The sequence below is a fragment of the Chenopodium album genome, chromosome 12 (genome assembly GCF_948465745.1).
Source record: "Chenopodium album chromosome 12, dcCheAlbu1.1, whole genome shotgun sequence".
Classification (NCBI taxonomy): domain Eukaryota; kingdom Viridiplantae; phylum Streptophyta; class Magnoliopsida; order Caryophyllales; family Amaranthaceae; genus Chenopodium; species Chenopodium album.
Window position 1 is genome coordinate 2,938,793 of NC_137845.1, and position 129,131 is coordinate 3,067,923.

Here is a 129,131-nt window from a genome sequence, read left to right on the forward strand (position 1 = left end):
GCCTTTTTCTTATCTGATCTTTATTTTCTACGATTTTGCACACTTTAAGTAGTAGTATCAAATATTATTGGATTGTGATGCTGCACCTTGTTTTTTTTAAATCTTATTTTTGTGTTGTGGATTGTGATTTGTGAAGCTGTACTTTTACGTTGTCATTATTTAACGATCTATCAGTGATTCAGTGATGAGTTTAGCACTCAAAAAGAAGGAATTTTATGGCGTAAGTTTGTCTAGGATTTGAGCATCTGCACGAATCGTTTTCGAGTTATAGAAGGGTGACAGTTGCCCTTATTTATTTGATTTAAGAATCTTGGGGGTTGTTTTTTTACTGAGAGATTTGGCGTAAAAAGAGAGGTTTAACTATTTTACATCTTTAGTGAGAGTGTTTCGTTAAGAGAGATTTGAAGATTTAATGGAGAAGTTTGAGTCTAAAAACTAATGGTAAAATCACTATTTCACCTTAAACTTTATTACTTCATATAATACAAATTTACAATCTGTTATCAAGGACTCCCCTTTCTTATCAGTCATTTTAATTTGTCAAATAAAATATAATAGCATTTGCAAATAAACAACATTTGTTTACCAAAAACTTGTATACAAGCTGTCTATGTAACCAGCTAGTTAAACTAATTAGTATAACTTGCTAAGAATTAGGGCTTGTTTAGTTCATCTTAATTTCAGTTCAGTTAAGCTCCAATCAGTTAAGTTCAGTTCATTTCAGCTCCAATCAATTCAGTTCAGCTCTTAATTTACTTCTCTCATAAAATATTCATTTCAGCTCTTCAGTTCAGTTCAGCTCCAATTAGTTCAGTTCGGCTCCAATTAGTTCAGTTCGGCTCCAATTAGTTCAGTTCAGTTCAGTTCAGTTCAGTAAATGTAAACAGGCCCTTAGTATCTAACTCAAACGGATAACAATTACCAACTGACTTTCATAACTATCAAACAAGAATTTTACGAGTTTGTATTTCATCATGCAATGCACAGTTAAAATGTGAATCATTAAAAGATAGACTTTTTTCATTAGATTTATGTTTTACGTTTGTTGTTTTGTTGATAATTATTTAGTTAGAAAAAAACAATTTGGTAAAGAATTGAGAGATGCCTTCCAATTTGAAAACTTAATATAGGAATATAGGACCATTATACATTTATACAAGTTAGACTTAAGTCGCCAATATTCGGTCAGGCATGGGCCCATTTTCCGCGAACCGGCCCACATTGCACCAACCACAGCTTATAGGCCGGTTAGACATAAAGTTTTGTACTGTGTATTTGTTTTGAATAGTTCTTTGTCAAATACATAAAAAATACGAAGTAAAACATAAATTTTTTTTTTTTTTAAAAAAAAAAAAAAAGGTAAGGGATTAAAGTGGGCATTTTTTAAGCCCAGTTGATTAATTGGGCCTGGTCAATGGATTGCTGAAAGAGTTTGATTAAATATAAGAAAAGTGTTTGAATGTAGTGAAACTGGCTTCAGCCCATATCAGATGTCTCCACTTCCGGGCCTTCACCTCTCCCTTAATTGACTTTGCAGTAAAGTGTATCAAAAATTTTGTGGTTTTGTCTCATATTTGAGATCATGGATTCTATCAACATACAAGTGATACAACTGTGTACTATATGGACTATGCTCGTATGGTTTAGTATTCGTTTTTTAAATATACATTTTTTTTTACGGGAAAATATAATTTATTTAATGAATGTATAATGAATATTAAAATAAACTAGCAAATAAATCCTATATATAAAGTGAAAGGGGATTTTGGGTGATAAATTTCACTTTTTCAAAATATTCCTTTCATTTTCTTATCAAAAAAAAAAAAAAAAACCTATAAAAAAAAAAATAAATACTCCTTTTATTTTTGTTTGTTTTTTTTTTTTTATAAAAAAACTACAATCCTTAAAAAAAAAATTAAATAAAAAAAAAACCATCTGAAAAGAAGGTTTTGTATTCGTTTTTCAAATATACATTTTTTTTTACGGGAAAATATAATTCAATTAATGATTCTATAATGAATATTAAAATAAACTAGCAAATAAATCCTATATATAAAGTGAAAGGCGGTTTTGGGTGATAAATTTCACTTTTCCAAAATACCCCTTTCATTTTCTTATCAAAAAAAAAAAAAAAACCTATAAAAAAAATAATAAATACCCCTTTAATTTTTTTTTTTTTTTTTTTTTTTTTATAAAAAAACTACAATCTTTAAAAAAAAAAAAAACCATCTGAAAAGAAGGTTTAGTATTCGTTTTTTAAATATACATTTTTTACGGGAAAATATAATTCATTTAATGAATCTATAATGAATATTAAAATAAACTAGCAAATAAATCCTATATATAAAGTGAAAGGGGGTTTTGGGTGATAAATTTCACTTTTCCAAAATGCCCCTTTCATTTTCTTATCAAAAAAAAAAAAAAAAACCTATAAAAAAACTATAATAAATACCCCTTTCATTTTTGTTTTTGTTCTTGTTTTTTTTTATATATATATATAAAAACACTACAATCCTTAAAAATAAATAAATAAATAAATAAAAAAAACCATTTGAAAAGAAAAAAAAATCATCTGAAAAAAAACGGAGAATCAAGCTTAATAAATACGAGTAACTTATATATTCATACGCACTAATTTTCGTGCGTCTCTTAGCTTATAATATATAATCAATATATTTATAGTTATAATGACGTAATTAAAATACTTGAGAAGAATATAAAAAGTAATGACAATTTAAATTTACATCACTAGATGATACAACTTTAACATGTAATACTCGTAATACACATAACAAACAATACTTGACAAGTTGACATGATCCAAACGATTCATCTAATGCAACCCGATCAACTCATAGTACGTATAACAACATATCATAGTCGTACATAAATTGTAAGGTACGTCGGTGGAGAAGTGGAGAACATACCTAAAAGTGTATATTCTGGTGTCTCACCGACCAAACCTCAATTTGTGCGCACTCTTCCTCTTCGCGCCATTTTTGAATCAACTTCCCAACTACGGTAGTTAACCTCACCACGTGTCATCACCACGTAAGATCTCTCCCTTTTTCTTTCATCTTGCCACCTGTCTCTAATCTCGTGCTTAGCTGTAACCTCTATCCACCACACAGTTTTATTTTTTATTTTAATTAAATCCACTTTTATGTAGCAACTTCCAGAGTACGCCAAACACTTCATTCCCCTCCCAAAAGTATTTTTTTAAAAAAAACTTATGTATATATAGACACGTTCATTAAACCCTTTTCCTTTATTCTCGCTTTCTTAACCTAAAAGACTAAACCCTTTGTTTTCCTTAGAGAATTTGGAGATGATTAAGGAGAGTAGTAGTATGAATAAGTGTGATTATGATTATGATTATGATTACGGTTGTATGACGCCGAAGCACGACGGATGTCGTATTCCGGTATCGGAAGCGCCACCACCGGCACCGAAGAAGAGGAGGTATTCCTTTGGGAATAAACGAGTTGATCCGCCTAAGAATGGCTACTTCATTCCACCTGATTTGGAGCTTGTTTTCACTCCAATTTCTCATGCTAGGGAAGCTTGTGCTTAATTACTACTTCGTATTAATAATATGATTAGATTATTATGGGTTTTGGTATAGGGGAATATAGGTAGTTCGGGGCTTATTTTGGGTACATATTCATCATAATTTTGTTTATATTAAGTTTTATTTTTTAATTAGATGAACCTTTTTTTATCGGTTGGAGAACTTGAGATTGTAACATGTTATATTAATAATATATTAGTTTATTAGATTATTTTGGTGTTGATATGCTATTATAGTTTTATATTTTGTAGTTGATTCATTAATTAATCGATTGAGTTTGTAGTTTGTTTAATCAATTTTAGTCGTGTATAGTTTTTGCGTTGAATGCCTTTGAATTATAGTTGGAAGTAAAATTTAGTCAATGTGCAATTGTTGTGACGGCAAGTACGCAAAAATATTGGGTACGGTAAATGGGTAATGTGAACTAGTTTTGACACATTATCATAGATTCATAGCCTAAAATTACTCGTACTTTCTTAATTTGTAACTCAGAATTTATTTTAAGCTAATTTAAAGTACTACTCCGTATTTTATTTCATTTTTTCTGTTTTTTTTTTATTTATTTATTTTTTTTTATGAAAAATTATTTCATTTTTTCTAATACGGAATAATTGGTTTATATATAAAAGTATAAAATTATACAATGTGCATATTGTTTTTTCATACTCCGTAACTCATTATTGTCCATTTAATGATTAAATGAACAACTGAACAAGTGTATGTACTCAGATGTATATGGTCAATGAGTAGGCATAATTCATTTACAAATTAAAAGGTACAGTTAAACTATAAGATATAGAAGATTAGATGAAGTTAAATAAGGTTTTATTAATATTCTCTTTGATTCTAAAATCAAGAGCCTAAGTTTAAGATCAGTTGATGATGTACTATGTATAATTGAATTAAGTTAATATATATATAGATAAGTATGAGAAGTCGGGTAATGAGAACCCAGCTTAGGCTAGATCACTTGCAGAGTTTGAGTATATCTGTACATTAAGAAAACATTGTCACTCCAATTAATGATAAACTATCACTCATAAGATAATTAACTATTAACTTTCATTAAAAAAAAAAAAAAAAAAAAAAAAAAAAAAAAAAGATAGCATTCTCCCAAAGCTACTTTTTGGTGGATTTTCAAACTGGATTTTCCAGTTTGGGCCTGTCTAATGGCCATCATCTCATACTTCTACAGTCTTGGGCCACTAAATTAATGTAAACCGTGAATGCCTTTAACTTTGGTCCATGTTTTTCTAATTGGCTACTTTTTAATCACAACCAACTTATTAACTACTGTACTTGCTATTGTTAGTGTTACTACTAACTGGTTAGACTGAGAACAGGTAAGAATTTACCTTTTTACTTTTTTTTAAAGGTTTTATCTCTTATGGTCAATACAATTGACTAATTAGAATCCACTCCGTAGTATTTGTAATTATTCTATTCTATGACTTTCAGTGAAATTGGTAATATGATGGTGTTAAAGATAATTAGACGCATGTGAGTTAGGACTAATTGTCTCACATTCTAAAATAAGAGGGAGGATGACTAACTTATGACTTTATAAGCCTATAAGTCTCTATTGGGTTACTCTATCCTATAGCTATCTGTTTTAAAATGTAGCCCTACAAGGCTTGTATTTATTAGTTGGACTCTCCTTCGATGTCTTATATAGTGTTCGACTCTAATTGATCTATAAAATTGGTTGTGTTAAAGATACATATCAAACATAGAGGTCCCATGAATAACTTGTTAGAATTGGGTGCCAAATTCCGCAAATAAGAGAGCATGGACCCACCATTTTTAAGTTTTCACAACCGTGGTGATGGCTGATGAGTAGATTTGGAATATGTCAATATTAATCTTGTTAAATATTGGGGATAATAGTTCTCTCTATATTTCCATTGTATTTTCTCATTCATAATATTCGACCACATTATAATATATATAGACAATAGGAATAACTAACCCTAATATTCCTTATTATCTTAACTTCCTAAATCTATTCACAATATATATTATATATATCTTTTCACAATAATATCTCATATGATATTATTCTCATAATATCATATTATGATATACATTCTTATCTCAATACCCTCCCTCAAGTCGGAGGTGTAGATCTCGAACGTCCGACTTGGACAATAAAATAAAATTTGCTTCTGTCATCATCAAGCCGCAATATGTAATCATCCGCCTTCTAATCCTTTTGAACTTCATCACGTTACGAAATTCCTCGCCATCGAAACTATCAAATCTCTCCGTAAAAAAAATTATAATTTGTGAACTCTCACAATAATTCTCACACAATCACAATATTATACGCTAATTATGAAAATAACGTATAAAATGAATTTATTTTTTTTTCACAATCTCACACTTTTTGTTTTTCACGATCTCACAATTTCAAACAATCTCATATTATACGCAATATGAAATAACGTATAATTGAATCCCAAAAAAATTAAAAATCAAAAATTTCCGTCACAAACTCTAATAGGAGTTTGTATTTGGTAACAAATCCTCTCTCACCTCACAAACTCTTGTGAGTTTTTTTTTTTGAATTTAAGGTTCACTACTTTCACACCACGAACTCTCGTGGGTTTTGTGTTTGGTATATCAGATCACTCCCCTCACAAACTCATGTGGGTTTTGTGTTTTGTTTTTGCTTAATCTCCTACCCTTTACGAGTATGACCTCACAAACTCTTGTGTTTAGGATTTTCTCTCGTGTTTAAGGTTCTCTCTACACGAACTCTCGTGTTTAAGGTTCTCTCTACACGAACTCTCGTGTTTTCCATCCCAGGATCTCCCTAGGCTCTTGATACCATGTTAAATATTGGGGAAAATAGTTCTCTCTATATTTCCATTGTATTTTCCCATTCATAATATTCGACCACATTACAATATATATAGACAATAGGAATAACTAACCCTAATATTCCTTATTATCTTAACTTCCTAAATCTATTCACAATATATATTATATATATCTTTTCACAATAATATCTCATATGATATTATTCTCATAATATCATATTACAATATACATTCCTATCTCAATAAATCTACTTTAGGAATTGATGCCCTTCTTCTCTTTATACTTCCATAGTGCCATTTTATCAGTTTACAAACCTAAGCTGAATGCCGGCATTATATGCCCTTGGATTCTCCTGAAATGGTAGCAAGTAGCAACTATCGAGTTGCACCATTGGAGGAATTCGACAAGGATTATAATGAGTAAGTGCTGAGTTGTGTGACGTTAAATCAAACTATTATCATAAACCTCACAATAGATTATTGTAAATTCATCTCATACAGTCTGTAAGAATTATCAAATCTTATTATTACTGGTTACAATTGTTAAAGTTGCATATTTATGTTGCTACAAAGCAAAGGCGGGTTGTGCGACTAGTCATCTTAACATAACATTTCATGTAAATATTAATTTGACTATTTGTTACACGATACTTCTAGTTTATATATTGGATGAGAATATGAGATCAGCCTCAACCAAGACTAGTTGCCTGGTACCCCGATACCAAATTCCCAATCCATTAACTCTAAACAGATCAAATAATCGATATCCCACAAGTATAGTTAATTAGGTATCACTATAAGTGTCATCCTTCCACTTCCAAAGAATAACTTTATTATTCGATCTTGTAATCTAATTTAGGATTCATTAGTACAAGCGTGATATACACAAGGATTAGCTTTTCAATTCATGCAATCACTAAATGGACTTAGTGTCAAATTAGATATTAATATCCTAAGCTAGATTGATTCCTTTTTACTGTTTCAATCAATTTTTTTAATGCCTTGAGGCCCCTGATTGTGATGATTAAAATTGATAAGCACTTATATATAAAATATTAAGTCACTAATCTAGCCCTATTTATTCTGTGATTGTTTAATTATAAACATAATTATAAATTTTTCCTCACATATGCATACAATGATACAATCTATTTTAATTTCATTAATTAGATTTTAAAAAAAAAATAAAAAAAAAATTATATTCGGCAATGTTAAGGAATTGAAATCAAACACCTGTCTAAATGAATTGTCCCTCATACCATTATTTAGGTTAGTATCAATTGGCTGTTGGCGCAATGGTAATAGGGGTTGTATTTGGTAGGGATGACCGCGTGTTCGATCCCCCACACCAATTGGGAAGGTACGATAACCTAATCACCCAAAATTGAACCCGAAATCCAAATTATCCCAAAATGTAAACCGGATGGAACACCAACAAAAAAAAGATTTAGGTTAGTAGGGCTCTAAAAATTAGTTGATTTAAAAATGAGTCAAAATGAATTGAGTTACCATCGGTTTATCCAGCGAATCATATAATTTTGCAAGTTCATGTTTGACCTAAATGTTCTTTCTTATTTGCACTTGAAGCTCCAAAGAATTAAAGTCGTAGTTGTACACGTGTATAAATTTATTTATTTATTTTAAGGTAAGAAGAAAGAACTCATGAGGTCATGAGGAGAACTTCAATGTGTCAGTTTAAAAAATAGAAGCTAGACCTGAATTAGTAGTTTGAGTATTTTTGTAAGGTATATCTTCAAAGTTCTCAAATATAATTATTAAATAAATATAAATCATTAAAATTTTGACTCTAAAATGAAATGTACTGGCATGGTGGGCTTGGCAACTTTTAATTTGGTGGTGCTCATTTTACAAATTATACCCCTAAAAATTGATCAAACCCTAGTTATCTAAATTTTCCTTTATTTATTTCCCCTTTTTATTTCCCAAACTTAACCTTCACTTTACTCATAAGATGCTTCAATTCAAAAGCTTCACCCTTCTTCTTCCTCAATATAATCTCTCTATTATTTCATAGTTGGTGTTTGCAGATGCAGCATCATCGAGATTCACAAATAACCCTTTTCTTAATTAATTGATTAATTAATTAATTGGTAAGATTATATGAGAATCTTGATGATGCTGCATCAGCAGATACTTGACTCAATATCATCATGTTTGTGCTCAAATTTTCATTCATCTGAAACGAGTATTCGTACTTGTTTCGAGTTAATTATGAATCGGAGATCTCCAAGGTAATATCAACGGAGTACTAATCAATCATTCTTGTTAAATTTTGCTAAATCTAGTACTTTTTTTTCTAGGTCATATGCTAAATTTAGGTTAATTAGTGGTGTGAAGGTAGTGATTTTAATTTCGAAATCTTTTTATGTCAAATACTTCATCCTTTTGGTTGAATATGATATTTATATATCTGCTTTATTTATTGTTTTTACATACCAAAAAAGTTGAGATTTCATGAATTCATGACCTTTATTAGTTTCAATTCGATGTTATTACTCTTATATTCTAAGCAATTTTTTTGGTTTGGCATAAAGATCCTTGCATTACCTCTTTTTCGCTATCGATTAATTACCAAATAATATTTGAACAATGTGTGAAAGGTTATATATTGTTCGAGGTATGTGATTCTTATATTGTTGCAAATATTGATTAATGTTCAAAATCTATTTAATTTCCTTTGTTTTTTAATTTTCACTATTAAATTGCATATACATTTTGAATAATTGTACTTAACTTTGGAGCTCCAAATGCAATTTTTAGCCCTTTAATTTCATTCATTATTGTTGAAGAGTATGCAAAGGTCCACTTTCACTTCAACTGCAACTCACCACTTTTGAGTATAAATGATCTCAGTATTATCTCAAAAATGATGATATTTTTCGGAATTTTTTAAGTAGAGATTACTTTTAAGTAGTTATTAATGTACTATATATAGCCATTATATCAAAGTCTAATATCACCATTACTAAATTTTGCAATTTTAAGTATATTTTCTACTGCTAGTTTATATTTAACTACCCTCATTTTATATTATTTTGAAAATTTTTATATCTTACAAATAATATGAAACGGTACTACGGAAGTATTATTTGATGTTCATTTTTGTCCACCATTAATTACTGTAGAAATATACTTGTGTTATCCTTGTAACTTAGTTTCAAATTCACATGGCTTGAGATGATAAATTTGTAAGTTGGTGAAATATTATATGGTCCAATATATCCCACTTGGTATATATACTTGTTTTATGTGCAACTTTAAATATGGTGGGAAGCAATATAATGTTTGTGTATGCTGCGCTGAATTATTGAGTTTCTGATATAGTGATGTGTGTGTGCACTCACCTCTGTGCAGTCAATTGTTTTGTTCGATCTACTTGCTTGCTTTGCAACTGTATGAGCGTGTTCCCACATTTCCCTTTAGTATAGGTAATTTACTTCTGATTAGTGCTCTAAATCATCAGCAATTGTTAATATTTCCATACAACAAATGGCTTGTGTGGAATATCAGTCATGAGTAGTCACTATTCAAACTTTTTCATAATCGTGTTGATCATTTAGTTTTTTTTTTTTCCTGCAGACATAGACTCCACTTGTTTTGTTCAAAAACATTTTATAAGTTACATTTCTTTATAGAACTATTTTTTTTTTTTTTTTTTTACGACAAACAAAAGCTATTTCTTTATATAATTTCAGTAAGATCTAATAAAAATAGCTATTGAAAACATTTCCCTTATATAAATAATGAAAGTCATATTTTCATTCTTACTACTTATGGAGTACTATTTAGGGTATGTTATGATTTACTGAGCTGAACTGAATCAAAATTGTTTATGATAGAATCAAAATAGCTATTGAAAACATTTCCCTTATATAAATTGTTATGATTTACTGAGCTGAACTGAATCGAAATTGTTTATGATTTACTGAACTGAAACAGCTTTAGCAATGAGAATCAAATGGCAGGTGAATGGAGACATAACCGTACGGAATTACTTTATCATTACGCCTTTAGAATCAAATTTCAGCTTCAGGTGACTGCTGTCTCTTGACATGATTCGCTTATCTGCCGTCATATGACCTCATCAGTATTTTTATGCATTTTTTTTATTTTGCTTTATGAGTACTTTTTTTCTTTATTTTTTTCTAAAGGTTTAAGTTTGAAATTGATTTAGTAAAAAATTACTTGCACCTACTTAGAATTAGGATTTGTTCTCTTCACCTTAATTTCAATTCAGTTCATTTTCTAATTTCCTTCTCTCATAAACAATTCAATTCTATTCAGCTCACTTCAGTAAATCAGAATAGACCGTTACTCAATTGATATCATAAAACACATAGTAATATAGTATGTGCTTGAGATTGATTAATATCGGTCAAACTAATAATTAGCTTAAGCTTAATTAGAATAGCTCAATTTAATCTCGCTGTACATAAACTATTAGCATTACATTATTTGACTAACAAAGTAATAAGCTAGTCCGTACTTTAGCGGTGTAAAATATAAAAATTGTTCACAAGTCACACTAGTAGAAAAAACAAATTGGCAAGCGGTTCAAACCCCCAATGGCAAGCGGTTTTGAACCGCTCCGTATTGGGGGGCTTGCCAATAACCATTGAAATGGCAAGCGGTTCAGAACCGCTTGCCAATTGTAAAGAAAGGGCAGCGGTTTTGGCGCCAAACCGCTGCCCATTAGGGGTATTAAAAATAAATTTTTTTTTTTTTTTTTTTTTTTGGTTTTTTTCAATTAAATTGAGACATAATCAAACCATATGTAAAAATATTAATATTTGTATTAATTAATTGTTATAATATTAGAATTTCTGATTTTCAATCAAAAAAAAAAAATTAACAAAACCACGACCTCCACCCACGACCCTAACCCAAACCACCAGTCACCACCAGTCACCACCAGCCACCACCCACACCACCAAACCACCAGACGACATCCACCAGCCACCACCCCACACCACGACCCCCCACCCAAAACCAAATCCCCACCCACCGAAAAACCCCTCACCGAAACTACAAACCCACCCACCAAACCAGATCCCCACCAAAACCACGACCTCCACCCACGACCCTAACCCAAACCACGACCCCCACCCGCCACGACCACCACCAAAAATCAAATTAAAATAAAAAATAAAGCTAAAATCGAAATAAAAGTAAAAAAAACAACCGATCTAACCCACCATGACCATCTAAACCGCCGATTTTGGCTTCAAATTATGGTTTTAAAGGTCAAATTCGACCATGAAAACTCTAGATCTAGAGTTTTCACGGTCGAATTTGACCTAAAAAACTTGAACACCCACACGCATGCACGAACTTGCTCGAAATTTGCTCGAAATTTGCTCAAAATTTGCTCGAAATTATCCTGTAAATTACCGGGTTATTTTCGAATTTGATGAGATCAGAAAGAACAAAGAAAAAGGAGAAAATGAAAGAAGAAAGGAGAGTAAAAGAGATGAGAGAAGAAAGAGAAGGAGATGAGAGAAGAAAGAGAAGGAGGTGGAGGAGAGAGAAGTGAGGGCGTGAGAATGGAGGGGAGAGGGAAGTGAGAACTGATGAGAAGAAAGAGGAGGAGAGAGAGCGTGAAAACTGAGGAGGAGGAGAGAGAGCGCGAGAAATGGAGAGGAGGAGGAGAGAGAAAAAGAAGTGTGAGATTTTTAGGGTTTTTAACAAATGGCAAGCGGTTCACGGTTCAAACCGCTTGCCATTTACAATTTGGCAAGCGGTTCATCCCAAACCGCTTGCCATTTACAATTTGGCAAGCGGTTCACCCCAAACCGCTTGCCATTTACAATTTGGCAAGCGGAATTCCAAAACCGCTTGCCATTTGGGGCTTCCCATTTACTATTTTCTACTAGTGTCACATGTATAAATTTTTTGTTTCGATATTTATGAACCACAAAATGATAAGCAATCCAAGAATCTATGCTCATAGCTGCAAACCAAATTGAGAGGGATAAACGAGATATAGAAATGGAGAACTTGAAAATTACATCTAAGCACTTAATTAGCAATAGTTGAGCGAATATTAGATCACTAAAACACATATATATTGTATCTACAATACACCAAAAGAGCACCAAGGAATATACAAAAAGAATAAGGGAAAACAATTGACACACGTAATCATAATCCGTTAATATATATAGTTAAAATCATATCATACCCACGATCCACCAAAGTAGAGTAGTTTGTGTATGAACATTATTAGTCTTCTAAGCACATTATTTCCTTGACCAGACATCCTAACACATTCACATATATTGGCAGTGGTTTCTTGATTCTAGCTTAGGTCACTGATATTATTCTAATTGTTTAATTGGTATGTTCATGCCTAAAATTTGATGTTAATGTCCCCTACATTTATCGAAAAGGATGTAAATATTAACACCAAGTTACAAAGAAACAGAGTTCATGTCAAAATTATTAAACATTGTCAGATAATATTGGCATGTATCAGATCACACGTGAGTAGTAAAGCAGCAGCCAAACGACATAAAGTTCCCACAACACAATAAATTTTATTTTTTATTTTTTATTTATTTTTTACGGAGTAAAATATTTCTCTTTTGGTAATACAACTATATTGGGTAAGAGCCTAAGAGAGGATGACTTTAAGGTTAGGATATCCTTTTCTATTGTATCCAATAATTTTCTTTTCTTTTTTTTTGGGTAAAATTTTGTATCCAATTAGATTCACAAATTTGGGAATCGAATTGTATTATTGCATTTGCTAGCTTTTCATTTGACGGATTTGCAGAGATAATCATGTTCGTACTTCATAGTAGTACATGTTATTGTTTTTATTAGTTGTTTAATTTGGTAAAAATAGATGTGTCTTTTTTTTTTTTTAAATATATTCATTAATAACACCAATTATCACGTTAGATAATAATATTGATACATGTGTTTTAGGATGAAGTTGCATTACAACCAAATTTAAACATTGACTTTGAGAGTGAGGGATAGATCAAGTGGTTAGAGTTCTCCTCCCGAGTCTAGGAGAGATTATGAGATCGATTCTCACTCCGTCCTTGTGACTCTCTAATCAACAAAAAAAAAAAAAAAAAAAAAAAACATTGATTTCCTTGTATTATACAAGTATATACGGAGTACTAATTTTTGGAAAAAAAAAAATCATATTATGAATTTTTTGATACATTAATAAATTTGGGAAAAAAAAAAAAAACCTTTTCCAACCCTTCTCCGGGCCGGACATCAGAAGTTTAAATCAAACTCGCAACCCAACAATAAGACTATCAATTTAAGCCTATCTGAATTAGGCCAATTAGCAAAATGGTTTCTTTAACTCCAATTGGGATTATGTGACGGACTTAACACACAATTCCTAAGGCCCAATAGCAATTAAAGTTTACAGGCTTTGTAATTTCCTTTTCCATTTTATTAGCAGTAGAAAGATGCCAAATTTATTTTGGTACAAGTAGTACAATTCACTTGATAAGGAGGACGTAAATTAACTAGATTAAGGCAAGACATAAAATGAGACATATTACTTGTTGTCGGGAATGACACACCGTATATGATTATGAAAATTGAAACCTTCAATCGACTCTTGCAATTATGTCGGTAGATAGGTAAGACTTCATAAATTTTCAAGAATCAAGAAAAAAACAATAAACTACCATGTATAGATATTATCGTCAAAATTCATATTTCAAGCCACATTTACTCGCAAAATAGCTCTATAGTTAGACCTAGATATACTATACCTACAACCAAACAGCTATCATATGATTAGATACCAAAATAAATGTTAGACCTATCGATAGTAGATCAACGTGAATTATATGATCTAATACATACATGCATGTGTATAGTATTACATAATCAATCAACTAATTAGTGACCCATTTTTCTTCAAATGTTTAGTCTTTAGCACGCTTGCTACCTTATGATTTAAAACATCCACAACATGATATAAACCATGTCACTATAATTGAGGACTTTTACTCAAAGTTTAATAATTGCACAACAACATTTTCAACTACTACTATAAATATATAAACTTTAATTCATGCCCTTTTAATCATTTATAACGACTATGACACTAAAATATCTTCCTCTATTTTCTTCTACCTCATTTCTTACGTGTTAGTTAGTCAGATTCATTTATATTTCAGTGAACTACAATAAATGACACACCATTAAACTTGTAGGTATATCATATATTATATACACTATAGTTACAAGTTCTTTTCAATCTCTGGCACGACCTTGAAGAAGATTAAAAGGTGTTTCCACTGAACCTTTAGCTCCACAAAAACCTTTCTATATGCTCCAGGTTGATTGATTGCCAAAAAAAGAGTTACGTAAAATAAAGAAATGGTGCCACATGTTTAATTATGGGGTTTGTTGTGTTAGTGCTTTTGAAGCTTGACAAAGGAGATTAAGAGGATGTAGGTGTACGAATTGAAAGATAAATTGACCAGCACAGAATAAAGAAAATGTCATTGCACAATAAAGGAAATAAGCGAAACTGTGCCAGCTATAGCACCACAGCCTATAAAACAAGCTAATTCCACATATACGGCTGGTTGTATTTGAATTATTCGTTCAAACCTCATCAACAAAGCGTGCGTCCTCTAAACTAAAGCTATCAAATTTGGAAGTCCATCATCAGAAATCCGATCAGATTTCAGAACAAAACCAACAATGGAAATATTTAATACTTGTACTGCATTTCACCAGCAGTCCTACATTTCCTGGCTGTCTTTTCCTCTTATTCATTTCACTTCTTTTTCCTTATTAATGAAAATATGGTATGCCCTAAAATCGACATATTTGAGAACCACCACAAATCAAACACATAAGAACCTCTGAAGAGTCATGAACACTAGAGGTCCTTAAGTTAGGTATCCCAAACCTACAACACAAATGCTTCCCCATATATTTTCCCGAGAGTGACCATAACTCTTTTCATTAGCATAAGCTGCTTACTCGGTTGTGCTCTGCAATAACCTCGAATAAGATCAGTGTCTTATAACAACAAAGAAAAAATCATATTCAAAGTCAGCCAGCACATATCTATCAATTAAGATTATTTACTGCCCGTGCAGAAGAAATCAATAACCAGCCATTAGCAATATGATATATTCATATGTACTTCAAATAATGACGTTCTGAATCTTTCCCCATCTCAACTAGCTTTATCTAAATAGCAATAGGATAGAGTTTTATAAAAATGTAATCAACATTTTTAAAAAGATCATGCTTATCACTACGTTCGTCTCAAAACAAAACCCTCAACAAATAAACTAACAGATCAATGCACAACCTCCAACATCAGATGACACACAAAACTCCCCAAAAATAAATAAATAAATAAATAATTGCTGGGTTACATACTCTGGGCTGCTACACTTGGATCAAATCAAAAGCTAGATATCGAATCTGGTCCACTTGATAGATGCTTGAAAACGAAAGTTTTTACCCGTAGACTCATCACGTGTTTTTTTGAAATGTGTTTTTTTCGGACATCGAGGGTCAAATGTCTGCACATATTGCAGTGTCTCAAGATGGTTACCATTAAGTAACACATGCAGCTTTGCTGAAACAATCAGTACTTCCATTAAGTGGGACAGCAACCACTGATTTTGTCAACGGTATAACACCAAGTTTTACAGCCTCTTCCTTGCCCTTTTTAAAAACCATACTCCGGTAGTATTTCTTCTGATAATGCGTACAGTTTGTAGCTGCTATAACTTGTAGCTATCTTCCCATAAACTTCATAGTTTACATTCTCACATAAAGTAACAGGATCTAATGTAAACTTTAGTTTACTTTGAATTGCATCACCGAAAATTGTGTAACGAAGAGCTGCAAAACCATGTTTGCCCCGGATTATTGAACACAAGTGCATATTATAAATTACATGTACGTTGCTGAAATCATATCCCGCACACCCACAACTTATTTCACGACCCTCGCCATCCTTGAGGTTGACGTTAATGAAAAAATGATCACCGCGATAACTACGTCTAGGCCCCGTTAGATTTACGGTTTCATGAGAATTGTGATATCCCAAGGCTCCGTCAAACAGAACAAAATCTTCATCTTCATCTTCATCCTCGATCGTTCCTGTGAGGCCTTTGCAACCATCATCACCATAAAAACAAATGGAGACCGAGAAAATCTCCATGTATGCACAGCGATTATCGAATACACACCTGGTGAATCAAAAGTTAGTTTTACACAAACAACTTGCATTGAAACTACACTGATATGATAAGCACTTTGAGATTCATATGTGCTTACCGATATAATGGATGATGTTGTTTACATATGAGCTACAATAAGAGGAGAAAAAAAAAAAAAAAAAAAAAAAAAAGTTAAATACAATACCCCAAAAAAAAAAAAAAAAAAAAAAAACTACAGGATGTATTTACATGCACCAACCTTTCCTTTTTTACTAGTGTCATACTGAAGCTCGGAGGATAGATACTCCGGAAGGAACCTTTCTCCAACCCCCCAATATACGATCAAGCGGATATGATATGCTTCCCCATAGAACACATCCTCAAATGGTTTTTGGAACCAATCAGCGGGTTCAAACTTGGACAAATGTGTAATTTTATCACCATTAACCTCAAGGTTTACTTGGAATTCAAGAAAGGAATAACTTGGCACACCAAAGGAAGCCAAGTTATTTAAAACCCCCAAAACCAACTCCTCTGATCCATCTAATAATAAACGTTGAATACTTGAAAGATCATTCATCTTAGTAGCACTAGTTATGCTACCATGTAACTGAGCAGGAGCAATAATATTCTCAGAACTCTTGTCTTTCTTATTGACAATGATACCCACGTTGGCTACTAGTTGTGCAATACGAAATCAGCAGTACGAAACCAATATGTTTGTACTTTGTCATATAATACATGTAGAGTGCAATCAACATCTTTAAAATCATCAAATATTGTTACACTCTGACGCCTATCTTTGAGACAAAACTTCAAACGAAATTTTGGAAACATACAGCGCGGACCTTCAATGTCATAAGTATTCAGAATAACTGTTGTTGCGTCATGTGAATTAGTTGGATTGTGAAGAAAAACAGTCTTTGCTTCATTTTTCTTTCGACGAAAGAGAGAAAACTTGTTCTGATTGTCATCAATGAGTTCAATTCGGCCATAAATTTCAAGATGCGGAAGTGTATAACCAGATGCAGTATCAACATCTTTAAAATTGTGGCAGCATACTTTAAAAGAGAGAAATTCAAATAATGGTGTCCCTGTAAAATCTGTAGCAGAGTGTTCAAAATTCGGACCCCTTTTTGGTAATAAAAATGTGCCATCCGGAGGACTAGCATATGACTTTGGCATTATGATCAGACTGCAATTTCAAATAGTAAGCAAATTAACAAGATACCTAAATTATGCTAAAGAGGTCTAAGTTCATAATTAATCCTAATATTAAAGGGTTGTGCAAAATATTAGCAAAAAAAATCATCAAATATGGCTCATAAAATTATGTTAGGGATATTTGATTCAACAATCAAATTAGGCTCATGATTTTCTTTTCTGGTTAAATAATCTAATCGCTAGTTATAAACTTTCATAATCTTAGCATTTAAAACCAATAATTCAGATTTTCAAACTCTACACTTAATGCACAGACAATTACATCAAATTAAATTAGATCAAAGATAAACACTAAATTGTGAAATTGATATAATGATTACAAAAAGAAACAACTTACCTCAGAAGCTGCTTCAATGGGGGATGCAAGTATTAGAGATTGAAGTGCGATTCAACGTAGAACGTTGAGTGAGAGGGGAGAACAGGAGGAGGAGGAGGTAGGGCTAGTTTCATCCGGCTTTTTGTTTTTATAATTGACAGAGCGATTCAATGGGTTGAAGCCCAATTCAAAACCCTGACCCGCAACAGTTATTACAATTGGTATAAGCTGTACCCTTGTGCAACTATTTTAGGTGCAATATCAACCTATAAGTAATTAGTATTACATGCACCATGGTACACCTAGAAGTAAGTGCACCAAGCCCAATCCGCTGCCCAGTCCAGATGAATCCGCGCTCAATAGAAAGAAGTTTGCGCCCAACAAAAATAAGCCCAAGCCCATTCATTTTTTTTGTTTTCACCATTGAATTTTGATATTATCTTTTTTCTACCTCTAAATTTCTTGAAAATCTAAATTAAAACTTTCAACAACTATTTTTGATTTTTCTCTCTCCTCTTTATAGGTTTTTTTTTTTTTTTTTTTTTTTTTTTTTTTTTTTTTTTTTTTTTTTTGTGAAGATTATTTTTTGTTTTCGTCATTGACAATTTTGATTCTCCCTTTTTTTACCTCTAAATTACTAAAAGCTCTAAAATTTTCAACAATAGTTCCATCCACTTTAATATAAAGTTTCTTGTATTTTGTTTAAAATATGGTGATTTGCAGTTTTTTTAAATTATTTTTTTGGAGCTTTTTGACCAATTTTGGTGGATTGTGCAATAAAATTAGCAAATCTGATGTTAATCGTTCCATATCCATTACCTTCATATTTTTGTGCATATATTTCCGTGTTTGATGTTCATATACGTTGTCTTTTATGTCCATATATATGTGTTGTATGAAGTAATAATTTGTGTATAAATTTTATCAATTTGGTATGAAATAATGATTTATTTGGATGTTGTGTATTTCCTTCTTTTGTTGTTTAATATTTAATTATCAGACAAACTACCGAACACCTTCAAGAAACTTTTGAACACCCCCCCCCCCAAAACCATTGAGCAGCCACCCCTTCAATATTTATGTTCATAAATTTTGGCCTTGTTTGGCAATTGGCTGTTGGCTGATTTAATTGGTTGTTTATATTGGCTTTTTTGTTGGATGTTTGACTTTTTATTAGTCTGAAAACATGTTTGGTAAAATTGGATGTTGGATGTTATTAGTAACTTAGGTAGCCAAAGGTCAAAAGCTACTCCAAATAGCTTTTTCATTTTGGCTTAAAAGTTAGCTTTTCAGCTGGCTGAAAAAGCCATTTACCAAACACAAATTTTAGATGTTTGACCAAATGAAAAAGCCAAAAGCCAATAAAAAGCCATTTACCAAATAAGCCCTTTCTGCTTCATGTTCATATTCAATGTGTTATATGTTAATATATTTTGGGCTTTATGAAGTTAAAATCTGTTTGGGTGTTCATTGTTTTTCATTATGTTGGTTTTTTTTTTTTATTTTTTTTTTTTTTGTTAACAGTCCAAAGACATCTGAACTACCCTCACAAACATCAGAACTAACCTCACAAACTTTTACTCATGTCCAATACTCTTAGCTCATCCTCTATGGTACTTTCGTTGCTCAATCTCAGCTTCCCGAGGGTAGTTATAACTACACTTTATAACTACCCTCCTCTCGATATTTAATTAGTACTTTCATGCATTTTCCATCTTCAACAATATAATTTTCATTAGTTGAAAAAAAAAAAAGTATACTGGGTTGTAGTTGTTTTTGTATGACTTATAATTTTTCAATACTAAACAAACTTTATCTATGGCTTTTATTTTTGGAGGTTTGTATAATCATTTATATGCAAGGTTGCAATTTTGCATTAAAAATCAGAATAGTTAATGGTATATCTTTATTGTAAGGTTCAAATTTGGTAAAAGTAGTATGTACTTAATATTTTTTTTAATTGAAACTCTATTTGCTTTAGACATTTGTCACTAAGTTTTTGGTCCAACTTCTTTTTTGTTAATCTAATAGATTGTTTTTATGATTGAAGTATTGTACCTAAATTTTAGTTTTTTTTTTTTTTATAATTTTAAAAATATATAATTAAATAAATAAACATTGATATTTACTACGTATTATTATTTTATTTTATTTTTAAAAAAAATGGCTTGAAAAAAAAAAGAATGAAAAGTTGCTGAGTTTGTTGAAATTCAAAGGGCCCGTATTTAAATTAGCACAGAGCCCCCCAAATAGTTAAGACGTCCCTGTCCAGACTACACACATTGTTTTTTTTTATGCAAAGGTGGGATAAGATCCTTTTATTCAGAAAAAGAAAACAATTACACCACCAGTCGAGGCAACGCCACCCCTATGGTATCCTTCCAAATTAGGTCTTTTATTTTGATTGGAGGATCATCGAAATAAACTACCCTCTCTTGGAGAAGAACACCCATATTGGCAAGCTTGTCCGCTACTTTATTCCCTTCCCTAAAACAATGAAAAATAGAAAAAGAAGCAAAAGAATTACAAATACTACGACAGTGATTAACTATGTGCACACATTCACCATGTGGCTTGCTTGAATTGACTATGGCTTCTACACATGCTTGGTTGTCCATCTGTACTACTAGCTTCGTGATGCCCAGTTGTTTAGCCAAGCTCAACCCATGTTCCAACGCAAGCAGCTCTGCTCTGTAAGCATGACATATGCCAAAGTTCAAGGCAAAACCTTTCACAAACCTGCCTTTAGCATTTCGAATTAATCCACCACCTCCAGCAATACCAGGGGTACCCTTAGCATCTCCATCAGTGTTCAAGGTCCACTACCCATTAAGAGGTGCTATCCAACGCACATGGATCTCTCTTTTCTCTTTTTTCTTTTGATCCAGACCTGGCATAAAAGTCCTGGGATTAGACAAAACCTTCCAGATTACCTCAACTTGTCCTTGAATGAAGGGACCTGTGTTTAGAGGGATTTCATCCTTTCTGTCAAACACTCGCATGTTTCTCCATTTCCAAATCCACCAAAGTGTGGTAGCAAAATATGTGGGCCATTTTTCAGAGAAAGTGAGTCCCCCCGCTTCTAAATTTCTCACCATCCAAGCAGACAGGTCTCCATTAAAAAAGGAAGGGTGCAGCGCTGAACCTCCAACACTTGACCAAATTTCTTTAGCAATTGGGCAGTCCCTAAACATAAGTATCAAGGTTTCATCTTCCCCTAGATTACAATGATGACATCGAGGGTCATCTGTAAGGTGTCTCTTTAGTCTGTTGGCATTACCAAGGATTCGATCATGGAGATTCAACCACATAAAGGTGCAGACTCGCTGTTGGGCAGGGGCCTTCCACACAAGATCCCATTTCGGATCTCTTGGAATTATGTCATCCTCTCTCATCAGTTTCACAGCTTGCTTGATGGAGAATTTCCCATTATTAGATACTGTCCAGTAGCGCACATCATTTGTATCAAGATATTCAACAATGGAATGGGCTGCAATGAGTTTAAGTTGCTGGTCAGGTAACACATGTGCAAAAAGATCCCATCTCCAGCCATTAACTTGATCCCACATTTCTTCTACAATTGCGCCTTCAATCAAGCTTGGTATTGATGCTGTTGTGAACTCACAAAGAGGCTTGGTCGTAGCCCAGCAATGGTCCCAAAAGAGGGTTTAAGACCATTACCAATTGCCACTTTAGAACCTTTCTTTAACCATATTGCATTATTGGTGATTCCTCACTACACATTAGACATGTTAGAAGTGGGAGTAAACATATCAATGTCACAACGTCCCTTGCAATATTTCGAACGAAGTACCCTTGACCAAAGTGTATTCGGTTCGGAGAGAACACGCCATCCAAGTTTTGTGAGAAAGGTTGCATTTGCTTGCCTAGTTGATCTAATTCCCAGCCCCCTCTGTCTCGTGGTAGCTACAAAGTATCCCACGACAGGAGGTGGATCTTACGCTTCTCATCCGAGCTTCCCCATATAAACCTCCTAGCTTTTTTTATCGATTTCGTCGCAGATTGAACGAGAAAGCTTTGCTGTTTGCATCGAGTAGTTCGATAGAGTAGTAAGCGTGGACTTAGTGAGTGTGACACGATGGAGTTTGTTATTATTATTTTATTATTATTTCTAAAATTCTGTTAGAGTTTGTTGGGAAGTTCCACCACTTCATTCACCACAACAGCCTCTTCTCCATCACTAATCTCCATGTCGATTTCACTGCCCTCAACACCTCCAGACTCTATTCCACTTCCAATACAACCCCCACCCTGCATATTAGATGACTGACCAACGAAACGCCTCTTCATCGCCGGAATATCATCATCATTGTCGCTATCTATTTCGATAACACCCTCGCACTTACCAACATCGACCCTCGGGGGTTTCCTATCCCTCTTGTCTTCATTAGGCTTGCCGGGATTACCTAATTGCCGTTGAATTGACTCAAGCTCCTTCAACAGGGAATCAACCTTGTGGATTATGTTGGCCCTAACTTCAACAAGTGCGGCTAATTGCCCTTCAATGTAATCCCTCCTTTGTTCAAGAATCCGACGAAAACTTCGAAAATTGGAGTTGCTCCATTGTTTCCGGCCATGATCAACACTCACACTAGATAATTAAAAAGAAAAAAAAAACCTTTGTTTTTGGCAGATGCAATACAGGAGAGAGAAAAACTTTTAGACAAAAACTGATGACGATACCTTGATACATAGAGCCATAGAGGAGTATAATTGCCAACCATCGCAACCTTTCAATTTCAAGTCTCTTCATCCCCTTTTTGCAGAAGAGCAAGAGATGCATCGATTCATATAATGCACGTAAACATATGCACTTCTATTTTAATTGTGTAATAGTTAAAGCTTGTTAGATATACTACATAAAAACATTCTAAATATAGAAAACAGAAGTTTATATAATGCTCCGTACTTTGCATATAGTACCGATAAACAATTGTGTGGGATACTCAACTACTAAAACAGTATTCATTCCCTTTTTTTAAAAAAAAAACCCGAATACCGCAAAAACTTCGGTCAATTTGACAAAGGTCAAACCGCTTGCACAAAAAAAAAGGCTTATATTAATAATAATATACATTAATAATAATATATACCTAGACAATATACATTAACATTTTTACTACCCCGTTTATAAGCAACAACAACACTACTAATCCATACATAACAATAATACTCCATATAATATTTGTACCTACAATGAGTACCATCTACGAATTAAGCACATTAATCACACATTTACGTTAGTTAATATCATAAACTATTAATTTCACCAATCGGATCGTGCGCATCGCGCACGAGGGGTCCGAAACTAGTATTGCTAAAACTCAGAAAATAGTAGAGAGAAAAGAGAGGATTTCTTTGATTACTTGAGAAAGAAGTCTGAGAAAAATGAATATTACAGCTTAGAGAAAGCCTATTACAACTTATATACTATTACATGACATAAGCATGCTAGGGAGAAAATAACAAACTCAGGAGTTTGTTACAGGAGAAGATTCCAGAAGAATAGTTAGTTATAACTAACTGTGATGAGCTGGCAGAACTTCATGGTGGGTGTAGGAGCTCATAGTCAGATACTTCAGTAAGCTTAGATTTTTCTCTTTTATAACGAATTCATTTTGATAATAAAATGACAGAAAATTTCCCAAATTCTCTCTCTATTTTCTTCCTCTTTTCTCTCTAATTTCCTCTGTTCTTCGAATATTCTTGAAGTTTCTTTGAGCTTCAATAACTTCATTTCTCACTGTAAAAGAAGCTGATGCTTATTCAGCCATTAATGGAGTTAATGGATTCCTGTTGTTCTTGATTGTCTCATTACCCTGTCGGTGAACCATCCTGAACACTCAACCCCTTCGTATTTTCGTCATCCTTGATTTCAATGCATTGAAATTGCTTGCGTCAGCTTCTTGATTGTGATTGCGATAAACTATTTCACTGGGAAGAAAGAGATCGGATCACAATGTGGCTTTAGCTTGGGCGCCAAATTTGCAATTACGGACACCATTTTGAGAAGAAGTCTAGTTCGATCATCCGTTCATCTTCTTGCTTTGGCTCTGCTGATCATTTCAGGTGTGATTTTAATTAAGTATTACTTGATTAATTTTTGATAGAATACTGTGATTCTGAGGTGTTTGCGTGAAGTTATTTTTGGAGAATTGTTGATTGATGTTTGTAGATAACATGCTTGATTGTTTGATTGATTATGGAATTGCTTGTTAATTAAGGTATTTTTTTGGATTTTTGTATCATTCTTCTGATCGAATTTTCCAGAAGTTGTTTTGATTTTGTTGTTTGATGTTTCTTCCAATATTGTAAGTTTGCAACAAAGCTTTCATTTAATGCTTATGTATATTGATTTAGCCTAACTAGAGCACATGATTGATGTGATTACTCTATAGTTTTTATAATTTGATTTCAAGTTTCTAAAAGAGTCAAATAGAATGCGATCTAACACCATTTTTGAGAATATTATGTATTTATATATATTGGGTTTGTATATTGTTCATTATGAGTACTATTTTTCTAGTTTTAGGATTAAAAAATCAGTATCATCTGATCGACATCAAGGAAATTTTCTCTTCACCCCCAGCTGAGCAGACGTCAACTACATGGGTAAAAAAACCCCTAAAAAATGTTCATCTGCTAGAGAAAGGTAAATGTTAAAAGCTATGATATAGTAAAATCAAGCCTACCTTTTATATCTTTTCATGGAATCGTAACACATTGAATCTCTTCAATAATATTTGTTTAATTTTTGTAATAGGGAATATGATGTATCCCGTTTTCTAATGGAGGATTTGATCGATATTGATATTGGCAATGCTAATTTTAATGGAGATTTGCACATTTCAAAACTTGATTTACTTAATGTCAAGTGCACTAGAGATGGTACGAGTCATAAGCTGCGTTTGATGACGAGGAACACCCCGGGTGTATAATTAGGATAAGTGGTTCGTTTTTGGAGAAAGACGTAACTACGACATTTTTCATCTTAAAAAGAGACTTATATAATAGCGCCTTTACTCATGAGTGCAAAAATGATGATCTTCTGATTAGAAGAAATTGGACATCTATTAAAGGAGCACTTGTGAAGATCAAGGATTCTGAATATGCACCATTTGATGTATCATACGGCAACAAAAAAAAGAAGGTTGAAATGAATGATACAATTTTACTTTTGCGAGATTGGGCTGGTACGGATGTTTTGTTAAGGTCCTTGTACAACCTGAAATATGGAAGTACCCAATCTGAATACTTATTGAAGGTCTCATTCGATTCGGTGTCTCATCACCTTTGTGAGGCCGCGCGTTTAAGGGCTGTTTCAGACTTGGTGTGTCGATCGTTTAACTCTAGTGAGAATTTAAAATGGGCTCACTTAAGGGGTTTGTTCACAAAGTGGTCAAAATTGTCGATAGTGCACAGGAACGTTTGTTTATATAAGGAAGACAGAGAGAAGCAGAAAAGGTGTTGATGATGAACAAGGTCTATGCTAAGGTTGGGCTGACCACTGTTAAGAGTGTTGAGAAGGCTTTGATAATTGTGCTGATGGAGAATGAAGGGGAACGTGTTGTTAGAAGAGACAGCTTGCTCAGAGAAATTTACGTGTCTTGAAGTATTATGAAAAGGCTTTGTATACCAAACTGAAATAGAGAAAACCAAGTTAGTACAATGTTAATAAGCTAACTTGGAAGGAATTAAAAGCAGCTCGTGAACAAAGGTTAAAAGAGCTAATGGATAGTGGAGATGGAGATCTAGGTATCTTATTATTATTATTATTATTATTATTATTATTATTATTATTATTATTATTAATTTCTACAAATATACAATTTTTAGTGGTAGGACAATGTTTGGTAGATGGAGAAAAAATAGATTTGAGTGGAAGAGAGAAATTGACAATGGTAAATGCTTTAACTATGAACTTGTATGTGAATAGTCTTAGGCTTGCTCAGTTTGTTTGTGTATTGATTATTGAATATGGATTTTGTAATATCACACTCATGGACATCTGATCCATTTGCTTTGTGCTGTTGTGCATGTCCTTATTTTTTAAGAAGAGCTGAATCTGGGGCAGATGTTGAGTTGTCCCTACAGTTGCTTTATATAAAAAAGACAATAAAATGGGTTTTGTATGCCATGATTTATTGATAAGAGATGTTCATATCGGAGCTTACAGTTGAATATATGATGTGCTAGGATTTAAATATTTAGAAATGTCCTGGAGGAACCCAAATTAGGCTGATTTACTACAGCATAGCTTTATGAGAAGTTAGAATGTTGGAGAGTTATGCTTGGCTACTTCAAAATGCAAGCTTGAATATTTAGGCTTTTAGCTAGTTGATAATTACTATGAATTGCAAGGCTTGATTGGTCCATATTTGTTCTAAGGATATGATATTGTTTATTTTGGTCGTACTCTTATATTGATGCGGCTTTTAAAAGTTTGAAACTACCTAAGCAGCCTTGGACCTAGGAATTTGTTACTTAGGAGTTTATCTTTGCTGTTTGTAGCCTATTGTCACGTGCCGACTACTTTTCCCTAGTCACGCATCGTGCGCCACCCGCTTACAATCCGTCGTAAGACGAGTCAGGCTTTCTCCCTTGGCACTAATCCTTGTGCCCATGTATCACATCCCTTTGTGCTGATCAAATATGTTTGTTAGCACGTCCCCTTGGTGCTAACAAGTCCCCTTGGTTGAACTAAGCACTCACCCGTAGTGCCGTAGTCTGAATTTATGACGAAGTGTCGTAGACAATTGAGCACACAAGCTATCACCCTTGCTAGTATGCCCGATCACTCACTTGGCACCCTCGTGCCTTAGTTTTCCTCACACTCTCTAAGTGTTTGAAGGAAAGGATTGAGTTGCAAGAGAACACAAGTGTTTTTGGAATGCTTTTTGTATTACTCTCAACTTGAATGTATAAAGGAGGCCTTGGAGCCTATTTATAATGCTCCTCCCTACTTACAAGGATTATCTAGAATATTCCTAACCTCCTCAAATGGATGGGTTCTAAACTACAACAATCTAGAGAGTTCCCACCTCCTTAGGAACTACATACATGGAGGTTTCTACAAGCTTCCTACCTAGAATGCTAAGGATTACCCTAAAACATTCTAGAAACTTTACATACAAGTGTACATACATAGAAGAACCTAGAAGACTTCTAAGATGTACCAGACCTTCCTTGATTATTCTAGAGTCATCCACTCTAGAACAGTCTTCCAAAGAACCCCGTAGATGGCTCCGAAACCTTCTAGAATCTTCCCACGTTTTCCGGACTACCTGCTGCCAAAACTTGTACTTCAGGACCTCATCTTGGAAAATCGGCACCACCATGGTCTTCCTTAGCCCAAAATATAGTGGACTCCCAAATTTGGTCCCATTTGGACTTTATTTGGGTCTCCAAATGACCCATTATTGTGTTACTGTCACTTGGGTGTTCACTAGGAAAATAGCACCAAATCAAAATAAAGCTCTTTAGGGGGATGGTGCTCACCTGGGCACCAAGGGCAAGCCCCCCTAGCCACGATTATGCCCTGTTGCCTAGTGACCCAAATGACGCCCATGGTTGGCAAGGGAGACGACCCGTGACACTATGGTGCCTTGCTATTGAGAATTCGGGAGTTACAATAATGGGTGCATTTGGCACAATCCTCTTTTCTTGTCATCTTAGTTAAAAGACGCTTTATTGTATCTGTCTGGTTATTCTTTATATTTGAGGTCTACTATCTTCTGAATATGTATATTGAGAGTTGTAATGGGTGGCAACAAATAGAATTTTTGTAGAGAAGGCTCAAATGCATTAAGCTTGATAAGGATTAAGAAGCAAGAATTTTAGAGACAACTACTGAATTTAAAAGTTTATTGAGTTAGGATGGATATGGGCCATCCTTTATTTTTTTGTTGGGCTGGGCTGGCAAATTTTGGGTTTTAGTACGATGCTAATTTGTAAACACTATACTTAGAGCTTGTATGTGACTAGTCCAAATAAAATTAACAGTCCAAAAACTAAATCTCTTTTCAGACATTTGGAAAGTTCTTTATGACAGTCTCCGAGAGCCTGAGATGTGCTATGCAAAATACAAGCTTCAAAATTCAGATGTAAATCTTAAACGTCGTGACATTTCTCGAGCAATAGATGATAAGGGTAATACAGATTTGTTAATTTAAATATATATAATTTTATTGGAGCACTTTGAACTAACTAAGTGTATTCAAATTGTACATTTCAGGTGTGACGTACAAGTTTAAGGAGGTGTTCATGATCAATGATCCTATTGATGTGTGTAAGAGACCGAAGAAGAAGCTGAAGACCAGTGTTTAACTCATCACTGTTTATCATTTCTACGATCCTATTGTTTATTCCGTACACTTCCAAAGCCTAGCTTTCAAAGGCTATAGTGAGGTTTGAGATGAGTTGTTCTTAGCATCCTACTAGCAAGTAATTACACTTCCCCTTTCATCAGTACATTACATCATTCTCATTTTATTCCAAGTTTATATAGGGAGGGAAAACCGAAAAAAGGAAAAGGACTCTTTGTAAATTTACCAGCAGATGATGTTTGGTAATACAAAGATAGTAGAGGAGAAAATTCTAATATTGTACTCGTACCCAATGGTACCAGTAACTTTAAGGGGGCGTTTGGTTGGGGGTAATAATCAAAGGGAATGGGAATGAGAGGGTTTCATTCTTTTTGTTATTGTTTGTTTGCCACATTTTCCCATTCCCTTTATCCCTTTTTATTTTTGGGTTCGCCCACTTTCCCACTACACTCATTCCCCACCCCCCCCCCCCCCTTTTGCATTCCCATTGTCCTCATCACCACTACACCACCAACCTCACACCAACCACCACCTTGCTGCCCTACCCCACCGTCAAGCCACCTTGCCGCCTCTCCCCAGTCATTGCTGCCCAGCCGTCGCAGCCCCTCCTCATCAGTCGCCGCCCCTCAATGACCGATCTCCCTTGATCATCGCTGCCTTTGGTCGCACGTAGATCGCCGCTCCTCTCCCCATAGTCGCTAGAGATCATCGGTCCTTCTCCACCCCTCCCCTCCTTTGCCTTGACCCTCGTCGCCCCTCCCGTCCTCGAAAAACCACCCCCTCCCATCACGCAAAAACCCTAAAAACACTCTCTCTTCCCTCAAAACCGTCGGCCGTCGTTACCCCCACCCTCGAAACCTTAACTACTAGGGTTTCGAGGGTGGGGGTAACGGCGGCCGACTGTTTTGAGGGGAGAGGGAGGGTTTTTTAGGGTTATTGCGTGATGGGAGGTGGTGGTTTTTCGAGGACGGGAGGGGCGGCTAAGGGAAGGGCGGCGAACATCGAGGCAGGGGCGGCGAAAGTCGCGGGAGGGGCGGCGACGGCGGGAGGGGCACGGTTAGGCTATGGGTAGCTACAACTGTTGAAATTGGAGGTGTTGTGGTTGTGTTGTGATGGTGTGATTCTTGGGTGTTTTTTTTTTTTAAAAACAAACGACATTTTAAAAAGAATGGGTTTTATTCCATTCTCTTTGATTCCCTTTCTTCATTCTATTCTGATTCCCTTGGGCGAACACAACGGCCCCTAAATTTTACTTTGATATTGTTACTGCAAGGACCCATAGTCAACGTTCATGTTGGCCCACGTGTATGCATGTGACCATTTCAATGCGTTCATAATAATCATGTTCGTAGTAGTACATGTTATTGTTTTTATTAGTTGTTTAATTTGGTCAAAATGGATGATTTTTTTTTTGGTCGAATATATTCATCAACACCAAACAAAATTTAAACATTGACTTTCCTTGTATTACTATACAAGTATATACTAATTTTTGGAAAAAAAATGAATTTTTTAATACATTAATAAATTTGGGGGAAAAAAAATTAAAAACAAAAACACTTTTCCAACCATTCTCTGGGCCGGACCTCAGAAGTGTAGATCAAAGTCGCAACCCAACAATAAGACTATCAATTTAAGCCTATCTGAATTGGGCCAATTAGCAATCCAACTGGGGTTATGTAAATATGTAATGGACTTAACACACAACTCCTAAGGCCCAATTGCGATTATAGTTTACGGGCTTTGTAATTTCCTTCTCCATTTAATTAGCAGTAGAAAGATGCCAAATTTTATTTGGTACAAGTGTACAACTCTCTTGATAAGGAGGAAGTAAATTAAATAGAATAAGGCAAGACATAAAATGAGACATATTACTTGTACTTAATTGTCGGGAATGATACACCATACATGATTATGAAAATTGAAACCTTCAATCAACTCTTGCAATGATATGTTAGTAGATAGGTAAGACTTAAAATTTCAAATCAAGAAAAAAAAGAAAAAACCTACCATGTATAGATATTATTGTCAAAATTCATATTTCAAGCCACATTTACTCGCAAAATAGCTCTATAGTTAAGACCTAGATATACTATACCTACAACCAAACCGGCAGCTATCATATGATCAACATGAATTAATGATCCAATACATACATGCATGCGTATAGTATTACATAATCAATCAATACTAATTAGTGACCCATTTTTCTTCAAATGTTTAGTCTTTAGCACGCTTGCCACCTTATGATTTAAAACATCCACAACATGATATAAACCATGTCACTATAATTGAGGACTTTTACTCAAAGTTTAATAATTGCACAACAACATTTTCAACTACTACTATATACATACTTCAATTCATGCCCTTTTGAATCATTTATAACGACTATGACACTAAAATATCTTCATCTATTTACTTCTACCTCATTTCTTACGTGTTAGCTAGTCAGATTCATTTGTATTTCAGTGAACTACAATAAATGACACACCATTAAACATCTAGGTATATCATATATATACACTATAGTTTTAAATTAAATTCATACAATTGTGTCAAACAATAATACAACACATGCATGCATGCGGATATATGTATCTCATAATTTAATGGTACAATATAGATTCGGAAGCTATAATTCTAGTATATTTGACTTATTTTTCACGTGTGAAATTTTTTGAATGTTGAATATTATTTGTACAACTCATATATAGGTTTCTTTTACGAGTAGTACTATTCTTCACTCTGCAAATCCCATGAGCGTAATGAGGATGGGCCAACTTTGATAACGAGTGGCACCACCCTTAGCTTCAATAATGTATAGATATTAGAAAGTTTACACCGATCTAAGTTCTACCACTAGACTAGAATATATTTACTCATATCACAACAGCATTTCATTGGTAAATGATAATTGAGTAAATAATTTCGATTTTTTTTTTTTTGGACAGTTTTACAATGGGTACAATAAAATTATGGCCATTATAAGAACGAAATTTACACCGTTGATTATTATTATGTAAATAAGGCGATTGATTTAAGTTGACCGAAAAAAATACCCAAAAAAGTCTTCAATAACTAAACTAAAAGACAGCTTCCAATCTTCCATTAATGATTTTGTGCAATGTATGAATAACTAACATAATCCACTTACAAGATTACGGACCATTGTCAACCAAAAGGAAGATATTGCAATTGAAGAACTTTCCGACGCTTAATGTTTTTCGACGAATTTGCATTTATCGTTGAACATTGACATTGCTGTCGAAAATGAGCATCAGATACCTAATTCATGATATTTATGGGGAGAATTTGATAGAAGAGTGGGGTGTTGTTGAGAGGAGAGAGAATCACTGTAAAAGAAATCTATCAATTAGTGCAAGAGTAAAATTGATCCTATCTAATTATCCATGTACTTCGTATTATACTTATCCAATGTATAAGATTGTATGCTTTTTGGCACTTTTCCATTGAAGGTTTGTTATACTTTAATCCTATTCATGTTAATTGTTCCTCTATGATTATTTAATGGAGATTAGGTTGAAGGTTGAATTCTTAGAAGTTTATCAATGGCAGTGACAACTGACAAGTAGTTTTTATTTTTTTCAGTTTTTTTTTTAATAATTAATTAGTTTTTAAAATCATTTATAATTTAGAGGTCAAATATTGAATGGATACGATTAATTATTAATATTTAAACGGTTGAAATTGAATTTAGTTACAATGTCTACATTTTTTATGTAGCCATTGAATAGTCTTTCTTTTTTTTTTTTTTTTTTTTTTTTTTGTAAATATAAACCTGAGTTTTGAATAAAGTATTTTAACTTCTATATGTTACATCAATTCGATACCACTTGATCATTTTGCATACATTTGTAATCGCATGTTATCTTAGTTTCTCTTTTTTTTCTTTTCTATGAAATGATATAGCTATTACATAAAACTATTAGACATTAGAATTTGGGAATTTACTACATAATACAAGCAAAATGAAAAATAAATCAACATCAATCACAGACGTCTTATATGTAATATATCTTTTTTATTGGCTAGCTGAAAGATACGGAGTAATTAATTGCATACATCACACAATCATGAAGTATAAAGTAGTTGGACAATATAATTTGGGGAAAAATAGACATGAATAAAAAAAGGCCAAAAATAAATACTTTAACAATAGACGAGTAGTTGTTATCAAATGTTTGTGTTTATTTATTTCTTGCAAAATAGTTTGACCATAGATAAGGAGTGGTCAATGATAGCATTAAATATTAAAATATAATTGGAAAAATGGACCACAGTCGTCACAGTCAGCTGCCATATCATACATTTCGATTTTTGGTAGAAAAAGAATATTACAGTATTATTGTACCATCGTAGTCTTCTTCTTCAACCTAAGGAATCTCTTAATTCTCAAATATTAGCAAAACAACGCGGAATTCTAAGTTTAGAAGTTGTGAATTTTTTCTGCTTTGTCCCAGTTATTTGTTAATACTTCTTCCGTCCCTAAATGATAGTTTCTTATGGCCAAATTTTAGTCCCAAAATATTCACCCCATTTGCTTTTTCTAACTATTAATATTAATTTTTTTATCAAAGTTCCCTCCAATTTGCAACAATATTTGTGCAAATTTAACTTTTTCATGTACTTTTATTATTTTCTCTCTCCACTTTTTTGCATACCTAGTGTCAATTTACTTTTTCAATGTACTTTAACTATTCTTATTTGTGTTTATTAATTCCCGTGAAAAATGCTTATAAGAGACTATCAAAAGGGGACGGAGGGAGTACAATATTATACTAATTTTTCCGGTCTTGAATATCTTATAAGTTTTGCCTTATATTATAACTTTAACTACCACTATCTTTATTATATATAGTAAAATTATAATACCATGGTGTTTTTCTTTTTTGGACGAGTATAATACCATGATGTTGCAATAACATACATTAAGATAATTCCAATATTTTATTCTATTAATAAGAAAAATTGATGATTATATTTGTGCTAAAACTCAAAACGTATCAGATATTCAAGAATATAGTATACTGTATACTTTATGTATCGTATATGTATATTAATGGTACTGTATTAGTAAATTTTTACCAGTATTTTTTTTTTACTTTGATTTTGTTACTGCCAGGACCCACAATCAACGTTAATGTTGGCCCACGTGTATATGCATGTGACCTTTTCAATGCGTTCATATATGATATGGTAAGTACTCCAGTATGAATGTATGATCAATGATTTTATCCTAGACCATTGGAAGCATTTAGTGTAAATGGTTAATTCAGTCTGCAGCTTTGCACTTTTATTATCGATCCAACCCAGCCCTTTGACTGTTTATTTGTTCACATATTCACATTAAACCCCATAGTCAATCATGTCCACATAATTGGTAGAATTAATTTTTATTGATTTATAACATGATAATCAATCAATTAAAAACTTAATCTCATGAGTAAGATCAGTTACATGAATCAAGAGTGATTATTTCGTCTAATCATCAACAAAAACTTCCTCCTTCACCCCTTACGATCCAATACCTCATTTTCATTCTTAACTCCTTCCAAAAGTAATTTATAACACAATGAGTTACATACTTATGTTACAAGTTCTTTAAACTCTACCTCTTTAGTATAGACAACTCCTGTAAACTCTACCACTTTGGTGTAGACATCAAAGACATGTACAAGTACATGTAACCATGTATCTAAATTAATTTTTTAAGAAGCAAATGCGTTAATACTACCTCCGTTACATATTATTTATAACGATTAGACATTTTTCATCTATATTTTATGTCAAATCGTTGTAAATTATATATAAGGGAGGTAGTAAAAAACAAAAGCTACTTTATCTAGTAGGCTAGTAGCATATTCATTAATACATTGACAAGATTGACAAGATTTTCAATGATGAACTTTTTACAAAAGCACCTGTTACTACGGCTATTAGCATTATTTTAAGCATGCTTAAAGCTACTTTACTATGTCAAGACTGCTAGTTAAAATTCTTCTAACTATTCAACGTGTCAATCTTCTGTACTTTCTAGAAAATTAAATCTGCTTCGATTCAGTAAATGAAGGAAAATATCACAAAGAGGAACTATGAATACACTACACATATAGAATGTTAGGTCATAGGAGTATATAGGACAATTTTGTTAAGAATAATCTAAAACGACTAAATGCGTCGTTTCTAAGTATATATAACTTAGAATTTAGAAATAACCGTTCTTCTATGTATAAAATTTTCATCTGAATTTCATCTTAAGATGAGAACACCGACCAGATGACTATAAGCCCAAACTCCAAAGACTTAAAATGAATCCTACTTTTTTTCCGATCCCACCATGCACACCCGAATACATGAGTCACATACTCACATAGAGGAAACTAGACCTTACAATTCTTAATTAGAATTTAGAAGCATCCAGCTCTAACATAGTACGTTCCAGTGTTCCACTATCTACATATATCAATCTGTAATTTTGATTTAAATTATGGTTGGTAGGAGACATATAATTTCCTACAGTATTCATACTCATCCAAGTCCACATGAACATACAGTTACAATTTGGTTGCTAACTTTGACCAGTCAAGACTTTAAATGTGTTTTTGCCTTCATAAATTTTTATGTCAGAATTTTTCATGATAATAAAATCACCCACTTTCCTTGGATCCTAAGAAAATACTTCGTATTCAAGATTCCTAAATAAGGTTTTTTAATTAAGATTAAGGGCAAAAAAAGTCAGATAACAAATTAGTAATTAAGAATTCAGCTTTTACAAGTAAAAACTAAATTTTGTTTGACAAATTGTAACCAAGAAGATCTGTACAATATTATTTTACAATAAAATTATTTATTTTTTTATCCTAATTAAATTTCATAAGCATGAGCTAAGCATAGAATAACAATGTTCAATCTAATTAGTTTATATTTATATTAATATATATATATACAAATTGCTGTACTGTATATATATAAGAGACAACAATGGCCTGTCAGAGAACTTGGAGTTGAAAACATTTGAATTAGGGCGGTGCTTCCAATTAAGGGACTTTTAAATTCAAGAATTTTGTCTCTTGATCCATATGCTTCCATGTGCAGGTAAATCTCAATTACTATGTATTCTTCTCTCATTAATTTTGTTAATATTAATTGTATTGTTAAAATAAAATCTTCATTACTTGATTCATTTACAATGATTATGTAAATTGTATTAATTACCTCTTTTCAATTGATTATTGTCAGTTAGTTGTCGCATTACAAGTTTAAACTACACTATCACCGTAAAAGTTTTGTAATTATAAAATCAGAGATCAAAGCAATGACTATTACAATTATATTGATTCACTAGTATCCAAAGTCAATAGTCTAGCAAGACATCAAGTTGTTGTAAGATTTTCTTTGGAAAAAAAAATGATATTGATGATAATTTAAGGAATTTACAAGTATGGTGGCAATTTGTACCCATAATATCTTGATAGGATTTGCAGTGAGAATCAGGGAATGATGTAATGAAAAGTGAAACAACCAAAATTCTTAAGGACTTAGGCCAATAAAATCTTGCAGTTTACACACATTCAACCAATTAACTTTTTTTTTTTTTTTTTTTTTTTTCACCTAGTTAATTGTTAGGTTTATAGTTGTCCGTTGTTATTTTTATTTTCTTACGCGTAACTAAAATACTTCTCCGCATCATTAATAGCCACAAAAGAGGAAAAAGTTAAAATAAATGAACAAATTTTCCACAAGTAGTTAATATTTCAGAAACTGCTTGATGCATTAGGTAGTACACCTTATCAAAATTTATGTTCCCATGTGAAGTACTAATAAAAACAAAATATAAGCATAGTAGCTATCTTAGCTTAATTCACAACATACTATCTCATTCATAGAACATAGTATTGAACTAAAAAGGCTTCAATTCAAAGAATAATAAGCTATTAATCTTAGACTATAAAGTAATATTATTATTGTAATTTACAAAAAGACAAAGTTAACTAACAAAGAGAAACAAATCTATAGCTTAGCTTATGATAAGCTTAAATCAAATCTATTGACAAATCATCATTTGATGATGGACCCTCTCACTCCTAAGCTAGGCATGCCAAATTTTCAATCATAGGGTTTATTTATTTTGGATTGAGTCAAAATTCGAATGACTAATAATTATTGTATGCAATTGCCAATTTGATTAATTAAGAAACTTAAATGATTAATTATGGGACAAATCAATTATTCTGTTGACACAAAGAAGAAGTCAAACTAGTAGTAGAAAGTAAGGACCATAATTAGCTTCGAGTTTGATTAAGATTCCTGTTATGTAATAATGTTGGCATTAAAAAGGGGATTAGACAATAATATAGTATTACGTACTTTTAGTACCCAAAACCAAACAATTTATTAAATATGTTCTTTGTGCACAAATACCAATAGAATTCAGCCACGTCGGTAATCTATAGGGTGACATATACATGTACCTCATCTATTCTATAACCTCATCAAATTAAAGTCCGATCTAGTGGCTATATATATAAATGACATTATGTATAAACATATACTTGTACTATAATTGATCCATATATATTTCAATACTCTATTTTGTTTCTTAAAGTTTTAATAACCTCACTATAACTCAATCACGATCTTGATTACGTCCATCTTACGTTATTTAGATGACACAATTCTATCTTATTATGTTATATCAATGACTACGCTTGCTCACTTAATCTAATTTCTCCAAACTGAATTTATTAGACCCGATTAACCCTTTCTGTAACAAATTAAATACGGAGTATATTTTTTTTATCATCTAGTTTTTTTTTTTTTTTTTTTTTCAAAAATAAGTTGTAAAGAAAAACATATATAATCCCCCGTACAATCGGTCAAAACAGTGTGGACATGTGCTGCCGGGACCAATGAATCCTATACCAATAATAGTTTCCCTACATTATACTACAATCACTACTTTTATTTATTTTCTACTACTACTCTTACTTACTAATCATATTTTTAACCTTTCTTATATAAATCACCCATGTTCTCTTCAATTCAAAGTGTTAGCAAATTACAAACAATCTTACTAAAAAAAACACTTCCATTTCTTTCACTATCTACATACTTCGCTCCCCCATTTTCTATTCTGCACAAAATAAACTATAAACCATCATTCAATTCAAAAGTATATATACACAATGTCATATGAAGATCAAGACTATTATTCATCATCCTCGGATAAAAAATGGAAACTATTCAAAAAAGAAACATCATCAAGATCGTCCGTAGACCCGTCATTGATGCGGAGTTTTTCGGCGAAAAACTCCGCATCAAAGTCACCTCCATTCCTAAGGAGTTACTCTCAAAAACCCTCATCTCATAATAATCATAATAGAGATAAGCTCTCAAGAAGCTCCTCAATGAAGAGCTCGTGCCCGTCTTCGCCGACATCGTCAAAGAACAAGTCCTTAATGCGAAACTTCTCCAAGAAAAGCTCGGCATTTGGAAAGAAATGTAGTCATTTAGCTAAGGAACAAAAGGCAAGATTTTATATTATGAAGAGGTGTGTTTCAATGCTTGTTAGTTGGCCTAAAAAGGGTGATTCTTAATCATATTAATCTTATATATGATTATTATGTTGTTGAATCATACTAAGTTTTTTTTTTTTTTTTTTTTTTTTTTATTAAGTTTTGATTAGTTTTTATTAGATGTTAATTAGTTCAATTGTGGTAATAAGGCCACAACTATATTAAATTAGTGTAATACATTTTGCAAATATATATTTATATATATGAACATTAATATAAATAGAATTAGTTTCTCTTCTTTTTCTTATTGACTCAAGCTCAAAGAGTAGACCAATTTATTTATTTTTTGTTAAGTATTTTTTTTAATTTGTGTATTTTGGAAATTTCTTTATCATGCTAGTCTGCAATTCTGTTTTCATATTTGTCTTTGGTAAGTCAGAGATTCCATCCAGCTGTTGGAATTATCAACCATGCATAAATTGATATATACATAATAATTTTAATTTTATTTAATTTATGTAATAAAAAAAAAGGACAATAATAAAAATGGAAGGGTTATTAAACATCAGATCTGTATACCAGAATGCATGTGAGCTGCCTCCTTCCTCCCTTATTTGTTCCTCATAAAAATAATTGGAGTGGGGGAAGTAGTGCAGGAAAAAAGTTGGTTTGGTTGTATTTGAAAGTCCTTGAGTTAGGTAAAACAAATTCCTCCTCTTCTATCTGTTTTCCTAATCCTATGTTTGTGATGAGTTTATTATAATAATCCGTCCATCCGAAATTAGTTATTTTAATAGTTATAGCCTTATAGCGTATTTTGAATCAGTATTATAATGACTGAATAGGTATCAAATACTACTTTTATCTTATTCTTACATTATTTTTTAATATTTTGATAAAGTTATCACATTTTCTACTGTAGAAATATAAAATGGTTTCTTATTCGGCTTACTCGTGGTATAAAGGTAAATAATAGGGGGGAGAGATATAAAATGTTATGTTATACAAAGCTAGTAACACAATTTTAAAGGGTTTTCTTGTAAACTATGTCAATATCATTAAGTAATGAAAATGTGACAACTAAGATATGATCAGATAATTGAATGAACCCCTTCTAAAATTGGAAATAGAGTGTAATAATAGTAACTACATAAGTAAAGCAATGAATAGGAGTGAAGTAACACATCATACATAGTTTCCATCTAACTTTCTTCATCTTTTTTCTAGGGTCTATCTAATTAAAGTCTTTGATTTTGAGAGTTGCAAGACTAGATTTTGAACAGGAAAAAGAAAGTTAGGATAACAATTAAAAATGACTTTAGAAAGTTTAATTACTGTGTATAATAGCTACGTATACCAACCATTATATGCACATAAAGTTTAGCTTAATTATTTCACGTAAATTAAAAAAAAAAAAAAAAAAAAAAATCATAACTTTTTTTGTTACTTTATTTTTAAGGGGTTGAATTGAAGAATTAAATTAGGATGTTAGGAAGCAATATAAGTGTTGGACATTTCCAAAAGAGAGCAGTTGATGTCCTTTCAAAGGGGAGCCTGTGTTTGGAGGGAAGCTAAGCAAAATTTGATAAATTATATGAAACTACAGACCACCTTTAGCTGGAACCCAAATTCATCCACAATTTCCTTGGTCCTACTACCATCTCCATGTCTACCAATCGAATCTTTACGCGTCATTTAAGTTTTAACCAGTAGAATAAGCACGAATTACCATCCCCCGTCCCTTCCTTCCACGCCAGAAAGCATGAAGCGAACATCTTTTTGGTGAGGGGACGGGGGATTCCGTCCTATTCATGCAATTGCAAAGACATTGCTACAAACTTTTTAACATTTTAGACTTAATGATTTGAAATTGTGGAATAGGTTATGTACTATCTACTTATGTAGTCATCTCAACACCAAGGAAAAAAACATAATTGAACAAGATATAAGACATGTCACGAAGATAAAAACAGAACCTGTTTTCTAGAATTGTGCCATGGAGAAAACAAATCGTCCGTTCTCCTTATTTGAACATGTTATTCTTACAAACAACTAGTACTTCCTCTGTTTCAGAATACTCACAACAGTTTAAATTAATTAATTATAATACAAGATATTAAAAGGCTAAGTGAGGTAGGTTATGTGGTCAACGATTTGATTTTTGAACAATGTTAAGAAAATCTGGTCGATAAATTGTGTAAAAGTCAAATTGTTACTTGTATGAATATTCTGAAGCTAAGATTGTACGAGTTTTTGCCTTTTACTTTATAGAGTAATAAATTATATTTGTTGTTGTTGTCAATAATTCTGCCATTTTTGGTGTAACAAAAAACAGTGCAGAAGAAAGTGAAGATATGAAAATCAACGAAATAAATCAGCAGGGGTATAAAACATTGATGTGACAGTTATATTCCTCAAATTTACTCCAGATTAAGCTAAACAATTACTGCATTTTCATAGTAAAAAAGAAGAAAGAATGATATTCACTATTTCAGTCATCAATTCAAGAAATTTTAACCTTTAAAATTGCTAACACATGCACTACAAAAAGGAACTTCACTGACCCATTTACAGGGAGGTATAATCACCTATAAGCCCTCAAGCATCACATTTTGGGTCCCACGTTTAAATTCCACCATTTTATTCAAAATTTTGCAAATTATAAGATAAGAAGAAAAGTACTCTCATTGTCCTAATTGCACTTTTTTATGTCCTTAATGTATCTTTGACCAATGATTTTTTGTTAATAATTCGACACTTAAGATTCAAAAAAACAAATCTTTTAATAATGTTAAAAAAATTATGCTTATAGTAGTGGTCTACTTTGTAACTTGTGAAAATTTTAAGCCAATGTAGTTTTTGAAACTAATACAATACAAAAAAATTTACTCAATGTTACTACATTTGTTGTTCAAAATACACGATAAAAGAGATTGTATTACTAGGTTAATCGAAGTAAGCTTGGGTGAGCTAAGTACAATAGATTGGCTACTTTATGTTGCTACAAGAAGTATTTGTTTTCTCATTTTGTTTGTATCTTGTAACTAGTAAAATATTTAGGACCTGTTCTGATTTACTAAACTGAACTGATTGGAACTGAATATTTTATGAGAGAAGTAAATTAGGAACTGAAATAAACTGATTGGAGCTGAACTGAATTGAAAATAAGCTGAAAAGAACATGCCCTTAGTCTGTTAAAAAATTCAGGTCACTCTAAAAAATTTAGAAGGAGACCAGTATAGGTCTCCTTCTAAATTTACTTACAATATAAAAAGTTGTGTAGCTATCACTTTCCTTTGAGTGAGTTAGCTCGAGCTAGGTTTACTTAAACTAATAAAGTACAAGCTTGTAAAAATCAGTCTTCCTTGATAAGAGAATAAGCTAGGAGACTAGGAGTATCTACTTATATATTGAAAATTATATATTTAAAAATTAAAAACGTTACAAATTGGAAACAAAATTTAGAAATTTCTTACAAATTGGAAACAAGAAGTTGGATAATAATTGAGAAATGATATGAACAGAAGAAATTAAAAAAAAAAATCATCAAAGTCATTAGTATCACAACCATAGGGCTTTACATCTGCATTTCTGTTTGATAAGAAAGAAATTCAGAGGTTTGGGCCCACAGCATGTCCAGGTTCTGGAATTTAGGGCCTTGGGCCCGCCTGTCAACTCAGCCTCATCTGTTGTGGGTTTGAAATTAAGCAACGAAGATGACATTATTTACGGGTTATGGCCCAACTACTTTGCCACTCAAATTTAACTACTGCCTCTCTCCTTTTCTTTTCCACCAACCCACCCAAATACTCCTCAACGGTTAAAACAGAACCATCGGCTAAAGTACGGTAAAAAAATTAATTACTATAAGATATTTTCACCTACATAATAATCATCTATTCATGGGAGAACATGACGCACGTCCTATGACAACTACGTAGCATGTAAAATTTACATTCATCTAACTATAATAAGTAAAAATAAGTAACAGTGGAGTAAAAGCACTTAAACATGTTTTATACGGTACACTTGTCTATGAGCATGTAATGTTATATGGAGTACTCTGTAAATCATAGCGATTAGATTCATTTTTAGTGAAATTAATGAAAGTTATTTGATTTGTAATTACTCATATTAATTTCAATTTCGAGTGTAAAATAAATGGACGGTGGAGAATTAGCCTCAAATTAAAACTCATAATATCTTGATTTGAATTTCATTAGATGGAAAATTGGGAATTAAGTGTACAAAACCATCCTTATTCCAAACAAACTCTACAATTCAATGCCTCACCTTGCTTTTCTCTCAAACTCAAGCAAAACCATCACACAAAAACAAAATAATTTAAATTCATACAAAAACACGGAACAAAAACTTGTAAGTTGTAACGAATTAACGGCCAATGAAAAGGCTGACAAATCAGCATTTGGGAAGGTCAGCTGGCGGACGTGGCACCTTCTGATTGGGTAATTTTCCATCAAGGACAATCCAAGCCATCCTTAGTCCCCAACTCATGTGAACCTCAAAATGGCAATGCATAAACCATACTCCTGTTTTCAATTACACAAAATTAATTAATTAATTGTAAATTAAGGTATTCCTTATTGTTAATTAATCACAATACTTCATACTGATAAAATAATATAAGGTATTAAAGCAACACGTGTGTTCTTAGACTAACTTAATCACTACTTAACGTTACAGTTTGGTTAAAATATCGTTATTAGTGTATCCTAATGTTAGCACTTGTTTTATTATTAACCTTAGCTTATGTAATTACCAATTGTTGGTACACAATCTAATCCAATTGATGAAAAGTCTTAATCTTGTCCCTTTAATTAAAAGGGTCGTGATTTAATGGCTATTCAATTATAGTCAATGCTTAATAAGAATATTAGATGGTGATTACAGAAGTTTACGACAAATATTCTAGATTGTTACATGCATTTTTACTGTGCTTCACTTTGAATAATGTTGACTGTCTAATCCAATTTAGTAGCTGTCAAATATTCATTCTTGTTCAATTGTTGCAAATGCATGCGAATATGTAACAATTATGCACAAATGAACAAGTTACTTGTTTACTATTATTATTATTATGCAGTCCGAGTTGATATTTTAAGTGACAGATAATATGAAAGAAATAGTAAATTTGTGTACATATAATTTATACACGTAGTACTAATACTAACCTGGGTTATCGGCCTTGAATCGAATGGCAACCCAACCGCCAGATGGTACTCCAACGGTGTTCCTAGCAACAGGATCAACAAGATTATAGTTGGCAGGGTCCTTTTTAGGGTTAAAGTTACCAAAACCTTGGCCAACGACGTAGAAATCATAGCCGTGTAGATGAAGAGGGTGACTCTCCGCGCTAATAATGCTAGTGTCCTGCATAATAAGCTCCACATTTGTGTTATATGGGATCACTAACACTTCGGTGTTATTCATTGTATTAGTATTATTAGGTGGTGTGCCGGTGTAATTAAATTGTTTAAGCGGCATTTGAGGGAAATTAGTCTTGTAAACCCCTGCATTTTGGCCAAAGAAATATGATTGAAGCAGGGCAGTTGATGGCAGGGCCATAGAAATGTTGTTTACTGAGGCCGCGAATTTGGTCCTGTTATTAGGCCCTTGGCATGTTTGGTTCTTAGGGCAAGGGCTAGTTCCAAGTCCTACTGTGAAGAAGAAGTGTTTGTCCACTTTTTTTGGGACTTCGGCTGGAAACTTTGCATTGTTCAAACTTCGGAATTTTTGAGAGAAATTTCCTACAAAAGAAGTGTCGTTAATGGAAGGGAGACGAGGGAGATCCTTAGAGGTTACATTGAGGATCTTGTGATGAGTGGCCGAGGAGGACTTTGATGGGATTTCGTACTCTAGGATAGCTGCTGCGGTAGTGTTGTCAAAGGTGCCACTACCGGTGAAGTAAGGCCTAACTGCCATTAGGTATGTGGTATGTCTAGGATTAGGCTTGGTTTTAAGGAGTACATTGGTGGTTTGGCCCGGTGCAATGACTAAAATGTCGGTATTAAACGGCTTTAGGTAGAGTGCATCGGCTTCAACCAATGTCATAGTGTGGTTTGCTATGCTGAAGAATAGCTCGTCATTGAGTGCAGCATTAACCAACCGCAAGAGGTAAGTCTTCCCTGGCTTAACCTTAAGCTTATACGTGTCCGCCATACCTAAAAGCCAAAGCCAAAGCCAAATTGTATTAATTTAACATATACGAATTACAAAAATGTTTAGGCTGTATAACACAGTGATGTGTCAGGTACCTTTAGCTCCGGTACATGAATTATACAATGGCCCTGGAAATCCGTTAAATGTATATGCATCCGATACGTTAGGGCCTCCGCCAGTTTGAAGGGCTTGACTAATGACTGCTTCAGTGTCATTGTTCCACCATTCACCTACAACATAAATTTGGGCAAAATATATGTATGTGATCAACTATATAGCTTTGAAGGGGTTAAAGCATGCATGTAACAGCAAAGTATCTAGGTGTTGATTAATTATATTAGTCATAATATTAAGAGAACGTACCAAACATTATGGTGGCTTCCTTGTGAGGCTTAGGGAATGGATAGGATTCATTTCTCCTTGGGAGAATAATGATAGGTCCATAAACAGATGCCCTAAGCCAAGAGATATGAGCATGCCAAAAAAGAGTCCCTCTTTGACCTTTGATCGTAAAGTTGTACACATAGCTATTGTTTATCTGAATTGGACATTGTGTTATGTAACCTGGACCGTCTGCCCATGGGCTCCCTAGTTGTCGAACACCATGCCTATATTATTAAATGATTATTAGTTTTTAAAATAAAATGGTCGAAGCCGCGCATAATTGACGAATTATATCTCATTTTGATAACAACAAAATTCATCACTAGCTTTAATTTAATATATCTTACCAGTGGATTGAAATATTATTCTTGACATGGTTTACAACATTTACAATGACTCGGTCACCCTCCCTAGCAATGATTCTTGGCCCAGGGAACTTGCCATTCACAGTGATCATGCTCTTTGTTTTGCACAAATGTGTCACATTTTGCAACTTTATCTACAAAATCATAATGCAAAATCCAACAAAAAAACTTTATACTCGTAGTGAGCAATAAATTAAATCATTACATAAAAAGAAGCATGCATCATAAGATAAAAATTTCATTGGCTAATGAAAAAGTGATTTTTAAAAAAAAAATACATACATCAAATCTATAGTGCCTTGTCACTCCATGACACAACCAAATATTGGCAATAAACAAAAGTAGAGTTCCACAAAATGCAGGAGAAGAAAGAAAATGAGCACCCATATTTTTTTTTCTCTTTAGAATAGAAAATTGTGTGTAGATGTTATTGGATGATTATTTTGTGCAAGTTTGGAGTGATTAGTGAGAGTTAACATAGTTTTTATATAAGAATGATGTGGTAAAGGTATGTTTGGGTTGGGTGCGGAATTAGGTGATTAAATTTTTTGAGGGACTTGTCACTCACCCTTGAGTGCTATTCAAGTCAATATTATATGGTCATAATATCTCCTAATATTTTGTCAATTGGAAGTTGTTCTAAAGCTTCATTGCTTCAAGTTATAACTTTCCATTTTTGTTTTGGATTACTAAATGAGTTATTTCTATGTTTATCTGACCATTTTTTCTCATACACGTACTTGCTGTATAGTTAATCATATCTCTATTTATTTCATTAACATTACTATATATGTCAATATGTGTATGTAATTAGATTTTTTATTTTAGTTACTTTGTATGTTTGTAAGAATTGTAACTCAATCTGAAATTCTAGTATTTCAAAGTTTTTAAATGACATTTAATTCTTTTCACAAAGGAATTTTATGTATGCTATATAAGTTTATAAACTATAACAAGTAATGTAGCATAGCTCAATGGATACGTCTAGTGTTCATATACTTCATATTAATTGGAAGGCCATTTAAAAATGACATTGCATGTGCAAAAGATAATAAAAAATATATGAAATCATAATCAATTTTACACAAAAATAAAAGTTACCTCATGCTAAATATACATTGAATATGCTTCACCTCTCATCCTATGAATGACTCAACATGTGGGGGTATCTTGACTCTAGAATTCTTAATAATAATGAGGATATCTGCTATTATGTTGCAATTTTCTGTTCGGACTAAATTCAGGGCTTATTTTGTTCGGTTTGGGAGTATCAGATAAACTACCTACATTTTAAAACTACCTAGCTATTTTGTAACATGTACCTTTTTTTTTTACAATAATAAAACTTTATGTGTCCATCCATTGATATACATATTGCTAACACATTATTGGTGAACCCCATAAATTTATGCAGTATTATTCATTAATCTTTCTTATTCCATCATAACACAACTATTATCCAAGGTATATCAAGTCATTGTTCAATTCCAAAGACTAAGAGCCTGTTTATATTTACTGAACTGAATTAATTGGAGCTGAATTGAACTGAATTGAGCCGAAATGAATATTTTATGAGAGAAGAAAATTAGAAGCTGAACTGAACTGAACTTATTGGAGCTGAACTGAACTGAAATTAAGCTGAATGAACATCCTCTAAGAAACATTGCCCCAATTAATAACTATTTTTTAAACCTATCTTATCCCAAGTATAGTAGTTTTGGACGTTGAATCTTGTTATAATGATCCAAGCATGTTGATTTGAAAATATAAAAAATAATAATTAGCCTTAGTACGTAATCAAGATGCTGAATCTTACCAAGTTACCATCCTTAGTTTAGAAATAATGCTTTAAATTTGGTAATGGTTTTAGTTCGAGAGAGAGCTAATTAAGGTCCCACTAATAAGCACAAGTGTAAGTGTGAATTTGCGTTCACGTTCTCTGTCTCTCGTTTAGAGAAGGACATTTTATCCGCCTTTCCTGTTGTCTACGCTTTTTCTTCATTTTTTGTTTTTTAATCGTTATTATATTAGTTCTCAAACAATTAAAAATTAGTAATTGAGTTCAAGTGTCACTAGTAAGTCAAACTTTTGAGTAGTATATCAAATAGAGATTACTAGTTGAGATGTTAGTCCCGTTAACAATAAATTTTGATTTTTAATTTTCAATTTTGAAAATCTATCTACAGTTTCCATTGTTGAAATAACTATCACTATATTCAATTTTAAATTGGTTTGTTTTTTATATACTTTTATTGGACAGACATATTAAAAAATGATTTTTCTTTAACTGTATTTTTTTTATTTACACGTGAGGTAAAATATGCTCATGTGAGGTCTTATTAACTTCGTCTCGATACATACGAAACAGTAACAAATAAAGTATGACTACAGAGTGATATTAATATTCGTTGTAAAATTTTATTGACAAATGCATGTGTACTTCTGGACTTCAATGGCATTGTAATTACAAAAGAATGGAAGAAACATATCAATTGGAGCTTTTTTCACATAAAATAGACTTATTAATTAGAGTGTTTGAAGTATATATCAATCGCAATTCAAACGCAAGTAGTAATAGTCCCTAGTAGTTTGCACTGTAGTTACACCAACCATGCACCTTGTAAGACACTATACCTTGCTTTCTACTGTACTCAAGGATATTTAATTTAATTAATTATATTATTAAAGGCCCTCAAAAATCAAAATAAGCTTGCCATACAATTATTATGTGCATGCATGCAAGTAAATTGCACGTCAACAACATTACTATAATAATGTTATTATATTATTGTGACAATATCTATTATGGAGTAGCTAGGTTACAACTATGTCCTCTTATATAGTTTTAATTTTGTGCATTAACAACAGTTTAGATTTAAAACAGCACATAACCAAATTAAACTTTATTAGCTCTAAAATTTATGCCTAATATATTTAAATTAGGGAAATTAAAGTTGTTGAAGTAGCTAGAAAACCAAAAGTAGTAGCTTAGCTTAGCTAGAGCTTATTTAGAATAAAGTAATTTGTTGACCCGTAAAATTAGCTCCCTATTCCCACTACAACTCCTAAAATTTGGTAAAGTTAATCTGAACTTCTATCTTGTCTGTCAACAGCCATTACCAGTCGCTTCTGTTAATGACAAGACAGTGATTTGTTCAACTTAATTGTTTGTTAGATTTTGTTATGATTGACTTCATCTTCTGTTAGCTTGATATTTCCATTCGTCTCACAAATTTTGGGTAATGTACTCCTACCATGTTAAAAATAATTTATCTGTTTCCAATTAGCAAATTAATGTTTCCTAATATTTTTGTTTTTCTTACCTATTAAAAAAATTAATCAAAGTAACTAATGTATTTACTAATAAAGTAATGAAATCTTGGTCTAATGGTTAAGTACTCGGTAATGTAATTTGCATGCCTGTGTGACTGTGTTGTGTATTCTGCCATGAAAAAAAAACCCTAATATAGCTAAAATAAAGTATCAAATTTCCTCAAATAAAAAAGTGAATTGCTATTTGCCACAGGAGTAATTATAATATCATAGTACTACTCCCTTATGTGGCTGATGCTGATTCCTTTTGTAATGGCTACGGAATGCTGTATAAAAGAGGGCCACGGATTTTCTTAAAAATGATAAAAAGAAATTTCGAGTTGGACTGGACTGTGGTCTTAAATTCTTAATGTGAAGCCAAATTGCAGCCCAAATTTATGGGCCCAGTTCATAATCTCAAAAAAAAAAAAAAAAAAAAAAAAGAAAAAAAAAAGTAGAAGTGATAGTACATGAACATTTCTAGTCAAAAATCTTGTTAGTTATTTTCCAAATAATATTTCCATCATTATACCATAATACATTGATAACTTATTTGTATATACAATCACTTTGATTATATATTTGGACTTTACAAATAGAGCAAGTTCTGGATACCGTTTTTAACGTATGATTGGAAGACCCTATATTACAGTTAAATTTTTCAAGAGACCAAGTTATCCTAAAACGTACATTCGATACATATGAAAGTCAATTATCTACTGGCTATGTAGATCATGGAGATTGGAGAATATGTCAATCAAGAATAAGTCTTGGGCAAATTAGAGGTCTTAGACTGAAATGAAACGCCTTTTTCTTATTGAAATCGAAAGTAAAACTTAGGAAAATAAAATGTTACAAAGCCGCCTTTATTATTCTACATGTACAAATAATTAAATTCAACTCCTCAGCTGGCTTTTACAACTTACAATCCTCACTCAAGCAAAATCCCATAACAAACAAAAGCTGAAATTCAAATCAATTCAATTCCTCTTTTTAGCAATCAAAATGGCAGATGGCCAGGGTACTGTGTGATCGATCAGTTAGCATTTCGGAAGGTCGGCGGGCGGAGGTGGCAGCTTCTGATTGGGTAGCTTGCCGTCTAGGACAATCCAAGCCATCCTTAGACCCCAACTGATGTGCACCTCAAAATGGCAATGCATGAACCATACCCCTGTTTCATAGCATTACTTAGTAAGATCTTCATTCTTTCTTAATCATAATAGTAATTATATCTTAATTTTTTATTTTGTAACAATTTATTAAGCATGAAATCTACATGAAAATGATATATTGATAGTACATGCTCATTGCTTTATATTAAAACTTAGGTTAATGTGACACTTGTTTAGTTGTCATATGATTTTCAATTATTAATTGGTGAATATTAGCCACATTTACTAATTTGTATCCTAGCTAATTAATTAAAGAGAAATTTCTAGCTATCCAATTGAGTTTATACTACATCATTGTGATTTTAATTAGAATCAACTTCTCTGCCAATTTAAATTAGACTAGTGAATGACAAGGGTACGTTACTACCTATGTACCTCGTAATTAAAGACTCATGATGCCTACATACGCTTTATTAGTGTATACTGAATTTTAACGAATAAAAGTATAAAACTGATATAAAAGAATTATTTCCGAAAGTTCGATTAAGAAAACATAACCTAAAATGACTATGATAGGACAAATTTTATTGGAATGTGTTACACTAACCTGGATTATCAGCTCTAAATCGAATAGCGACCCAACCACCGGAAGGCACGGCCACCGTGTTCCTTTCAACAGGATCAACAAGATTATATTTGGCAGGATCTTTGTTAGGATTAAAGTTTCCATAACCTTGACCGACAACATAAAAATTGTAGCCATGAAGGTGAAGAGGATGACTCTCAGCACTAACAATACTAGTGTCCTGCATAACAACCTCAACACTTGTGTTATAAGGGATCACAACAGTTTCAGTAGCATTCATCACATTGGTGTTGTTCGGGGGCGTGCCGGTGTAGTTAAATTCTTTGAGAGGGAATTGAGGGAAATTGGTCTTGTAAACCCCATCATTTTGGCCAAAAAAGTGGGACTGAAGCATAGCAGTTGATGGAAGAGCCATAGAAATGTTGTTAACTGTGGCCGCGAATTTAGTGTTGTTATTAGGCCCTTGGCATCTTTGGTTCTTAGGACAAGGGCTAGTTCCAAGTCCTACTGTAAAGAAGAAGTTTTTATCAACTTTTTGTGGAACATCAACGGGATATTTAGCATTGTTCAAACTTCGAAACTTGTTGCTAAAATTGGCTACAAATGAAGTGTCATTGACTGAAGGTAGACGAGGAAGATCTTTGGATGTAACGTTAATGACCTTGTGAATGGATGAGGGCTTTGGTGGCATTTCGTACTCTAGTATGGCTGCCGCGGTTGTGTTGTCAAAGGTGCCACTACCTGTAAAGTAGGGGCTAACGGCCATTAAGTAAGAAGCATGGCTTGGAATAGGCTTGGTCTTAAGGAGAACATTGGTGGTTTGGCCTGGTGTTATGAGAAGAATGTCGGTTTCAAATGGCTTAAGGTAGAGTGCATCAGCTTCAACCAATGTCATGGTGTGGTTGGCTATACTGAAGAATAAATCATCGTTGAGTGCAGCATTGATCAAACGCAAGAGGTAAGTTTTCCCTGGCTTGACCTTTAGCTTGTATGTATCTTCCAATCCTAATATACAACAATATTGAAATTATAAAGTTTTGTTCATATATGGAAAGAAAAATATTATTAGGCATATCAATCAACTTAAGAACCTTTAGCTCCCGAGCATGAATTGTACAATGGCCCTGGAAATCCATTGAACGTATAAGCATCGGACACATTAGGGCCTCCTCCACTCTGAAGGGCTTGACGAATAACTGCTTCAGTGTCATTGTACCACCACTCTCCTACACATTTTTCATGCACCGTACCACGTAACATGATTAGTATCGTACAAGTGTGTATTTGTGCTCTTATGTTTAATCAAAAGTAAAGATTTAAACGCGATGTATGTATACCAAAGATGATGGTTTTCTCCTCATGGGGCTTAGGGAATGGATACGGTTCATGTTTCTTAGGGAGGATGATCATAGGTCCATATAGAGTAGCCCTAAGCCATGAGATGTGGGCGTGCCAAAAAAGAGTCCCTCTTTGTCCTTTGATTGTGAAGTTGTACACGTAACTGTGATTACTTTGAATTGGACACTGTGTTACATAAGCCGGACCATCAGCCCACTGACTCCCTATTTGCCGGATTCCATGCCTATATATGAAATTTCATCATCATTATGCAAACAACAATATAATTACTGCAAATTATTATTATTAATTGCACAATATATAATTATTGTTTAAATTTACTAGTGGTTAGTTTGCTCTAAAATCATACCAGTGGATGGAGACATTATTTTGGACATGGTTAACAACTTTAACGACAACTTGATCGCCTTCTCTAGCAACAATTGGAGGCCCAGGGAATTTTCCATTGACAGTGAGCATGGTCTTTGTCTTGCACAAGTGTGTTACATTTTGCAATCTTACCTACATAGTCATAATATAAATTTACAACTTTATAATAAATGTTAATCAATTCAATCATACAATATGATCAAATTATTAATAAAAGAGGGTGATATAACACTGTAAGAAAAGATTATAATGATACATGATCATAGCAATTAATAAAATTGGTTCATAAAAGAGGGGACACATACATCAAACGTATAATGCCTAGTTATTCCATGACAATGCCAAACATTGTTGGCCAAGAAAAGGAAAATGGTTGCAGCAAATGCTGGCAAGGAAAGAGTGGAAGCACCCATAGAAACTCGATATCGATCTCGATGTTTATGATACGTTTTTGTGAAAGTGAAGAGAGGCTAAGTGAGAGTTCTAAACAGTTGTTTATATAGGAGTGACAAGGTGAGGAGTTTGTGCCTAGGTTGAGTAAATTTAAATCAGGTTTTTGAATAATTAAGGTCCCTCGAATGCCTCGATCACTATAGAGTGCTATACAAGACAGTTTTACATGGATATTACTTGACCCTATTATATTGTCATTTGGAAGTTGTTTCACACTCATTTTAGCTAGTATATATTAATAAATCTGTATAACTTTCAATTCTTCATGTGATAATTTTTATAGAGTGATATTAGAGCTGGCGATTGTTAACCCAACTTAATAACTTGATTTCGAACCCAACTTAAAGTTATTAAGAATATTAAATTCGATATGAACTGAACATACAATAACATGACCATCCAGTACTAATATAAAAGTTTACACTATTTTTATATACTTTTAACCAAAATCAAAACCGAATGAACATGACCCATCCCTATTTCTATATGCGCATAATCCTAAATGACTTATAATGATTAGATCAACACTAAAATAACTTAATATCATTATTAACGATAAGTAATTTTAGCTTATTAATGACCATTATTACATCATTCAATCAATTAATCCATCCCTTTACATGATCAGGGTACGCAAATTTGGTAAATTTAGCGTGAATAAGATATTGCTCAAATAGGAAAATATATGTGAATCTAAGCGGAGCTTCAAGGAGTTAAAAGATTGATCATACACATGACACGGCATGAGGAGGACATTTTATCTGCCTTTCTTTCAAGCAAGATAAAGATGATAAAGATTACTAACTGTTCTTGTCTATTGATTTTTTTATGTCAAATTAATTCAACCAGTAAGAATTAATGAACATTAAACTTCACTTTCTTCTTCTTTTAATTTTATTTTTTTTAGATGAATAGTCAATTGAAGTAATAAATTGTGAGAGCCAAGCTTGGTGTATACAAATCATTAGAAAAGAAGTATCTAATTTTTACTTAGAAAAAAAATTTAATTTATGAAAACAAAAACTAAGAAAATTATTTCTTCAAAAAAAAAAAAAAAAAAAAAAAAAAAAAAAAAAAAACACTAAGAAAATTATACAGGTTTTTTTCGGAAATCAGGAGCATTTTTAAATTATATTGGGCTGGCGAAAACTTATAATTTTTTTTTTTTTTTGAAAATATATTAAATTTTTTTTTTTTTTTTTTTTTTTGTAACACTTATTAAAACATGTGGGGAGTATGAATATTCATTTGATTATTCAAAAATATTTTATAAATCCTGATCCAATTTAAGCTACTAAACCTTCTAGATTAGAGGGGGGGGGGGGGGGGGTGAGTCATAGAAGTACTCTCTAATGATAGATATTATATATAATGGTTATTATAGATTTGAATTCAAGACTAATAATAAGCTCAAAATGATTTGATTAAGTTATAAATCTTACCATCTTAACTATAATTAATTAAATTATGTTTTCATATACAACTCATCAAATATATCTAATTTGAAGTTGGGGCGTTTATTTTTCATTAGTCTTTATATTATTTGCTACTTCGTATCTATTATTATAGTCTGTAATAGTTTATACTTTGAAATTCAAATAATCAACCCCTAAGTATAGCATCGCCACACACTATTTAAAATATTTCAATAATACATACACTGATATTATAAGTAAATGTAATTGTAGTTTGTAGTTGCACCAACTTTCGCACCTTGTTTGGCACTCTGAATTTACGCTTGGTTTGTACTGTACTCAAAGGGAAATAATTAGACCGTCTATCAAAACTCTTGTGTTTTTACTCTATATATTATACACTACTTAAATATATATATGCATGCATGCATGCATTCACATGGTACGTGAAAATGACGACTTTACCGAGTATTGGCCATTTGGCCGAGCATCTAGAATAAAGTCGATCCTATTGGAGAATTTAGAGTATTTAATTGATTATTATTCATGTTATATTAAGTTTAAGTCATTTGGTTAAAGTGTCATGACTTAGACAACATATGATTAAGGTAGTAGTATACAACTAATTAAGAGAAAGCAAGAAAATGGCTGATTCGTCACTAATATTGCAACCGTTACTACTTACGGTTTCAGTTTTGATTTCTCTTGATTTAGTTGGGCAGTTACGTACTTAATGCATTATAACTTAGTGTATTAATGCATTGTTTAATGCATCTCTTAACATTTGATGTTTGATGCGTGGTTTATGTGTGTCTTAATACGTTGTTCAATGCATAACTTAAAGCATTGTTTAATGCTTTACTTAATGCATTGTTACGTTTGATACTAAGCTACTATCTTATATATATGAGAAACTCCTCATATGATGGATGAAAGTTGTGAGATGAAATATATTATCTATCTTATCACTTTGGCATAGGGAGTTATTATCAGTTGTTCATTTTCACAAAACCACAAACACTTTTATAAATTGAATTGCTATCATCCTACAAGTGATAGTAATTGTTCTTTATTGTATCTCCTGAGTAATTTTCGTGATACCCAGTTGTAGTATAGGGTCGGAATTATACTTTTGGGAAAGTGATCCCGTTCACGCCTCGAAGGTTTTTCCAATAATTTCATTTCCATTTCTTTGTGACCCTTGTTTACTAGAAAATCCCTAACAGATCCCTTCATTTTTGTTTATTATAAGGAAACCAAAAATGATCTCTTAATTAAAAAGCTTCAAAATATATACTAGGAGGGATCGGAGTAGGTGTAATATGGTTGCTTAGTAAGTACGTATTGTATGATTGTATCAATCTTAAACGAAGTAAACAAGAATGTGTATTCATACGTAAATTATTATACTAGACTGAAATTAATTTTAAATAACTAAAATTACTTTTACAGTTACAGATTAAAACTTATACGGAGTAATTTCTAGTTCATTATTATATTTGTTATCTAAAATTACTTATTTTTATTGAACTGAAATTATTTTACGTAAGTGAAATAAATTAGACCGAATATGGTTTGTTTTTTTTTTTTTTTTTTTTTTTTTTTTTTGGTAAGGTGAAGAAAATAGGGTCTTATTATACAATGTAATTAAACAAGACTATCCGTATTAGTTAATTAAATGATGGGCCTAGCTAGGTAGCTAAACCCAATCAAAGATATATTTATACCTAACATGAGCTACCATGAGCCTAATGCGTGACTTAGCCCAATCTGGTTTGATCAGATATCAAGATTTGAATATTTGTACACTAACCTTTAAGATAAAAGCTATCAAATGAGAAATGTCATTATATTCATATGGCTAAAGCTAACGAACACCCCCAGGACATTGGATAAATTATCTAAAACTAGAAACATTAAATTAAAAATTAACATTGATTACACCGATCAATGCGTGATTTTGTCATGCTTTCCCAAATTAATACCACTTTAGGTGATATTTTAAATGCTTATCCAACTCTCCGAGGGCGTTCGTTAGCAAGATCCTATTCATATTAATATGTTCAAATATATAATTTTATGAGTACTTTTATAATTAAAGAATTACAAATATTTGTGAAATACAGAGTAAAATTTAAAATTCTGATCAACATTGGTTTGATATGATCTTATTTGATTATCTATTTATCTGAGATACATAGTAAATAAATGTTTGCTTAGATAAGCTAAATCGAGCAATAGTCAGACACTCAAACCTGACTTTATGACTGCCGTACACATTCTAAATCCTTAATTGATGGAAATTTTACGCAATAAGATTTTCCTTGGGACATTGCAATAATTATGGTAATAATAAATGGACAGGATAATATACTCCATACCAGAATGAGTGATTTTTTTTTTTTTTTTTTTTTTTTGGTAATATAAAAAGTTTTTTTTTAAAAAAAATCTCACACACACATTTGCCAACAATAAGGGTGGAAACATTTTATAATGTACTCCTTTGGGTTCCTTTTGCCTAAAAAATGTACCCGCCCCAAATAAAATTTGCGACTCCAATAAAAGTTGTCACTAGTTCTTCCCTACCCCATATAAAATTCTATCTTATCTAAGTAAACACCTCACTTATTTATAATCTCTCTTCATACTCCTAAGGACTAACTAATTAATTCTACAATAAGAGAGATTAAATTCTAATTAATGGAGAGCTATCAGAGCCCTAACCAAGAAACATCAAGTCACACAAGAAATTGTTTTAATGCTAAGTTTGAAAATTTGAAGACTAATGTTGGTGATATTTCAAAGTTGACTAAGCAACTTGCTAAAGATGATCCTAGGAGAATTGTTCACTCCATCAAAGTTGGGTTTGCCATCACATTGGTCTCACTCTTCTACTACTTTGATCCTTTCTACAATGGCTTGGGTGTCGATGCAATGTGGGCCGTTCTCACCGTGGTGGCGTTGTCTTCGAATTCTCTGTTGGTAAGTGTTAAACATCTTACTTGTACTATATCTTAGTGGTCATTTGGTTAGACATATACTTCGACAATTAATACGTAATTAGGGAGTTACATTTTCCAGCTAGAATGTGATTGTTTGATTGAGTATATAACATATTCCTAGACCCCTCAACCATCAAATTAATCTGGTTGAGTTGGTCGTCCTTTAACAGATTATTTTGTACCTTGCAATTTGTGTATCATGATGACTTGTATATTTAATTAGGTGCAACGCTAGGAAAAGGGGTGAATAGAGTGGTTGCAACAGTTCTAGGTGGATTTTCAGCTGTTGGAGCTCACAAATTATCCAGTCTTCCTGAGGAGAAGCTGCCTATTCTAGAGCCTCTTTTTCTTGGAATTTCCGTTTTCTTAACAGGTAAATAAATAAACTACAAAATCACGACACGTTCATCAAAACCGTAATATTAGACATAGCCCGGGTCATTATTTGGTAGGCAGTAATAAATAAATTGCGTTAATAGTAATGAATTTGTATGTAATTTTGATTTGCAGCTGGAGTAATGACATTCATACGATTTTTTCCAAAGATAAAGGCGAGATTTGATTATGGACTGTCGATATTCATATTGACATTCAGTTTAATATGTATGTCGGGGTATCGAACGGATGAAATTCTAGACATGGCAAGTAGAAGGATTACCACCATTTTAATAGGAACCTCTACGGCTGTGATTGTTTGTGTCGTCATATGCCCTGTCTGGGCGGGCTCTGATCTTCACTCACTTGCTGCCACCAATCTTGAAATCCTTGCCGATTTTTTTCAAGGTAATATAAAATTATACTCCGTACGTCATATGTTTGTCTTACTCGATCAATTTTATCATAGTTATGATACTAACTCGAAATCTTGTACAAACATAACCTATATAGTATGTACATACGTGTACCTCAATTGACTACTCTAGTCGTGATCCTTTAATTTGGGAATGTAATACCAAGTATGTACTAGTCACAACGTACATTTGTGAACAAGAACTAACACATTTTGGTGACAGAATTCGGAGGAGAATACTTTAAAGCTTCTTGGGATGCATTCTCGAAGGACAACAATAAACTCACACTAGACAGATTGAAAAAAGTAGTCGATTCCAAAAGTAATGTAGATTCTTTGGTTAGTTTTTCTCCCTTTCTTCATTATTTATGAAAATATCCAGTCAAGATTTTGTTCGTTTGCTACTTTAATTTACCTAAGATGCTCAAATGTAAGCAGTTTAATTTAGCAATGTGGGAGCCTCGGCATAGACACTTCAAGTATGATCATCCATGGACACAATACCAGAATATAAGTGAGTTGGCTCGGCGTTGTGCTTGTAGAGCTGAAGTTCTTCGTAGTTTCCTATATACTCAAGTCCAGGTACAAATTCTACTCTACGCTCTCTATTTCGCTACAGCATAAGTGCTTACCATTGTTTTATGGCCAAGTTCAACCTCCAAATAAAATTGCGAGGGACAAATATATATTTACATTAGAACAAACACCCTAGGTAGTTTATATGTATAATAATATTTAATAGTATGGAGCAATCTTTAAAGGACAGTTTAAAAAATTGGGGCAGACAAAAAGGATCAGAGGTAGTAAAGCTTTTGTTGGGTTTAGTTAATTAGTTATGCTCTTGCATTGTGTTAACTACATTACTGTACATGTGCTATGTATAGAATGTCGAGTTAGGTCAGGTCGGGTCAATATATGCTAAGACTAGACCTACATTGGCTACATACTACTGTGTTGTACGCTAACTTCATTTGATTATTATGATTGAACATGCAAAGACACCAACAGAAGTGAAGGCTAGGTTCCGTGAAGCATGCATGATGATGAGCACAGAATCAGGAAAAGCCCTGAAGGAACTATCGTTGGCAATCAAGAGAATGAACCAACATTCTAACGCAAATCACCATGTCCAAAATGCCAAACAAGCAGCTGAAAATCTCTATCCCTTGTTAACATCAAACATATGGGAAAATCTCATACTTTCAGATGTAACACCAACAGCCACAGTCGCCACCTTACTAGCAGATGTAGTAGCTTGCACCGAGGAGATTGCAAAGGCGGTCCAAGAGCTTGCATCCCTAGCCAAATTTAAAGACAAGAATTTCACCATCATGGATGGTAGGGTTGCGTGTGGAAGCGACAGAAACAAATTGGCTAATCAAGGATCAATTAACAGAAGTTATCTTAATAATAATCAGTTGATTATAATTCATGATGGGGATTCATCCCCACTTTGTTCACCAAAAATTTCAATATCGGATCAGGATCCGCCTTCCTTGGCTATAGCTCAACAAAATGCAGAGTAACATTATAGTCTAATAGCTGCTAGTTTGTTTGACCACATGTATTTTTTTATTTTTTTATTTTTTTCATTTTTGATTATTTGGTACATGAAACACCTTGGGGCCTGGCGTCCTCTCCCAGAGATCATCCTATATCCCATGCATTTGCACGAGTACAATCTTGTATATCTAACAGCGATGAAAATAATATAGACATGGCACACAGATGAAACAACATCTTACTAATAGGAATCTCTACAGGTTGTGAATCTGTGATTGTCCTGTATAGGCTGGCATTCATCTTTACCAAGTTAATGCTTCTGATTTATACAGATTACTAGTTAAATATAACATCATTCTTCCAAGCAAATCATATTTCATTTCGCAAAGACATATACAAACAGGTAATATATAATGGTATAATCATCTCAACAAATGAACAAAGTTTTATGGAAATTTTGTATTAATTACCTCAAATACTGAACAAAGTTTAGATGAAAATAATTACAACTGTGATGGATCTTAATCCCATATCATCACAACTGCAATGACAGCAACTCCAAGAAGAACAGCAAAGAATCTATAAAATGGGGTGTCAAAGTAACAAGGAGAATGTGGCTTATAACCTTTGGAAATGAGATGATTAATAGCAACATAGATGAATATCCCGGTAGCAAATCCCATGGAAATGGCGTAAGTCCAGTCAGCTGCTGGGCCTTCGGTTGTTGCATCAATGGCGATTCCAATCCCTATACCAATAGGGCTTGAAATCGCAAAGGCAAAAGAGTAGGCCACAGTTGCCAAAAATGGCCGCTTTGGGATCATTCTTAAGAGGGCAATCCCCATTGCAATGGCCGCGAAAACTTTGTGCAGGGCTATAGTCCATAAGTTCTTCCATGCATCTCCTTCATTATCTGTACCCCAAAAATAAATGTCTTTCTAATGAGAATATAATTAACGGTTATGATATACGCAGTCTTAAGGACAAAGTATAATTGTTACTAAATAAGTATTCTATATATTTCCTACATTGAGAATTGTTTAAGAATTGAATTTTATAACAAAAACAAGACAAAATTAGAGGCAGGAAAATTATATATTGAATTAGGTTAAAGTTAGTAAGTTGGTTACCTGCAATACCAACAGCAATGCCCTCAAAAATAGAGTGAAAACAAAGAGCAACTATAAGAAGAACAGAGTTCCCAACTGATGTAGTTCTTATGAAGATTGGACTGTGCTCCACTGCTTCGTCTTTCTCTGGCTGCTCCTCGTCTCCATATTCTTCTACTGCCACCCTCTTTTTCCCTGCGCTTTTCTTGGCAACGTACATAATTATGCAATCCCCGAGCATGGTAATGACATATCCAGCACAGGCTAACATGAAAGCAAATGGATATTCAAGGGATGTGAGGTTAGAAAAAACAGAAGAGGCATCGCTTAAGAAATGCATCATCGCTGTTCCAAGGAAGACTCCTCCAGCAAACTGAGTCCCAAGAACGAGAAAGTTCTCGTTCCATCGTAAGAAGTAGGGGGAGACTCCAAATACAAAGGTGCTAACAAGAAAAATGACTAAACACCATATTTTGACTATGACAAGCTTTCTTGAATCGACATTCTTGGGAGTACTACTAGATTCGTCAGGACTGACTGGACTATCTTCATGATCATGACTGATACCACCATGGGCATCGATCAAAGTAAACTGAATCGAAATAATGAGTATTACAACAATAACGAATGAAGTCGATTTGAGAGATTTCAGGGAAGAGATGGAAGCCATTGTATGTATGCAGCTCCTTATTCCACCTCTTTGTCCCTCTCAATGGCTAGAAGTCTACAAAACTTGATTAGTTATGCCTATTTGCATGGATGACAAAATAGTTATCACTTTATTTATTCTTCAATTAAAATCAGGCTTAACTTGTGTGGAGGTCATTCAACCTTCAGATTTGTAGTACAGCATTGACTTTGCAAAAATTGTACTACACAATTTGTAGATTAACAATCTGTCAATATCATAATTGGGCTGGGTTTGGGAGAATATTTTATGTAATTAAGACTTACATTATTTTGAAATCTAAATCATGTAAGACCAATGTCCAAATATTTGGTGATATATTAAAGGAAGACTAAATCAAACCAGTCAAGAAAGGCATGAAGCATGCTGTTTTTGTCCTCAAAATTGCTATGCTAGTCCACCATCAACTATCTGGGAAAGACTCATCTAATGATCTAAAATTAAATATAATTTCAATTTGTGATTCGAAAATGTATAAACTTGTGTATATTAAAAGCTAAAAATAAAATTATGTCATACAGTAACCTCACTCTTTGATGAAAGCAATGACAGATATGAGGATGGAGAGTCTGAGACATGGTTGCCATGACACAGTTCAACTTTGAAGCGTTTTCCACCTTCATTCATCTCATCTAGTTCTGCAGATCTTTCAATATCACAGTATATAACGCAATTATTATCTGGGAGCTTTTCACATTTCAAATATTACATATGATGGCAGACAAGATCATCTTCAGCAGAGCATCATTGAGAAGTTTTCAATACAAAAAATGAAAGATTATGATGCTAACAAGCTAGATGCTTATATGTCTTTGCAGAAATTACAATTCACTCAGTATTATGAAGAACTGAAACAAGTCGAGCACTAGTTGCAAGTTCTACCATGTAATACACCAGTTGCTATACACAGGAGGAGGCTAGAGAGCTCTTGAGGTAAGTCATGTACAGGTAATCTCATGCTAATATATTACACTGGAGAATACAGAAACTTAAACCATGTCAGAAACATCATTAGTACTATCCAAGACACCTTGCATTTCAGATCCTATTCTTAGTTTGCATACGGGGCATGTGCCTTGTTGCCTCAACCATGGATCAATGCAATTGGAATGGAACTGCAAAAAATTGAACATGGAGGCATTCAACTCTTATTCATATAGCAGCATTCGGCCACAAATAACAAGAAATAGTTTAAACAGATATATAGAAAGACGTAGAGTACAATTTCTGGTCAAATATGCTTTTAGAAGTTTATGAATTGATGGTGTAGTGGACATCATGTCTGAAAAGCAGCATAAATCAGTCAGATGAATCACACACCTGATGTAAACATGGTAAGGTACGCAGGAGTTCTCCTCTCTTCACTTGCTCCAAGCAAATAGTACAAGTAAGATCTTCTTCAGAACCCTTTGTGCTACTAGCATCTTGCTTTAGCTGTTCAAGAAACAGACACAAGATATATCATTAATTATTACGGAGTACTAAACTAATATAGCAACACCAAAGAATTTTTACTAAGCAATATTTCACAGTTCAGAATAAAATGTGTTTGTATAAAAGTATTTGAAGAGAAAGGAAGGAGAGAGAAAGCAATTGATCCATTTTCCTTTAATTGGATGTGATTCAGGAAAGAAAAAGGGAAGAAATGGCCTATTTGCCAAATGGGTTTTTTCAAACACCAAAAAAAACAGCAACCCATTAGTATTTTAAAAAGCCCTGTTGCCCATGTGACCCGTTCCATAGGAATTCATTTTGGAGCTTACCTTGTGAACATATATATCCCATTTATGCTTATTTTCCCCTTTTCTTTTCTACATCCTCACTTCCCACTAGGCCAATAATCCTTATTTCTCCCTACTTTTTCTTACATCTCCCTTTCATTTGGTTATTAAGCCTTCATTACACATACAAATATTGCAGTGGATCATTAATAAATCATCAAATAGTGTGCAGTTATAAAGTCATTTTATCTTGTTTTATCTAGAGTTTCTCAAAAAAAATCACCCATATTTTTCACATTCCTAAATACCAAATTGGACATATTAAGCTGTGAGAACAAATAGTCAATAGCGTCTTTTGAGTTTTGAGACAGCAAGTGCATAAAGACAAGCACCTAATGGAAATGAAGCAAAATTCCACAAAACTACAGGACCAGCACCTCCTACGGATTTCAATTGAGGCCAAGGGAACTGTCAAGGGGGAAGCTACACGTAGATAAGTAAAGAATTAAGGTTACACACAAACACTAAGCATAATTAGAGTGTTTAGAATTTCCATACCACTAAACGCATTAAATTGGTACTACTTTATATTTACTCAGCTTTGGCATCATAGCATGTACATAACTCTAAGCAAAGAGGAAAGGAAGAATGCAAAACAGGAGTGACAAAATCCTCATAGCCACGCGACATCTCAATAACACAAAAGCTAATAGACAACTGAATTACTTCTCTATAGTCTATAGTTTAAGAGAATAGATCATGTATGATATACCACATGCCATGCACAGTATTATTACAACTTTTTGTTTAGAAGCAGGGGATTTTTAGTTATATAAAGCATCCCACTCATGATTATGTTGGCATGCACAGACGTTCATGAAGAAAGGCAAGGGGAAAAAAAAAGGTGTTTTATCAAAATGCTCATAGATGTAAGATTACATAGTGTAACTACAGAAGAACCAAGAAAGATGAGATAACATAAGGCAACAATTTTCCCACAAGTACAGTAGTACAACACCAAAAAGGATGAAATACCTCAAGGGTTGTTGACGAAGATGAAGCCTCTTGTGATTGTGAAACCTCACTAATAAGAATGTTTCAGGAAATTATATGAGATGGAAATACAATGAGCCAAGTACATCGCTATTAAATTTTCAATCATTACACAATCCAAAATACGGAGTATTACTTAGTTCATATATAAAAAATATTTAACTCTTCCAAATGCATAAGATAATTGCAAGATTATCACTGAATATGTGCATATTGAGTTGCCAAATAAATACTGAAAATCTAAGTACAAGCTACTATGTACTATGGTCTATGAGTAGGCAAGAGTGATATTCTGCCATTCTGGCAACATACTGAAGATTTCCAAGTACAAGCTACTAACATGTAATTAGTATAACAAAATCAAACTAATTCAACTAGAAATGAAATGCGCAGGCCAACTTCATAACTGAGCCACTTTAATTTAATTACAATTCAACCAAACTACCCGCACTCATTGATAATAAGGTGTACCATACCACTCTGGTCCTGTGCCATTATATTTGTGGACTGGTAAGGCGTTTATCTCTTCTTCACTCATTGAAGGAATGTTCGAGACATTGTCAGCATCCAGTGCTCTTAATGCTTCATAATCTACAACATAATTTTGGAGAACTTAAAGCCTAATAATGCATCATATTGACAAACCAATTAAAAAATTCAAGTTTGTTTCTAAGATACGATGGTATAAGAATTTGTAATGTATGAATTTGTAGTGTACATTATACCTAGGTCATCAAATTCACGATCCAGAAGGGCAAGCTGAAGCCTCAGTCCTTGTAGTCGCCCTCTGCTTGCTAAAGCTATGGACGGTGGCATCTGCAAACGGAACTCAGTATGCCCAAATAAGCCACTAGCGGCTGCAGCATGAGCTTGAGCTTGAACTTGCAATTGTTGACAAGTTGCATACATCCTTAAGCATGTTACGATCAGAAACACACCAAGAACCAGCCAAAGCTGCATATAGTCAGATTACAGAACTCAAGTAAGTGGCAGCAAACACAAGTACTCACATAGGTTACAGTAATAGACAACAAGACGTAGATTTGGAACAATTTACCAGAAAATTAGGTGACATCTGATGAGTATTTAGAATTGTGAACAACAAAAGAACTGCAAAACAACAGAGTGAAAGTTAAGTATTAATCATATGAATATTATAAACGAGAAATCTCACTTCAGTCAAATGACATAGCATAAACCTTACCACTTACCAGTGACAAGAAAAGCCAACGAATTTGTATTTACAGGCCGAACTGGGTGAATTCTCTGTCGCACGAGAAAATGCAAGTTGGGTTTAAAAAAATAAAAACTAGTCCATCATAACACCCAATGTAACTCTCAACAAGTAAAGACAACCACATAAAATAAAGAAAATCAATCATGAACAGAAAACATACTACTGAGCGCCTTTCCAGAACTAATCCTGATAATCCATTTTCAATATCTCCTCGGCTACCACGGAAAACAAAACTCATATTTGCAAGAGTAGCAAACAGCCTATATGCCTAGCACTTAGCAATGCCTGCAAAGCGCCGAGAATGACAAACTGCTTAATAAGTTTTCATGTTCAGAACTTGCATATGAAATAGTATCCAGCAGCAACACATAGATCAGTGAGAAACAATGTGAGCCAACTACTAAACCACACACAAATTGAGTTCACTTATATAAAACCTCATTGTCCTCAAATTCATAGCCTTTTTGTCAGTAACAAAACACACAAAAATAACTTCCCTCCCTTCTAGAATAACATCATAATTAGGCATTCAGGCACTTAAAATGTACTTATACTGCAAACCACAAAGCTCATAACTTTTGCTATAGATTTATATAGAACTTGAATTTTGCATAATTGGGAAGAATAGGACCATCTCTAAACATACAAAGTAAGCATGCGACAAGCTTAACCTAATCAAATATACTTTTGATTTCATAGCATGAGTAATGTTGATTTTTTAATGTAATCATCGATAACGCAGCATTAATCAGCTACTTTTGTCATATGATGCAAAATAATTGCACCATTATAACCCATCAACATATAATCAAACATTAATTGAACAATTTCAAATGCAGATATATATAAACAGAGGAATACCCAAAAAAAATTACCCCAATTTTACAAATTTGAGGATGGGCAAAAAAGAGAGAAAGAAATACCAAATTTCAAACAGTTTGCCGGTAATTCAAAAACTCACCATTAAAGTTGCAAACTTTGAACAATAACATGAATAACCAAACTGGAAAATTTACTTACAGTGGTAAGATTGGAGGATAAAGTTGCAATTTTTCAAGTGTATTGGAGCTAGCAATATGAAGAGAGTGATGAAGTTACAAGATCCCAACAACAACCCAAATTTTGGAGTGAATTTTTTTTTTTTTTTTTTAAGGAAAAAATATTCATATTTTTAGTTAGAAAGTTCCAGAAATAGAGATCTGGAAGTCTCGCAGGTATTTTGTACTGATAATTTTGACCCTTGGATTGGATTCTACTTGTAATACAGATCGTGTGATTAAAGGCATTTTGTTCTGGTTTATCTCTAATATTTCTGTCAATTTTATGTGAGATTTCGTACAAAGGTGTCATACTCCTTTCACAAATTCACATGGATGCTTTTGGTTAGAGTTTGATGTTGGTTTCCTACTGTGAAGAGTGAGGACTACCAAACTCACGTGTTAGTGTTTTAACAAAATTCTTAGAATGAAAGAATGAATTATAAAAGTTGTATTCAGATTTCGAAATTTGTTATTGGAAACTAAGTTTGGTTTTTAAGAGTGAAATTGATCGATTTTAAAATTTAAAATAATGATTTACAAGTCTAACTTTTTTTTTTTTTTTTTTTTGAAACCATTTACAAGTCTAACTAGTTGTGAAGGTTAATTTTTAAATTTAAATTTAAATACTACAGTAATACAAATTTGTATTTTATAAGGTAATTTCTTATGTTAAGTCATTAACTGTTTGATTTTAACCCTTTAATTAGATTTTAGGGTTTTGAGGCTTAGATAAATAGTGTTCGAGCACATGTATATTTCATATTTGCATATTGGAATGACTAGAGTAATCACCAACAATGAATAAAGATCAACCAAGTCCGTTCTTTAAAGTAATCACCACTTCAACAAGACATATATATTTGCATAGTAGTCATACTTCTACAGTTCTACTATTATTTTATTTGTCCACTTTTGGAATCTTGAGAGTTTTAATGTAAATGAAATATAATCCTTTGACAAAGCATAATCATCATGTACAATTTTGTTAGATAAGGAAGACTATTCAATGACTACTATAAAATTGTGGCCATTATAATATATTAAATCTCAACCCTTTATTTTTAAGAAATGATCTTAACCATTTATTTATGTCAACAAAAAAAATATAAATTAGTTTTGAAAAACAGTAAGAAACACTTTTTTTCCTAAGAATTAAACGTTAAATGTATAAAAATAATGTTCTTTTTTAAACTTTAAGATCAAAAGATTCAAAACTTATACCTTCCATGGAAAATCAATGGAAATATCCATTCCAACCTATATCTGTTTATTAAAAAAATGTCTCTACTTTAATATACACAGTACATGATTACTCTCATAGCTCTTGCTGGTCATATTAAATTATCATTCGCTTTGTGTTTTTTCATTTGATTGGTGATCAAATATGAATTTCATGTTAACTGGGTTGAATGATTGATCACAAATTGCAAAGAATTAGCAATGGAAACTTTCGGTAGGAGTAGTTTATTTTTTGGGAAAAAACATTTAAAAGAATCTTTTTTTTTTAAGGTAGTTATTTTGGTCAACTTAATCAATGGTACTAATTTATGTAAAAACAATAAAGGGTGTAGATTTCATTGTTATAATGACTACAATTTTATTATAGCCATTGCAAAACTGTCCGTTAGATAATTCATCTTGAGTTTTTTTTTTTAGAAAAGTCTAAACGCCCTTAATTTCCATTCATATGAAGATAATGTTCCGAATTAGGTACGACAACTAGTAAAATCCAATAAATATTTATACTACTTGTTCCCCATGGCATGCAAGCAATGAGCTAACTCATGGACAACTTTATTTCCCTCTTTACGAAGAAAGCTTAAAGACACTGATTCGTTTTATAGAATTACAAACGTGGTAAATATCATCTAAGATAAGATGGGGACTAATTTTCACGTCTCATGTGATTCGAGTGTGTTTACTAACCCAAGACAATCACTTTTCATTATCAATCTCCGAAACCTGAAGTCAGCAGTAGCTCTATGTCTCCAGAAAAGAGTCGTAGCCTCAACAATACTAGGATGACAACCATACTTGGATCTTATCTTGATTTTTAGTTTCTTAAATAATACTCGTACTTCATTCGTACTTTATATGTAAATTTTTATAATTTTTTATGATGTGTAATTGAAGGTATGTTTTATTTTGAATGAGTATCTTAAAATATTATAATTAACTATAATATTACATTAAAACTATGCAAAAACACAAATATGGAGTAGCATTTAAAGATCCGAGAAAAACTATGCAAAGCACAAATAGAATTTAAAGATTCGAGATAGCAAGAGTATGACTTTTTTTTTTTTTTTTTTTTTTTGACATAGATAGGATTATTACTCGTGTATAACATAATACAAACAGGATGAGCACAACATTATAGAACTGTACAATAAAATTTAAAAATTCATATGTAAATTTATTGTTATTTTTTTAGCCCGTGCAATTCCCAAATTTAAAAGCTAGTTATGCAATATAAAAAAAATGTACTCTCTATTCAAAAAAAAAAAAATGTACTCATATGCTATATCTTTTTAACGGGAATAAAGGAGACAAAATCTCCCTATAATATTGGTTAGACTAAGCTGGTATTATTGGCATATACTACTCCAGTTATATTTGAGGAAAGTATATTAGAGGCACACTACCGTATTTGATATGCTTAGCTTCTAAATATAACCAAAAATGACTAAAAATAGCAACTATTGGATAACTATCTTACTGGAAATCACCTAAACTAGTTAACAACAATTACCAAACACTCCTAAAAAGGTTGAGATTTTCAACAACAAATACAAAATGGTCAAAAACCCAAAATCTAAGTAAATATTTGGTAACCCTCAAATTAAGTACTTTCAAGTTTTATAAACACATTGATTACCCAACAAGGGTAAATCTGAAACTTCACATTTCCTAACTTTTTTTTTTAAAAAAAAACTGTCTAACTAAATAAAGGGCTTTTCAATAGTTTCCATGCTTCAATGAAAACCCACCGAATCTAATGCGATGACGTGGCAATTCTCTAAAAAGCTTTTTAATTTTGGATGTATGAGGTGGCCAAATTATTAAATTATTAAATAAATAAACTATTAAAAATAATAAAGTAAAAATTAAATTAAATAAATAAACCCCACTTATCTGCATTTTGCCACTTCCATCGGTCCGTTATCACTTGGTCAATCACCTTATTTTTTGGAAATGAAGTGCTTAATTTACTTAACTTTTTTTTAAAATTCCCTTTTAATAATATTTAACAATTTCCAACTTTTATTTTTTGACCTAATATGTTCATACCTAATATACTTAATCAAATAAAAACAACATAAAAGATATTATCAAATATATTTTTTATATCACAGTGTATATAATAGCGTATATCTTAATATGATAATGAAAATCAAAGAAATGTCTTATTAGAACGGAACCTCGACCTAGGTACTTTTCGAGGTCAATTAATTATGAAAGGTGATAGGTATTAGCAGCAATTAGCAAACAACAATAATAATGTTTGTTAAAAAGGATTACTAAAAGAAAAAGGGTCAGGTGAGCAGCAGTATTTATTCAGTATTTTGATGAAAAACACATTTTCTCTCTCCTTTAATTTTCTCTCACCCAAAAAAAAAAGTCCTCTTTCATCATACAAAAACCCTAAACAGGGGTTCTTGTAATAAGAAGAAGAGGGGGGAAAAACAAGCAAAGGAAACCCTTTTGTTAAATAGCCGCCGGAATTGATCTTGGTCGTTGAATAACCCCTTCTCCGATTATTTTCTCTCTCTTCAATTTTTTTTACTCATTTTGCAGTTTTTCTGGAGGGATTTTATTCTGTGTGATTGAAGTATTCACACATGGCGTATGCTGTTGCTTGATCATCGTCCGATCAATCAGACCCAGATAATCTTTTCTTTTTTCCCATATTTTGTTTTGTTGAAATTATTAATTGGGTAAAGAAAAAGATTGATGCTTGATCATTAATAATCATAATAATAATTGGATTTTGATGAATTTGGGGTTTTAGGGAATTAGGGTTTTGAAAAAGAAAACTGGGTGTAGTTGTAAATACTCTATATAAAATTAGGGTGTTTAGGGTTTTTGAAAAGTTTTCAGCTTTGTATGCAATTAGGGTTTCTAGGGTTTGTGGGTTTGGTGTAATTTGTCAGCTTTTGATATTCTGTTGTTTAATTTGGGTGTGATAATGTTATCTGAATTGGGAAGGAGACCGATGATTGGTGGGAACAATGATGGATCATTTGGGGATGAATTAGAGAAGGAGATAGGGATATTGCTCCGCGAACAGAGGCGGCAGCAAGACCCAGCCGATGATCGCGAGCGCGAGCTCAATATTTACCGGAGTGGTTCAGCCCCTCCCACTGTAGAGGGCTCATTGAGTGCGGTAGGAGGGCTTTTTGGGAATACTGATGCCTTTTCTGAATTATCTTTAAGTAAGAATGGCAATGGGGTTATGTCTGAGGAGGAGCTTAGGTCTGATCCTGCTTATCTGTCGTATTATTATTCGAATGTCAACTTAAATCCTAGGTTGCCCCCGCCCCTTTTGTCCAAGGAGGATTGGAGGTATGCTCAAAGGGCGCAAGGTGGGAACTCGGTGTTGGGCGGAATTGGGGATAAGAGGAAAGTGAATAAGACTGAGAATGGGCCTGGTAGGTCACCCTTTCTGATGCCTCCTGGGTTTGGTTCGAAGAAAGAGGAAAGGGAGGCTGAGCCGGAGAAAGTCCGGGGGTCAGCTGATTGGGGTAAGGATGGACTCCCTGGGCTTCCAGGTATTGGACTTGGAGCTAAACAGAAGAGTCTGGCAGAAATATTTCAGGTAATAGTATGGTGCAGTTATACTTCTGTGGCACTAACCTATTGTTTTGGCCTGTGTTGTTCTCTCCAAGTATGGGTATTGCTTGTTGGCGACCTTTCATATTTCATTATTGGAATAATACTTGGCATGTTTGTGTGATTATAACGTATACTTTGAGGCATGTTAATTTGTTTAGCACCAGGATTTGGTCTTGTTTAACTTTTTTGATTGATTATTGCGGTGACTGGCAATTCTTCTGAACCATTCCAGACTTTTCACTGTGTTTGGATAAAAAAGGAGAAAGGAAAAGAAGGGGAGGGAGGAGAAGAGGAGGGGAGGGAAGAATGTTGAATTTTCCTTCCAAATCTCTCCATTGTTGGAGGGATCAATTTCCAACAATTTAATCCCTCCATTTCTCTCCCCTCCAATTCCCTTCCTTCCTCATTTGTTATCCAAATGAAAGATATTCCATCTCTCCATTTCCCTTCCTTCCTTTCCCTCCATTTCCTTCAATCCAAAGTGGAAGCTGATTATTTCTTACCTTGTTTGTAATAGTGGAAGCTGGCGTGTTTAGTGGAAGCTGATTATTTCTTACCTTGTTTGTAATAGTGGAAGCTGATTATTTCTTACCTTGTTTGTAAATGGACAAAGTTGTATTGGAGATTGTGCTGCACTTGACCATGTTTGCTTAATCTTGCAATTATTGGGAGTCAAATATCTGTTCTTTGCAGCTTTTAATTTGTGTTGGAAGAGTTAATTGTTCAAAGTGCTGGGCATATAAATGTTTAAGTTGTTTGCCTGCTTTTGGAGCCAACTCAATGCTCCATGATTATCCAATGCCCATGAACTTACTAGTTAAGCTATCAATCTTAGCTAGTAAATTTTCCCCTATCTTTCTTTCTTTATGTTAACCTGCTCATATACTTTTTATTATCTTATTTAATTCCTACAGAATGATTTGGGACGTTCTAATCCTCCATCAAGGCATCCCTCTCGCCCCGCGAGCCGCAATGCTTTTGATGAAAATGTTGATTCATTAGGGTCAGCTGAAGCCGAGCTGGCTCTTTTGCGCCGTGAAGGTTCGAATATTCAGGGATCTTCTGTTTCCCAGAGTCTTGCTTCACCTGCTTCATATTCCTATGCTGCTGCATTGGGCACACCCTTGTCTAGAAGCACTACACCTGATCCTCAACATATTGCTCGGGCTCCAAGTCCTTGCCCAACCCCAATTGGCGAGGGTCGGGCAGGAGCATCGAAAAAGAGTACTGCTGGTCCAAATGCTTTCAATGGCATGTCATCAGGAATGAGCGATTCTTCTGATCTGGTAGCTGCTTTGTCTGGCATGAATCTTAAGACAAATGGTAATCTTGACAATGGAAATCACTTGCCATCACAGATTGAACAAGACAGTTCTGATAACCATAACTATATGTTTAGTATGCCTAGTGGTCATGAGCATGTTAAGCAACATTCATATATGAAGAAGTCTGAACCTGGTCATCTGCATATGCCTACTGCTACTCACTCTGCTGCTAGAGGTAATATGGGTGGCTCTGATCTGAGGAGCCCCCAGGTTGAGCGTCCAAAACCTGGTTTTAATACTGGTGTTCCATACTCTAAGGGATCATCTCCATCCTCTCTAAATGGAGGAGGTTTGTCCCCTCATTATACTCAAATGGATGGCGCCGGGTCATCATTTGCAAATTATGGCTTGGGTGGGTTTTCCTTGAATTCACCTGTCATGGGAGGCCAAATTGGGAACTACAATCTGCCTCCATTACTGGAAAATGTTGCTGCAGCTTCGGCAATGGGTGTTCATGGGATGGATTCAAGAGTTATGGCTGGTGGTTTGTCTGGACAGAATATGCCAGCATCTCCAGATTCTGGTCGTTTAGGGAATCAAATGTCAGGAAATGCTCTGCAGGCTTCTCTTGCAGATGCTATGTATCTCCAGTATCTAAGATCTGCTGAGTATGCTGCACATGTTGCTGCTTTGAATGATCAGTCTCCCGATAAGTATTATATGGAGTTGCTTCAAAAAGCATATATGGGTTCTGTGATGTCACCTCAGAAGTCACAATATGGGGCTCCTTTGGGAAACAAAACTGGTGGTTCTAATCATGGTTATTATGGGAATCATGCATATGGGGTCGGCATGGGTTACCCTGGAAGTCCATTGACAAGTCCAGTTATTCCGAACTCGCCTGCTGGTCCCGGTAGTCCTATCAGGCACAACGATTTTAACATGCGATATCCTTCTACGATGAGAAACATAGGGGGTGGTGCCATGGGACCTTGGCACGTGGATGGTGCCTTTGGATCCTCACTGTTGGAGGAGTTTAAGAGCAATAAGACAAAGTGTTTTGAGCTTTCAGAAATTGCTGGTCATGTTGTTGAATTCAGGTATATCTGTGTGTATGTTATGCTATCCTTTGTATGCAACTTGCCAGTTAGATTTCTAATTATTGTGTTATGCAAACAGTGCCGATCAGTATGGAAGTCGTTTCATCCAGCAAAAACTTGAAACTGCTTCTACGGAAGAGAAAAATATGGTTTTTGAAGAAATTATTCCTCAAGCACTTTCTTTAATGACTGATGTGTTTGGGAATTATGTGATTCAGAAGGTAAAGTCTTTTTTTTAATTTTTAATTTTTTTTTTATTTACCTTTCCCACTTATGTAGTATCTCAAAAGAAACTATTCCCAGTTAGGTACTGATTTGCACAGCTGCATTTGTTTATGATAGAATTGATTTATTACTAATATCTTTATCCACTCTACTCTATGTTTACTGTACAACATCTGTTGCTATTTGCAGTTCTTTGAGCATGGAATGGATACTCAAAGAAGAGAACTTGCCATCAAGCTTGATGGTCATGTGTTGAACCTTAGCTTGCAAATGTATGGCTGTCGTGTTATCCAGAAGGTATTTTGATTCACATGTCATCTTAATTGCTTTGGTTTTGTATTGAGGTGCTTTGTTTTTCAGATTGGGAGTATATTTTCTGCAGGCTTACTGTTTTGGAGATATATTGAAGCTCTAAAGTATCATTTCACACGTACTTTTTGTTATTCTATTTGCAATGATTGTTTTAAAACCTAAAGTGCTGCTACCAAGCTGTGCTATATTCCTTTCACGTCAATTGGTTTTGGGTGTTGTGATAAAGAATTCATATTTGTGTTATCGTTCCTTCTTGTTTCTTCATTTTGGTTTTGTATTACTTGGGTAATGATTACTTTTCTATTGTAATTTTTTTGCTCTTAATATATGTGTCCACTGCCTTGTTTATGGTGTTAATTGGCTTTCTAAATTAAGTTACCAATGCAGTTACCAATCTCTTTATCAAGTGTTATATATTTGTATACAAACAGGCTGGCTAACTGAAAGGCTCTACTTTACAAAGGGGATGGAGATGTTTTATTTTACAACAATATTAGTTTCCCAAGACTATGAAACATTGTTTATAGCCTGCTTCCTTGTTTATTACTGCATTTTGATTTGGAAGCTTATTATTTACTTAACATTCAATTTTAATATATTCCCTTGTAAAATTGTATTGACTGTTGCTTTACTGTGATCTATTTGTTTGATTTCATAAAGTCTATTGAAGACATATCATATTCGGTGGTTTTCTTAAGACGTGTTTTACCTATTTTGGTTGGCAGGCCATTGAAGTTGTTGATCTGGATCAGAAGATTAAAATGGTTCAAGAACTTGATGGTCATATTATGCGATGTGTGCGTGATCAAAATGGGAACCATGTAATCCAGAAATGCATTGAATGTGTTCCTGAAGACCATATTCAGTTTATAGTTGAATCATTCTTTGATCAAGTTGTTACTCTTTCAACTCATCCTTATGGGTGCCGTGTGATTCAGGTTACTAGCTCAATGCTCAAGTTGCCAAAGTTATTGCATTTATGTTATTTAGTAAAAAGAAGCACTTTGTTTAATTGTTGTATTTTGTGCTTATAGAGAGTTCTGGAGCACTGCAAAGACCCACACACTCAGAGCAAAGTTATGGATGAGATTCTGGGTTCAGTTAGCATGTTAGCTCAAGATCAGTATGGAAATTATGTGGTTCAGGTTTGTTATCTTTATCTGGAATTCGTGTTGGGTTTGAAATTACACTGTATTTGAGTGTTCGGCTATTATTGGATCTTTAATTAATTAGTCAAGTTAACAATAGAAGAAAAATCTTTGAATCACATTAGTAATATCACAGCTTTTTATACGAGTCTGAAAAGTTGGGAATGCCCTGCTTTTATGGCATTCTTCTGACAAATTACAATTCTTAACCTATCTACTACCATCGGTCAAATCGGTAGAAGTATAAATATTTGGAAACAAAAGGCTTTAATCTTAGGCACTTGTATATGAGTATTCACATTAAGGCTTTAATTTCTTTCTGGGGATCTCAGGATGTATAGTGACTTTTGTAGGGTTCCCTAGGCTGCTATTAATATTCGCATTTCCTCATATGAACTTGATATCAACTTTTCCTTCATTATATATTCATATGTATAACCTGTCACCAAGCAGAAAAAGTCATTCCCAAATTATTCAGTTCAATTGATATAGAAAGTCGATTCACTATGGATTTTCAATAGAAGTGTTTTCAGATCACTAGTGCTGTTGTGCAGTGGATGTGGAAAGGGGAGGGATGGTGGAGGAGAAAAAAGGGATAAGGTGGTGATGTGTTGTCTGCTTGGTGTCTTCCTAGTTATGTTTCTTATCATGTTTGCTTATCCTTTCATTTTAATACTTTGATGCTAGAAGATTTTAATATCTGATGACTTGTGATGCACAGTCACCTTTTATGAATGTTTTTCACTTCTGTTGAGCAGCATGTGCTGGAGCATGGGAAGCCACATGAAAGGACAGCTATAATCAAGGAGTTAGCTGGTAACATTGTGCAGATGAGCCAGCAAAAGTTTGCGTCCAATGTTGTTGAAAAATGTCTGAGTTTTGGCAATGCTGAAGAACGAGAGATTCTGGTAAATGAGATGCTTGGAACTACTGATGAAAACGAGCCTCTCCAGGTAAATGAGATGCTTGAAATCAGCTTGAATCTTGTTTCCATGTTTTGCTTAATGCCTTTTATCAAATTCTTTGAGCACTAACTTTATGATTTCTAGGATTTTCCTTCATCTTTTTTCTTAAATGAATGAAAAATAAATATTTGTAGTGAAACTTTATTAACTGATTGGTGGATTTTTTTTCCCCCCTGCTAATATTACATGTGTGTGAACTACTCATCCTATCTGCATCAAGTGTTTAGTGATCAGGGTATTTATTGTTCTGTAAATTCGGTTGAATACTTATCTACTATGGGCTCTCTAAAATCTGAAGTCACAAGGGGTTGAAACGTAGCCTTGTTAAAATATGCTTGAGTGGGGTTGAGCTCCAATGCTCATATTTGCACCTGCTTGTTGAGTTCAATTTTTATCTATATGGAAAATATGCAATTAGGTTATTGTATAGTGCCTTACTCACATAGTTGATTACTTCATTCACTGATGTGTTGAAAATAGTTTCAGCTGAAAATCCTGAAGAAATATTTTTAAGCACTTAATATGTCAAACCGTCATATGCTGTTTGAGCCCCAGTATTTTTTTTTTTTTTAATGAATTCATTTTTTTGTTTTTGCATATGATATAACTTTCACTGCAATCATGCCTGAAAATTTATTGATCACGCTCTTTCTTATTTTGTTCAGGCAATGATGAAAGACCAATTCGCTAATTATGTTGTTCAGAAGGTGTTGGAAACCTGCAGTGATCAGAAGAGGGAGCATATCCTATCACGAATTAAGGTTCATTTGAATGCATTGAAGAAATACACATATGGGAAGCATATTGTTGCACGTGTAGAAAAACTTGTTGCTGCAGGAGGTACACTCTATGATCTTTCTCATGTCCGTTGTTCAGTCTAGAGCTTTTTGAATATTCTGCTGAATTTGTTGTACGTAGTACTTTTATGGGGTTGAGAACTTTGGATAGTGCAATTAGTCTGCTGATGTTGTCATTTCATTTTCTGTCATGTCTTAACTCTTTAGAGTTGTGATCGATTAGATTTGTTAAGTGTTTTGACCAATTATACCTGTGTTTAGATGGCAAAATTTATGCATGCTGATGTTTGCCTCTTTTTTTTTTTTTTTAAAAAAAAAAATTTATTTGTTTACTTTATTTATCTGATTCTGTGCTAATTTTGCAAATTGCTTTTTTTTCCTATGCAGAAAGGAGAATTGCCGGGCAGTCTTCACAGCCAGTGTAGGTGGGATAGTGAACCAGTGTATGTACAGCTGACTGAAGCTACTGTGCTTCATCTTTTTTCAGTTCTCTTTTTTCTTTCGCTTAAGATTAAGTCATTGCTCCGCCACTCCTTCGAAGGCTTGGTTAGGGAGCCCAGGAATAAAGGTTGTTGCTTTTGTACTTGGGAAATTGTACATTTTGTAGTTTTAAGGCTATACATAGAATCGAGCAAGCTGCACTGCAGATGTGATATATGCTTTTGCTCCTGCAGAGATAAAAGTGAGCATACAGGGGTGTAAAAAAAATCATTGAATGGTGAAGGGTAGGTTTTTTTCTAGTGATCGTGACTGTACAAATGTGGCCATGTCGAGAGCTGTTGATGTTCTAGGAAGCTCAGAAATTTTCCTTGTATGGTATCGATGTTCTTTCTATTTCCCAGAAGAAAAAAAAGAAAGAAAGTACAATCTTGTTCAGCTAATGCTTCTCGTCTTACTCCCGCAACCTTATTTTTTCACATTCGGTAATCATTTTTACATCAGCATTTGCCATATATTTTGAAATTGAAATAGCACTACTGAGTTATATACTTAAATAGTGTTATCCTCATTTGTTTAAGAGGATAGTAGGGAAATTTCCCTTCATATACTAAGACGATGTAATATACAGTAAGAAATACAGCAATTTTTTACAAAATAAAAAGGTGTACAAAACAACTGAACATCGTCAATGATGAACAATTTCAGCAGTTTCTTGTTCATAAGCAACCTAAAATAAAACTGAACATCATTTCTTGAGTAGCTATGTCACAACTCACAAGCAACTTCTGGGATGACCGAGAACCCAACAAAATCCGTGTGTCTAGTAGACTAGTAGAATCATAACATACCAACCGTCAATTTGCAAAATTGCAAGAACTCGATAACGGGATTAATTTCTATTGATTCAATCATCCACTGATGTAATACAATTAGACAAAAATGAAACAAAATTTTTAGCTAATCATCTTCAAAATCATCATCATCAATCTTCTTCTGACCAAAACCTTTAGGACCAGCTCTAGCTTTCACTTTACCCTTCTTCCCAACTTTCTTACTCCTTTTAGCTTCCTCTTCTTTCTCAAACCTCTCTCTTTCTCTTTTTGTCAGAAATTCTGTCACAGCAATATATATAACCTGCTCCCAAATCATTCATTCAACATAAAATCAAAATCAAAATTTGGGTTTGAATTGAAGGAAGTAGTAAAAATTAGACAAGAAATGAAGAAGTTACTTACCCCAATGGTGAGGATTGAGAGGGCAACAAAAGCAATGAACAAAAGAATTGAAATGATAATGGAAACACCATCATCCCCAGAAGTTGTAGCAGAGACTATTTCCTGGGTTGTTTCTGATGGAATTACTGCTGCATCTTCAGAAGAAACAGCAGCTAATGCCTTTAAATTTCTGGGTTTTTGAGTGGAATAATGGAGGTGTTTATGTTTGGATAAGGTGAGAGATGAAATGAGTGGTTGAGATTTGTTGTTGAAAATGGAAGTTGAAACAATGTTGTTTTTGTGATTGTTATGATGATGAAGAATTGGTGATGAGAAAGGAAAGAGGGATGATGCTGTAGATGTTGCCATGATTCATTTGATACTTTTTTTGGCTCATCAATTAAAGCATTTTCTTTGAAGAAAGAGTGTTTTAGGAAATTAAGAGTACCTCATTTTTTTTGTCTAAATTATTTTGGACAAAATGAATTTTGAAGAAAGGCTTGGGCTTTTTAGTCACTTTTTAATTAGTGTCATAGGGCTTCTTGTAACTGTGTTGCTTATTTGAAAAAAGGTTGGTAAAGGAAATGGACCTTTTATTTTGATTCCTTAAATTGTTGGGCCTTGAGTTTGTATATTTTTCCTTCTGTTTGACTGTTTGTACACATGACAAACACTTCAGGTTTTTAACACTCTGGTCCATATCTATCTGGGTGGCTCAGTGGCTGGATACACTTCTGTGTTGCTGGCCAACCAAGAATCGCCAAGGCATCTTAAGATATGATTATGGGGGTGGGCCAAGATATGAATTAGATAGTTTCGTAAAATAAGTAGGCATCTCGAGATTAGTTTAAACCCTCTGAGATAATATGATGTCTAACCTTGTCAACTTCCAAAATGTTCTCCAAAGGCTAAATTCAGAGGCGCAATATACAATCTTACCTTTTTCAGAGATTTCAAGATCCGGAGTTTATAGTTAAGAGGCAAAGTGAATACTTCCAACCATCCACATGGCCTCTAAGAGTCTTGTGATGTCCACAAGAAGCACTTCATTCTTTTTTCTTTCTAGACCTAAAAGAACCATAAATTTTCTAAAATTAAAGACTACGGAGTATAATCTGTGTATTTGGATTAATTTCGAAAAAAAAAAAACAAAATTGAAATGAATGTGAAGTATGTCTCCAGAGTTTATATTATAAATGTCAAGATATGTACGAGACGTTATGTGTTGGTCAAATGGTAACAGACTAATTTATACTCTAGAACTAAAAAACAGAGGCTTTAGGCTTAGTCACTCACACGTGCAAAACTCGACTGTTTACATCATTTAAACGTCTCTGTGTTTTTTTTTTTTATTATTATTATTATTATTTTTTATTTTTTTTAAGGAAAAAACGTCACTCTTTATTTTAAGATCAAAATTGCGGCCTTCCTTTGCTGAATTACGAAGCACCATTGTCCATCCATCACGGTTAGGTTCATTTTTTTATTTTCTCTCTTCTTATCCAACGGTCAATATTATCTCACTCTCCACTATGACAGCTGTACACAAAAGCCCTCTCTCCTCATTGGTCTGTCATTTAGCAAAAGTCACGCCGTTATGATCGATGTTGCTCCACTTACCATGAATTCCCTAAAATACCCTTTTCAATTAAAATCCAGCAAAGCATAAAAAGTGCACCCAATTTCCACGCTGTCGCTGCCTCATTCGATAGCCGGTAAGTGATTCTTACTTTTTGTCGTTCTGGATAATCACATGTCAGCTTCAATCCAGGGTTATTCAGTGTTTTTTTTTTTTTTCAACATTAAAAAAAAAAAAAAAACCAAAAAACATTTTTTAAAAATATGTTTTTAATAATTTAAAAAAATTGAGTACAAGTATTTTATATTCTGAAACTTTTTTTAATGAAAAAAAAAAAAATCTAATTCAATGCTTTTTTCGAAAATACTAACCTAAAGTGAAAATAGATTAATATGAGTATACTATATGATTAAAAAAATATAGGAGTAAAAGAATATCAACTGCGGAGTACTTAGCAATAATTGTTTTTATAATTTAAATACAAACATGGAGCATATTTTGTTGATCTACATACAAGTCTAGTGAAAAAAGGTTTTCTGAGTATGAAGCACTCAAATTCACGAGTGAAAAAGCCCTAAACTAATGCAATAAGTTAAGCCAAAAATGTAATCACATACACATACAAAGCCCTGAACTAATGGAATAAGTTAAGCCAAAAATGTAATTACATACACATACAAAGTTTAAAAAAAAAAAAAAAATGGCTACTGTAATTAATATGAGCAACATTAAAACCTAACTAATGATATCAATAAACAACAACTTTAGTTTATTGACATCAAGCAAAAAAAGTGACTTAAAAAGCGATGACAATAATTACTTAACTGTATATATATTTTTGACGAAAAATACAAGCTTGAAAATTAATTGCAACTGTTAAAGTTTATAAAAGCTTGAATTACACCAGGAAAATATTTAAGTAAAACACGAAAAATGATTACCTAATTTTGTATATTGAAAGTTTAAAATAACCATGGCAATCACGAAAAATGAATGCAAAAAATGTAGTTTCATTTTAGTTAAACTTCATCTATTTATTTAGAAAAATAAATTTGAACAAAAATGATTTCACAAAAAAAAAAAAAAGTTTAGATAAAGTAAATTAAGGTCCTATTCTATTTACCTTATTTTCACTTATTTCAGGATTAATAAGTTTAGATAAAGGTTAATAAGTTTAGATAAAATAAGTTCAGAAAAAATAAATTCAGATAAGTTGTGATAAGAGTTAATCAGGGCTGTCAAGTTTAATTTATAACTAAAATAAGTTCTAATAAGGGTTAATAAGTTCAGATAAGTTAAGATAAGATCAGATAAGTAAAAATCAGGTGAATAGAACACACCCTAAGTTTAGAATTAAATAAAATAAGTTGTAAAAAAATAAAAAAATAAAATAAGTTTTTTTTTTTTAATAATACAAGTTAAAATAAAATTACTTCAAACAAAATTAGATGAACCAATAAGAGCCTAATAAAAATTATGGTTTTTTTTTTTGAAACAAAAAATTATGGTTTCGTGATTTTTTTTTTTAGTAGTTTTTTTTTTTATTAACTGTGAAATACGTAGTATAATCATTTTAAAAAAAAAAAAAAAATATTTATACTAGTAGATATTTCCATTTTCCCATGGGTTATTGGGTTATCAAAGGGGAAAGCGAATAAAAAAATATCTTAGCTAAACCGTCCACATAAGCACTCGATTTTTAAGTACCGTAGATATTTATTTATTACGTGCACTTTTTGCCCCTCTTCTCTTTCCTTTCTCACTTGTTTATTCTCCTTCCATCCAAATACCCCTTTACTTTCTCTCTCTAAAAATTAAATAAATATTTTTAAAAATAATCAATCATCCTTTTTTCCTATTTTTATTTTATTTTAATTAATTAATTTATTTATTTATTTTTTTTTTTTACCATGGGGGAAGTTAACGGCGACTACGACGGCAGACTGTACATCGCCGGCTATGAAGAAGACGACGACGAAAAAGTTCACGAGTGGGAATTAGGTTTACCTAACTTTGCCGACATAGCGCCGTTAACTCAAGGCTTAATTCCAATCGAACTTTTATCGGCGTTTAACATCAAGCCGGAACCCTACCGAACCTCCGGCGAAGTCACCCAAGCTTCCGAGGACACTCTCTCCATCCTCTGCGGCGCCAATTACAAGGATTTCTGCGAGGAAAACAACGACGATGAGTCAGGGACGAAGAAGCAACGGAGGACTGATTCGCCGGAAGATGCTGATTCCGCGGCGGCGGAGGTTGCGGCGGATGCGGCGATGTGCGGCGGTGGAAACGGCGGCGGCGGGGAGAAGGCGGTGAAGAGGTCGAGGTTGGTGTGGACGCCGCAATTGCATAAGAGATTTGTTGATGTGGTTGGACATTTAGGGATTAAGAATGCGGTTCCAAAGACGATTATGCAATTGATGAATGTAGAAGGATTAACTAGGGAGAATGTTGCAAGTCATTTACAGAAATATCGGCTTTATCTGAAGAGGATGCGAGGTGATTCGTTTGACGGCGGGTCGAATTCGTCGTCGGAGAACGGGAATTGGAATTCGGGTTTGGTACCGGTGATGCCGATGATGGGAATGGGAATGACAGGGATGGGGAATTACAATGGGTTTGAGCAGAATCAGAATAATCATAATTATAGTCAGAATCAGAATCATAATCATAATCATAATAGTAATAATCATTATAATTATAATCAGTTTAGTAATGGTGGGAATGGGATGATGATGCAGTCAGGCAATAAGTATGGTTCTATGGTTTCTTATCATCAATCTCCTACTGTTGGTCCTGGTAATAATTGAAGATGGAGCTGATCTTGGATCTTTTCTGTTATATTTTTATGACAAAGGTATAATCTTTTCTGATTTCATTAATTTTCAGCTTTTGATGATTTTGATCTTGTGTGATTGTTTTTTATTTCTTAGATCATTGACTAAAATTTTATTGTTTGATCTGTTCTGGTTCTTGGGTAGTTGGTTTTTGTGCTAGATTGTTGTGTAGAATTGAAACTGGTTCTGAAATTTTAAGCTTGATTTATCTAAGTAGGATGTGTTGAATTTAGAAAGTAGAAGGGTCTAGCTTTAAAAGTTCTGATTTTCCTGCTCCAATTATTTGCTGGATTGATTGTCAGTTTTCCACGGCTGTTAAACTGTTGTATGTTTGTTATCTTGATCTTTTGGATGTATTGTCAGTAAGATAATGCAAGTCAGTCTGAAATAGTGATGAAATCTAACACTTTCACAAAATTCTGGAAATAGGTGGGTATCTATCTATCTGTCTTGGTTTGGTATTCCTGTATGTAGTAAGTTTATACTTGTTGCACATGGAGGCTTTTAATTGATGTGGTTGAATTGAGGATTGGGATTAACTTCAGTATCTTTGGTCTTGAGTGTTTTGTTTCGAATTGTCTTGTGTTTTAGAAATCATTATGGGTTGTATGATAATGGCGAGAGTTGATCTCAAAGTTTAAATATCATGCAGCATGATTGTTCATCTTTTCTTTGCTATTGAATAGGTTATTTTCCTTGTGCTAACGAGAGGGACACAGCCCCAAAACAATAAACAGTTTTTGATTAGATTATGCTTTGTATCTTATAGATTGAGTGACTGAACATTCCAACATTGGGAAGGCACTTCAGAAAACAGAAGTGCTTCACATAAGTGACATGAAAGAAATTCAAGGGGATCAAATGCCTCCAATGTATGGACGACTCGTGTTCAAGTCTGAAGAAGTTAATACTCCTGTCTGGTGTATATCTTTCCGGTGTCAGTCTTGTCACCATGTCTAGAGGAAAGATTCTGTCATGGTTCATGTAGGTTATATATATATATATATCACAGTCTCAAGGATATGATCTTACGTGTTTTTGGGATTGATGTACAATTGATTTTAGCATAACATTGTATCTTTCTTTTCAGTTGTGAAGCTGAAGCAACAAATGAAAGATGAACTACATATTAACTAATAACAAATCTAACTGCTCTGTTGTCTTTGATAACCAAGCAACGCCGTCTCAAGAACATGTTTCTAATGTATTTTGAGATCACATTTGGTTTAAGCATATATAACGTTGTATCTTCTTTTTCAGTTGTCAAGCTGAAGCAACATAAGAAAGATGAACAACAGATTAGCTAACAACTTTGCAGTTTTTTGCCTGTTCAGCATACAAGTGCATTGAGTATTTCTCTCTCATTTTCATTTGCTCCCTTTACTGACTTTTTTTTTTCCCTCCCTCTTTGCTTTTACCCCTTTCTGAAGAGTAAGGTAGGGGTGCCAAGGGGGTGGGGGGATGAACATCATCGTATATACATATATGTCTTTGCGTTCTGTACAGAAGTTGAAGGCCAATCTCAGGGTTAAGGTTATGGGAGTTCTTTGGGTCAAGGGGTGGCTTGCCTAATTTATAACTATGATATGCTTATAGGGGGCATGTTTGGGTTATTTGGGGTTGTTAGATGCAATATTTTCATATCACATTTACTAATCTGGGAGTTTCTCTTCTTTCTTAGGATAGATAGCTGAGAGTCAATGCAGCCAGTTTATGTTCTCGAAGATGTTGATTGGATTCGAATGGGTATGTTAGAGGGTGGGTGGTGGCAGGAGGGGTGATGCTTTACCAATTTAGGGTAGTATGAAAGTGGAAAAGGGAGGTACGATCATGAGTTAGAGGGTCGTTTGCGACAAAATATCACCAGAAGTACAATCGGGCGAATATGATGCATTTTGCTTTAGAAGTTTAGATTGAGTAGAACCTGGAAAGTAAGAAGTGTGATATATGTTTCTTGGACTAAAATCACTGAAAATCTAAAGGTGGAGGCCGAAGGTGACACTTATCTTTTATGGTTTGAACATGGGATTCTTATAAGCTTTAACTCTAGATCAGAAATTTAGGATTTTCCAAGGCCTTGCTTTTTAGAAAAATGCAAGTGGTCTTTGTAGATAACCCTCAAGTGGTTGGTGGTCCATTTTTCCGAGCTTCAAGTGTTTGATTGATTAAATCTTTATGAGCTGTATTGGTGGCTAACACCCCTACCTCTTGCAAAAAAATTTGTGTACTAAGTGTGTATTTATATATTCTTAAAAAATACACACACATCTCGTTTGTAAATTAACCAAGGGTATGTTTAGGAAAAATAAGTTTGTAAAAATTAAGTGACAAGTTCAATTTGCACCTAGGACGAAAAGGGTATTTAGGTGAAATTGTTAAATTAAATCTTCAAACAAGACGTGACATGGATAGGTAAATATGAATAGAAGATTTAACCCAATAAGTTGAATTAATGTGTATTGTTAATTTCTCTTTGTATTTGTTTCATGATATCGTAACAATCAAACTGTTTATACAATAATATCTTACCTTAGCTGTCATTGCAATTTTTTTTATACAACATTTAAGTTGTACTGATACATTTAAGTGATGTAAAGCTTTGTCCTCTGGTCCCTTTGGCCTTTGCACATATAGAGCTTTTGTGCTATGGTTGTCTGGTTGATAGTTTATTACGTGGCTACGCGAAGATGGTTACTATGAATATCTGAATATAAGCTTTTCTCTATAATGTGTTTATGTATCAACATTAGAAAATATTGTGAGGATGCTATTTTGAGGATTAAAAATTATGGTGTATTAAAGGTTTACCAACTCTTGTAAAAAATACAAGAGTGAAAAGTCAAAAAGGTCATAAAGTACTTTCAAATGTATTCTTGAGCAATCACTACGAAAGGATTCTAACTATCAAAGTCAATGTAATTATGTTGGTTATATTATTCGAGTAATTTATAGAAATCTTTAGTAGTGTTACCAACTTATTAATTTCTGCGTTAAAAGTTTAAGATCATGTAAGTTTAAATACATCAATAACGAATAACAGATTTACAACGAGGGGTGAAGGTTTGTTAAGGGTCATGTGTCAAAGTCAATGAGGTTATTTTCTTACGACATGCCATTTGCAAAAAAAATAAGTTTAGGGGTCATTAATAACTCATGAAAACATGACCTTGTCAAGAACCTAAAACACCATCCTCATTTGCCAACAGCCCAACAGATCGATCTGGATGGGACCACCATATCTTCTTCTTGCAACTTGCTGTAATTAAAAATCTTATCCATAATAATATAATATGATTCCTCGAATAATACTCACTTATTAAATAAATTGATTAAGCAAGAACGACCAAACTTCCCAATAACAAATTTAATGGCAATTTGCGGTTTTGAGATGATGTAAGATTTCTAACTCCAAAGTAGAAAGGATTAATTAATAAAAATGAAACAAACCCAAAAATGACACAATTCCAAAAAAAAAGTGCTGCTTTTTTTAAGGAAATTTGCACAAAAATAAAGTACTTGCTCATCAGAGTCATCATCCTACTAACTTAAATTATTTTCTAAGTGGATAAAGTGACCTTTTGAGTTGTCAAAGGTGACATTCTAGATAATGATGATGTGAAATTACACTTAGGTTTAATGTATACATAATCTAAACAACAGAGATTATTTCCATTTAGGTTCAATATATGGATGTCTTTGTTCACCCCTTCTTAGGGAAGCTGTTGTTTATCAGGCAGCTTCTATCCAGCTGCACCCGGGAAAACTTTTCGATCTCTTCTTCATCAGCTTCTTTAGTTTTGCGGCGTTTCCCCAACTTCCTGCTCCGGCGTATAAATTTGATAATAAACTTGTCCCAGAACCCTTAGGTTCGAGTTCTGACAGGTGTTTTGCTGCTACTTCTGCTAGCTCTATGTTACCATGCTGTCTACAGGCTCCTAATAATGCTCCCCATACGAACAAATCAGGTTGAATAGGCATTGCATTGATTAAATCATAAGCCTCGGATAATTTCCCTGCTCTACCAAGAAGATCTACCATACATGCATAATGCTCAAGTCTTGGCTTAATGTTATAATTCTCTTGCATTGATTCAAATAGGGTTCTTCCGAGCTCTATCATCCCACCATGACTACAGGCTGTTAGCACTGCAGTGAATGTCAAGTGACTGAGCTTCCCTGCATCCTCAATTTGCATCCTCTTGAAAAGTTCTATTGCTTCATTACAATAACCGTGGTTAGCATATCCAAAGATCATCGAGTTCCATGTAGGGGTATTTCTTCTAGTCATGTTACGAAACAAAGTTGATGCCTGAGATATACATCCACATTTAGCATACATGTCTATAAGTGCGCTCTGCACATATATATCCTGCTCTAGTCCAACCCCCAAAGCAAAACCATGAATCTCCTTCCCCCATGACACATTTGCTACATTAGCACAAGAAGATAACAGAGTGCTGACAGTATTTGTATTCGGAAAACATCCTGAATCCGTCATTTTTCGGAATGTGACAAAGGCTTCATCATTTTTAAAATTCTTCACTAACCCTGATATGATAGAAGTCCATGACACCACATCTGGCTCAATCTTGTTATCGCGCATCACTTGGAAAAGCTCATCTACCATTAAACTATTCCCTGCTTGCGAAAATCCTGCAACCATAGCATTCAGAGCAACCATGTCCTTCTCAATCATGTTGTCGAAAACCTTCCTCGCTTTATCAACAAACCCACATTTCGAGTACATGTCTATAAGAGCACTGCCAACAAAAACATCATTATCAAACGAACTCCTTAAACTGAACCCGTGTATCTCCTCTCCGGTCCGCCTTTCTAACAGATGTCCACAAGCTTTAAGAGCACTAGGAAGCACAAAATTGTTAGGCTTTACACCTTCTGCAGCCATCTCACATAAAAAATCCAATGCTTGCCTGTAAAACCCACATTTAGCATACGCCCCAGTAAGGGCTATCCATCGTCGATAATTACTCTTAGGCATTTCATCGAACACTTGGTGTGCTATATCCAATTCCCGACATTCGACATACATTGCAATGAGCTTGGAAGCAATATGACTTAAATTAGCTAAGCCATTGATAATCAAATAAGCATGTAACGCTTTTCCCGACGTTAAAGATCGAGTTAGAGTGTAATTTTCGATGCATTTGATGTAAGAATCTGAAGATGTTTGAAATGAACGGTTTATGAAGTGGGTTCGGTTGTATGATGTCAGAAATATGTTTAATCTGAAAATTGGAAACATTTGACTGAATTAACTGATTTTCACAAACTAAGAGTAATAATCAGATTACATTGTACTATTGTTGGTACGGAGTAGTACTACTCTGTTTTGTCCGTACAAACTGACTTCATGTCTCGATCTAGCAGAACTGCACAAGTGCCAATCTAGCTCTCAATGACATGTTCACCATAAGTACAACTGTACAAGCTCACTTATAACCTGCAGAAATACCAAATCTACTACGAGTAGCTTTTTTTAACTAAACAATAACGGAGTAATATTAACGTTTTTCAAAAAAAAAAAAAAGAAATACTCCGTAATTGGTTTTAAGATTAAAAGTAACATAAAGTTTATAAAAAAAGTTGAGTATTAATACATATGTTAAGTTTTTTGAAAGAAACAATATGTTAAGTTAGTAAACTAATTGTAAATCTATCTTTAAATGAGGAGAAATGATGGGAAAAAAGTAATGATATCACACATAATGAAATGTAAGACATTTACTATGAAATTTGGAAATTTTTTTAATAGTGGATACTTGAATTTATGAGATTTAGAAACATTTTCCATTAACATACAACTATACTCCATATAAGACAATCCTCAACAGTATTGCTAATATGCCATAAAATAGTTTTGGGACAATAATAGTTGGTTCAACAAATTGTGTGCAACAGCACCTTATCGTCTTTCGTCAAGATCTCCCTTAAACGAAATCAAGTTGCTTAACACTTGATCCATTTTCTTATTGGTAATTAAGTCATTTTTAAAAAAAATATAGCAATAAAACAATTTACAGCCTATAGACAAAAGAAATACAACAATGACACCTAAATATGTGGCCAAATTTAACTCCCATGGCCTATGGGCCTCCCTACACCACTCCTCCTCCCCCTTCCATAACCATCCAAACCTTTCTTGCAAAAATTTGAACCAACAAACTTCGCCATTTAGCCAAAAATTCCTGTAAATGAAAATTTTAGTACCAAAAAAAACATTGAATTAAATATGCGTAATGGATTCACACTTCCTTCAACTCAATTAAAATCAACCCCTCAAATCCTAATTCTCTCTCATCACAATCAAAATCATTCCCCAAGAACATATCTTTATCCCTTTACTCTTCACCTTCAAACTAATTTTCTCTCTCCTACTTCTGTTCCTGTACTTAGATGCTGCTATGGAAGCCATGTAATTGATCTTTTGGTGCTGGGTTCACATTCTTCAATACCCAGTTCCAGAAATTTCAGGAAGAAGCAGAGATATAAAGTAAAAGCTAGTGCTAGAGAAACCCCATATCAAGTTTTGGGGGTTTCTTCTTCTGCTACTCCTAATGAAATTAAAAGGGCTTATCGAAAACTTGCTCTTAAATATCACCCAGATGTTAATAAAGAGGTATTTTTTCTTATCCTTAATTTCAATTTATATTTGGGGTTTGTTTGAATTTTGCTTTCTCTGTGCTTGAATTGGATGCTTGTAAATTGATTGGTGAATTGGGATATTTTGATTGTGAATAGAGGAATTTTTGTTAGTTGAAATTTGTATATGTAGATTATGGTGGTGATGGTGTTTGCTGTTATTTTGGTGCATGTTTGGGATTGTGAGCCTAATGGGAATTCATGTGGATGAGATTTGATCACAGGTCTTGGGTATCACCTGTTTTGACTTTCGAATTGATTAGTTAGGTTTTAGCTGATGGTTGAACACCATTGTTTTGTTTGAGAATACTGCATTTTCCTGCTTCATTTTACTGGAATGTTCTAGAGTTGGAATAAAGAATATAAGCATCAGTAAATAGCGTTAGTATTTTTAGTAAGCTTCTGTTTTGTGTATCAGAATTCAGAAAATTTATGGCCATGTGCAAGCTGTTATATTGTGGTGGCTGGTGGCCTATGCTTATGGTTTTGGTGTGGGATGGTGGATTGGCGATGTAGTGTTCATTATTCACCTATCACGTTTATAACATATGAAATATCTATTGACTTGTTGCTAAGGATTTTAGAGAAATGAGATTCTTAGTTACAGTTGCTTCATTCTTAATCATTGCTAATAGGCTATGTTCCTTCGAGTCGTCATTGCAGCTAAGGTGTTAGGCATAATATGAAAACAATTTCCCTCCATCCGCCTACCGGGGATAGTCCCATGGACCCCACGACACCCCGGGAGGTCATATTAGTGGTTGGAATCATCCACTTTGCCTTTTAACTGTTAAATTAGCCATTTTCGTACGCACTTCCCTTAATCTGCTTAAGGCCGTATATGACTATAAGATGCATCTCCTACGAATCTGTGATTTTTCAACTCGAAAACTCCAAAATTAGTCTTTCAATTGGCCCGAAAGCGTGGGTAGCCTTTGGACAATTTTGAAGTGTTTATATCCGGAAAGGAAACAAGTCGGGGTGCTTTCCATAGACTCCAAGAAACCCCGGGATTCCATTTGGGTGGTTCGGATCGTCCACTTTGCCATTCATCCATTTACAACTTATGTTTCCTTTATTAATTCAAGGGCACCACGGGACTTTATATGGCTGACTAATAGTAATATATGGTTTCAAACAATACCATATGACTCATGACATTAATATGCATCCTTCACATCTCTGAAAATTTTCAAATCGATCCCGGAACCTCTAAAATTGATCCAAAAAGTGGATTATAACCTTCACTTTTGGACAATTTTGGACTTTTCTGGACTGGAAAGAAAAATTTCGGAATTCTTCCCATGGAGCCTAAAACAGGGAAAACCATTTGTATGGTTGAAACTATCTACTTTACCTTTAAACAATCTATTTAGCCATTTTCGTACATTCCTCCCTTAATTTACCCAATGCCACCATTTGCCTTTATGTGACCAACTAGTGATTACATATGGTTTTAAACAACATTATATAACCCCAATATGCACCCCTTAAATTCCCAATATTTCAAGACCAAGTCTCAAAACCTCAAAAATTGGTCCAAAAGCGTGGAACTTCACTTTAAACAACTTTGGACTTTTTCGGACTCTCTAAGAAAATTGGTCGAGGTTCTTCATATGGACCCCAGGACACCCCAGAAGGCCATTTGGGTGGCCAGAACCATTTACTTTGCCCTTAAACTAAGGGTGGGCACGGGCCGTGCCGGCACGGGCCCGGCACGACTCCGGCATGGCCCGGCACGGGCACGGCCACCGGCACGACACGGCACGGTGGCACGCCTGTGGGCCGTGGGCCGTGCCGTGAACAAAAGTGCCGGCGCCGGCACGGGCACGGCCCGTGGCACGGCGGGCGGCACGGTGCCCGGCACGACGGCCGGCACGGTGGCACGACCCGCCGGCACGGCCCGGCACGGCCCGGCACGAAGCCAGGCACGGCCCGGCACGGCCCGTGCCACTAGCCGTTGGAAATATGGCCGTTTATGGCCGTTTTCCAACAGCTATAAACGGCCATATTTTTCTCCAATTTCCCACCCAATTTCCCACCCAAATCCCCTATAAATACCTCATATTTTCCTCCAAAATTTTCACAATTCATCAACTCATCTCTTCTCTCTTATTCTCTAATTTTCTTACTCCCAAATTCTCAATTCTCAAATTCCTACAAATCATACAATCTTCCTCTCTTTTGTGAAAAAGAAAAAAAAAATTCCTACTCTCTTATAAATTTTACATTTTTAATATTATTAGTCTACTACCAAAAAAAAAAAAAAATTGTTATATTTACATTCGGGAAATTAAAATTTCGGGAAATTATAAATTCGAGAAATTATAAATTTGGGAAAGCATTGAAGCGTCATTGTAAGATCTAACTCAACTTTTTTTAATTTGTTATTGTTATTGTTATTATTATTGTTATTATTATTATTATTATTATTATTATTATTATTATTATTATTAATTTATTATTATTATTATTATTATTATTATTATTATTATTATTATTATTATTATTATTATTATTATTATTATTATTATTGTATACTTGGAACTACTTAATTATATAAAAACTACTTTCTATTTTAATTGTGGGTTATTTGGATTGTTGAAATCTGTCTAAGGCGGGATTTGGGCTCTGGACAACGTCGCTCCTAACCTCTCCTACCTGGGATCTCATTGATTTAGATAATCTACTATTATTATAATTATTTTTGAAAATTTATTTTATATAAAAACTACTTATTAATTCTCATTGATCTCATTGTTGTTAATTGTTACTTTGTTATTGTTAGTTGTGTTATTATCATTAATTAATCATGGCATCAAACCCGAACGTTTCCTCCTCCTCTAGAAAAGCCAAGTCAACACGTAGGGAACCACCAAACCCAAACACTTCAATGTCTATGCCCCCCCCTAACATGCCCTTTCCCTCTTCTAACATGCCCTTTCCAAACACTTCCACCCCTTTCTTTCATCCCCAAAACATGGGAGGGCAAGAACAAATGGATGATATGGCTCCTTGGACCCAATTTCAACAAACCCAATATCAACAATATGAATTTCCTTTTCCTCCTCCTCCTCCTCCACCTTCCCAAGGTAGCCAAACACAAGCTTCCGGGTCGAGTGAACCATCCACTCACATGCCCAACACCCAAAATCCTAACATATTAGAGTGGTGTACCGAAGAGGATTTTGCTCAAACCAAAAGACAGAGTGAAGTTTGGGCACATTATCAATTAAGTAAAGATGGAAAAAAATGCAAGTGTCGGACTTGTGGTAAAATTTTCTCGGCCGATACCAAGGGAGGGACGGGACACCTTAGTAGACATACAAAAAAATGTGGTGGACCATCTAGTGATCCAACCCAACCTAAAATTTCTCAATTCCATCCACAAGGTTTCATTTACAATTACGAGAGAGATATGGATGAACTTGGGAGAATGATTGTACATGCAGAACAACCTTTTCTTTTCGCCGAAAATGATGCCTTCAACAACTATATTAACCGAGCACTACAACCAAAACACAAAAAAATCTCCCGAAAAACCGTCCGATCTGCTGCCATGAAGACTTATCTAGAGTACAAATTAAGATTAGTAAATGAATTAGCTAATCTTCCTAGTAGAGTTTCTTTAACCGCCGATGCATGGGATGGTGGGTACGGACTTCACTATTTATGTGTTACTTGTCATTGGTTAGATAATGAGTGGATGTTACAAAAACGCATCATTCATTTCAAAATGCTTGAATACCCTCATACCGGTCTTAACATTGCACATCATTTAATGGAAGCCATTGATGCATATAGTCTTAGGGATAAAATCATGTCTATGACTTTCGATAATGCAACTTCTATGACATATAGTGCGAATTTGGTCAAATCCCAATTGCACGATGTTATATTAAATGGAGATGCACTTCATGTTAGATGCATTTGTCATGTTCTTAACTTGTGTGTGAAGGATGGAACACAAGCAATTGGTCCATTTTATCACAAAATACGGAGTGCTATTTGCACTATTAATAGCTCTAACATGAGATGGCAAGAATGGAAAGGTTTTTGCAGGCAACAACGGATTAAAACCATAAAAATAGCACCGGATTGTCCAACTAGGTGGAACTCCACCTATGAAATGTTGAGTCGGGCAATCGAGTACAAGGTTCATTTAACACTTTTTTATAATATGAAATATCCACAAAATGCTTTACTTGAAGATGATTGGGCTAATTGTGAAAAATATATGCAGTTTTTACAATTACTATATGGTATGACACATTGTTTTTCTTCTGTATATAATCCTTGTGCTCATTCTTTTCTTAGCAATGCATGTTTACTTGCACAACTTTTTGCGGAACACCGATCACAACATGTTTATCGTGGATATCTTCCATCCATGGAGGATAAATGGCGTAAATATTACACCGATATTCCTATGATTTATATTTTTGCTTCCATTTTAGATCCTAGACAAAAATATGATGACACCTTTTTATTAATTGATATTTATTATAGTAACATGAATTTTGAAGATGATGTTGAAACTTTTAAGAATAAGGTGACAGATGAGTTTTTTAATTTATATAATGTTTATGAAAGTAAATATGGAACCGTGTCTCGATTTGCCCCTTCTCAAACATCCAAAAATGTAAGTAAACGGACCAAAGGTTTATTTGCACAAGCTGCTAACTTGATGTCTAAGTATTCAGGTACAGAATCATCATCATCTAGGAGAACTCAAAGCGATGTTTCGGAGTTGCAAATGTACTTAAGTTACGACTTCATGAAAGGCATGGACGATGAAGAGAAGTTTGGCCTCGACATCCTCGATTGGTGGAAATCACAAGCCGTGAAACATCCAATTTTGTCGTCAATGGCTCGTGATATTTTTGCTATCCAAGTCTCCTCCGTTGCTTCCGAAAGAGCTTTTAGTGCGTCGGGAAGAGTTCTAGACGATAGAAGAACAAGACTAAAACCCGAAACACTTGAAATGTGTGTTTGTTTCAAGGATTGGTTGGATGCCGAAACTCGTTCTCAAGATCGTACTTATGCACAAAACGACGACGATGAAGGAACGTCGACTTCTTTTAGTTCTCAATCCACTCAATTGGCGGATGAACTTGAACCTCTAGGAGACGAAGACGAAGATGAAGACGAAGGCGAAGACGAAGACGACCAATAATAATTACATGATTACATATTTACATTATACACTATTGTATTCTTTTTGTATTATCGAACTTCGTATTCCGTATAATAAATGAAGTTATTCAATATTCATACACTATTGTACGATTTTTAATTATCATTACTTATTTTGTAATTTTGTATTATTGAATTATCGTATATTCGTACCGGCTAGTCGGCTACCGTCATATAATAAAATAAGTTATTCTTCAATTTTTTGTGTTTTCGGATTATCGCACTAGTATTTTTTTTTTATTATATGCATTTTTGTTTTTAATTCGTTTTTTTTAACATTTATTATTATTTTTTTTTTAAAAAAAAAAAAAAATAAAAAAAAAATAAAAACGGCACGGTTTGGCCCGCGGCCCGGCCCGGCACGGCCCGCTAGGCACGTGGGCCGTGCCGTGCCGTGGGCTGGGGTGTGCCAATTCCAGGCACGGCACGGCCCGGCACGCCGCGGAGCCGGCACGGCACGGGCACCACCCCGGCACGGCCAGGCACGGCCCGCGGCGGCACGGGCACGGCCCGTGCCCATGTTTACCTTAAACCATCAATTTAGCCATTTTCATGCAAGTCTCCCTTGATTAAACAAAGGTCACCACATGCCTTTTTGTAACTGATTAATGGTCATATATGGTTCCAAACAACATTGGATGACCCTGGGATGCATCCCCCACAATTCCAATATTTTCCGACACCGGGTCTCAAAACCTTCAAAAAATTAGTCCCAAAAGCGTGGATTATAGCCTTCTGAACTTTTTTTTTTTTAACTTTTTTGGATCGCATAGGAAAGAGGTTGGGGTGTTTCCCATGGACCCCACGACACCTCGGGAGGCCATTTGAGTGGTTGAAACCGTCCACTTTGCCTTAAAACCGTCAATTTTGTCATTTTTCTTACACGTACCTTTATTAATTCAAGGCTACCACAGGCCTATATGCGACTGACTTATGTCCGTATATGGAATTTCAAGGGCCTTCTAGGGCGCACCGGACACCACAAAATGTGCCGTGTTCTTCCAGCCGCTGGACTCTTCTGGCCATGGGCATGAGTTCCTATTGCTTTGTATGTACTAAATCTATGTAGCTGATTGATTCAACCCCACTGATATGGGCTGAGGCTTTGTTAGGTAGGATAAATGAGTTACAATGTAGGATTAGATAAGGTGTTGCAGAGGCATGTGTGTTTGCTGCAGTTGCTCATACTTATATAGGTAATTTCATAGTCTATTGTAAGACAACGTTTGGTATGCGTTCTAGTAACAATGCGTGTGGCTTCCCTTCAAGCATGGAATCTTAGTCATGGATGTTTAATATTCTCAACCTTCTACAGTAGTTCTAAGTTCATTCCTCTATTTACAGGCAAATGCTCAAGAGAAATTTTTGAGAATAAAGCATGCATATAATACATTGATCAACTCTGATTCTCGAGATAGATATGATGCTGGCAATCGCAGATCTGACTTTTCGTATTCATCTTCTGGAAGAAGTCAGAGCACCCAAGAAGAGGAAGAATTCTATGGATTTGGTAATTTTCAATTCATCATAGTAGTCTATAATTACTGATTTATTATAGTTATCATTTTAGGTGATTATGCATACTCAGGTGATTGTTTCTATTGATTACTCACCAGGCTGAATTGGAAATAAATAATAGGCACTTGTTTTTATGATTGTAGCTATAAAAATTATACCTTATGGACCTACAAAATTCCATTTAGAGATTATTTTCTTGTTGTTTTAACTTTATACAAGTACCTTCAGTCCTTCCTAGCTTTGTAATTACGTTGAATAGGTTTTCATCTAGTGTGTGATGTAAATACTGGGAACTCTTACTAAATCTAGTTGACTAAAGTATGTATAATATCTTAGCAAATTCTTGAACATATGACTAGCTGGCTAGCTGCAACAAGCTTGCGGAGAGAAACATTTGCGATTCAGCACATTTATCATTCTTTGAAAGATCATGGTAGTGATGCCCTGTTGTCCATCTATGATATATATGGTTCTTTGCCCCAATATTGTAAGGGACTACCACCACACCTTTAATGATCTGTCCTGAGTGGTCTAGTGCTGCCATAGGAATGTATTCTTATGCTGAACCCATTGCTGTTGCAGGTGAATTTTTGACGTATGTCCAAATTACAGTAGGTAGATTATTTATCTTCTTTGACATATGCAAGGCTACAGTGATAACTATGTACCATCTCTTCAATACTAGCAACCTAGCTAGCAGAAATTGCTTCTCTTTTACTTCCTTTTTCTCCTGGCACATGGATTTGTTCAATAAAAGCATAATTTTGCTTCCATATTGCTGCTTAAGTCTAGTTTTGGGTGCTGCAGGTGATTTCTTTAGAGATTTACAGGAAGAATTTCAAAACTGGGAAGCAAATGCCTCATCACAAGGGAAGCCGAAGAGCTTATGGGAAGAGTTATCGGTGAGCCAATATTTACGCACTTTTCTCTAACTTCAGATTTTGTAAGTTGCAGTTACCAGCTAATTGAGCTAAATGATCTACTATTATCTCTACAGGAAATAGGTGAAGAGTTTGTTGAATTTTTAGAGAAGGAACTTAATATAACCAATGAAGATATTGGTGGTGAGGCACCTAGAGAAGATTCTTTTAAAAGTTCTGGTGCTCAAAGAGCAAATAATGTTGATAATGGAACAGGAGGAAAAAACAAAAACAGCATTGAAGAGAGTATTGACGACATTGAAGCTGCTCTTGCTCAATTAAAGAAGGAATTAGGCCTATAGCAGCAAAATTACTTGTTCTTTTGCTTAAATTTTGGTGTATATTATAGATTTATAACACAAAACTATATTATGATAGTTTCAGCTGGATATATTCATTTTCATAGTGAGTTAGTAACGTCTTTTAATGAGTGGGTGGATCCCTGAATACCATTTTGGTCATGCTTTTAATCGTTTACGAAGATTATGTTCTACATAGGAGAACCTATGCTGCAAATGAAGATGCTTCTTTTCAAATGAATATAACTTGAATTTGAACAAGAAATCAACATACTAAATGTTCATCAGGACAATGTCTTGTTCATTTCATATATGCCATAATAATAGAAGTTATCCTTTTGACATCAAATGCAGAAAAAATGCCCTTTCAATTGAAATATTGAATACTGAACAGTAAAAAAAAACATCAGTTCTTATTTCTGAATTACTACCCACAAGAAATCAACAAACAATTTTTCCTAGAAATCCGCCATTTACCTTCAAAAAACTAATTTGGCCTCTCCATTCTACACAACTCTATCAAAAGCTAAATAACCTCAGTTTATTAAGGCACAATTGGAAACAAAAACTATACTGAGCTCAAAATCTTTCCCCGAACCGGAAGAATATTGCTCCAGTACCAGAATTGTGATCAACAGCATACTCAGCTCGCACAAGACCTAGCTTGACACCAGCTCCATAAGATGAGCCCTGACCCATTCTTCTATAAACTTCTGTAGGATTGCCCTTGACGTCTTTGGAAGTTCCAAGATCATTTCCGTGTTCTGCAAAGATATACGCATGTGTGTTTTTGATAGGTATCCGCAATTCAGCAGCAAGCTGTGGAAAAAGAAAATGTTAGCCAACACTTGTATTTCAAGTTTTTGCATCTCTATCTTAGCACAATAAAACACAACTATCAGTTCTCATACGATAGAAGGCCATACATTATATCAAGCGGATATGCATCTTTCTCATAAATTTCAATAAAGATTCATCTATGTTAATCATGTCATCAATATTTGCCTATTGATTCCGTGATGATTGCTGCCAAAAACAAAACTGTGAAGAACTGAAGATGGTGATTAGAAACTTACCTCAAGAATGCTTCTAGCTGCACCAAGTTCTCCCATGTTGTAACCCCTCACAGAATAGGGTCCTCCAAGGGTAAAAGCATCATAGCTAGGAAGGTCTCCCACACAGCCACCATAGTGACCATGAAGGACAAGTACAGGCGGTGGTGGTTTCCCAGCACCTTCTTCTACGTTCTTCAACTGAAGAAACCTAGTTAATGTTAGTTGATGGCGGTTGAAGAGTGGGTTTTTACTGCCTATGCCCAAGCCTTGGTCCACCTGCAATCAAAAGACAATCAAATCGAGTTTAAGTTTTTCTTTGCATATGAAGATTCATACAAGTCCGAAAAATGCACCAATGAAAGTTAAAACAGCATAAGCAATCACGCTGGTTAAAAGATGCCAGGCCAATTTGACATATTGCCATGAAATCTTGTCACATCTCACAGCACACCGCCATACTAGAGCATTGACCTCCCACCCTCTTCCTCCCTTCAAACATTGACTGGTTTAAACAACACTTTGTCTAAGAAGCTCTTAAGGAGATTCAAACATATGCAACTTTACCCCCAGTAGGTTGCTCCCTATGCAAAGTTTGGCAATTGCTAAAAAGAATTATTTCCGTCAGGAATTCGTTTTTAATTACCATGTAAGTTTATCACTTTTTTGCTTTCTGACCCATTAAGTGGGGGAAAAAAAAAGAAGAAATTATTGCTTTGACTGTAATTCTTTTTATCAACATATAGATATAAATGTTAATGCATAGCATATAAGATGTTAGATTTATCTCAATTTATATTCAGCATATCAGCTTTGCATTTATAAAAGATAATTAGAGATATTAATGGTAGAGTGTGCCAATCAAACTGTTGCATTTAGCCTAGAATGGAGGTAGTATGATAAATTGATACTACATAAAGAATTTATCTTACTACCTTATAGGCCTAAAGGGAGAACGGGGTACACAGAAAGTACTAATTAATTTGTAAAGCTATACCATCAATAACATAAGAGGATTGTACCTCCTTTTCCATTTCGCCTAATGTTTGTTCAAGCCCCTTTTTGGATGTCTCCAAAAAGTTTTATATTACCACAATTAGTAACTACTGAGTAGTGAGTACCATTTGACATCCTCAACTCAAACCAACATATTATTGATTGAGAAATTCCAACATATATCTGGTAAATACAGCTAACAAACTACCATATTCATTAAAACATTACTACAGGGTCAAACCTCAGAAAACTCAAACTTCAAACTAGAGTATTCATTAGTCATTACTGCACTAGGCAAGTTGACATGGGGCATCAAACAGAGAGCATATGCTCAACCTCAAGGGTTCATTCGCAACCATACATAATTTTCAATTTGCACCCCCCCCCCTCCCCTCCCCTCCCCCAAACAAAACAAATCCCCCACCCCTTCATGGCACCCAGCACATTAGCAGTTTCCATAAAATCATGTTGCTAAACTGTTGTCGCATTGGAATTTCGTTTTCCAGTACAAGAGGCAATGTTTCCATTCATTTTAGGGAGAGAATATGAGATTACAAGAGTGGCAATCATTGCAACTATACATACTAGATTTTTTTAATTTAGAAAAACCTGTAAACTCATAAGTCATAACGATAAGATGTGACTTAAGCTACTTAAATTGGAATGTCGCATAGATAATAGGTGAAACCCACAATGTGCAAAAGAGGAAATTATGCTATACCACTTCCGAACAAGGAAAATTCCTGTCTGTTTCTAAGGTGTTCATAGCAATAGTGTTTCATTTGTCAGTCAATCTTTATGACTATAGATACTTAAAGGAATCGTAAATTGGGGTACTATGTCTAATGCATTCCTGTAACAGCTATATTAATAATAGTGCATTGACAAAGTACACTGGGAGAAACTGATCAAAAAGGAAGGATAAAAAAGATACCTGAAACACATTTCTATCACCAACTATTGCTCCATTTACAAACTTTGTGTTATCTCGTGTAATATTTGCTTGTAAGAATGCCACTCGGTCAATACCAGTATCACTTAAAGTTGTTGGGGGTCCATCAGCACTAATTCCACCATTGGGCAACACCCTTTGACCTGCAATGGCAATATGGCTGCTTTCATCTCGTGTTGTTATCTCTTCAACCACAAGCCCATAAGTAAGCTTGCTCTGCCGGGTAAGATTCTGCAAAAGTGACAATAAGTATAAGTCATAACTAATATGAGTGAAAGAAAAAACATAGAACTAGGCAAGCAAAGTCAACTCCAGAATCAAGTACCAACCTCGGTAATATTAGCTTTCACACCAGACCTATCAACCCAGATAGGAGGAACTTCATCCAGTCCTGGGCCTCCAGTAAACACAGGACTCAGCTTTCTACTATTGAAGCAGCTTGTTCGGAAAGTGCGGTTTTTAGGACTATATACACCATCGATATATGGATGCACATATTCGAACTTGAAAGCAAGATCATCCTGAAAATGAGCTTAGTTAGAACCAGAAGAATAACATCCCCAGGAGGTGAAACACAAAAGAGTGGACTGAACATCTTCATTCCTGAGAATAATACTGATCTCTTGAAATAGGATTAGCTATAAATACAGATAATCACTGAACACAGACTAACTAATCTGAGAATTAACTAACTGACCAAGGGGATATGAAGGCTAAGGACCATGAAGGGAAACATATTAATGGAACAGTCATGCTTAGAGGGACAAGAGATGAGCCGCCTTTCAGGGTGCAACTAGTATCACTTGGTGCATTAATTTTTAGGAAGTATAATAAAGAAAACGAATTTTTTTGAGGACCTGTATTTATAAGTATTATTACCTGCGGGTTGAAGAAGTTACTGGTGGTCACTGAGCCAAGGAATGATCTATTGAGACCTTTGATGTTTCGGTGTTCAAAGGAGACAGTGCCGCCTGGTTGGATAGAAGCCTGGGAGGTTACAGGAAGGGAAAAATTCAAAAAATCAGAACTTTATACAAAATTGATAAGTTTTGGTAGGAAAAGATAATGAAACCTACCAGTGTTGGATGCCCTTGACGTCCAGGAACAATACTCCACTCAGTACTCACTTCAGCAGACTTCTGATCAAGTTCTTTAAGCTTAATCTCAACAATTATTCCTCCTTCAGATTTTTCGTCAGGACGTGGATTCACTTCAATGTTAGAAAATAAACCAAGAGAGTTTATGTTTCTCAAAGCTTGCTTTCCTGCTTCTATGTTAAAGACATGACCTACTCTAAGCTGCAAGATTGGACACCACAACAAACTAATTAATGCTTTAGTATAACACAGAAATACTTTAGATTACAGCATAATCAGCAACTAAAGCCATTTTATCCTGTCATTTCTGATTATATTAGCAGATAACTTAAAAGTAAAAACTAAGCAGCAGGCACCACAATTATCATTAAGTATAGCCATGCATCAAATAGAAAATCTATAACTTCCACAAACTATGTGTGCTTAACCTCATATTGATCCTAAATTTTCCGGTACACTTCTATATGTGAAAGTTAATGGTCTAAAAATCCTGCAAATACTGCAGAATATGAATATTTTTGTTTCCTTTGTTTTTCAACAGCCATGTATAGTTCTAATAATATTGACATTTTATGAAGTGAATTCTAAGTCTTAACCACGCAAAATAATAGAATAGTTGCCAGTCTCAAATTACATCAAATTGACTTTATAAATGTTTCCAATGCTCATCCAAACTCACATTTTGACATGTAGCACAGCAGTACATGTATTACTGATTACTCGACATCTTCATCACCTTTCATGTTCAGGTGATTTGGTGAGTAAAGGGTATTACACGTATCAAATTTCTTAGGTATCGTTTTAGACCACTGATATGACAGCTTGAGGTACAGCTACAAGATGCTTGGATATATAAAGAAATCTCAAATATAAAATGTTCAAAACAATTAAATAACTATGGATTTGCAGCAAAAGATTAAAATGCTATTACCTGCTTAGGCAATTCCCTCCAAACAACGGGAAATTGAGTATTCCCTTCGACTACATTTCCAAGTTTATCCTGGAACTGAATCAACAACTGGGTAATATCCCCTTCAACCACCTCACAAACAACTTCCTTTGTATTCAAATTCCCAAAATTCACCACTTGAGCACAAGCATACCCCTCATCATGGTACCATTTCTGAACCGTATCTCTAATCTTCTGCAGTGACCTTGCAGTCACCTTCCCCTGATCACTCAACATCTTCATCACATCCCGGTAAATTGGGGTGGGCAACAAGCATGGTCGAGCCCGGTCAATCCTCCTCCTATAATCCTTCTCCTGGCTTATAAAGAAATCAAGCTTCTCCTTATCCGTCATATCAGGATCCATCTCCACCGGCTTTGTTTGCGGCATCAACCCCACATTAATGCACCTAAATAGCAATAATCACACACATTAAAATCAAACCAATTCCCATATCAATTTCTCCACTAACTAATTACTACTCCCCAAATAAACCAAAATTGAATCAAAACTTCCAATTAAAACAATCATATAGTAGTACATTCCAATTATACTGAACAAAAACATCACAAAAATCAAATCTTAACAGAATTAAGCAAAGAAAAAACCAAAATAAAACCTGAATTTCTCAGCAGATTGCCAGGTACTTTCAAGAAAAGATATAGTAACCTTAATAGAACCATCAGGGTTAGTTTTCCCCTCCAAATCAACCCTCTCAAACATTCCACAAGTAGCTAGGGTTTCAAGCTCTTTCTGAAGCTGGGCCTTAGTATAAACACCATTAGGTCTAAGAGAAACCATCTCAAAGAAAGAATCCTCAGTACCAACAGTAGACCGACGTCGTTGATCGAAGAAGAGAATGTCAGAAACCTTGTATTTCTTAAACCCACTAAGCTTATTAAGCTGAACAACAATGTTAGCAGGAAGACCATGAGGATCCCAACCCTCGGTCTCCTCGTCTTTGGCGAAAGCAGGGGGAGAGAAGAATCTTGACCACCAAGACCCATCTCCGCCTCCACCTCCCCCGCCTCCGCCATTGAAAAAATTGCTACCTCCGCCACTGCCGCCGCCGAGAGTGAAGAGAAGGATGCCGGTGGGAATGGAGATGATGAGGGTTTTGGAGATATTGGGGTGGGAGAGGAGGGATTGAAGGGGGGTAGAATTGGAAGAAGAAGAAGGGTTGTTGTTGGTGGTGTTGTTGGAGGTGGGGTTGTTGTGGGAGGAGAGAGAAGATTTGATGGGGTTGGATTTGGGGAAGGAAGAAGGGAGGTGGGTTTTGGGGCGGCGAGAGGAGGCGGAGTTTGCGGCGGAGGAAGGGTGGGGGGAGATGCGGATGGCGCCGGGGAGAGTGATGGACGCCATTGCGGAATGGGGATAAGGAGAGGCGAGAGGAGGAAGAAGGAGAAATGAGAGAGAAGAAATGAGGATTTTGTTTTATAAGAAAAGGGTTTAAGGGAAGAGGAAAGTTGTGTTGGGTTCTGTGTTGCAGCCTGCAGGTGGATTTGTGGATTCACTTTGAGTACTCCCTTCGCTCTTTAAAGATATTAAAGATATACTCGTTTGTTTTTGTTTTTTAAAGATTGTTTAGTTTATGAGTCATTATTAGGAGTAAAATTGTGCTATTGTGTATTTTGAGTAAATTTCTCTACACTTGTTAATGACTAGTCGTTGGAGCACGCGCGTTGCGCGTGCCCCTCCGACGGTAAGCTAAGCAAAGCTCGTTGAATTGTTGTTGGGGCTATATACGAGTTTATGTGTAGGCTCTAAATTAAGAGCATCTTATAATATATAGTTTAATTAGGAGCTATATATTTAGTCTTTTAATTTGTTTTTTTTTTCGAGGTAAATATCGGTGTCAATGAAATGTGGTCTTTTTTTTGACAAAGTAACGACTTAAAATATAAAATTTACAAACTGCGCTACAGAATTGTACACCCTAGATTTCTTGTCGAAGTGCAATCAGGCAAATGATATACAATAACACCATACAATGATAATTGATACATATCGTATATATAAGAAAATTTATAAAATGGTGTGTTCAATATTTGGACTATTTTAAAGTTTAAGTGGCATCTGTATTTGGAAAGTCATTGGGTGTTTATTTTTCCAAGAGTTTGTCATAATTGCTTTATGCGTTTCTAAGTGGTCATTGTGTTCTTGAGTAGTGTATTGTTCTGTTTTTATTCTTGTAGCTTTGTTGTGCCTTGCATTTTCTGTTTTCTATTTTTTATATATTCAAAGCTAAATTTTGTGTGAGGTTGAGTTCTTAAATTTCCGCTTGAAACAATGGCGAGTACCGATAGCACAGCTACCTCTGGGAAATCATTTACACCATCAACCTGGCGGTCAAATAAAACGAAATCACTGGCAGAAAATATCGCTAGCTTTCGGCTCTACGCTAAAAATGTTACAGACCAGATGAACAAACATCTGGAATTATTACAAAAAGAGTCATTGAAGGTTGAGACGATAAAAGAAAAGGGTAATAAAAGGAAAAGAGAAGCTGAGGTTGATGGTTGTGGAGAATGGCCAGTTATTGTCATTGAATCAGACAGTGATAGAGGGGAAAATCAAACTAATAAAAAAGGAGGCGAAGTAGAAAAGGAAATAGAGAATAGCGAAAAAAAGGAAGAGTCTGAGGAAGACGAAGAGACTGGTGAAGATAGGGAAAGCGGTACGAATTCTGATTCTGAAACTGAAACCGAAGAAGAACGTGTTGTTAAGGCAAATGGGTCATTTGATTCGATATGTGAGGACAATAATGATGTTGCTGCTGCTGCTGATGATGATGATGATGATGACAGCGGATTGGACTCTGGCACAGGCAATTATCATGAAGCTGATCAAGAAACAAGTGAAGATTCGTCAATGTTTGCTATGAAAATATATGACTAAGTGTATTATGTTTGTAATTAAAGAGGGTTTTTGGGTTTTTGCTGTAGGAATGCTAGTGTGAATCACGGGTTTGCTTGATCTTTAAACATTCAGTTTAAGTGGATCTGTAGAAGTATTGGAATTAAGGTTAGGGCTTAGTAATTGGTTTTTTTTTGGAATATCTATTGTAATTAGTAAAAGAAGTTAAGGTGTAAGTACTATGAAATCTAATTTTATTTTATGAAAAATGAACGGCTCTTATTATATATTTTGTGCTCTTGAACATATTAGATGGCAATTGTTAATGTATACGTGGCCAAAAAAACTTAGAGTACTAATATAGTAGCAATGTAATAGTTTATATTGTCATAAGAGGTAGTTGGAAAAAAAATATGGTGAGGGACTTTTTGTAGATATCTAAAACAATGGACAAGAATGGAAGTTAAGAAACTACACTATGTGAGATGTATGGCATACTTCTCAGCAACTCGAATCACGTTCATGCTTCTAGGACCATAGGGTATGATTTTTCTTTTTGAATGGTAATCTAATTGTTAGTATAGATATAGATAATATTTCTTTATTATAAAGTATAATCTGTTTGACTATTGAGTTTATTTTAGAACACTGAGGTTATTATGGTTATAGATAGATATTCAAAATCTACTGTTGTTCTTTTTTCACATCTATAGCATACAAGAACGTGTAAATTGCATGTGTGTTTATTTGCCTTTGCTAGGCTAATACAGCAGGTTACATATAAAGAGAATCTATAACAGGAAAAGATATCCTGCAGCATGGTAATTATTAAAGCTAGGATGTTCACAGTGATATAGAATCTGAAATTTGGCAGAGCCTTAGTGTATCTGATGCTTATAGAGATTCACATGGCTACAGTTGCTGTGAATCATGTGGCTATTGTTGCTAAACTTTGCTGGAGTGTTTGAATATAAAAGATGTTGAGTTTTGCTGTAAGAGATAGTGTTACTGAATGATAATGGTATGCTTAGTAAGCTTAATAGAGAAAGATATCTATTCTACTATTCTAATTTTAAAGTTTTTCTTATATATGTATTTGGTGTGCTGTTTCTATGCAGGCAGCCAATAATGCAATAATGAAATGGGTTATAAGCATCGATGAAGAACATCAGGAATCCGTAGTATGGAATGTTGTTTATAGTAAAATGCTTTTCAGTCACCTATGTTTAATTGATTACTAATTTGTTTACTGCTTGTGTACTTGTGTTCAGGAAATTCCTGGTCGATATCATCAAGTTTTCGTAAATCAGTGTGAAGCAGTCAATATCTATCGGGGTGCAGAAGGTCTTTCATGGCCTGTGACTATTCACAAAGTTGTGAATGATAATGAAGTTACCAGCATGTACTTGGATGAAGGGTGGGAAAACTTCATTGAAAATAATGACATTGAAGTTGGAGACACGTTAATAATGTATTTCAAAGGTAATAGTGTATTTCATACCAGAATATATGCCTCTCATGGTGAAGAAAAGACATATCCAGCAGCATTGATACCACAGAGAGCTACAAATGCAAGAATACTACCATTAAGTAGATCAGAGCTCGGAGTCCATTTAAGGGTTATGCAACAAAGATGCTCCTATCCATCTTTTAAAGCTATTTTCCGTGATCCATACATCAGTGAAGGAACTCTTGTAAGTGTAACTGTCCAGCCTATTTTTTTGGCTTGTTTATTGGTCTTTGGTTTTTGAGATGTACATATCATCTGTGAGGACTAATTGTTAAAAATTGATAATTTCTACAGGTTGTTCCTGCATCGTTTGCAAGTATTTATTTTTAACGTATACAGCCAAGTACTGTTGTTCTAATCCGCCATCGACTTAGACAATGGTTTATAATAATAAAAGTGTCAAAGAATGCATTTAAAGCTTAATAGAAATAGTTTATAATAACCAAGTTATATTATAGATAAGCATCCTGATTTAAGGACACAAGGTAATACATCATACTGATTTTTCTAGTACTATGTACATAATAGAAGGCTTTCTAAGACATAACTGCAGATTAGTTGCTACTACAAAGCTTAGTGCTGTACATATAGTTGATGTTTATAGAGAACACACGATGTCCAAAATGTTCTTTCTAAACATCCAAAAGATACTTGACCTTAACCCTAGCAATATACCATACTATAGTACTTGATTCATTCTAACATTTTAATAGCAAAAGGAGGCAAATACTTATACTTCTGAAACTGACTATGCAAGCTGGTAGGGAGACTTCAAGGTGATTCTTTGTTGTTACTTGTCTTTTTCTGCATTCTCTTTGAAAAGGGCTGTTCGGAGTTTCTTCCTTGGACCCTGGTCTTCATCATCCGACTCTTGCGCATCATCAGCTTCCATTGGCTCTTTGTTCTTAGCTTTGCTGCGAGTGCGACCAAGAGTAGCCCATGTAGGAAGTTCTGTCACTGGTGCTGGTGCTTCAGAAATTGTAATGCCCTTAGCTGCTGGCTGCAATGGGACATCAAAGCAATCTCTCTCAAATGCTTCTGAAGCTAGTTTGAACTCATGAAACTGAGCTATTTCGGCAAGAACCTCATTAGTTGTTTCCGTGTTCTCCTCACTGTAATCAGTATCACCTTCTAAGTTAGGAACAACTGGTGCTTTACCATGCTCCCTAGCCGTGGCAGGTGGTGCAACATCAGTTCTGATCATTTGTGGTGCTGTCAGTTCCTTAGCAGCTGTGGAAGGAAACTGTTGTCTGTTCAGATTAGAAGACGATGAACCTGGCACGTCACTGCTTGTTGGTGCACCTTTGACATCAACTGATTTCAGTGTCCATAATAGAACACTATTCCTTGCTAACTCTAGTGTCGGAGTTACTTGAATGAAAAAAGGCTCTGCTGATAGCCTGTCTTGTATAGCTTTAAAAGCCTCCCAATTTCCCTATAATGTTCATGACCATGCATAAATAATCAGTATACATGTTGGAAGAAGGCAAGATTGTTTTCTTTTTTTTTTTTTTGGGAGAATAAAAGACTAAGTAAAAAAAAGTACTGTAATCAACCAGTCCTCCCCCCCCCCCTCTCCCATTGTTTTTTTTTTGTTTTTTCTAAACTTATAATTATTGGTACATGCATATCATGATGAACAGTTATACTCACAAAAGTATATACAAAGCTGGAAATTTTTTTTGAACTACACAACGTTAAAGATCATAACAGTGATGGAATTCCTTACATTGATTTTCATATCCCAAATTTCAGCTGCTGTCTTTTGGAAAAGTTTCTCTGTATCATCGTTAAAAGTTGTAAATGACATTGTACCACTATCATCAACAGCCTCAAACTTGAAAGTAACTCTATAATAGTACACGTGTCAGGTGAACAAAATGTTAGTTTATGTATAATAATTATGGAGGTTTTAAAAAAACTAAACTGAGGGCGAATAGTATACTTGTGAGCAGCAGTAGTGTCTGCCTTCCTGCAAGAAATGCAAGGGAAGCGAGTCCCAAGTGCAAGGTGTGACCGCTTTCCACAGCTAAGACATCCTATGTATGCATTCACTCTCTGTAAGTCAGCTTCTGGAATTGTGACTTTGATCCAAGCTACTTCATCTGGTGTCGCATTAGCTGCCTGCATCAATGTTGTTAACAAGGTATTACTAAATAGGCAAATATATAACTGTCCTTAATGCTATGTATTATGAGATTTTTTTTCCCATGTATAATAAGTTTAGTGAGTTGAGGACCTTTTTACTTCTCAGCTCAGCTATTGTCACAACTTTCTTTTCAGTGCTTGGGTATCTGACATTTAGAATCCTTTCTTGCCTATCTTGCAATACATGCTGATATAAGTTAACCCTGAAACAGAATAGGAAGCCTTAGGTAATCTGTTTTTATTTGCCAATAGAATGATTTTATATAACATTTACCATTCCCGAAGCAGATCTGCTCGTGCTCCTTTGGGATTTAGAATGATTCTGGTGGACATAGTTGTATTCAGAGTGAATCCTGTAGCCAAATAGAAGAAAGGTTATTTTTTTATGTTCAGTGAAAGCTAGAAGATGTAAATTATACGAAGCAACCTGACCTCGTGTGTGTCGGGTCTTGAGGGCAGTAAAACCAACAACATTAAATTTTTCAGCCCAATTGTTTAGAGCATCACAAGGTTTCCCAGTGAGATCATTCCATGCTGAAATAGTCATAGCATGATCTTGGCTGGTTCATAAATAAATAATAAGTGTAAGTAGTCTGGCTCAGTTGTTAGCTAAATGATACAATGTGCAACTCTTGAAGAACTATATATACCTTGTATCTGTAATAGAAATCTCTCGAACTGGACTATCCCGACCACATGTATTGGGGATTAGTCTTGGTGTTTCTTCAACAAACAGAATAACACCAACTATATCTGGTTTAGGAAAAAAGTGACAAGTTAGCACAATAAAATGCATGTATTCAATAGCATTTTCAGAAGTGCAAGTACAAATGTAGATATTTCTAAAACGATAGTTAATAAGCACTACCAAATCTTCCATTTGGATCAGGCGATCGTGGAATACTTGACAGTGGCTGATACTTTGGTTCTATCGGTCCACTTTCTGGATTTAACCGTTGAATGATGGTTTGCTGTCCTACAGTCATCTGGTACGGAAGTTCTTGTTCGTTGAATTTGTACTGCTCATCAACAGCTGTTATAGGAGCCTTTGATATTTCGTACTGACCAGATGGCTTCAGAACATCTTCATATGCTTCAATCTGATCACCAAAAAGAGCACAGCGCATCTTGTTTTTCTGAAAACATACATATCATACTCATTAAGGAGAAGAACACTTAACAGAAAAGACTACTCTATGCAGGGAATAGAGGCATGCTTAAGTAAGTAACCTAATTCTAACTCCGAATAAACCCACACATAGATATTATAGACCTATTTTCTCATTCATAATCTGTATACTCTTTTTCTTGTATAATAATTCTTTTATAGCTCAGAAATTAGGTATAGGAGACTATATTTACAACAAGTAATACCAAACACTGCAATCAGAAAACAAATCCTATATATATTTCTATAATTTAAGTTTACAACAAGGATATACCTTTTCATCCTCTAAAATGATTGTTTGGAAAACCACACCAGGTTTCTTAGGAGAAGGTTGAGCTCTTCCCTTTTCAGCGACAGTGACTTTAACTTTGTAGTCCTTGCTTTGAGTAGTTAGTTCATCTAGGTAAACAGGTTCAAGCTTCATTCTTGGTGGTGTATTCATGATCTGCAATTCATGGAATGCAAAATAGTCAGCAAACGAACTATAATAAGGAATATTTTAGATTTGCATGTAAATTTAACAGGTATATTTGTCATACTTTACAGGTTGTAAGAATGAGGCAGCATAAAAGTGCATGTATGGTGATAAGTGTAGATTACATGAATATGATATACAATCTGTTGCCATTCTTCCAACGGTTAGATTTTTTTTACAGAATATCTATATACAAATTCAAAGCATGAAGGTTGGGAAAAAAAACTGAACAAACAGGATAGTTTCAAGAATAAAGCAAATTGAGATATTGCATGGACAACAGTCATTGTAATAAAGATAACCTAATAAGCATATAGTGATATATACAAATGCAAACAAACTCAATGACAGTCCTAGATTATACTAAAAGGAGCAAAATAAATACGAGGTATAGATTCTCAAAATGGAATCCTGACCAAATTTTTTTGCAAAAAGGGAATAAGAATGTGAGTGATAGTTACAGCAAGTAATGTAAAAGGCACTTTAATACTTGCTAGAAAGAAGAAGAATATACCACAATTAAGGATGCAAAGTAAGAGAATAAAGTTGATGCTCCAAAAGTCTCCAACCTTTCTAGTATTTATAGTCAAATCTGAAAGAGAACTCATCTAGGTATTTTGCTGAACAGTAACCGTATGCAAACAGTAATTAGCCTTCTTTTTTTACTTGATTACAGCTTGCAAGCACTTAAGGGTAGCTTAATATATTTTCCTTAAAGCATAAGTAAAAATATCCTAATTATTATGGCTATTATATTACTAAGCATATTCTAATTTAAAAAGTCTTTCTTTTATGTGGCTAAAGCAAAAGGCAAGTACATCTCTCATTATAAAAGTATTTTTCTTACCAAGAATAGTGACTTTGACTTGTACTTGCTAGTTGTGATCTCCAAGGTGAAATGCTTCTACATTTTTCTTTGCTATTAGGAAATCTGTCATACCAAAAGTATAATGGTAATTATATTCTATGGGCTACATTAACAAAGCCCATTTATAAACTATGCAATACATAACCCAGATAATAACCCCCTAACAAAATATCAAAAGACACTATTAATAACACATGAAATGCTACAAGGTTTACAGAACATATTAGTCGAAATAATCGTTAGCGAGTATTGATCAACAAAAGAATTTTTAACATAGACTCGATGTATAGTAAATATACCAACTAAACAAGTAAACGGCAGAGCAAAACAAAATGCGAGTGCCTTCTATATCAAGCATGCATAACAAAGCATAATATATTGTATAGAATACACTTTCAGCAGAAGATAAACGCTATTGATTGTTGACTCTATTGCTTCCTGTATGGTAAATACAAATGGTTAAAGCTTGGGGTGCAGCCTCTGCATAGGTAAAGGGGAGGACAACTTATCTGTTAATGACAAAATGCTCCATTTAGACACTACTAACTTTCCATCTGCAAGAACAAGCATACTAAACAGCCTAATTTCACTGGCTCTTGTCATTGAAAGGCAGTGAGCATTCGACAAAGGGCTAACCATAACGCGTGATTAACAAGCGCACCTAATCCAGATTAATAAATCACCTAATGCTAGGCCACGAGAAAAAAGCCTAAGTCATTCTTATACATCATTGTACTATCATGATATTTTGCGAAGCTTAGTTATAAGGACCAAATAATATCCTCTAATGAGAGCTCATCGAGAAGATATTACTAAGTCTGACATAACAAAATAGAAGTCAAAGGTTGATGGTATTTCAGCATCAGGAAAATTTGTAAATCATAGCTATATTGTACCTCACAAAGCTGGGCATAGTGTTTGTATATATCGTTATGTTCATTAACATGATCAAGCAAAGTTCTGACACACCAGCAATTGTTTTTGTCCATAGATGACATCTCAAGATACCTAAGCAAAGAGAAAGGGAAAAAAAGTTAGCTACAAAGGCCATACTTTTTTAAGCTGTATCAAAGCAATACTTGCTATTATCTAAGGCCATATCATGCTATCCAAATTAATAAGGGCATGCTGCCAATAATGTTCATAGTCCATGAATAATTTAGTAAGCGTATGCATGTCAAATCTCAAAAATATTTATGTGGATTTGACTGTCAACTAATAATTTTTATTGGTCAATCTCATTTCAAAACTCGAATTGGTCTAGAAGCAAACAAAAACATTACGAACCTTTGGAAGACACTCTTTTCACTGCACTAAACTACTTGAGAAAGCATAATTTGATCGCAAATACCATTAGACACGGCGTCATTTTCTGAGACATTATTTATGTTTGTTCCCGAAGCCTCCTCTGAAGTGGATTCGCTTTGTCCATCTTTCTTTAAACTGGAATCCCAGCCTGGGTTTTTGAGTTGTATCTTTCTGCACAAAAGGTATAAATTAAGTTCGAGAATCAGGCATGCATGCGATTGAGAAACATGGAGCTTTGATGAACATGCCGACAATGATCATCTCATTTTTTTTGCAGGAGCTTATATTATCGTTCGGTGCTGTTTTCACATCCTTGACCTGCACTGAATGGATGAGTAGTTCATATAAAACTTCTACCAACACTTTCATAACCAACATTGAATATATGACTTACATAAGGAATCACATGTTAATAATCTTAAATGTCTAAATTCTCTAAGCCAAGATATAGATTTAGTGCATGTTTACATACAACTGTACAAGAAAGCATATACATGATATATAATTGTATATTAAAATAAAAAATCTCGAAAAGGAGTTACACACCTTGCTCAAGTCTGATTCTGATGTCTGCAACCAGGAAGGCAAAGCTGCAGAGCGCTGATCAGCAGATGAAACAGATGATCCTTCTCTCAAGACAGCACCAAGCTCGTGCTCATCCTTTTCGTTGCAGGCATTACAACGGGTAAATGATTGTTGCACAACAGTTAATGGAGGTCGGTAGTCAGAAGGTGTTGGAAAGAAACCACCAAAGGGAACAAAGAACCCCATCAAGCTGTAAGTATATCATGCACATATGACTGTCAGATTCAGTAGCAAAGGAGTCAGAAGCTAAAATCTGCATACATATATCAAAGGTTTTGGTGCACAAACATGCACTAACAAATCAACAATTTGTGGTTCCACTCCCAAACATTTGAAGTAGGCCAATAATCTTGTAAATCAAGCAACCCTTACCTCAAATGTCATGTTGCATGAAGCAGGAGCCCAATCCTCAGCAATATTCCTTTCAAGTGATTTCTGATCAGTTGTAGGTGGAACCTGAATGTCAATACCAACTTCGGCTTCAAAAGATTGTAAGTTCATGACAAATTTCTGAGAAACAATATCAAAATCATTCAAGAACAATTGTATCTTAAGGCAACTATTATCTAATGATTCTCATCATTGAGCATCAGACCCTATTCTCATCATTGAGCATCAGACCCTCTGCCACAATAAAGGCACGGTTTGTGCCATAAACATTAATTGAAGTAGAATTTATATTACCAGTAACAGATAATCATTTGAATGTCATGAGAAAATATGAGTCGGATATAACAAACTCAAGCAAATACTCACAGAAACAGCAATTGTTGAGCCCTTGTACCACGCTTTATTTTCTTTTCGATACTCCAAGAAACTAAGAACATCCTGCATCACAAGTATAAAAAGTTCAAAATTTAGAGGGACATCATATTGGACTGCTTAGATGTTTTACATCTCAAGTTTAGGTCCACCTACCTGACTAATTCGGTCCCAGTAACCCCGGCATAGAGCAATAAAGACATGAGTTTCAAATATGGTGTGCAAATGATTAAATGTGCTTATCAGCTATTCTTTCAGAGGCCGCATTCTGTTTCTAAAAGTAAAACATTAATGAAACATGAGAACATCTGCATATAAGTGTAAGATATTAACCAAAAAAGGACTGGAAAAGACAACCATGGCAGAAATGAAATGCATCAGAATTGTAAACTTGACACCTAAGCGGCTAAGCCAACAATATATGATTCACATTAGTTTGGTGTGGAAAGAGGAAGCTAAACTGAAAAAGTATGGTCAATCTACTACTATTCCCTAAAAACTTTGTCCAATTATAATAAAAAAAAAAGATAAGATAAGATAATACTTGGTAATCTTCACGAATCATGATTTTCCCTTGATAAATATTAAGTTCACATATGATAGAAAACTTTGTAAGCACTACCTTGATTGAGCACTCGTATTAATAAGGATGTATTTGAATCCAATAGACAAATAATTAGTTAGAAACTTAGAATAACTAAAACTTCGGTTTTGACATAAAATAAACCAACCTCTCGAGTGCCCCTCCTTTCAGTGGCGGAGCCAAAATTTTCAACCAAGGGGGACGGACTACAAATGTTCCATGATTAAACAAAAAAAAAAAAAAAACAACTTGAACACATAAAATGTTTATTAACTTTTGTTCAATTGACTGTGCACTATCATCCGAGAATACAAAAAGAGTGGGGAAGCTTGAATTCCAAAAGAGCTATCTTCTCTGCCAAAAGGAAGAGCTTAACATCTTTACCAATATGTTTTCTCACAATGAAAAAAAAAATGTAGAAAGCTTACATTGCATCAAGTGCCACTCTAGCAAAACCTCACATCTTTTATTAAACTGCATGTCCTCACAGTGAACTTATGAAAAGGGTCAGTTTGACCATTGAAAAGTGTCCTGTATAAGCAGGCACAAGTTTCAAAGAAATCTTTTCTCCTAAGGGAATGACATCAGTTGGAAAATTTTTCAGGCTGCAAAAAAGCACAACAAGATTACACTGGATAAAGGCATTTTTCAATAATAAAAATGAAGTACAACAGATAAGCCAAAATAATAGGAAATATTTATAACCCAAACAAAAGCAAGCATACACAAGTTCAGCCAATTCAAGAGATTACTTTCATGGGAAGTAGTAATTTGGGTGAAAAGGCAATATGTTACTCCAAATCTGACAAGATATTATGTCCAACACTTACAGCATTAAAATAATAATCAGGATCCAGTTGCCGAAGAGCAAGCTCTTCTTCTCTTGGTCTAAAGTAACCAAAGAATCTGATAGTCCAATTGTAAGAGGAATAAAAAATTAAAATTCAACCATTTAGCTAACTGTCCTGAAAAGATAGAGTGATAAAAAGAAATTAAAAAGAAAAGAAAATAAAGGAGGAATCAGTTCCTTAATCAAAAGAATCATGAACACTTAATCTAGTGTATCAAAACTAACACCTAGTATGTACAAGTATAAATATAATTCAAGACACGAAATGCTTAATTATAAGTTGAAAGGATATTTTTATAAGCTATAATGCAAAAAGGCTATCTACAAACCCTGCAGCACATATTGATCAGGACAGAAACACACTAAGGGAAAAAAAGATGCACTGCTGTACAAAATTAGTATTTCAATTAAACTGCATTCACATACTTACAATGTCCATTGTAAAGGCAGCCTACATTCACACCAAAACATATATCAGTAATATTAAACTCTGCATTGACATGTAAATCAAAAAGGAAATTGCACCTCACTGTATTCAAAAACAATCACCATAAGCAACTCTGGTATATATGTGCTTGCTACCAGGAGTTCAATGTAATGGTCAGTCTACAATACATTATTCTGACCAATGCCTGCAAGCTGTAGAAGTTTATGAGACACTACATTCTTAACTGCATTAACAGAACACTGGTTAGCAGCAGTTGTAGTGAAAACGCAAACATCGTCTGCTTTTTTTGCTCGTGAAAGGGCAACATAAAGCTGCCCATGGGAAAAACATGGGCGCGGTAAATAAATGGACACTTGGCTAAGAGTCTGTCCTTGAGATTTGTTAATTGTCATTGCAAAGCTAAGTTTTATAGGAAATTGCTTTCGTTCAAACATGAACGGATACTTGACAGACTTAGAAGGCCTTAAATTAATCCTATGGATAAAAACGTCCTCTCCTTTGTAATGGCCAACTGCTATAGTGCACTGGATGACAATCGGAAAAAACCTCTTGCAAATTAACCTTGTACCGTTGCAAAGACCTGAAGATGGAAGCAAATTCCTTAGCAGTATCACAGGGCAGTTTTCCTTCAGCACAAGTTCATAAGGACTCATTCCACCTGGGCACAGCTTGTTAATAAATTCTGTAGGATATATACTGCACGTATCGTTAACAACAGCATCAAAACTCTTGTAAGTCACAGCACAGCCCGAAAATTTCTCGATCATGAATGCATTTATACCATCCACATCATCATTCATGGGTGTCAGAATTGCCTTTTTTGTGAAAACCTCACTGTCAAAACAGCCACGGCCAATTTCTGGAAATGTTGTTTCTGTAACAGTGGCAACTAAGTCTGTAAAGTCATCTGTGCATTGTACAATATGTTCCGGTAGCTCGACAAAAGCATTTTCTGTTCGCTGCAGTTCACCATTTCCCAAACCAAGCAGAAAAGAAGCATATCCTGGGTCTTCCCGTGCCCTGATATTTTCCGTCAGCCTAAATTTCATAAATCTAGGCCACAAATAAGAAGTAACAATGCTTGCCTCTACTGCTTCATTCATTGTCTTACGTGGCACCACTGGCAACACTTGTCGAAAATCTCCTCCCAAAACAACTACTTTTCCTCCAAACATTACCTTATTTCCACAAATATCCTACAATAAAAGATCTAAGGATTCAACATTTTGTTTTTTAGCCATAGAAGCCTCATCTCATATTATTAGAGCGGTTTCCTTTAACAATGCAGCCAAACTCCCCTGTTTTGGAACATCGCATGCCAGTGAACCCTCATCATCAATCGGGATTTTAAACCGTGAATGAGCAGTTCTCCCTGAAGGAATGTTAGATGCAGCTATTCCCGATGTAGCTGTAGACAAAACAATCTTGTTCATTTGTCGAATTTCTGCATAGAGAGCATTGTAGAGAAACGTTTTTCCCGTACCTCCTGGACCATCAATAAAGAAAGCACCAGCTTTTTGCTGTAGGACATGTTCCATTATACATTCGAAAGCAGCATTCTGTGCAGAGTTTAACTGTGAATGACAACTTAAGCACTCTTGCGGGATTGGTGCATCTAGAGCATCTATAATATCTTTTGTACGCCTAAACTCATCACTAACCTGTGATACTAATTCCTCTAGACCAAAATAGGCAAGGGATTTTCCCATGGCTTCCAGATGCTGTTCGACTGCTCGAACAGTAAGTTGCTGTATTCTGACAAGCTGATTTGGAAACCTGTGAGAGTAATCCTCAGCAAGAAAAGAATAATAAGTATTCCACAAAGCACCAGGATCTCTTGGTTGGCAGAACATTAACACTGTTGCAAACAGGCGACGCAAAGCAGCAGGCATATGAGTTTCACATGCTTCAGCCATAGTGGAATGGGCTGTGTCATCATCTTCTATAAGGCCTCGTTTTAGAGCAGCTTCCTGAAAGGTTGAATACAGACAGCCATCAACAATACGCAAATCTTCAAAAGACTTAGGATTTCTTACATTCAACAATAGGAGTCTAAGAAAGAACCGTTCCCCTTCTGCAGGGAACACAAATGCCAAGCGGCCAACTGAAATCCTGTTTTGCACTCTTTGTTTCCATTTCTTATCACCCTGATGCCATGTATAATGCTCGCAAAATTCACTATATAAATATCCCAAGCCATGTTCAGTAGCAGCATTCATTGCAAAAAATTCAGTTAGCTGAGTTCTTGAACGTTTGCCATCCAAAACAACACACAGTAGCCTTTCATGTGGATGCACATGAACAGTCTGCATGTATGGCAAATGGACCTGTAAAGGCAAAACAGAAGGATACATTTCGAATAGGTCAAAGCTGAATATTCTCCATGCAGCTTCACAAGGAGATACCCATCTACCTGATTGATATCGATGAATTTCATCTACAGTTTCACCATTAGAAGCAACAACATTATAGGAAATCCTATCATGACCCTTATAGACATACTTGTAAAGATACTTTACTGCCTTAATGGTCGAACACACTTCAACATTCAAGTGGCAATCGAATAGCATCGATAGATAAGGGTTATAGGGAATTACCCACTGATTGTCTAGTTGTGCATTTCTTATGGTGACCCGCTCTCCAGTGTCTCTCCTGCGGTAGATAGGATATCCATCCTTATTGTTTGTTGTTTCTTTGCAAAATTGCTTAGGGTATTTGTTCTTACAACTACGTTTCACACCAGCTTTCTTCATACACGGACAATCCGGATTTAGCATGCCACAAGGACCATGCATCATATGCCCCAATACAATTCTTCTCAGGGTGGCATTGGTTTGAGCAGGTATTTCAGCACAAACAAATCGATCATAGTCAGCAGGGCACTTAAGCTTATATGCAGGTTTCAGAATAATAAGAAAATGAGCATGTGGTAACCCTCTTTTCTGAAACTCGACCACATACACCATTGCAGCAACTTCCCCGAAAATCTTATTCTCCATGATTTCTTTTTTCAATGCTAGCAATTTTGCTCTAAAAATCCTAGCAACCAAATCAGGTCTATCTTGTGCCGTCTCACCAACAGCTAGCTCAGCTTTTATTTCAGGCCAATTAGCATTACAAGTGATTGTTACGAAAAGATCTGGCTTCCCAAATCTCTGTACCAGAGCCATAGCATTTAAATACCGCTTCTTCATATCCCGAGGACCACCAATATAAGTAGGAGGTAGTATAACTCTACGGCCAACATTTTGTCCAAGAGTCTCCCCTGAATCTAGTGAATCAAGAATACCTTTATATAGATCAGCCCTTATGGTGTCCTGATTATTTCGGAAATAATCAAGCCTTGTATTTTCTATCTTCACATACATATCCACTATGTACTGCTGAAAACACCTACCCGCTCGCAACAACATATTATTAGGCCTGATTTGCAGTCTGTAAGCATAATACTCTCTAGCAGAAATAAACTTATCAGCTCTAGTGTTCTTTCTTTTTGCACCTGCAATTAAGATACCAAAGGATAATAATTAAAGAGGACAACAGTAGAAAGGCACCTAATATAAAGTACGAAGAATAAGTTTTAGAATCTATACGGGTTTCTTCCTGTTCCAATAAATCTGCTGCAGTATGAACAACACAAGACATCACAGGATCCGGGACAAAATCTGCCGTGGTCCGAGACGGGTGAGAATTTTTTTTTAAGCCCTTGAGTCCACCCACATTCACCGCGAGGAAATAACAAAGGATACTGAAGCGGATCATAGCAGCCATAACTATGATATATTCGATGAGATTCATCAGAGCGTCCACTAACTAATATATGAGGACCTAGGCTTTGGCTAGACGAAGCACTCTCCGGCCAGATCGCAGCAACTTCATCAACAGCAGGAGCATTATAAACACGCTGATCAAGAACCGGGGCTTGATTTAAAATAATTCTTGTATCTGCATGAATGACCATGTCCCTTAAATTTCGAAAGAATACAGCATAGGGATTTTGTTCAGATATCTGCATAAGAATGCTAATTATATCTTTTCTTATTTCAGGAAAACAGCCAACCCTACTTTCTGATTCATGTTGACCATCATAAAAATATAATTGGAGATATTTTGGATTGTCATCGTTAGGTAATAAATCTAGGACAAAATGATACATTTGCCCGTGCAACTTAAAAAGATAAATCCCTTTGTACGTGTTCGCATAATAATGACCCCCAAGGGAACTAAATGCGAACAGGTTGTTATACAGCCTAGCATACTTTCTAAAATGCACAGCGCCTTCATCCTTCGAAGTAAATAAATAAACAAGTTCAGGGGGATACTCAGTAGCAGCAATCGTGATGTCTCCATTCCCACAGCAGAAGTGCAAGAATTCAAACATAAATTTTTTTGCACCGCATTTGCCACACGAAGAAGGCATAGACAGCTTGAAAGGCTCCGCTGGCAACTGCCGATCCATAGCAGCACCAAGAATATCTAATGCTACACAGCACACACACACACACACACACACCAAAAAAAAGGGGAAATTTTTTTTTTTAAAAAAAAAAAAAAAAAAAAAACAACCAAAAAAGAGAGACCTGTAAGATGCTAAGCCATAATAGAACACTCTTAAAACTGACAAAATTAGTTACCTTGCACAGTAGATGTTGCTTTCCGTTTCTTAGCAAGGACACCTATTCCTGCTTCCAGAACACTGCACGAATCACATATTCTATTATGATATCTATACCACAAAGACTGAATAAGCACCCCTAGGAATGCATCAATCCGAAGATACAGCCAATAATAGGGAAAAAGGAAAAATCATTCATCAATACAACGAAGATAAACATAATAGTAGCTAGACAACGAATACAGTGTACCTATTGGAATTCGGCATAGCCATTTCCTGCATACATTTCTGCCTCTTTGATGTACGGCGCTGTGGAGGTTGTGCAAGAGCAAACTGATTTGCTGATGAGCATGGGCTACATTTAAAGGTAAGCTCATTAACAAACTGATTCCAAACGCAAGAGCCACTCATCCTAACAAACCAACCTCTAATAGTTATGCATACCTAGCAAATGCCGATTGTGATGTCCTTTGTGCAGCCTTATTTAGTCTACTGCATCTTTTTTTAGATAGATGCGGTATGCCATAACGGCAGTCTAGCAAACAATAAAGTAAAGCAGCCAAAAGAACAGACAATTCAGAACTCAGCTGCATCAAACAAAGCACAGCACAAACTTTTCTAACAAAGACAGTACCCATTGTCATAGCCGTAGAAGAGAATATCAAAGCAGGAAGGGTACAAAGTTTCGCAACACCTTCCGCAGACAAGACCTGTAATAGTTTTCGTATCAGAAACCGATAAACAAAGGCATCTCCCTAAACGTTTATAGGAAAACAAGTAAACAACTCAATGTGCAAAAACACAATGCATACTACAAACACCAACTGCTTCCATTATAAAGAAGATCATAACAGGCAGTACATCAAAATCAATAAAGAAAGGCGGTTTCTCAACAATTACAAAAAAAAAAAGAAGTAAACAACGCAACATGCAAAAACACAAGGCATACTACAAACATCAACTGCTTTCATTATTTTAAAAGCCATAACAGGCATTACATCAAAGTATTTCGATTCAGTACATCAGAAAAAACCAAAAGGTACATAATGCTGCCTATTTCTTGCATCCTAAAACAGACATCAATAGTAGGACAAATCGAGCTACAAAGCAACTACATCACTGAGACAGCACTACCATCTACCTACATACCATAAAGCCTCTACACCTAAAGTCAGCTAAGTTCGCTACACTTGCCTATTCAACCCTAGGACATTTGCGACCATTAGCGAATTCAATCAAGCCAGTAACAAGCTGATCAGAAACATGGACCCCAACAGCACTTGCAGGCAGCTCTTTTCTATCAACGGTACGCTTGGCCGGAAGACTTGGCGGAAGAGAAAGGACCGGAATTTGGTTTCCCTCATCAGTCGGTGTCACACATCCATCACTAACCAAACAGGTAACAGCCTCAGGTTGGCTAGAACTCCCTTGCAAACACTGAACATGGCTTTTCAAAACCAGATACCTTTCCCTAATCAAGGAACATTCTGCGCTTAGCTTCGCAGCAGCACCATAATTGACATCGACAATATCTAAATTAAGCACAGAAGATATAAAAAAAACATGTCTTCTTGGCAACTCGCTGTTCAGCAAGATCCCTTTCAGGACAAGGATCGCTGAAGATGCACTCCATTCCAATACTGCTATGTGGACAAGTGACCATTAACCAGGACATGTAGCCATGTCCTTCTAGCTTAGTGGTCTCAATGCCAGTGGCAGCTACACCAGTCTTCCTAACTAATACTCCCAGAAACTGCACGAAATCAAATCCAACATGAATATCATGAAACGATACATCCTCTCGTGTGCTGCATTCTGCACGAATGCGACTCAAGTCTTCCCTGTCCTGTACTAACTCAGCACACAAATTCTTATACATTTTCACACACAAGCGATACATCTTCATACGCTCATACGTGAAATCAGACACTCGAACATTAAACCGGCAGACTAATCTTTTCACAGCCTTCTGAGCTGCTCTTTCACGAGACTCTTCAACCGTAGCAGCATCTCCACCATAGAAGATAAACTTTGTACGGGAGTTCGGCCTATTCACCCGTACAAAGACATTATTCTTAGCAGCATCTATAAATCCATATACCGGAGATGGAAACTGCAACCAAGCAACAACCTTTTCCAAAATAGGTTGAAAAGGAACACAAACTCTGTTCGATCGTCTAGCCATAACCTGTAATGGCAAAATCAATGTTCAGGACAAAAACCATGAAGAGCAAAACACTCATTCTTCTTCCAAGGAAGACAACTGGACCCTATCCAAAAGACGAACCAAAAGGCAGATAGAATTCGTTCCATTTTTATACTAACCTAAAAAAATTCCCAAATAAAAACACAAAAATCCTATACATAATACCCTTATAATTTCACTATAGAACTCAACAACCGTACAAATAGCAGCCTACAATATGAAGCAGCCACTTTTCTCCGAACACCCATGTACAGCCTAGATTTTCCAAGTCTACATCAATAGAGTAACTTACCTACAAACTACTTCAATATCCCTTCACAACAAATGAGAAAAGAACAAACAATCAATCACCAAGACCACTTTTCTTACCAATTCCATGAATACTATAATAAGCTGAAAGCACATAAAATTACACACCAAATACCACACACGATGTACCAAACCAGCATCACAGGTAAAAAAGATGCATAAAACAATGTAATAGTTGCATCTAATCAAGACCAAGAAAATCAGAACAAAACAACATAGCATTTAAAAAGAACTCCAAAGCCACAGAACAACTTCTGAGGAACAGGAATTACCTTGAAAAGTTTTCCAAACACACCAGAGCAGACCAAGGCCCAGCAACAGAAGCACAAACAATTCTATCAACAATCCTGTAACCCCACAAAAAGCAAAATAAGAATATTTAAAGTCAACCAACAAGCAGTTGATATGCCACCCGTTTTTAAAACCCAAATTCACACTTCATTTGTTACCACTCCAAATAACACAACAATTTTTAAATCAATACCACATGCCAATCCAGTGCTATAAGGATGAAAGCACCAATGACACTGGAAAACACATTGCAACTCTATGTAATTAGCTATTCTGAATCTAAGGTTCAATTTGGCAGCAAATCCGAAATACAATCATATACACATATTGAGAATCTATAAAGTTCAATTTGTCAGTAGATCCGAAATACAATCCGCATACACATATATAAAATGCACAGCAGGTAATATAATGTCAAGCCAACAAAGAACAACCTCCGAAAGAAAGACTTCAGCACAGGAAACTAAGGTCACCCACATCCAAAAAAATGGTAATCCAGCTAAACTATATATAGACCATGGGGAAACAGTCCACCGCCATTGATAAACCCCAGAAACCAAGTACAACAAAGTCATCCCCAAGTCTTTTTTTAATTCCTATAACAGGACACTGAAGTAGTGCCCAAGTAAGGCAGTCCATTCCTAGAAAAGCCAAACACCAATTCTAGTCCTAAGCTAACATACAACCGAAACAAAGCTTCCTAAGCTAACATGCAACCGAAACAAAGCCTCCTAAGCTAACATGCAACCGAAACAAAGCTGAGAGCCAACAATTTCCACAAGAAAAAGAGAAAAAAACCATACCAGTCACTCTTGAACAGCATGCCAAACCAAACATTTCCCCTTCAAACCTCATCATTCAGACCAACAACACGAAAACCCAACCAGCAAAAGAGAAGACCCAAAGCTAACACCACAACGTACAACCAAACGAACCTCGGAAAGCAATTCCTACAAGAAACAAGGACACCTTAGCTGGCAACCAGAGAAGTATACGAAGACCAGCTGTCTCCTCTGCTACACATGGCAAGCAAATGCACATAGCTAAGGAAGGGCAAATCCGGCAATTCAATAAATGCAAGGGTGTCTTTGTAATAGCACCACATGGAACTATTCATAAGAATAGTAGTTTCTTTTGCATATTTTATAAGGGTTATAGAATCAAAAATTGTAAATTATAGACTAATGGTGATGATCAAATGGGATCACGGAGGTTGCCCTAATTGAAAATTTGAGTTGCTTTTATCTTTAATTCTTTCAAAGTGGTTGCTTCAAGGTTGAGTTAGGTTAAACCTACCAAAATATTGGAGAGAAGATTAATTCTATATAGAATAGGCGGTAACATTAGAGACTTGAATTTGATAGATAAATATTGGTTATTGTTCCTTCTAGCTTGATGATACATTTTTGTCTAGCATATACTTCGTATAATGTTATGATTGAATGTGTCTAGCATATACTTCGTATAAAGCTTCATTTTTGGTTCATATAGTCGACCTCACTTATGGGATTAAGGTTTTGATTGATTGATATACTTCGTATAATGTACGTGAATGATTGTATATGTGTTTTATAGTTAGATAATGTTGGTGTTTGACGCTTCTAAATATTTGCATTTTATACAAAGTAGTTTGTAATTTAATTTGTCATTGGTATTTAGATTGATTTCTAATAATATAATTTGGTCACAATTATTTTGTTTAATTATTGGTGGTTTCTATTATGTTTGATGCTCATTTTAAGAGTTCAATGTCCATTCTTAAAGTATTGTTTTGTATTCGACCTACAATATCCATTTATGATTTAATTGTTAATTAAGCTTCAATTTCTACTATACGTGATTATATATTTATTCCAATAAAAGAGATTCTTGCAAAATGTAAGGGGAAAAAAGGATAAAGAAAGAAAACACTCCATTTTTCACAAAGATTGAGGCTGATGTTTAGGAAGATGTTAAGGAAGTTAGTTATAAAAACTAATCAACTTATCAGGTGAACATTGATAGTTTGCCAATTGGCTAACTAGAATAGAGTGCTTCCTCAACCATATGTTTCTAACTGTCCTGCTGAGCTAGGACATCTTTAACCAAATATTACACCATTTTTTCTTACATTTTTAATCATAACTTTAATTACTAGAATATATTTATCAACTTTAATTGTAGTCTTTGAATTGATAAACCAGTTTATTAATTCTCAAATTATGGCTGAAATGGATGTCAAAACTATTGAACAACTTCTTCATCATTGTATGTTACATAAACTGTTATATCGTTAATTGCTCTTTTAGTTTTATACTTTTATTTTGTTTTATTATGTTGTTATTGTTAGTTATGTAACATAAATATTTTGAATAATTATGTGTGCACGCAGCTGATCAGAATCCGACATCCGATGGGAATACATTGTCGACGGTAGGAAGGGCTCATGACCAAGAAGACGACCACTTACACCATGGAAAGAAATTATCAGTTCTTGGTAAAGTAAAAGAGAAGGCTAAGAAATGGCGACAAACTCTAGTTAGAAAGAAATCAGGACATGATAATGATGGTAATCGTACACCTTCATGGGGTGTTGCCTTGGAAGATTATGTAGATGAAGATGAACCTGATCACAATATTGGATCTCTAGGTATCGTAACTCAAACCTTGATTTGGACTAATTAATTCAACTCAATATTTATACAGCGAAAAGGAGCAAGAATGTAAAAAATATATATAAACTGTTATTGTATTTTTGGTGGATAGGATGATAATATGTTTGTTGTGCAAATAATTTTAGTCCATCTTTAGTTTCTAGGATCAAATTGGATGTCTTAATCTCTTGACATCAAATTGTTAATTTTTAATTTTTTTTATTAAAATTGAATATAAATTTAAATTACTTAGATGAATGATAAATTTTAAAGATACAATTAGATTATGTTTCAATGATTCTTTTAATAAGCTATTTTTTCCTTTAGCTTGTGAATCCAATCGCGAACCCAAGAGTTCCAAAGAAGTTGCCAAACTATCCGAAAAACAAATTTACAACAATGCCGAAAGACAAATTGATAATGAGGTGAAACAAAAGCTTCCTACTTTAAGGTTGAGGACTGCTAGACCTACTTTGGGTAAAAGTTATTCAGATAATGCAGTAGGAAATCCTTCTATATCAGAAGATTCAATCAATGAAGCTCCTCGAGCCCAAAGCTTGGGAAATCATTTACGAGAAAAACACCCTAGTCCGAGTAAATTCACACTTGATACACTAATTGCTCAAAGGAAATCTAATAAGCAAAAAGAGAAATTACCTCATCATGAAGAATTATTGACAGAAGAATCTTCTGAAACTAAGGAGGAGGAACATCATAGTAATGAGGCAGTCACAACTCAAAATGTGATTGACGAAAGCACTTATGAGGGGAAAAGAAGTAAAACTGAGGGCGATGATGATAACATCAATGCCACAAGAGAGCAAGAGCAGGAATCTCCAATCACAAAGAAGACCATGTATGAGGCTATGTCAGAGAAGTTGGCACCATCTTATGCCAATGCTACAGAAGCAATCCACGACATCAACAATACCAGTTCTTCGAATACCCAACAATTGCCAATGGGAAGTCCTCAAAGCATTAAAGAAGAGCAAAAATGGGACAAAGGTGTTTCAGTCAAAGAGTACTTTAAAAATAAATTAGAGCCCGGTCAAGATGAAAAGGCGCTATCTCAAGTGATTACAGAGGTAATTAGTCCTAGGAGGAGTCCTACTGAAAAGGGTGTTGTAGAGAAAGTAAAAATAGCTGTGTCCATGTTACTTCAGACTGAAGAGCCATCTTCCCCTTCATCAATCAAGAGTTCGCGATCATCCTCTTTAATCCCGGTGCCCATCAATGCTCGTGAAGGTATCGTTTATCATAAAAAAGATTTTCTTTTGCTTCAATGTTTTATACTTCCACCATTTTTCAATACATGTAACAAGTTGACTTTTAGTACTTCCACGAATCCACGATAATGATTTCATATTTGGCTAATACATGCTTTTTCTCTGCAGTTGAGGAAGAAAGCCACGAAGGTGGTATGCAAGCAACTAAAAGTGCCCAAAATCACAACTTCACAAGTTGAGGTTCATGCCTGGTATATATTGGATCATAGTTTATATACATGGATCATGGACCAAGGACCAGGTCCATTTGCATGCTCATGTTATATGGGTTATGAGCCTATATGGCCTCTATTTATTTATTTATTTATTTTTTTTGAGAAACCAATCATTTTGTGGATGTTATACAGAAATGACTAGATTAGATATCTCATCTCACAATTGTGCTAAATTAGTGGACTATTTCTTTATCTTTGATTACTAGTCATGTTGATTTACATATTAATAATTTGAACTAATATAATCTTATTATTAAAAAGAAGTAATATTAGTTAAAGACTTACAAATATGTTTTATACTCCCTCTATTCATTTCATAAAAGTTCGATTCACTTTGTATCTATACGGTCTCCAATAAACATATCTCATTCTTGCATCAACATATTGCCACATATCTCATTCTTGCATCAACATATTGCCACATCATCATTCAATATGCTACGTGTATTTCTAGCACATTTTTGTTTCATGTCATGGTTAACCAAAAATGTATCCAATAAGGTTTGAACATAAGACCTCATTGAATGAAGACCAACTTATTACCATCCAAGCTATTAGCTAATGTTGTTCTATCTATGCACATAAATATATAAATACATATTAGAAATAAAAGCAAAATTATTCAAAACTATTTATTATTGTTATTGTAATATTATAATTTTCAACAATAAAAAAATTATTTCAAGCTTTTTAATAATAATAATGATAAAAATACTCAAAGTAACACCCGGGCCAAACACTAGTTTGTAATTAAAAGGTTTAGAATTTGAAATCAAGACAAATTTTACAATATCTCAATTTTTTTTTATGGGAACAATATCTCATTTAAGAACCTTGAAACTGCTACTTTCTCCGTTCCAATATTATTGCAATAATTAGACTTTTGCACTATTCATCATTTGACTACAGACTTCCTCCGTTTTTATTTAGTTGCAACACACCCCTTTGGCACGCATGTTAAGGAAGATATTAGACTAGGTAAACGGATAAATTAATTTACAAAATTTTAACACCTATAAGAAGAAAGGGATAAGTTACTACGGTTTAAATTTCATAGCTTAATTCATTCGTTTACCTAGTTTAATCACTTCATCGATAAACGTGATAAAAGGTGTGTTGCAAGTATAAAAAAATAGAGGAAGTATATGTTAAAGAAAAACATAGTCATGTGAGATGATTCATTTCATAAAATACTTTTAAGAATATTAACTTTTCATAATTATTTACTCTTATACAATTATAGATATTTAACATATAAAATGTGTTTTGAAATACTACCTTTGATTTTTTTTAGTTGCAACTTTGGATTATTTTATATCTCTCAAATAATATCCCAAAATTGCAACTAAAAAAAATCGGAGGTATTATGTAATTTCATGTTTATTGCAATATTATTGAAATAGAGAAACGTATTAAATTTCATTTGAAAATTTATCAAGATTTCAAATGTAACAAATTAAAGTAAAACTGAGGAAACATAATAGGGTTGTTTGGCAATCGGCGGTTGGATGTTGGCTTGTTTGCTTGGTTTGTTTGATTAGCTGGAAGTATTAGTTGTATGGGTTGGCTTTTTAAGTTATTGTTAAGCCGGCGATTTACAAAAGTGTTTGGTAAAATTATTAATGGTTGTTAGCTGTTTATTAGTGATAAAGTGGGCCAACAAACCAAAAGCCAATAGAAAAAACTACTCTTATTAGCTTTTGGCGGAAATGCTAGCTTAGAAGTCAATAAAAAAGCCAACTACCAAACATATTTTTTGGCTGTTTGACTAAACTAAAAAGCCAAAAACTAGACAAAAAAACCAATTGTCAAACACCTACACTAAGCAATTTTTTGAATACAGAGTACAAAAAGTCAAAACCGGTGATCAGTGAAGGAAGTAATCGGATGTTTTTGTTTCTTTCGCGAAATATAGCCGATTAAATGCCAAGCAAAACCCTAATTAAAAAAAAAAAAAAAAATCAAGAAA

General features: G+C 34.4%; 9 protein-coding genes and 2 pseudogenes across 10 annotated transcripts; 4 read left to right on the plus strand and 7 right to left on the minus strand.

Annotated features, from left to right (window-relative positions):
* Positions 1–42,153: 42,153 nt before the first annotated feature.
* Positions 42,154–45,390, minus strand: LOC145571613 (laccase-2-like). The gene is made up of 6 exons (XM_081630645.1): positions 45,223–45,390; positions 44,923–45,074; positions 44,555–44,799; positions 44,287–44,421; positions 43,204–44,193; positions 42,154–42,561 (listed from the first exon to the last, which is right to left on the minus strand). The coding sequence occupies exons 1-6, from the start codon at positions 45,325–45,327 to the stop codon at positions 42,431–42,433; spliced, it is 1,758 nt and encodes a 585-aa protein (XP_081486771.1). The 5' UTR covers positions 45,328–45,390; the 3' UTR covers positions 42,154–42,430.
* A 3,656-nt stretch (positions 45,391–49,046) lies between these two features.
* On the minus strand, positions 49,047–52,132 carry LOC145571615 (laccase-17-like). The gene is made up of 6 exons (XM_081630646.1): positions 51,984–52,132; positions 51,659–51,810; positions 51,288–51,532; positions 51,042–51,176; positions 49,972–50,955; positions 49,047–49,423 (listed from the first exon to the last, which is right to left on the minus strand). The coding sequence occupies exons 1-6, from the start codon at positions 52,089–52,091 to the stop codon at positions 49,293–49,295; spliced, it is 1,755 nt and encodes a 584-aa protein (XP_081486772.1). The 5' UTR covers positions 52,092–52,132; the 3' UTR covers positions 49,047–49,292.
* Positions 52,133–54,145: 2,013 nt separating this feature from the next.
* LOC145572788 (aluminum-activated malate transporter 2-like) lies at positions 54,146–58,952 on the plus strand (annotated as a pseudogene).
* A 324-nt stretch (positions 58,953–59,276) lies between these two features.
* Positions 59,277–60,710, minus strand: LOC145571616 (zinc transporter 1-like). Its single transcript, XM_081630647.1, has 2 exons — positions 59,972–60,710; positions 59,277–59,754 (listed from the first exon to the last, which is right to left on the minus strand). Exons 1-2 carry the CDS (start codon positions 60,618–60,620, stop codon positions 59,363–59,365), a joined length of 1,041 nt encoding a protein of 346 aa, XP_081486773.1. The 5' UTR covers positions 60,621–60,710; the 3' UTR covers positions 59,277–59,362.
* A 730-nt stretch (positions 60,711–61,440) lies between these two features.
* LOC145571617 (E3 ubiquitin-protein ligase SDIR1-like) lies at positions 61,441–65,817 on the minus strand. The gene is made up of 9 exons (XM_081630648.1): positions 65,670–65,817; positions 64,810–64,934; positions 64,624–64,678; positions 64,470–64,522; positions 64,138–64,366; positions 63,889–64,003; positions 63,395–63,443; positions 61,959–62,072; positions 61,441–61,753 (listed from the first exon to the last, which is right to left on the minus strand). Exons 2-9 carry the CDS (start codon positions 64,885–64,887, stop codon positions 61,628–61,630), a joined length of 819 nt encoding a protein of 272 aa, XP_081486774.1. The 5' UTR covers positions 64,888–64,934; positions 65,670–65,817; the 3' UTR covers positions 61,441–61,627.
* Positions 65,818–69,267: 3,450 nt separating this feature from the next.
* LOC145570031 (pumilio homolog 1-like) lies at positions 69,268–77,218 on the plus strand. The gene is made up of 9 exons (XM_081629011.1): positions 69,268–70,508; positions 71,440–72,890; positions 72,970–73,111; positions 73,305–73,412; positions 74,153–74,365; positions 74,462–74,572; positions 75,334–75,528; positions 76,206–76,380; positions 76,725–77,218. Exons 1-9 carry the CDS (start codon positions 69,879–69,881, stop codon positions 76,760–76,762), a joined length of 3,063 nt encoding a protein of 1,020 aa, XP_081485137.1. The 5' UTR covers positions 69,268–69,878; the 3' UTR covers positions 76,763–77,218.
* A 163-nt stretch (positions 77,219–77,381) lies between these two features.
* LOC145570032 (uncharacterized) lies at positions 77,382–78,440 on the minus strand. Its single transcript, XM_081629012.1, has 2 exons — positions 78,014–78,440; positions 77,382–77,912 (listed from the first exon to the last, which is right to left on the minus strand). The coding sequence occupies exons 1-2, from the start codon at positions 78,359–78,361 to the stop codon at positions 77,736–77,738; spliced, it is 525 nt and encodes a 174-aa protein (XP_081485138.1). The 5' UTR covers positions 78,362–78,440; the 3' UTR covers positions 77,382–77,735.
* Positions 78,441–81,332: 2,892 nt separating this feature from the next.
* On the plus strand, positions 81,333–83,582 carry LOC145570033 (transcription factor PCL1-like). Its single transcript, XM_081629013.1, has 2 exons — positions 81,333–82,428; positions 83,178–83,582. Exon 1 carries the CDS (start codon positions 81,482–81,484, stop codon positions 82,379–82,381), a length of 900 nt encoding a protein of 299 aa, XP_081485139.1. The 5' UTR covers positions 81,333–81,481; the 3' UTR covers positions 82,382–82,428; positions 83,178–83,582.
* A 2,313-nt stretch (positions 83,583–85,895) lies between these two features.
* On the minus strand, positions 85,896–87,805 carry LOC145571618 (pentatricopeptide repeat-containing protein At5g59600 pseudogene; annotated as a pseudogene).
* Positions 87,806–88,523: 718 nt separating this feature from the next.
* LOC145570034 (uncharacterized) lies at positions 88,524–97,092 on the plus strand. Of its 2 annotated transcripts, XM_081629014.1 has the most exons (5): positions 88,524–89,044; positions 95,608–95,773; positions 96,364–96,396; positions 96,589–96,683; positions 96,779–97,092. In XM_081629014.1, exons 1-5 carry the CDS (start codon positions 88,658–88,660, stop codon positions 97,001–97,003), a joined length of 906 nt encoding a protein of 301 aa, XP_081485140.1. In that variant the 5' UTR covers positions 88,524–88,657; the 3' UTR covers positions 97,004–97,092. The 2 variants fall into 2 exon arrangements, with proteins under 2 accessions (XP_081485140.1, XP_081485141.1); XM_081629015.1 differs by lacking the exon at positions 96,364–96,396 and having other exon boundaries at positions 88,528–89,044.
* Positions 97,093–97,284: 192 nt separating this feature from the next.
* LOC145570035 (protein TOC75-3, chloroplastic-like) lies at positions 97,285–103,449 on the minus strand. The gene is made up of 8 exons (XM_081629016.1): positions 102,666–103,449; positions 102,029–102,455; positions 101,077–101,298; positions 100,880–100,987; positions 100,330–100,521; positions 99,983–100,231; positions 98,077–98,331; positions 97,285–97,819 (listed from the first exon to the last, which is right to left on the minus strand). Exons 1-8 carry the CDS (start codon positions 103,406–103,408, stop codon positions 97,580–97,582), a joined length of 2,436 nt encoding a protein of 811 aa, XP_081485142.1. The 5' UTR covers positions 103,409–103,449; the 3' UTR covers positions 97,285–97,579.
* Between the last annotated feature and the right edge of the window lie 25,682 nt (positions 103,450–129,131).

What these genes read in the sequence shown, in the direction of transcription:
- LOC145571613 (XM_081630645.1), bottom strand. Translation starts at nt 45,327, where the DNA reads ATGGGTGCTCATTTTCTTTCTTCTCCTGCATTTTGTGGAACTCTACTT. An exon ending in CAAGGCACTATAGATTTGAT is followed by an intron (nt 45,075 to 45,222) that starts GTATGTATTTTT and finishes ATGATTTTGTAG; the next exon opens with ATAAAGTTGCAAAATGTGAC. An exon ending in ATTCAAGGCCGATAACCCAG is followed by an intron (nt 42,562 to 43,203) that starts GTTAGTATTAGT and finishes AATTGAAAACAG; the next exon opens with GAGTATGGTTTATGCATTGC.
- LOC145571615 (XM_081630646.1), bottom strand. Translation starts at nt 52,091, where the DNA reads ATGGGTGCTTCCACTCTTTCCTTGCCAGCATTTGCTGCAACCATTTTC. An exon ending in GGAGAAAACCATCATCTTTG is followed by an intron (nt 51,177 to 51,287) that starts GTATACATACAT and finishes AAAAATGTGTAG; the next exon opens with GAGAGTGGTGGTACAATGAC. An exon ending in TTCATGCTCGGGAGCTAAAG is followed by an intron (nt 50,956 to 51,041) that starts GTTCTTAAGTTG and finishes GTTGTATATTAG; the next exon opens with GATTGGAAGATACATACAAG.
- LOC145571616 (XM_081630647.1), bottom strand. Translation starts at nt 60,620, where the DNA reads ATGGCTTCCATCTCTTCCCTGAAATCTCTCAAATCGACTTCATTCGTT. An exon ending in CATTGCTGTTGGTATTGCAG is followed by an intron (nt 59,755 to 59,971) that starts GTAACCAACTTA and finishes TTTGGGGTACAG; the next exon opens with ATAATGAAGGAGATGCATGG.
- LOC145571617 (XM_081630648.1), bottom strand. Translation starts at nt 64,887, where the DNA reads ATGAGTTTTGTTTTCCGTGGTAGCCGAGGAGATATTGAAAATGGATTA. An exon ending in CTTCGTCAACAACCCTTGAG is followed by an intron (nt 62,073 to 63,394) that starts GTATTTCATCCT and finishes TTTCTTGAACAG; the next exon opens with CTAAAGCAAGATGCTAGTAG. An exon ending in CCTTACCATGTTTACATCAG is followed by an intron (nt 61,754 to 61,958) that starts GTGTGTGATTCA and finishes AATTTTTTGCAG; the next exon opens with TTCCATTCCAATTGCATTGA.
- LOC145570031 (XM_081629011.1), top strand. Translation starts at nt 69,879, where the DNA reads ATGTTATCTGAATTGGGAAGGAGACCGATGATTGGTGGGAACAATGAT. An exon ending in GGAATTATGTGATTCAGAAG is followed by an intron (nt 73,112 to 73,304) that starts GTAAAGTCTTTT and finishes TGCTATTTGCAG; the next exon opens with TTCTTTGAGCATGGAATGGA. An exon ending in ATGGGTGCCGTGTGATTCAG is followed by an intron (nt 74,366 to 74,461) that starts GTTACTAGCTCA and finishes TTGTGCTTATAG; the next exon opens with AGAGTTCTGGAGCACTGCAA.
- LOC145570032 (XM_081629012.1), bottom strand. Translation starts at nt 78,361, where the DNA reads ATGGCAACATCTACAGCATCATCCCTCTTTCCTTTCTCATCACCAATT. An exon ending in TCTCAATCCTCACCATTGGG is followed by an intron (nt 77,913 to 78,013) that starts GTAAGTAACTTC and finishes ATTTGGGAGCAG; the next exon opens with GTTATATATATTGCTGTGAC.
- LOC145570033 (XM_081629013.1), top strand. Translation starts at nt 81,482, where the DNA reads ATGGGGGAAGTTAACGGCGACTACGACGGCAGACTGTACATCGCCGGC.
- LOC145570034 (XM_081629014.1), top strand. Translation starts at nt 88,658, where the DNA reads ATGCGTAATGGATTCACACTTCCTTCAACTCAATTAAAATCAACCCCT. An exon ending in GGAAGAATTCTATGGATTTG is followed by an intron (nt 95,774 to 96,363) that starts GTAATTTTCAAT and finishes TTGCTGTTGCAG; the next exon opens with GTGAATTTTTGACGTATGTC. An exon ending in GTATGTCCAAATTACAGTAG is followed by an intron (nt 96,397 to 96,588) that starts GTAGATTATTTA and finishes TGGGTGCTGCAG; the next exon opens with GTGATTTCTTTAGAGATTTA.
- LOC145570035 (XM_081629016.1), bottom strand. Translation starts at nt 103,408, where the DNA reads ATGGCGTCCATCACTCTCCCCGGCGCCATCCGCATCTCCCCCCACCCT. An exon ending in GGAGGGAATTGCCTAAGCAG is followed by an intron (nt 101,299 to 102,028) that starts GTAATAGCATTT and finishes CCAATCTTGCAG; the next exon opens with CTTAGAGTAGGTCATGTCTT. An exon ending in GTGATAGAAATGTGTTTCAG is followed by an intron (nt 98,332 to 99,982) that starts GTATCTTTTTTA and finishes TTTTGATTGCAG; the next exon opens with GTGGACCAAGGCTTGGGCAT.